This window comes from Emydura macquarii, unplaced genomic scaffold, assembly GCF_026122565.2.
Source record: "Emydura macquarii macquarii isolate MOO-44397 ecotype Brisbane River unplaced genomic scaffold, CSIRO-AGI_Emac_v2 contig_2205, whole genome shotgun sequence".
In the NCBI taxonomy this organism is placed as follows: Eukaryota; Metazoa; Chordata; order Testudines; family Chelidae; genus Emydura; species Emydura macquarii.
Window position 1 is genome coordinate 17,039,941 of NW_027132342.1, and position 142,009 is coordinate 17,181,949.

General features: G+C 47.4%; 5 protein-coding genes and 2 long non-coding RNA genes across 13 annotated transcripts in view; 5 read left to right on the forward strand and 2 right to left on the reverse strand.

Moving 5' to 3' along the window:
• The first annotated feature begins 31,857 nt into the window (after window positions 1-31,857).
• MGAT3 (beta-1,4-mannosyl-glycoprotein 4-beta-N-acetylglucosaminyltransferase) lies at window positions 31,858-63,937 on the forward strand. 4 transcript variants are annotated; one of them, XM_067559519.1, is made up of 3 exons: window positions 31,858-31,963; window positions 48,783-48,866; window positions 57,402-63,937. In XM_067559519.1, the coding sequence occupies exon 3, from the start codon at window positions 57,403-57,405 to the stop codon at window positions 58,906-58,908; it is 1,506 nt and encodes a 501-aa protein (XP_067415620.1). In that variant the 5' UTR covers window positions 31,858-31,963; window positions 48,783-48,866; window position 57,402; the 3' UTR covers window positions 58,909-63,937. The 4 variants fall into 4 exon arrangements, with proteins under 4 accessions (XP_067415620.1, XP_067415622.1, XP_067415619.1 ...); XM_067559518.1 differs by lacking the exon at window positions 31,858-31,963 and adding an exon at window positions 38,281-38,424; XM_067559521.1 differs by lacking the exon at window positions 48,783-48,866 and having other exon boundaries at window positions 31,864-31,963.
• LOC137160735 (uncharacterized) lies at window positions 62,215-66,223 on the reverse strand. The gene is made up of 2 exons (XR_010921971.1): window positions 65,933-66,223; window positions 62,215-62,586 (listed from the first exon to the last, which is right to left on the reverse strand). It is a non-coding gene; the product is annotated as an uncharacterized lncRNA (long non-coding RNA).
• A 146-nt stretch (window positions 66,224-66,369) lies between these two features.
• Window positions 66,370-80,856, forward strand: MIURF (mitochondrial elongation factor 1 upstream open reading frame). 3 transcript variants are annotated; one of them, XM_067559527.1, is made up of 2 exons: window positions 66,370-66,602; window positions 80,617-80,856. In XM_067559527.1, the coding sequence occupies exon 2, from the start codon at window positions 80,643-80,645 to the stop codon at window positions 80,853-80,855; it is 213 nt and encodes a 70-aa protein (XP_067415628.1). In that variant the 5' UTR covers window positions 66,370-66,602; window positions 80,617-80,642; the 3' UTR covers window position 80,856. The 3 variants fall into 3 exon arrangements, with proteins under 3 accessions (XP_067415628.1, XP_067415627.1, XP_067415626.1); XM_067559526.1 differs by lacking the exon at window positions 66,370-66,602 and adding an exon at window positions 79,416-79,930; XM_067559525.1 differs by lacking the exon at window positions 66,370-66,602 and adding an exon at window positions 79,416-79,915.
• A 46-nt stretch (window positions 80,857-80,902) lies between these two features.
• Window positions 80,903-94,397, forward strand: MIEF1 (mitochondrial elongation factor 1). 2 transcript variants are annotated; one of them, XM_067559523.1, is made up of 5 exons: window positions 80,903-81,040; window positions 84,390-84,538; window positions 84,765-84,945; window positions 87,802-88,067; window positions 89,182-94,397. In XM_067559523.1, the coding sequence occupies exons 2-5, from the start codon at window positions 84,395-84,397 to the stop codon at window positions 89,986-89,988; spliced, it is 1,398 nt and encodes a 465-aa protein (XP_067415624.1). In that variant the 5' UTR covers window positions 80,903-81,040; window positions 84,390-84,394; the 3' UTR covers window positions 89,989-94,397. The 2 variants fall into 2 exon arrangements, with proteins under 2 accessions (XP_067415624.1, XP_067415625.1); XM_067559524.1 differs by having other exon boundaries at window positions 87,805-88,067.
• Window positions 94,398-121,335: 26,938 nt separating this feature from the next.
• On the forward strand, window positions 121,336-124,990 carry ATF4 (activating transcription factor 4). The gene is made up of 3 exons (XM_067559528.1): window positions 121,336-121,545; window positions 122,832-123,143; window positions 124,044-124,990. Exons 2-3 carry the CDS (start codon window positions 122,930-122,932, stop codon window positions 124,898-124,900), a joined length of 1,071 nt encoding a protein of 356 aa, XP_067415629.1. The 5' UTR covers window positions 121,336-121,545; window positions 122,832-122,929; the 3' UTR covers window positions 124,901-124,990.
• A 6,469-nt stretch (window positions 124,991-131,459) lies between these two features.
• LOC137160741 (uncharacterized) lies at window positions 131,460-140,875 on the forward strand. The gene is made up of 4 exons (XR_010921972.1): window positions 131,460-131,919; window positions 132,027-132,206; window positions 133,916-134,087; window positions 139,567-140,875. It is a non-coding gene; the product is annotated as an uncharacterized lncRNA (long non-coding RNA).
• RPS19BP1 (ribosomal protein S19 binding protein 1) overlaps window positions 136,025-142,009 on the reverse strand; it is a 7,066-nt gene continuing 1,081 nt past the window's right edge. The window contains exons 3-4 of the mRNA XM_067559529.1: window positions 141,966-142,009; window positions 136,025-140,139 (exon numbers count right to left, since the gene is read on the reverse strand). The exon at window positions 141,966-142,009 is cut by the window's right edge and continues 54 nt beyond it. Of these exons, the coding sequence (XP_067415630.1) occupies window positions 139,999-140,139; window positions 141,966-142,009 (185 nt within the window). The 3' untranslated portion in view covers window positions 136,025-139,998. The remainder of the gene's footprint in view (window positions 140,140-141,965) is intronic.

Below are 142,009 nucleotides of genomic sequence, written 5' to 3' on the forward strand. Positions count from 1 at the left end.
AGGAGACTCGAGGCAGCTGTGGGTATCCAGGACCGGAATAACATGGGGGTGGAGGAGTAGCTGTGAGTGCTGCAGGGCAAGATAAGTGTTTATCAGAAATACATGGGCAGGACCCCACAATAGCACAGAGCTGCATTTTATCGGAAAAGTACCAAAAAAAAGCCCCAACCCACATGTGGGTGGCTCCCTAAGTGTGCCAAATATAGTTAATGTTGGCTGTGCCTTACCCAACTTTAATTCGTGCTAACTGTGTGGCTCTTGGCTGCTAAGAAAGGGGATTTTTTCGAAAGTAGGAGTGTTGTTCCAAGTATTATGGCTAAAACCCAACACAAGTAAGTACATTCTGCCAGTTTAGACTCTGCACTGGAATTTCAAATGAATATAATCATCTTCGCTTCCTGTCTTAAACCATTGTGTATTGTTGCTGTATGTTGCTAAACAGAGGTCACATTCCATTCCAGAATTGGCTGTGTTTCAGGGGTGAATCAAGTTGTCCCCATGTACAAGTGAACCATAAAAATCTTTGTGATGGTTTGCAAAAGAAGCACGGTATACATGGAAACTATTAATATTTATTATATGAAACTGAAGACAAAGGGATTGGAAAAACCAAGTTCAGGCTACTAAACTGTCAGGATTGATGAGCAGAGCGTAAGGAATTTTCTGCAAGTAGGATTAAAGGTCAGTGGAGCATGGGAAGAAAAAGACAGCGACTCCCTCATCTGGCAACAAGAGTAGCAAGAGAAGCTATGATTGGTACAGTGTTATGGTGGCGTAGTACTAACTCCTTAGTCTAGGGTGATTCTCCCTTTCCAGTATAATGTCTATTTTGACTCTGCCCCTCTCCTTGAACACACACGTACACAAACCCCATTATCAAAAGTTAGCCAGCTGGCTGAAGATTGGTGTGTGGGATTTTCTGCCAAGGGAGAGTTTTCCACAGTTTGAGGCAAATTAGACAAGGGGTTTCCAAGAGATGGGAATTCTGCTCGAAGGCAGTTCTGACTCTGGGTGAGGTATTATTTTGTCACGGCCACAAGTGTGCTAGGTGTTTTAAGATGTTCCTAACACATCTCCTGTCCTCCCATCCCCCTCATTACACAAGAACAGCTTGACCTAGAAACTCTGCATTTGTGTTGCTGGGCTGGCTTTCTGCAGGAAGAGAGCTTTTCAGCATCTTAGCAGGCTACTAATTTAGGGTCAGATTCCAACACCCTTCTGTGGTGTGAGATACTTAAGTCGTCCCATTGATTTCAGAGAGACTACTCACAAAGTAAGACCGAGGGTGCTACTCAACATGAGTAAGGGGGGACAGAATGTCTCTGACTAAAGTGGGGCAAGAAACACTTGAGGATGCCCATACTCCCATGGAGTCTGGCAGAACCGCTGTACTTTGGCATGGGTCCATAAGACCTCATGTAGCTACTCTGCCAGGTGTGCTTTAGAATATCCACAGTCTCACACTGCGTCCTTCCTAAGGCCCACGTTGGAGCTGCTGTGTCATCTGCACCTTAGCTTCCACATAGCCACAGCTGACAACTTGTTAACACATGGGCCACTTCACCTTGAATGGTGCCAGAGAATATGTGCTAACTACTTATGCTAAACTATCTGTTCCCTCTTGTATTTAGCTGTGACTCTCCTGAGTACCGTTCCCAGGCCCTACAAAGAGCTCTGTGTAAGCTCGAAAGTGTCTCTCACCAACAGAAGCTGATCCAATAAAAAAATATTACCTCACCCACCTTGTCTCTCTAATGTCCTGGGACCGACATGGCTACTGCAACATTACATAAAACTGTATTGAAACACATGAGGAAATAGCTAGGCAAAAAATGTAATGTGGACTGAATGTTGTAAACATCCATGATTTAAAGCACCCTTGAGAGACTATTGCAAATTTCTAAAAAACAAAAACAAAAAAACCTTTAGCCTGGAAATCCAAAGTGTAGGTTCCTGGGATGGTGTGTGTAGACCCCACGCTGACAAACAAAGGGCTAACAAGACCCTAAGAGCCCAACTAACTCTCCTAGTGGCAGCTGGAGGTGGGCTAGGCCCAATTTAGAATTAGGCCCAGCTGCAGAGGCATGTGGTTATGGTAGAGGCAGACAGAGTTATAAGGGGGAAGGAAAGCTAGATGAAGTGACTATGCCCTGGGGATCTCTCATCTGGTATAGATTTCTAAAGGGTTAGGGAGTGATCTATTCACAGACCTCAAAGAGAAACTGCTGAGTTAGAAATTATCTGCAAACTTGACACATGCAAACTGGGTTTAAACAGGCATTTGGAATGGCTATCTCATTACAAGAAGTAAATTGCTTTGATCACCCATTCTCACCTCCTACTCAATGGTTGTAATTAGACCTCAAGTACCCAGCTTTTAGCCACCTACCCCATTGTTCTCTATGTGCTTGTATATGATGCCTCCTATATATGTTACCTATTGGCTGTATCATTTCTACCTACTGCATCTGAGGAAGTGAGCTGGCGCTCACGAAAGCTTATGCCTGCTGAAATTAAATTTGTTAGTCTTTAAAGTGCCATAGAACTCTCGTTTATGCATAGCAATGTTACCAGTTTTTGTACTTCCATGTTAGTCAATAGTGTTAATGTGGTGGTTGTTTTTTTTCACTTGGGATACATTAGGCTGCTCTGTGGTTTTCCCTCTCTCCCTTCTTCCCTTCCCAAGGGCTAAAAATTTGTGTGTGTATACACAATGGTTCCCTCAAACACTTTAGCTATGGTTGGCATTAGGACTCTTTTTGTTGGGTGGCCAGTGGCTGGTATTTGTTGGTGTTAGGTGATAGCCAGTGGCTGGGTTTTTTTTCTGTGTCTTGGAGGTAGCAACCCTACACTGTGGATGGAGTAGAAAAATTTGCCTAAAGCAAAATCGGTGTTTAGTAAGGTGTTAGGAAGTTCTTTGCAATAGGCTGGTCCATGGACCATGGCGGGGGGGAGTGTCTGTAGATGTTGTCTCAGACTTCCAAAGGGGTCTGCACCTCCATCTGAAATATTTTAGGGGTCTGCAAATGAAAAAAGGTTGAAAATAACTGGCTGAGATAAGAGGCCTGAGGAGGGACTGAGACACATGCTGAGTCCAGCAAGGGCTCTGAGAAAGGCCTTGAGATAGGGAGGGGAGGAAGTGGTCCAGGGATGAAGTAAGGGGTCTGAGTAGAGAGGCCTTAGCTGCTTGCTATAAGGTCCCTGGGCTGAACCCCAGACTAGAGGGAGGGTGTGGGTTTCTCTAAGGCCTACTGAGGAAGGGGGTGCGGAAACCTCCTGATATGTGGGGTGACGAGTACTGACTTGAGTCGGGTGGCAGGCCCAGTGTAAGGGCAGTGAACTATCACTTTGTTGGACTCCTGGTTCCCCCTGGAAGGGGGTTTGTGACTGAATGTGACCTGCCCAGAGGCCCAAATCACAAGAAGTGGACCACCAGCAGGCCTGAATGACTGTCCAGCAGAGGTGACTGATGAGCAGGTCCTGCAACATTATGCCCTGCCACAAGGGGGTGCACCAGCTGGTGAGTCTTCTACAGTTACACTTTAAACAAAAAACCCCAAGAGCTCAGAGTATGAAAATGTAATAAATCCAATGGGAATGAGCCAAGTAACTAAATGGTCTGGCCATTGCTTAACATACAGAGCATAGCTCAGAACAGGACTGGATTCTGACTAAATAGACCACCTGGGGGGTGAGGGGAGATGGCTACTTACTAAAATCTGGAGGTCTTCTCAAAGCATGAGGCTCAAATCAGCCAGTCTGCTTATGGCTTTAATCCACCTGTGGCTGGGAGTTCCAAGCTTCATTCAGCACCTAGAGAAGTTCAAAGTGGTAAAGGACAGGAAAGGTGGAAGGCCCTCTCATGTTGTTCTATGTGTCAGAGTTTCAGTGTAACTGCTCTGTATTCCCCCTCCGTGGTCCACTAAGGGCACCTCTTTTGCGCAAAGACTCACATCTCGCTCCCTCCTGAGCAGGGATTTTAAGGCTATGCTGTGATATCCCCAGCAAGCCGGACTGTGCGAAAAGGCCAGCATTGGTGTTTACTTTCTCTCCAAACGCTATGAGCAGTGTATTGCCAGCAGTTACAAATTACTACACAACTCCTCCTAAGCAAGCACCTCTATTCTTAAGGTTGAAAACATTACACTGAAAACAATAAAAAGCTACAGCCGTGCTAAAAAGCTTACCAGCTGTCACACCAGCTCTAGCCTCAGGCTCTGGTTGGTTTTGGCCTTCAAAATCCATAAGTGGGTTTTTCCTGTGGTTACATCTCCGTATCAGCTTAGATCCAGAAGCAGCTTGGGCCTTTGATGTTGGCCTTCTGTAACAGGTAATCAGCAGCCAATGATCCACTCCTCAGGGCATAGCTTCAAAAGGCAGGGGTTTTGCATAACAGGAGTTGGGGAATTTGCTTTAACTTCTCCCCAGGGCTTTCCCCAGGGAATCCACTTCACAGTGATTGTCCCAAAAGTCTATACGTGACTGTCACAATTTTCAGTATAGGCTTTTGAACTCCCAGGTCCTACATCTGTCCCATCTCCCCCTACAGCGGTGACATATGATCCCAGCCCACAATACTACGTAAACATAATACAACAAGGTCTTCTAAGAATATTGCAGGCAATTGCCGTTTCCATCACACCATGTATAGCATGTGCCTCAGGGCTTTCTAGGTGCCTGAACAATTTAAAGACATAAATAGAAATTGAAATGACCATGTCAAGAGCTGACCCAAAACTCCCCTTGGGGGAAGGGTGAGGGCTTAATTCTTCACTACCTTGGCTCTTACGGAATCATCCTCACGGTGGGTTTAAATGCTACCACATCACACAAAGTGGTGGCGAATTGGAGCCGCTATGACTAAATAGTCACTGCAGTGTGGTCAGCATGTCAACAAGTTGACTCTGCTAGAGCTGGGCTAGAAGCAAATAGGTCTTGCTGTTGAAATAAGGCTTCCTTCTCCCCAGCTGTACAAGCTAGTCTGGACTCCCTTAGCTAATACAGAAAGGGAGCTGTTTAAAGGGAGAGTCCTTTAACTCTGCTTCCTGGGGAGGAGCCTACGGGGAAGGCACCATGAAGAGCAGAATTCAACCCTCTCCCTTTTGCTTACTTGTAAGGGGGGAGGGAGGACTGAACAGATGAGATTGCAAAGCACAAATACGGGGGGCTACTGGCTGCCTGGATAGCCTGGTGTACAAGAGCTGGGTCACAATGGTTGTGTACAACAAGGAAACTTGTTGTGAGAACCCGAAGCTGAGGTTCCATTTTAAGAGCAGTAAGCAAGAACCAGGTCCCTGATTAATGTGCCCGTTGCACAAGTTGAGTGAGGAGCAGCTTTCCAATATGATCACCCAGACGATCAAATCTCTAGATTAGTGTAGGGTGCCCATAAGCCACTTCCACGGCTTGGCAGCAGGCAGGCGAGACCCTCCTACTCATTCCAAAGCTTTGCTCCTGGAAGAGGAGACCTATCAGATCCTGGGGTCTGGTAATCATTAGTTTCCCTGGCTACACATTTTGATAATGCAACCAATAACAAAAACATCTAAACATTTTGTCAGAGATCCAAACCACTACACTGTATCCTTAACACAGTGAGCAAACATTACCCTGGCCCGGGGTGGGAGGGTTAACATTGATATTCAATTAGTCTGTTACCAAAAGACAGGATCAAGTTGAGGTCCAGCTCTCCAGTGGAATCCTGTTAGCCTGTATAAATGGATCACTGTGGGCAGAGCTCCTTCTTGCCTGTTCTATCTGAATGATCACTAAACGCAGTGAACTGTGCAGATCAGACATGCACAAATGCAAAATCTGCATTTCTGAAAGGACACCCCCAAGTTCTGCTGAACACTGAGGCAGATCAACCAGTTTAGAACAGGCTCCAGCTGGCTCCTGTGAGCTGTAGCATTCTTTTCCAGGTACTACTTACTTGCAGGTGAAGTGATAAACGCTTTCCTACCATTGAAGAGAAACGTCTAATCTAAGCCTTAAAATAGAATTGCATCTGATAAATACAAATGAGAAGCAAGCACATCAGCCCCAAGAGGTTTTGGGAAAGGCTTTTAGGAAATTTTTGAACCAGGGAGCGGAATGATTGCTTCAAAAAGCCAATTGCCACGTGTGTTGTTCACTGAGTCTGTTTCCTTACTGTTCCCATTATTAGTTCATTCAAGAATTCTCCGTTGTTGCACAGAACAATATCCAAAGTAGCTTCACAAAGGGGTGTCTCAGAGAGCTGATGGTGGTAAATAAATAAATAGATCCTGTATAAGAAATAGAAAAGGGGGGGGAGAGCACAGAACATGCAGAAACAGTAAAAGCTTGCAGGGAAGAGATGAAGTATAACAAAAAACACAGTATGGTTTACTGCTAGCTAAAGGTGCCAGGAGAATCAAAGGGCTTTTACAAATATCTTTTGGGGGAAGGGAGGATTAGAAGGCAAGTAGGCCCACTTATAAATGAATTAGTGAAGTTAATCATGTTTCCAAAATGTCTGAGCTATGGAAATACTTATTTTTTTAAAAAACATGTGCTTAATGAAAAAATAAAGAAGTGTCTGGATAGCCAGGAAGTAACTATCATTTAAAATAGCTTTTGCCTGACCTTGAACTCTAATGTCTTCATTTGAGACTAGTGAAGCATTGAGCATAGAAGCCATAGGCGTGCACAGCACATTTCATTAGGGTGTGCACCCAGGGAATTTTCATGGTCTTTTCAGGGATGTCAATTTCAATGTCAATTGTGTCTAACCTTTCCCTGAAAAGTCTGGCAGCTCCTTGGATTTTTGCGGCAGCTCTATCCCCCAGCATCAGCACAGCGAGATGGTGCCGAAAAGGTTCACGGGATGGATTAAAAAGATATGATTTACACCCGGCACACCCCGTGCGCACGCCTATGATAGAAGCTCAGACCCGGAAAATATTTTAGGCCTATTTATGCATGTGACCAGCCCCATATTTGTGCATGGGACCTCAATGGGACTCTTTGCCTGTACAGAGGCACTTGGTGTTTGCAGGATCAGAGCCACCGTCAGCACTTAATTTAAACAAAAGACCTTGGCCCTTTGACCTTGGCTAAAGTGAACAAATATAATAATCCACAGTTCAGATGACATGCATGGTAGCTCATGCTGGACAGTTGTTTTTTGACAAGTTATTGAGATCTTAAGTGGCTTCATTTGCAGGATCTGGCCTCAGGTGCATTCCTGGACCCACCCCACAAGTCAGTAGGGCTCCATGCAGATATGTGCAGGTCTCAGAGAGGAACAAGAGGCCTGAACTAAAGCAAATGCAGCGTCGTTCTGTGAAAAAGGAAGAGAGCTTGATCCTGGAACTGGTTAACCCAGAATCCCAATTTTAATTCCCAGTAAAACTATAAAACTACTATTAACTAAAATATGGCAGGCCAGGTGCTGCTGTTGCACATAATCTTCCAAGGTTTTTTCTTAGGGCATTAACAAATCTTCAGTTTTGGGAAAACATGCTGTGTTGTTGTTAGTTGCATTAAGCAAGCTTTTCTGTGTAGATGCAGTAGTCTTGGGAGAAGGAGATGAGCAAGCTGTAGGAGTGTTCTCTGCCCTCATCTCTGATTGACATGTCTGGAACCAGTCTGGACAATCCTTTCTTCTAGGAATCTCAGCCCAATACCAACACCCAGTTCCCAAGGAGCTACTCTGCCTCACTCACTTAATGTCCAGTCAGACAATCTCAACTACAGGATTTTCTCTCTGCACCATGTATAATAAAGCAAGTTACACTTAGAATATACCCAGATTATGGACCACTGATTTCTCCTCCACTGGGAAGCTAATTTACAAGGCCCAGCTATCTGCTACCATTCAGCAAAGGGACAATACTGGTGTCAGAACACAACACTGGTGTTTGGAAGAAAGGGTGTCACTATCAAAATGGAACCATGACTAAAAGCAGAAAGAGTTTACAGGGTGGGCTGTGCTCCCTGGTACCAGCCTGGGGGGGGGCACCCCCCCACTGTCACAGGTGACTAGGGACCAGTGGCTGCGCGGACCCCAGCTTAGACCTGTTGTCAACTGAGGGCTCCCGCTGCAGGGAGATCAACATCCTCCTGGCCCCTCCACCTCTGTGCTGGGCGCAATGAAGGAGCCCGCGGGGACCAGAGCCCATCATGGCCCCTCACCCCCACCACCAGGCAGCCCGGGGGCATCTGCCCCTGTCACTCCCACTCCCAGCCACACCCGCCGCCCCCACAGCAGGAACGGGTAGTGGGGGAGAGCAGGAAATGGACTCACAGACACTCCTCTCCCTGCAGGGCGCTGCCTCAGACAATAGTATTGGGCCCCTGGGTGCCAGAGACCCACAGTACACCACTGAGAGTTTATAGAGAATATATCACAACAAACTTGATCCCTTTTTGTCTGATATTTATTGAACTAAGGCGTGCAGCTGTTTTAATGTGATATTTTAATAAAGTATTTGATTGTCTCTAAAATACTATTGTCATCAAATTTAAGTTGGCATGGCTATACCCACATGGACTGAAAACTGCCACAAGAAAAGAGCAATGATAAAAGATTGTTGGGTGTTACTGAGCAGATGGGGTGGGGGTGGGGGGCGCTAATGGAGTGCCCGAGGAATTTATCTTCGGTCTTGCCTGTCTTGATACCTACACTAATGATGAAGAAGTAGCATTAGGGTGACCAGATGTCCTGATTTTATATGGACAGTCCCTATATTTGGGGCTTTTTCTTATATAGGTGCCTATTACTTCCCATCCTCTGTCTCAATTTTTTCACACTTGCTATCTGGTCACCCTAACTAGCTTGTCAATTAAGGGATAAATCTTCCTAGGTGTAGAAGTGGCCAAAAGGTTGCACAAGGCAAGTATGCTCAGTGTAGCTGGTCGAAGAGTTTTCAATGGAACAGTTTTCTATCAGAAAATGCACTTTTGTGAAAATCAAAACTTTGTGGGAATGTGTCTATTTTGATAGAATTTTGAACAGAAAAGTATCTAATGAATTGTTTTTAGTTTTTCATATTGTTTTGACTTTTATATTGGATTAATCGTATTTAATATTTTATTTTTCAATATTATTGAAACAAGAGGTTTCCAAGTCAGAGTTTCTGTTGTGCAAAAAATTTTGACTTTTCTGATTTGGAAAAAAAACCAAAATTTAAAATGTTGGGCTTTCCTGCAGAATAGAAATTCCAGTTTCCAACCAGTGCTAATGCTCAGTGAAATGCTCACCTGTTTCTGTATTAACACAGTAAATAAAGACACTTTGTTGCGCAGCTGTGTGGTTCTGTAATTACAGACAGACTTTAAGGTCAGAGGGACCAATGTGATCATCTAGCCTAACCTCCTGCATAGGCCACAGAACCTCACCCACCTACTCCTGGAATAGACCCCTAACCTATGACTGAGTTATTGAAGTCCTCAAATAATGGTTGAGGTACAGAGAATCCATCAGCAAATGACCCATGCCCCATGCTACAGAGGAAGGTGGAAAAAAACCACAGGGCCTTTGTCAATCTGCCCTGGGGGAAAATTCCTTCCCAGCTCCAAATATGCTGATCAGTTAAACTCTGAGCATGTGTGCTAAACACCCAAGAAAGAATTCTCTGTAGTAACTCAGAACCCACCTAATCTAACACCCCTTCGCAGGCCATTGGCATATCTACCACTTGTAGTCAAAGATCAGTTAATTGCCAAATTATGGTAGTGGTCTTTGAGTGGGAGGTAATCTGACTCAAGATTTCAACAGAGAATTCCCCTAGAGCTGTTTACACACTAACTTGGCATTAGGATAGTCAAACTCGGTGCCTTATATGCAGAGCTGTCCCTAAGGGGGTGCAGGGCCCGGGGCAAATGATACTGTGTGGGCCCCAGTCCCAACTCTCCCCAACTCCCCATCAGTGGCAGCACCCCATGGGGGGGGGGGTCTGCAGGCCCTTCTCCCACTTCCCCCATGTTAGTGGCAGCAGTGGCAGCACCCCATGGGGCGGTGTGTGGGTCCATTTCTCCCTCTCCCATTGGTGGCAGCGGCGACAGCTGCGGGGGAGAGTGGCTCCTCCTTCGAGGACCCAGCCGGCATGCAGGGCCCCCCAAAGTGTGGGGCTCAGGGCGGTCACCCCTATTCGTCATACCCTAGGGATATCTCTGCTTAGATGGCTGAGTTGCCCACTGATGTGCTTTGGACTGCACATGTGAGGGGTACTGACTGGCTGTTACTTACAAGGCTACTGAAATAGGGAAAAATCTGCACCTTTTTGATTACTCTGTTTGGCATTAGAACAGTGACCAGCTCTTGGAAACTGAGCTGCAGATACAAACACTCAGAATCCAACCACCTGTTTCTTCTCCCCTCCCCTCCCCTCCTTGGTAGATTTAATTGCTGACAAGCAGGTGCACTCAGTGTTTGGCAAAATATTTTAGAGCCACACGTTAAGATCAGCTGTGCTCAATGACAATTTAACTGCCTGCCTGAGCGGCTCCTGCTTCTTTCCTAGGGAGGAGCCGCTCCTATAGGAGTTCTGCCACTGTCTTCCATGGAGAGAACAGGCTGCACAGTGGCAAGGAATATTAAGTTGGGAGTGAGAGAGGTGTTAAAGATGGGTAGGAAACCACAAATTGAATTCAGCTGTGTAAAGCTGACGACTGTCAGGGGTGAAATAATCCGAAACACACACATATATTCAGTGAAAGGAAGAACCTAGACAGCAGAGACCTGGGGGCAAGGCTTGAGTCCTGGAGGAATGCCGTGACATACCATCCTAGCATATCTTTGGGGAAGCCGTGGTGGCACTGAGGTACTCCTGCTCTTTTCACTTACTGGAAGTGCGTTCAGGTATTCCTTTTTCTACGACTGGAGCACTGCTTAAGGATCTTAGTCAGCATGTTAGGAGCTTCCAGTGTAACGCAGCAGCAAGAGTAACAGCTTGTCTTACATCCCTTCAAGGAATAGGCTATGCTGCTGCAGCAGCAGTTGGTGGGCCAAGTTTGGTGTCTAGTGTATTATGGGGATCAAGGCTCCCAGAGTCTCCTTTCACCAGCTGTGTGGTAAGGAAGCCCAACAATAATGTTATTGGTCCTACAAACCTATGAGCAATGTTACATATTATCATGTGCTAATAGAAGATTCTATTCATATTGACTAACACCATACTACCCACATCCCTACAGCTCTATCCCTCCTACATACTACCCCCATGCCATCTTTTGAGTTCTCTCAAGGTATGTCTACACTGCAATCAGATACCTAAGGCTGGCCCGTACCAGCCTTTGGCTTCCGGGGTTCTCGCTAAGGTGCTGTTTAACTGCCATGTAGACATGTTTACTAAATATCTAGACCCCCCCACTGCTTAGTCAGGCTTCTAAAATTTAGAAACAGTGAGTTCTACTAGAGAGCTAAAGGCTATGTTAAGGGTTACTACCAAATTCCTTTGTAGTAAATACTCCTCCCCTTTCAGCCTAAAAGGACATTTTACAAAAAGTCACAACTGCATTTATCATCACTAAATATGACAACCAAAGATGAGACTGCTTCGAGAGAATCCAGCCTAGGTTTTACACTGAATCTAGTGCATTTTCAGCCAGGGCTTTAGAAACTTGTGTAAATAACTCAGGCAACATTACAGTTGTTTGCTGTTAACTAGGTATGTAGCACCATATCCTTTGTTATTATTACCCAGTGATTAAAATAAAATCTTGGTCCCTGCCCTGATGAGTACACATTTTAAACATAGACCATGAATGATAGAAGATAAAAATAGGAAGGAACCAGAAAAGATACCATGAGTCCTATTCCTATCAATAAAGCTTTGAGCTTATGATCTGCTGAGTCACACTGCCTTGATTGAGTCCCCCCGAAAGACATACATTTCTAGGACTGTGTGCAGATGCTCTCCAGTGTCTTTAGGAGACTTTGGAGTTCACTGCAGTATTATCAACCTCAAGCATTTAGGCCTCCAAAATCATGAGACTGGTTTACAAATCATGAGATTAAAAAAAAATTATATTTGCTTTCTTATTTCTGAGCCTGTGAGGGGTGCACGCAGGTCATGTTTTCAAGCTTTTTCTCTGCAACCATGAGGGCTAAAAACTTACATTTTAAACAAATGAAAGCTGAGAATTTCCCAGAAGAATCACATGACTCTATGAGCTGGAGCTTTAAGAAAAACACTCAGCATGCTAAGGACAACACTGCCACTTTGGAACATTTGAACTTTGCTGCCCAGCAGTTGCTATAGATGACATTTTTTGGCACTATTTGTGAGGGGAGTCAGGCAACAGGGAAGCGGGGGGGCTGCAGATGAGGAGTGTTACCTACACATTCCTCCCCCACCCTAGTACAGTCTGTGATTTTTAAAAGCAGTGCCCGCAGTCCAGAGCTCCTTTTGTCCTTAAGGCATCTATAGTATTTTGGACACATGCAAGATCCTCCACCCTCTGGTGGCCAGCCATATAAGGGCCTGAAGAGGTGATTTCACCCACCAAGATGCACAGTAGCTAGCTTCCATGGAGTGACTCTGCAGCTGCTGTTTGGGATTTGTTTTCTCTGCTCCAGCACATCTGCTCGGATTTGACTATTTGGAACGTGCTTCGGAGAGAGAGGATTCGTCATCTCAATGGGAACAAAAAAAAATCAAACAACCATAATGTTCCTTTGCATGCTGATCAGCAAAGAGGGCAGCAATAGATGTCAGAAAACACACTTGTAAATATATTTCACTGAGAGCTCTTCAAACTGGAGGAAACACACAAAATGTTCTTCACAGATCTTTTATTACAGTAACTGTGCAAATCTTTGACTGCATCAAAGGAAAAATAAGTTTAAAAGAAGAAGCGCTTGAAGAGGAAAAGAAAATAGCTCTGTAAGTTAAGGACCAAAGAATCCCTGAGGTATAGGTGCTTGACTGGCCAGCTAAAATGCCCTTCTCCAATGCAAACCATTCAGAGTCATTCAGTGCATCTCAAGTTCTCTGCCTGCAGCTATCGATTAGCAAATATCCACAAGGACGGAGGACTGACAAATACAATAGCCAATTGGACGAGGATGGAACACTGTCCCATCTACACCTCTCCTTAACATGCACGTCTTCCATGACGTCCACAAAAATTGAGTCCATTAGAATAGTAAGACTTTTAATGGCACTGTCACAATATCCATGGACTTGGCTTGAGTCAATGCAGGATCTCGGTTTTGTGCACTTCTCCTTCTTCACCCCCTGTCTCTCTAGGTATTAATATAGTCCTCATCACCATAGCGTCTCAGCACCTCCCCTGCCTTTTGCTTGTTGCATTTACTTGTCATGTCATGTCTAAAATTAGGGCCCTGCAGATACTTATTACCAGGCAAAGTGCTTCCGACAGTGACTAATTGCACAGAAGACAGTTGAACCATTCATGGTAGTAAGGACTCTGCCTGTCAGTCTTTCAGGATCAGGCCTTAGTCTGGTCGTTCTTTGAGGTAGAGCTGTGGCTTCCTATTGGTTTTGTAAAGTGCTCAGCGTACTTGCAGGCCCTGTAAAAAAAGAAACAACAATAACAACATCCAATGCAGCAATGGTGTATGCCACTGAAATGACCGCCTGCAAATCAGCAAACACATTAGCGCTCAGAGTCACCTGCGACGTGATCTTTCAGCCAGGACGTCCTGCGACAGTGCCCTGACGTTGGCAAGTCAGGATTCGCTTCCAAAACCTGCTGGAAACATGACATTAACGAGAGCCAGCAATCAGCTGTCAAACCAACCCCTGCTTAAGGATGTAAAATGCCAACATCTTTTGGGTCTGGAGAGACACCCACTTCCTTCATCGTAGCTAGGTGCAGGCAAAGTGGCCAGAAATCAGAAGCATTCTGCCTCAATTCCAGGTTGCACTGCAGCCCCTTTAGGTTGGCTCTGCTGTCACAAAGGAGCCTTAAAACCAGCACAACCAGCCACCTGGGAGTTCCTCTAGTATAGAGGAGGGGGATCCTCAAGATGCCCAGAGCCCAGGAATGGCTATATAGCACACTCCCTGCAGCAGCCCTGATTGGGGGGGCAGCTAGGGGAAGGGCAGGGGACTGGTGCACTTCTGTACTCCCTCTGTTTTTGGCTGCTGGTGCCTTGTGACCAGTTGTAGCTGAAAGGACATTAAAGTAACCTTTGGGCTACTGTAGGTCAGGGGGGGACTGGACTGATCTCCCCTGATGCGGCCAAAATTCAGGCAGCCACAAAGCTGACCTACAGTCACCTTCTCCCTCCCCCCCCCCCCTCCCCTGCTCTGAGCTCAGGTCAGTTGCAACTCAGAACTGGGACCTTGGTGATTAAAAGGTCATAAAACAAGCAGGTTTGTTTGCCAGTGTCACACCTCTTTATATAACTATTGAAAACGGCACTTCCCAATTTCTGGACCTGTGCACTGAGCCAAACACTCTGCTCAGACATGCCCAAAGCACCTTTGACACATTATTCTGCTAATAACCCTGCCTTGTTATATTGTGCAATGCACACCCCTTAATCCTCAGAACAGCAGCAGACAATGACACTTAGTCAGAATATTAACGGCTGCAAGGAAATGCACCAGCCTATTACGGCTCATGAACGAAAGACTGAGAATTAAAATGTGGCTAAAGAAAATACATGAAACTCGAGCTATGGAACAAATCCCAGCTTGACTCGGACAGTTGCGAGACCAGTTTGGAGCCCACTGAGCTCCAACTAATATCTATTCATAACATGCAAGAATCAAAGACAAATAGGAATGGCCCTGAGCTAAAGTTACACTGTGCTGCATCCAGATGAGACGCCAGCCCCCACCTCTATTTTGACACCAATTCAAAACCATCCTGCATCAGTCAACCACATCTCACAAAGAGGGCCTGATTCGGAGAGATGCAAAATGCCTCCTGCTGAGTGCCTATAATCCCACTGACTTCACTGGGAGTTACAGGAACACAGTATATTTCAGGCTCTAGCTCTCAATTTCTACAGTATTTTCTTGTATCCCCCCAATGTATAACGGTGTCACTGCAAATACTGATATGCCTGCGCTGCACCAGAAAGTATTGTTAGAACTAGATGAGGACATTCATGTCTCAATTGCCTGAGTACCAAACTGTGCATAGCTACGCTGCACTGAGAAGGGAGGATGGTCTTGTGGTTAAAGTACTCAAGCAAGCCTCAGAAGAGCAACCCTCAATGCCTGCCATGGACTCTCTGTGTGATTGGGCAAGTCACTTCATTTCTCAGTGCCTCATCTGTAAAGCAGGGACAATAATCCTTCCTCTCTCCCATTCTTTGCCTATTCAGATTGTAAACTCTTTGAGGTAGGGACCGTCTTGTATTATATACAGCGCCGAGCACAATGGGGGCTTTGATCCCATTTGGGCCTACCATATGTAACCATAATACAAGCACACACACAAATCATTAAATGTATTTAATTCATCTGTAGCTTTTTCTTATATACCTTCAGTCTACCTGCTTGTACATCTGCCTGTATGGTTCTTTCTTAACGTACCTATTCATCTACTTGTACCTTTTCAAACACAAATAATTCTCCCCGTTTTCCCAAGTTGAATCTCCTGCACTTTTTCTGGTTGCTCTCAGTCCCTTTGTATTACTTCTCTAAGTGTTTACAGCCTTTCCCAATTTAGCATCATTTGTGACTCTTGTTAATGAGCTCTTTCTTCCCACTTCCTGGTTATTAATTAAAATAGTAAATATCATGGGACCTTGCACCAGTCCTGGTGGTAAACTCTCTAGATACCTTCTCTCCCAGCTCAGCACATTACTGCTTTGTCATTTCCTTCTATTTATGGCCCTTAAGTCAGTTTTCAGTCCCCATGACAGCTTTCTTACCCAAGCCTATACAAATGAATATTTCCAGTGATAGTTCATGAGCTCTGTGTCTGAGGGAATTCAGAGATTAAGGGGCTGGATGGACTGACAAAAGAAGGCAGATTAAAAGAGCTAAATAAATCTAGTAAGGATGGAATGAATTTTTTATTTTGTATGCATACCTTCAAGACTCCTGCAGTTTATCATCTATTTGTCTCTGTCAAAGATGAAAAGATAATAAGCATGAAGGTCAGACATCCAGGTGGATGGTTAGAGGGGGATGGAATGAAAGACAGAGAAACCTGCCCAATGAGATTACAAAAGTATTAATAAGAGGTTGGGCAAAACATCTACCTCCCTCTGAAGGCCTGATCCAAAACCCAGTGAAATCAATGGGAGGATAGGTCTATCAAGGCCAGGATGGACAGGGATGCAAAACCATGCTCTGAGGTGTCCCTAGCCTCTGTGTGCCAGAAGCTGGGAATGGGCAGCAGGGGATGGATCACTTGATTACCTGGTGTGTTCATTCCCTCTGAAGGATCTGGCATTGGCCACTGTCAGAAGACAGGATACTGGGCTAGATGGACCATTGGTCTGCCCCAGTATGCCATTCTTATATTCTTATGTTCTTATGATCTGATGTTTGGAGGTGCTTTAAAGCCGGACTAGCTGATCAGCTGGGGCTATAAGTTAGAGCCTGGGTTCTGCTTTAACTCAGTCTTTATCCTTCCCCATTTTGCAGTGTGGATGGAGGATATTTAACTCAAGTGCTGCTAGTCCTCCAATGCCTTCCCACAATTCCCCAGGACTGCGTTTTCCTGCCTTTATACCTACTCCTGTCTTCTGCACTGGAAGTCACCTACCAGTTTTTATATATATATATATATATATATATATATTTTTATATATATATATATATATATATATATATATATATATATATATATATATATATATATATATATAGAGAGAGAGAGAGAGAGAGAGAGAGAGAGAGAGAGAGAGAGAGAGAGAGAGAGAGAGAGAGAGAGAGAGAGAGAGAGAGAGAGAGAGAGAGAGAGAGAGAGAGAGAGAGAGAGAGAGAGAGAGAGAGAGAGAGAGAGAGAGAGAGAGAGAGAGAGAGAGAGAGAGAGAGAGAGAGAGAGAGAGAGAGAGAGAGAGAGAGAGAGAGAGAGAGAGAGAGAGAGAGAGAGAGAGAGAGAGAGAGAGAGAGAGAGAGAGAGAGAGAGAGAGAGAGAGAGAGAGAGAGAGAGAGAGAGAGAGAGAGAGAGAGAGAGAGAGAGAGGTTCATCATCAATACCCTACATTCCATGCAGCCTGCTCCATTTCTACACAGCGTTTGAACAGAGATGCTGTCTGGGAGATCCTCATCCCAGCGTGCCCCGAGCTGGCCAGAGGCTGACACCAAGGTTCTGGTGGACCTCTGGTGTGAAGTCAGTCAGCTCCACTAGTTGGGGAGATGTATAACCCATTATCAATACCGCCTGGTGAAAGTCTCCTCTCTGTCAGTCTCTTGGAGATGCAATGTAGGGAGAGAATCCGAAACCTCCAGCCCATGTACCCCAGTGGCAACTCACCATCAGCCTGCCCCTATGACAAGGCATTTGCCCAAGTGCTCAGCACTGCCCTGAGCATAAAGCCTCCTTAGTGCTGAATGGACTTTTGAAAGCAGATGGTCGAAGTGGGTTCTGATGGATGGAAGGAGCCAGAAGAGACAACAGAGGCAGATAAACCAGAGGAGCCACGACAGACGCTCAGTGCTGTTGAAAAATCAGATTTAATACGGCGCAGAATTATTCAGTAATATGACATGAGCATAACATACAGTTACTTCACCTTTAAGACCGTGACTGAAAACAACAAACAAACTAGCCACCAATCCCTTATTGGGAGTGGACTATGAATATACTCCCAATCCTCATTTTGACTAGGCTAGGTTGTAAATTATTTTACACCTATTTAAGCTTAAAGAGTCTTAAAAATCCCAGGAGGCTTTTCACCTTCCCGTGCAGCATGGGGCACAGGGTCACAGGTTTAAATTAGTGTAAATAGTGGATTCTCTGTAACTTGAAGTCTTTAAACCATAATGTGAGGACTTCAGTAACTCAGCCAGAGGTTAGGGGTATATTTACAGGAGTGGGTGGGTGAAAGGTTCTGTGTCCGGTCAGATTAGGTGATCATGATGGTCTGTTTTGGCCTTAAAATCTCTGAGGCTTTTATTAAATGCTAGCATCAACACCTGTGGTGCACTTTTTCACCTTCCAATTTTCTGATGAATAGAACTGGTGCTCTCCAGCGACCTTAATTTCTTCTGATTTGAGGCCTCATATCCAATGCGGAAGAAAGTCATATTGTTTTCATAAGCTGTTAGCAACAAACTGGCATCCCTATACCAGACTGTTTCCTTCACTGTAATCAGCAATTCATAGGGGATAATTTCATCAGATTTTGAAATTAGAGCTCAAAGAGGGATTTGTTTCAAGACTCTAGCTCAAAAGGGTATTCAAGTGGCTGAAATCCGAGAAGAAAAACTGATGATGACCTTTTGCTGAACTTTAGTGGCAAGGTCAATGGTGAAAGTCCAGCTTTGGGATTCTAATTGAACTCAGCAGCCCCCAAATGAATGAGTTACCCCATTTCAAGCTTCTAGCCCACAGGGAACCCCAGGCTTATCTGTATCAGTCAGACACTTCTTTATGAGGGTTCAGTATTATGTTAGATGAAATATTGATATAGAAGGGTACAGCTTGCTCAGGAAGGACAGGCAGGGAATAAAGGGAAGAGGTGTTGCCTTATGTATCAAAAATATATACACTTGGATTTAGGTTGAGATAGAAATAGGAAACAGACTGGCTGAATGTCTCTGGGTAAGGATAAAAGGGGTAAAGAACAAGGGTGATGTCGTGGTAAGGGTCTACTGTAGAAGAGGTGGATGAAGCGTTTTTAAACAACTAATAGAATTATCCAAGGCACAGGACTTGGTGATGATGGGGAACTTCAACTAACCAGATAGCTGTTGGGAAAAACAACACAGCAGAGCACAGATTATCCAACAAGTTCTTGGAATGTATTGGAGACACATTTTTTATTTCAGAAGGTGGAGAAAGCTAGCAGGGGAGATGCTGTTCTAGATTTGATTTTGACAAATAGGAGGAACTGGTTGAGAATTTGAAAGTGGAAGGCAGCTTGGGTTAAAGTGATCATGAAATGGTAGAGTTCATGATTCTAAGGAAGGGTAGGAGGGAAAACAGCGCAACAAAGATAATGAATTTCAAGAAGGCAGACTTTAGCAAACTCAGTGAATTGGTAAGTAAGAATCCATGGGAAGCAAGTCTAAGGGGAAAAGCATTTTAAGATCGTCGGCAGTTTTTCAGAGATATTATTAAGAGCACAAGTGCAAACTATCCCACAGCGTAGAAAAGATGGGAAGTATGGCAAGAGATCACCCTGGTTTAACCTGGAGATCTTCAATGATCTGAAATTCAAAAAAGAGTCCTACAAAAAGTGGAAACTAGGTCAAATTGCAAAGGATGAATATAAACAAATAAGACAGTTATGTAGGAACAAAATTAGAAAGTCCAAGGTACAAAATGACATTCAACTAGCTAAAGACATAAAGGGAAACAGAAGAACATTCTACAAATACATTAGAAGCAAGAGGAAGACCAAGGACAGGGTAGGCCCATTACTCAATTGGGGCGGGAGGGGAAGGGCGGGAAATAACAGAAAATGTGGAAATGGCAGAAGTGCTAAATGACTTTTTTGTTTCAGTTCTCACCAAAAAGGTTAGTAGCAATTGGACATTTAACATAGTGAATGCCAGTGAAAATGAGGTAGGACCACAGGCTAAAATAGGGAAAGAATAAGTTAAAAATTACTTAGGCAAGTTAGATGTTTTCAAGTCACCAGGGCCTGATGAAATACATCCTAGAATACTCAAGGAGCTGACTGAGGAGATATCTGAGCCGTTAGTGATTATCTTCGAAAAGTCATGAAAGACAGGAAAGATTCCAGAGGACTGAAAAATGGCAAATATGGTGCCAATATATAAAAAGGGGAATAAGGACAACCCAAGGAATAACAGACCAGTCAGCTTAACTTCAATATCCAGAAAGATAATGGAGCAAATAATTAAGCAATCAATTTGCAAATACCTAGAAGATAATAAAGTGATAAGTAACATTCATCATAGATTTGTCAAGTACAAATCATGTCAAACCAACCTGATAACTTTCTTTGACAGGGTAACAAGCCTTATGGCTGGGGGAAAGTGGTAGATGTGGCATATCGTGACTTTAGTAAGGCTTTTCATACTGTCTTATGTGACCTTTTCATAAACAAACACAACCTAGATGGAGCTACTATAACGTGGGTGCATAACTGGTTGGAAAACCGTTCCCAGAGAGTAGTTATCAATGATTCACAGTCAAGCTGAAGGGCTATATCAAGTAAGGTCCCACAGAGATCAGTTCTGGGTCCGGCTGTGTTCAATATCTTCATCAGTGATTTAAATAATGGCATAAAGAGTATACTTATAAAGTTTGTGGACAATACCAAGCTAGGTGGGGTTGCAAGTGCTTTAGAGGATAGGATTAAAATTCAAAATGATCTGGACAAACTGGGGAAATGATCTGAAGTAAATAGAATTCAATTCAATTCAATAAGGACAAATGCAAAGTACTCCACTTGGGAAGGAACAATCAGTTGCACACACACAAAATAGGAAATGACTGCCTAGGAAGGAGTGCTGTGGAAAGGGATCTCGGGGTCATAGCTGATTACAAACTAAATCTGTAACGTTATTGCAAAAAAAGCAAACCTCATTCTGAGATGTATTAACAGGAGTGTTATAAGCAAAACATGAAAAGTAATTTTTCCTGCTGTACTCCACGCTGATTAGACCTCAGCTAGAATATTGTGTCCAATTCTGGGCACTACATTTCAGGAAAGTTGTGGACAAATTGGAGAAAGTCCAGCAAAGAGCAACAAAAATGAATATAAGGTCTAGAAAACATGACCTTTGAGGGAAGATTGAAAAAATTGGGTTTGTTTAGTCTGGAGAAGAGAAGACTGGGGCGGGGGGGACGGGACACATAATAACAGTTTAAGTACATAAAAGGCTTTTACAAGGAGGAGGGAGAAAATTGTTCCCTTTAACCTCTGAGGATAGAGCAAGAAGCAATAGGTTTAAATTGCAGCAAGGGCAGTGTAGGTTGGACATTAGGAAAAGCTTCCTAACTGTCAGGGTAGTTAAGCACTGGAATAAATTGCCTAGGGAGGTTGTGGAATCACCATCATTGGAGATTTTTGAGAGCAGCTTAGACAAACACCTGTCAGGGATGGTCTAGATAATACTTAGTCCTGCCATGAGTACAGGGGCTGGACTAGAAGACCTCTCGAGTTCCCTTCCAGTTCTATGATTCTATAATACAATAGCCATTTTACAGGAAAGGGTGGATTATTCCACTTCCCAAGTTAAGGGACCTGCACAGGAGAGCTCTGTGCAAATAAAACCCAGAGACCAGCTCCTCGGGTGTGCGAAAGCCACTCTCAGCACCCTTGAAGAGGGGGATGTGTGACAGTTCTCAGGGTACCCAGGCCTGAGTCACCTTGTTACCACCTGCCTCCAGGATGAAGGATCCTTGTTTATGGTGTTAGCTCCCTAATACAACCAGCCTATTAGCCACTCAAGCACTCTCCTCTGGGCTATGCCAGCCCTGTCTTCACCTTGCAGTTTAACAATAGTGTGACAGGATCCCAGGACACAACCTGGATCTGTGGGACCATTGTACCCCCTTCACTCTCCAACCTGGGCTGACTCTCACAATGCTGTGCTAGTGACAAGCAGCAAAACCCCTCCAGGTGCTGTAATCACTCAGCAAACAACATGCTGGGACACATCCAGCTAAATTGCATGAATGTTCTCAAAACCACTCATGAATTATACAGAGAGAGACACCAGCAAATCTCCCCCAGCCCCTGTCTTGCACCCCAGAAAAGTACTGCGTTAAACTGCTCAAGACCTTCTCTTGAACAATGCAAGCTCATTAATTAGTTCACCACTTCTTCAAAGGAAAGTGGACATGCACACGCCTTTGTAATCTGAACAAATTCTACAAGCACTTTAGACAAACTCACTGGTAAAGATAAAACATTAAAGTAAGTTTATTAACTATAGAAAGAGTGATTGTAAGTGATTATAAGTGGTAGATATAAAGGTCAGAGATAGTTAAGAAAATAAAAAGTAAACACTCATGCTTAGTCTGAAAATTTAGGATTTAGAAAGTGTTAAATCAAACAGCTTTTCTCACCCCACTGGATGTTGCAGGCAGGTTTCAGTTCTTAATATACAGGCTGAATTTCCTTCTCAGCCTGGGACCAATCTCCTCAGCTCAAAGTCTTTGTCTTCCCAGCCTTCTTGTTGCCTTCAGCATAGGTGGGCGAAGTGGGGAGGGAAGTGGGGTGATCTCTGTTAGAGGAGACATTGGCAGTGCTGCAGAATGCCTAGGAACTGTCAGTACTGGAATATCGATTATTTTGCTTATTGCCAAGAGTAACACCTGTAAGTCCTTTATAGCAGCCTTAGCAATAATAAAGGTAAAGCCGGGAGAGAGGGGGCACTGATCACAAGGAGTGAGCTCGACTCTACGTCCTCCCTGATATACTGGGGTAAGCATCTGTGAAAAATAGGAAGTCTAGCTATATTTGACTTCTGGGTTGTGTGTGTCAGGGCCCATGAGACTTCAGACTCTGCAAAAACACATCTGTATAACTAATGGCTCAAAAGTGCTTGCTTAATGGTTTTTTCTTTGATTAACGTTTGTTGATGCAATTGTAGCAATTACTAATATAAAAGGGGTAGACAGGTGGGAGGGATTTGGATTTGACTTTTTGGACATCTCTTGGAATCCCCAGAAACAGGCAGATAGCTGGCTACTTTAACCTTGTTGATTAACCACTTGAGATCCCTCCAGACTGTAGGTAGCTATTGTTTGGGCGGGGTGCTCTTTAAACTGTTGTGTTTGTATGTGCTCGAGGCTAAAAAAGCAGAGACTGTGAGTGAAGGTATTCTTATGAGAGTGCTGGAGATTAATAAAGTGAAAGCTTTAAGTAAGAGCGCTTAATTCTGTGTGATTTATACCAACCACATAGCAGACAGAGTGCTGCATTTCCGTTGTTTTATTTCCTGATACTGCTTCGCAGAGAGTAAAGTTACTGAGAGCTTTACTGGGAACCCTGGGTAATAAACTCTGGGTGCCACTGACCCTTGTTTTATACTTTCAATTCATGTCCCAAGAAAGATATTGGCCCAGAACATCTTGTTGGGCCCTGCTGAGTCACAAAGTTGATTAATGTATAACTTGTATAGTTGAGCAATGTATAACTTGTATAGCTTGTATATAACTTGTATACAACTTGTATAACTGTCTTTTATTGAATTGCCAATCTCTTGTTTGCCATTCCCCTGCTGATCAACTGTGGTTTAACACCTACTTAGGTGTGGGCCACCACCCTTTTTAGTCACGGAAGAGCTAGCAGAGGGTGTCTCCCAAACTCACAACATATTTTGATCAACAGTTAGCTTGTTTTACTGCAAACTACCACTCCTGCATCAGGCTCAGCACTTGTAATAATACACAAGTTTATGTAAGAATGGATAGAGATTCTACTAGAAACAAGAGGGAGTGATGGAAACAAAGGGTTACAATACAAAACAAAACAATAAAATATGAATTACAGCCTACACATATTATTACCTTTCCTAGCTCATAAAGTTCAAAGTTCAGACTGTTGCAGGCTTCAAAGGAACCAGGATCCAAACTTTCAGGAAAATCACCCCCTGCTCCACAAGATGTTGCCTCAGTGAATGAATCCAGAATGTCTTTCACCACTCTGTTATATTGAAACAATCTTTTGTTTTAGTCATAGACAGGGTGATTCTCTGTCTTTTATAATGTTCCATTTTATTTTTTTTAACCACCAAATGGTTTTGATTGTTTGCAGTTGTCTTCGATGGCTTTCCATTGAAAGCCTTGGGAAAGAGCAAGGCTAGACTATGGAGCCTTGCTTTGCATTACTGGATAACCATTATGGGGTGACAACTTCCTCCTGAATGGACCATCACCGAGGCATATTTCCTCCTGGTGACTACTCCAAGTCCACAAAACATACTTTCCATATAATTACAATTATGTCTTAAATATTACCCATCCATACATCTCGCAATGATAATAAGTCGTGATAAGTTAAGAGCTTTCTGTAGCTATTTGAGGTTTCCCCTTATGGATTAATGCCCTGCAAGACATATGGCTGGTGTAGTGAGTTTGTCAGGTCTGCGATGAGAGTTGTATGCAAAGAACAGGGGACCTTTTACCAAGAGTCTCTGGGTCACAGGAGGGGTAGGTGGCTTTCCACCATCTTTCTACCCTTGATCTTGAGGGGAGCCTCAGAGCTGCTCTAACTTATACCAGGAGTATTGGCGTTTGATCACTAGGGTTCAGTGTGCTCCAACCACATTCTCAAATGCCCCCTACAGTGGGAGTGTGGCAGCAGGAGAAGAGAGACAGGTACAGAGACAGGTAGGCCTGCACCACCTGGCCATGCCCCATCCTATCACTTTTACATTCTTCTGGTAGTAAAGAAGGAACAGGGCCTGACCACAGAATCGGCCCTAGAACTTCCCAGCTAATATAAAAAAGCAAGTTACTATTTTTATTTCAAAGACTTGTACCAGGCAGGTGGGTCTCACTGATGAAGAGGTGAGCAATGTCTAGTGGTGATGGGGCTCTGAAACGCTCCAATGCTAGCAGCAGAGAGAGAGAGGCAGGTCCTGAAATAATGATGCAGACAGACATGGTCTCTCAGCTGTGCGTGAATGCTTGCTTAAACTTCTAATGTCAGGAATTCACCTTATTTAGCTACTCTGTTACTCAATGTGTTCTCGGAGATGAAGAAAATCAACTTCTACTCTCTGAGGAGAGGCAGACAGGGAGGAAGACACATCTGACCTAGGGCACTCAGTGAAAATGAAAAGACGGTATCTCTGACTGAGGTATGGAAAGCACGGGGGGAAATCCTGAGAGAAAGGATGATGCAATGATTAGAATACTAGCCTGAGACTTGGGTACAATTCTCTCCTCTGCTCCAGACTTCCTGACTGACCTTCAATAAGTCATGTAGATTCTCTGTGCCATAGTTCCTCAGATGTAAAACAGAGAGAGTAGCACAGGCGATTCCAGCCACAAGGTCTCAGCACCTTTCTCCTACACCTCCTGTGACAAAGACTCTTGATAAAGGGTCCCCTGTTCTTTGCATACAACTGTGAGAATAAATACATTGCAGATTGCGAGGCACTCAGACACTATGGTCATGGGGGCCAGGTGAGTACCATAGATAGATAGTCTAGCGACTATGGGGGAATGATGGGAAAAGGGAGTCCATGAGGAGGATAACTAGGAGCCTGGGACCATACGAATTTCTGAATAAGATCCTGCTGAACATGAGGTAAAGTTAATAGAATCTGACTCAAAGTCTTTTCTCTCTTCAGGAGATTTAAACACACACCTGAACCACAAATTCCATCCACAGCCTTTCAAGATGCAATAGGACATATTTCTATATCAAGTGTTGAGGCTCACTTTAATGTTCATAAATGTTTGCAATCTCATGAGTAGTGTGAGTATACAGTCTGGAAAGACATTGATTTTCCTATTCTGTACATTGTTGATCTTCAGCCAGTTCAGAGGATAGTGCTCTGCATGCTAACCATCTCTAGAACATTTCCTGATGCTGCTGTCAAGTGAGCAAGAGCATCGGGGAGTCACTTCATTTATGCCCGACTGATGGGATCATAGAAGATTAGGATTGGAAGGGAACTCAGGAGGTCATCTAGTCCAAACCCCTGCTCAAAGCAGGGCCAACCCCTGCTAAATCATCCCAGCCAGGGCTTTGTCAAGTCGCACCTTAAAAACCTCTAAGGATAGAGATTCCACCACCTCCCTAGGTAACCCATTCCAGTGCTTCACCACCCTCCTAGTGAAAATGTTTCTCCTAACCTCCCGCTCTGCAAATTGAGACCATTACTCCTAGTTCTGTCATCTACCAACACTGAGAACAGCCTAGTTCCATCCTCCCTGGAACCTCCTTCCAGATAGTTAAAGGCTGCTATCAAATCCCCCCTCATTCTTCTCTTCTGCAAACTAAACAAGCCCAGTTCCCTCAGCATCTCCTCATATGTCATGTGCTCCAGCTGCCTTGTCATTTTTGTTGCCCTCCGCTGGACTCTTTCCAATTTGTCTACATCTTTCTGGCCCAAAACTGGACACAGTACTCCAAATGAGGCCTTACCAGTGCCAAATAGAGGGGAATAATCACTTCCCTCAATCTGCTGGCAATGCTTCTACTAATGCAGCCCAATATGCCCTTAGCCTTCTTGGCAACAAGGGCACGCTGTTGACTCATATCCAGCTTCTTGTCCACTGTAACCCCCAGGTCCTTTTCTGCTGAACTGCTGCCTAGCCAATCAGTCCCCATTTGTAGCAGTGCATGGGATTCTTCCGTCCTAAGCACAGGATTTTGCACTTGTCCTTGTTGAAACTCATCAGATTTTTTTTGCCCAATCCTCTAATTTGTTTAGGTCACTCTGTATACTACACCAGCATATCTACCACTCTCCCCAGTTTAGTGTCATCTGAAAACGTGCTGAGGGTGCAATCCACTCCCTCCTCCAGATAATTAATGAAGATGTTGAACAAAACCGGCCCCAGCACTGACCCTAGGGACACTGCGCTTATTACCGGCTGCCAGCTAGACATCGAGCGGTTGATCACTACCTGTTGAGCCCGATGATCTAGCCAGCTCTCTATCATTCTTATAGTACATTCATCCAACCTGTACTTCTTTAACTTGCTGACAAGAATACTGTGGGAGACTGTATCAAAAGCTTTGCTAAAGTCAAGGTATATCACGTCCACCACTTCCCCACACCCACAAAGCCAGATCCATCAATCTTTCCCACCAGCAAGTCTAGCCATCCATCGCAGAAAAGACTGAGGTTGGACGGAACATGGAGCCTTGCAGCTGCAGGTCGTCTGTTGCAATCTATCCCCAAGTTTATAGTAACTCATGCATGTTACCATCTGATGGGTATTCACTGGCCTGTGTGAAATGAATTTGTGGTTTTTGTCCATTCCTACTGGGATTTATATTCACATAGCTGAAATCACCAACATGAGCAAGACTCGTCACTTGTTAGCAAAAAAGCAATCAAGGATTAAATGAAAGAACCATGAAAACTGACTCTCTTCTGCCTTCCTAGAAGTAATTCTTCCAAGCCAAAGGCTGAAGCTCTTAGCTCAGAGTCCATGTGTGTAGAAAGCTTGCACTCCTGCTACCAATGATGCATCTGTTCTCTGGATGAGGGATCAAATCCTTAGTCAATGGAACTACATCAGTTACTACCCAGAGATTCCAGCCACAAGTCCAGTCAACTCAGCACCTTTCACAGCACCAATTCATTTATAATGAAGCATCAGATTTTTCTGATGGAGGGTTTTTATGATTGTTTTGGGGTGGGTTTTTTGTCTCCCCCACCTCAAGTATTCCCCTGAAGCAAAGGCTCCTTGTTTTTCAGTTCATCCACTTTGTGATTGTGTTTTAATATTCTGAATGATTTGCGTCAATATGACATTGTATTCTGCCACAATATTACCTAAATCATATTATATTCAATTATATATAATCATAAATATTACCTAAATGACTCACAGTTCTAATTCCTGGAGTGCCCTTTCTCCCTTTCTCTTTCTGTAGTATTTCTAAGGCACCTTTAAATATAAGGGTTTTTTTTGTATCTGTTTACTATAGTAAACAGTTGGGTGGAAGTGGTTATCACCCTTACACTTATATTGTACCTTTATCTATCTGCAGTGTGACACTCTCTAGATCTTGCCTTTAAATCTTGGGCTCCCAACTGCATTTCTCTGGGAAGCATTTTGTGATGCTGGGTATGAAGGATGTTCCATAAAAAGACTCTTATTTAACATCAGAACAGGCACAAGACAGGATCCTGGTCTTTCTTTATCTATCTATCTATCTATCTATCTATCTATCTATAACCCTTCTGCCAGATAGAGTCAGAAGCAGGAAGGGCCAGGTTCTATATCCAGGGCTTCCTGTCAATGATACAACACCATACCAGCTTGAACCTCCACCCAGTCACCTGGGAAATCACACACTAGCCCCTGGGCACCCCCAAAAGGCAATACTTCCCCTCTTGCAAGCACAGAGTCTGAGTGTAGAAAGTAAACCTTTTAATAAAGGAAGGAATTAACACAGCACTGGTTCGGGAAAACAGTGCAAACAGAATTCATGAACACAAAGAGCAGAACCATCCCACACCAGTGTATGTGGGGCGTGTCCTTCACCTCTCCCTTCTCCCTTTCCCCTGCCCTACCAACTGTTGTAGTTGCACTGTCCACCTCAGTCGTGGGGCTCAACCAGCCCCCTCTGCTGGCTCCTGCCGGACACGGGCCACGACGGGCCCCTCTTCTGGCTTTCTCTTCTCGGGCCCCGCTTCTGGCTTCCGCTGTCTGCTGGATTGCAATATTGCAACCGGCCTCCTCTGCTGGCTGTGCGGCTCTTGAAGTTTCCCAGTTCCTTTAGCAACTGCAGCTCTAGTGAGTTGCAGCTTCCAGTGATTTCAGCTCTCAGTTCATGAGAAAACCCTCTGCTGACACAGGAGCATTGTCCCCGCTTTATAACAAAACAAAAGATTCCAAAAGAAATAATTAATTCTACCTTTTAACAGTAGGAGGAGATAGTCAATCCATGCCTGAGGGCAGCCCTTGGTCAGGTCTGGTACAGCCTCAGCAGAAAGACCTCCAACCCCTCCCCGCTGCTTTCACAGTGCTCTAGCATCCGAACGCCTCCTTTGTTGAGTTTTCTTCAGATGAAGTGAATCTTTCATAAGAACAGGCTAAGCACAGTTTTGTTGCCATTTATTCATACAACATTTCATTACCCCTGCAATTAACACTAAAGTTATTTGTAACCCAGTACCAGCCAGCCTGACCATTTCCCATCATGCTCAGCACCTAGGTGTGATTATGCAGATACAGTGCAATCATGCTGAGCTCCTAGTTATATTCAGGCAAATACAGAACCTATGCAAATAAAGTGTCCTCCCTTTCTGCTGGCTGAGCAGGGGAGGGCCACTCAGACCTTGCTTACATATCTATCTATCTGCTTTCAATACTGTGATATTTAGTATCTTCCCAAGAAAACAGAAGCAAGTAGTTAACCAAATTCAGCCTCATTTCTGCCTCTCTCTTTTTTCAACACTTTCTTTCCCCCACCCCCTTTTATGATAAGGAGGGTGTTTGACATTAGTGTCTTGTTTTGTTTTTCATGTACTGTTTATCTAAAATAATATAAAACCATAGAGGAAGAATGTGTCCTTGTTTTCTCCCAATTTCACTTTCACCTGACCTTTAACTATTTTTCAGTTGCAAGAGACATTTCTACTTTGGGGGGGAATTTTGCAAAAAAGTCAGAAAAAAAGTAAAAAGCAGAAGGCAAACCTTGTGTTTAAGGCTTTGTCTACACTAGCACTTTTGTCAGCAAAACTTTTGTTGGTCAAGTGTGTGAAAAAAACATATCCCTCACCAACATAAGTTTCACTGACAAAAGCGCCCATGTGAACAGCTCGTTCGGGGTGGTTTAATTATACCAGCAGGAGAGCTCCCTCCCGTTAACATAGAGCAACTACAAGGGAGACCTTACAGAGGCACAGCTGTGGTGGTACAGCTCTGCTGCTTAAGGACTATGGTATAGACATAGTCTGAATCACAAGACTGTGAGTCAGCAAAGCAGGTTCTATTTGTAATAAACTTCTTATTTAAGGTGGGATAAGTCAGTTAGCTTGTCTGTGTTTCATTTTGCCCCTCTATAAAATGGAAATAATAATACTCACAGTATACAATAACAACTTCTTTGCGGGCCTGGGATGAGACCCAATTCATTATGGGTCTATGAAAGGAAGATGTCTTAAAAGCACAGGGTATTATTATACTGCGTGGAAAATTGTTGGAATGTTTGGATTCTGAGTGATCTGTATTTCATGAACTCTACTTAGATTAGCAAGTCTTTGGGAGCAGAGACTGTCTTTTCATTGTTTGTGTGTATAGTGCCCTGCACAGTGCAACCCCAATTCCTGACTGGGCCCAGAAGGTGCTATTGCAAAACAAGTAATATATACTAATTGCATTTAGAGTTGCCCTACAAGGCCATTGCATAGGCCATCCTCACCTCCTGTCAGTGCCAGCTGGTTCCCTATAGTACAGTGGTTCCCAACCTGTGGCCTGAGGGCCAAAAGTGGTCCGTGGGGGCTTTCAAAGTGGTCTGCAGCTCCCCACCCGCTGGGTGCGGAAGGGAGTCGCTGCCTAAGGACCCAGGTGGAGCACCTTGCTGTGGGGCTAAAAGACTGGTGCAGGCTCTTTGCTACAGCCAAGGGGTTGGGAGATCAGCGCGCCCCTCCCCCTGGCTGTAGCAGGGAGGATGGCAAAGCGCTCCCCTTCGGTCCATAGGCGCTGGGGTCCCTGGTGGAGCCAGAGGGAGGGAGATCAGCCTCCCCTCCCCCAGCTCCAGCAGAGAGCAAAGTGCTCTGCCTGGATCCCTAGGTCCTGGGGTCCCTGCTGGAGCTAGAGGGAGGGGTGCACTGATCTCCCGTCCTGGCTGCAGAAGGGAGCCACTGCCTAGGGACCCAAGTGGAGCGCAGGGAGCTACAGGACGTATTCGATTTCCCTGCTGCAGCCAGGGAGATGGGAGAGTACTGAGGATGGAGGCAATCTCTTCGCTGAACTCCTTCTGTCTGGCTGCAGTGGGGAGGGGGGACCTGCTGGCGGAGACTGGTGGCCCTCCAGCCAAAAAGGCTGGGAACCACTGCTATAGTATATTCCAGGTGCAGGCAGATGCCCGAGACAGCTGCTGCCCCCATCCTCACCCCAACCCCCTTTTCTTTGGGGTTGCATTTGGTGCATTCTTTCGGTTTGTACCAATGGCTGCTCATTTAAGACACTCCCCAAAGCCCACCCATTAGTCTCCTCCTTCCACCCCTCCCTCTCTTTATCCTCCCCCCCCCTTCTAAACACAAGGCATTCTTTTGTATTCCCTTCCATTGCAGAGGGAGAAGGGCAGAGAGGGAAAGCGCTCTTTTGCTAGCAGCAAAGTCTCTCCAATTTCGGTGTGTGTGTGTGGGGGGGGGGGGAAGAGCTTTGTATAAACGCAGATCACCCACAGACGGAGCTGCAACTACCTGTAGTTTTAATCCCCAATCCCTCTCCCCCCAGCTCAAAGGCTGTGATGGTGATGATCGTGCCTAGGCGACTTTATTTCTCCACCGCCGCCCCGATCCGTTCTTCACCCCCCGCTTGTGGCGGCGGGGGCTCGGGGGGGGGGGTTTCTCTTGTAAGAGGAGTGGGGGCGTTTGATGTGTTGTGTTGTTGTTGTTGGATGACGATGGTAGATTTGGGGACCGGGAGCCCCGAGGGCAGAGTGTTGAGCTGAGGGAGGGGGAAGGGACGGACACACACAAACACACACACACACACACAGGGCTAGTTTGAATGCCCGCTGCCGCAGCAGACCCTGCACAGCCCGCTGTTGCCAGCAGAGGGGAGGAGAGAGGCTCTCCACAACCTGCTTTCCCTGGTGCTCGGCTCCCCCCCTCTGGCTGCAGGGCTGATCAGGGGAGGTGCGGGGGGGTTGTTATTATTAGTCACTATATTTATTTATTTTCTTGGCCGGCTGCCGCTGGTTGCCTCTGCTCTCCCCGCCCGTCCTCCTCATCCTCGGCTTCCCCCTCCCCTTCTCCCGCTTCCTCCTCCCGCTCTTCCTGGGTTGCCCCCTGCAGAGGGAGGCGCTTGCTTGGGGTGGCGGGTTGCAGCGGGCGCCGCTTGCCGCCGCTCCCGGAGCATCGTGGGAGGGGGACGCGGGCGCGGCGGGGGGAGTCCGGGGCTGAGCCATGCCGGGGGGCGGCTGCCGCTGCTGCCGGAATCAGGGATGGGGCGAGAGGCTGCCGCGGATCCCAGCATCTCCCCGCCCGGGGCCCACGAAGCAGAGGAGTCGCCGCCGCCGCTGAGAGCCAGCGAAGGGGGACGATGGGTGAGTGAGAAACGTCCCCCCCCCACACGTCTAACCTCCCCTGGCATACCACCCGCCCCTCTTCTGCCATCCCCCCTTCCCCCAGCATCCGTCCTCCCCTCTCACCTTCTCCTGCATCTCTCCCCTTTCCCAGCCCGCCCTCCCCCGTCCCCTTCTGTCACCCCTTTCCTCCTCTACCCTCTTCCATCCAGCTCCCCCCGCCCCCGCTCCCTCTCCTATCATCCCTCTTTTCACCCATCCCCTTCCTCTATCACCCTCCTCCTCTCCCGCAACCCCTCTGGCTCCCGCCCCCACCCCCAATCTGCCCCTTTGGGTGTATGTGTTGGTAGGAGGTGGGGGGAAGTTAGGGACATTTAAAGGGCTGATTTTGGAAAAGGAGCAATTTAGAGGAGAGGGAAAGGGGCTGGAAAGTTGTTCACATGGGGTCTGGGTGGGAGGGGAGAGTTACAATTGGCCCAGTCTGTGGCCCAGTTGGGCCAGCTCCTGGTTCCAACATCCCTGCTCCCTCACTGCCTATGCAGGAGTCCCCGGGTGGAGGTGAGGTCTTTAAAATCCTTCTTGCTCCCCTGTTAGTCTATCGTTTTCTTTCCCTTTATGTGTGTGTGTCCTACAGCCCTTATCCCCAGCACAGTAGATTATGCAGCTTTTGCAGATATTGCAAGGAGAAGGAGGAAGTCGCAGCATGCCCCCACCCACCCAGCATCCGTAGAAGCAAAACAACCTGTGTCCGCAGGAATGTATGGTGATACATGCACTGACAGTGAGAGAGATGTTTCCCCTTCAAACACCCGATAATCCCAGCATCCCACACAACAAAGTGTTGGTGATGGGGAGGAAGAAGAAGATGTCACAGCTCCCTTCGCCATCTCTTTGCCACCCCCACAAAATGCAGACACACCAAGTGAGGAGGGGAGCCTGCAGCCCCGGCACTGCAGCAGAGGCCCATCTGCTGCCCGTGCTCTCTGTGCCAGGAGGGCACTGACTATGCATGTGTGCCAGCCCTGAAGCATTCTATAGGGAGGAAAAGGAGTGTGTGCATGGGGGATGGGAAGGAACATAAAAAAAAATAGATAATCAAACATCGTCTCCCCTCTCTTCCCATGTCAGATTGATATAATCCCCCATCAAGGGCTGGGCACAAAGGATGTGGGCTTTGCATCCCTCCCCAATTCTATAGGACTGCTGGTAATGCCTGGGGATTTGTTAGCTATAAATATCTCTATATTTGTTCTAAAGCAGTGTATGTGTGTGTGCAATTTTGACATCGCGAGATCTGTTTCTCCATATGAGTGCGACAAAGGTGATGGGGGGGGGGGGGGTGCTGAGCATGTGCTGCAGCTGCAGACCTGCCTAGGCAGCTTGCGGAGATGAGAGAGAGACAGAGAGAGAGGAAAAGCAGCAGGGATGGAGAGAGACCATACTGAACTGTGTTTTCATCAAGGGGTTTCTGGTGACAATGCTTAAGAGCAGAACTTGGGTCACCAGAAAGTCCTTCCATGTCTCCCAGAGCAGAACTCAGGTTACTAGGACCTCACTCCTGGGAGCAGAGGTTGGATCATCAGGAAAACTGACCTTTCAGAGCAAAGTGTGGGTCACTGAGAATCTCCCTCAGAGAATGGCACTCCAGTCACCAGCAAACCCCACCACCGGTGAGTGAATTCAAATCACCCCAAACACCCACCACCACTGCCTCTAGGAGCACGTTTGAATCACCAGGAACTGCCTAGTCCTGAGAGCAGATCTCCAGTCACCAGAGGAACCACGCCCCGCACCCCTCCCCCCCCACTGCAGAGTTCGAGTTATCACAAACTCCCACCCTCAAGAATGGAGCTGAAGTCATCTTAGTTGGAACTCCCACTCCCCCCCCACAAGACAAGAGTTCGTGTTATCTGGATCCCTCCATCACAACTGGTGCTTGAGTCAACTCTGAACACCTCTCCCATCCCCTCCACTCCCCCCCCCCCCAAATCACGTGTAATTCCCTATGGACGGAGCTTGAGTCACTACCAGCTTCTAAGAGCAGAGCTCCAGGCAACGCAGGACCTGCTGTCAGAGCTCGAGGCAGCAGAGAATCACATCCTGTGAGAGGAGCTCAAGCCAATGGAAACCTCACTGAAGAGTGCAGCTCTGGAGCTCCCACTCCTGAAACAGAAAATAGTATGTGTGGAGACATATTTTTAAGCCAGAATTGGACAAAAGCTGTCCCCTGGGCCTGTTTCTGGGGATCTCCTGATTTTCCCCTCCTTTACACCCTTACAGACATCCTCTAGGCACTGAAGTAGTCCCTGTCCTTATACACAACAGACTGGGAATTAAACCTTGAGTCTACTGCTGGGGATCACAGAGCTCCTGCTCCAGTCTTTCGACCTGCCTCTCCAGTCTGAGATGCTTTTGTGGTAGTGATGGGAAATCCACTGCAGGTGTGACGTTCCCTCCTGCAAGAGTGCTCTGTTGTATCTGCCTAGCTGGGGGGTTAACCCTTTGGATGTACAAGAGACCCTGCTGGAGACAGAATGCCCGTCACCAATAGAGGTGAGAGAGCCTGACCCGTGAGGCGGAAGAAGGGGGGACAGCAGGTGAATACCTGAAATCCCACTCCTAATGTGGTGACACAGCTGCTGCCTCTGACATGTCTGGAGACATACGGTGCCTTTGGTCTATATGCTCTTGAAGCCTGCCCGAGTCTGAGTCTGCTGTCTGAGCCAATTTGACTGCAGTTTCAAAACTGAGCCACTTCTTCCTCTTCCTCACAGTAAATGGCAGTAAGATTGGAAGAAGAAATCTTCCTTGAACTGTATGAAGGGACTTCCTGAGCAATGTGATCAAGAAGAGTTGGTCTAAACTAGGTGGGTATTCAGGGCAGGCCCACAGTCATTCGGGGTCTGCCAGGTGTTTTGAAATAGGGGCCTCCTGTCCTGCACGGGACTATGAAAAGGACACCAACTTTGTGGTACTTTTGCAGAGGATCCCTGCGGAACTCAACCTTCCCTGCGGTTGCAGAGACAGTAGATACCTAGCACTAGCCAGGTATGCATGGGTGAGTGTGACTGAACTGGTCTGTATGTGCTTGTGTGGATAGTGTACATGTAAGGTTTATGTTCATTGTGTGTGTGGCATTGTGTCTTTGTGAGCACTTGCCTGTTTGTGTAGTGGGTGCATGCATTGTGCCTTTGTGCATGTCTGGGTGGTCACTGTGTGCCTGGGGCAGGTGTGTACTGACAAAGACTGGGAGTGTCCAATAATGCGTGCATTTACTATGGTGTGTTTTCATGTTCAGGGTGCGCATTTGTATGTGCTGGTTAAGTCTATGAGCCCACAAGGTGTCTACATGTGGCTGAGTGTGTGGCACCTGTTCAGGATTCTGTATGAAAGTGTAGTTGTGCATATGCAGTGTCTGAAGCACACACTGGTACAGACAAGTCTCTTTTTCATCTACTCCTGCATTAATTTGTTAGTCAGGAGATAAACTCTGTGTTGGGGCAGGGTTCTCAACATCCTGGGTCTGAATTTCTTGCTATTCCGAGAATAGCAGCTTTAAGATAAATGCATCTTCCGTCCTGCCTTCCCCAAAGGATGTGTGTCTTCTCCCCCACACCAGAGCATAGGGAGGGAGGGAGAAGGGGAGCGTGGGGGTGGGCAGGGTGAGGGAGCTCGTGCCAGCATTCTCCGAGGCTGATTTGAAGGTTAGATTTGAAATGGGGTTATTTGCTCTGAAATGAGCTCTTTGTACATTGTTGGAATCTATGACCCAATCAGAAAGAGATGTGGTTGGAGGGAGGCGGTCATGTTTATGAAGCCTGGTACAGCTGACAGTAACTCCAGGCAAGGAGTGGAGGATAAGATAGGGAGTTACCAACTAGCGCAAGAACCTGGTTCATTTCTCTGAATCAGTCCAGGTGCCTCAAAGGGCTTGTCTCCATTTCAAGCTTCCTGAGGTTTGCATGTAGGGGAGGTAGGAAAGCCTCTCTTGACCCCCAGCTTGGCTGGTCCCTCAACCCATCCCTGGCACTACTCCTCCTGCTGACAGGGTGCAGTCTCTGGATGGCTGAGGGCTCTGGGTGCATCTAGCAATGAGAGGGTTAATCTAAATTCAAAGAATGCAGGGGGGGGGGGAGGAGTGCATGTAATGCAGCTAGCTATGCAGGTGTGTGCTGAGAGTGCCAAACTTTTCCAGCCTGCATTCACTTTGGAGGGTGGTTGCATTGACAGTACTGTTCAGTGTGGGGTGGGGGTGGAGTAGGAATCCCCCTACGGACTAGACTAGCAGGCAGGGGTGAGGGACACGGACATAACTGCGTGGAGAGGTTAGCCTGGAATCGCGGGCAGTGTTCCAGGTTGGGGTTGTGGTGCATTGACAGAGAGCAGCGTGAGAGTGCCTGGAGGAGGAGGTGCTGCAGGCCAGGACTGTGCTGCATTGGCAGAGAGCTGTGTGGTGGCCCAGGACTAGAAGAGCAGAGCTTGCTGGAGGGCAGGATTGAGGCGCAGTGACAGAGCTGTGACAGGCCCCCTCCCTGCTGTAGAAGGAGGTGGCTTTGTGTTGGAATTGTGGTGTGGTGATAAACTCCTTGAGACGGTAGAACGGGGTTTCTGTGTGCCCCTGGATTGGACTCTGATGCAGCTCTCAGGAAGGGGGGGGGGTCCAGACATTTTGACTCCACAGCTTCATCCCTCTCCCTGATACCCCTTTGCAAGGCTAACCCTTTGTTTCCCTCAAGCCTTTTCTGAGAGCAACAGCTGCCTCTTTGGATGCCACCCCCAAGATCAGAAGCAAAGAGGATAATTTTGCCTGACACTTACCCAACGGAGTACATCTCTAGGAGGAGGCAGTACTCTAGTCTAGGCTTTTCCTTTGATGTCTGGCCACTGAAGCACATAGCCTTGGGCAGGCTCAGGAAATCAACATGAGGTGAACCAGTTTCCTTGTGGGTAGAGAGGGGCTTGTTCTATCAGGGTAATGTACTAATCAGCTACCTCTGATGGGATCAGCCAGTGATGCTGGACTTCCTGTTTTCACTGAGGGAGCCTAGACTCAGCACACAAAGGCATGCCGCACTCATCTAATCAGCAGCATGGTGAGCTCAATTAAGTAGCTTCTTGCTTCCTGGGCTGGCTAGTGGCTAAGGAGTACCCAGCTCTGTATCTGTCTGTCTTCCATGGCATCCATCCCTGTGGTATCTGAGCACCTTTCTGCAGCTGCTCCCTCCAGCCTGGAAGGTCAGTGCTTGTAACACTAGCTTTGGTTGGAGGTGGTGGGGTGGAGGTACTGTCCAGGAGGGAAAGGTGATTGGGGAAGCACCCAGATGTCCTTTGTAAAAATCAGCACAATACTTTGCACTTCTATAGCAAGTTTCACTTCCTGAGCTAAAAGGGCTTTACAACGATTAACTAATTAAGCCTGATTAACTATGATACTCACCTCCCTGTGATTAATTAAGGCAATAAGTCTTGTGAGACAGGAAAGTACTATTATCCCTATTTTACAGCAGGGCAAAGTGAGGCACAGAGGGATGAAGTGACTTGCCTAAAGTCTCTCACAGAGTCACACGTAGTGTTGGTAGCAGAGCAAGGAATAAAATTCACTGATCCTGGCTGCTTCCTCGTGAATGGCTTCGTCAGTGACACAGAGGACACTGTGCAGGGTTGGTGTTAGGTTGGTGCTGCAGGGTTGGTACTGCTGTGTTGATTCTGAACTGCTTTGCCAGATCAAGATTCCACCCCATACCCCAACCCTCACCTTTCACTAGATCTGTTTCCCCATATTTGCTTCCCTATCAATGCCATTTTTTCTCATTATGTAAATCCCTACAGGCCAGGCAAGGGCTAGAGAGATTGGAACAGGGCTATGCACAATAGGGGGCAAGCAGGGGCAAGGCCCCCCCCCCCCCCCCAAATAATCGTCAGGGACACAACTCCTCTGGCCCCAGGGCCATGGTGGCAAGGAGAGGGGGAGAGCGCTCCTCCCAGGGCCAGGAGACACAGAACGTGCCCCCCCAAAAAGGGTCAAAGTTAAATTTCTGCACCCACCCCTGGGTTGGAATCAGAACCCTTCATGTATTTGGGGCAGTGGTGTAACTTTATTTACACCTTTTTTCCCCCGTGATGCCAGTTTTGTAAGCCTCAAGAAGACAATCTGAGATACACAGAGAAAAATGCAAAGTGGACACGCTTCATAAAACCTCTTGCTACTCTGAAACCTGTGATCTGTATACGCATACTTGGTATGCTGACTCTAGCCACATTCTGAAACCTTGTTGTGGCATTAAAGATATTGGAATTGAACTGCAAGCAAGAGAGACAGCAGGCCTGAGAGAGAAGAATGAAAAGGAGACCCCCCCTTTTGGATGCTGTCCCTTTGAGAGAGGAGCAAAGATATGCTGCAGTATTGAGGGGCATGAGAGAGGGTTAGGGCAGTGCTTTCTGTTCTCCCCCTCCCAACAGTGAGACGTCCAGCTGGGCAGCAGGTAAGAGGGAGACGTTCATGGAGACTGAATATTTTGGGGTGGAGGAATTTTGGACCCTTGGGAAGTCTGGGCTCTAGGAAGGGCAGTTTTTTGGAGGGAGGCTGAGCATAGCATTTGTTATGTAATGACAGCGTGCTTGGTGCTGCGCAGAATAAGAGGAGATCCGGGTCCTGCCCTCAAGGACCTCACAGGAGGAAAGAATGACAACATTGAGGAATTCAGGCACCTAATCCTTCCCTTAGGGTAAGCCTTGATACCTGTGTGCCTTGAAGGGATCATTATGGATCACCTCGGTTATTTAATGACCCTGTTGCTTAAAAAAACATTTCCTTGTCCCTGTCCAACATTCCCCCAGGATATCTGTATTTCCATAAGGTGGGGTTTGCTGCAGGGGTAGAAGACACACCTCCTGCCTTCAGACAGTCCTCCACACTCCCTCTCTGCATGCTGCTCTACATCTCCATTTCCTCCTGGTCCCTCTCCATTATCTCTGGCATGCGTATGCCCAGCTGACCTCTTCATGCTCCAGTTGCCCCCCCTTTTCATTCTCTGTGTGCCAGGGCCAAACAAACTGGGACCTCCTGCTAGCTCGCCTCCCGCTCAGTGCAGGTGTGGCAGATCAGGAAAAGAGACACAATCGCACCTGGCTCCAAGGAGACAATATCTGCTCCCTAAACCTCAGATATTAACATTGAGATTCTTGGAACGTTTTGGGGATGGGGAGAAGTTTGCCACCTCTGCCATCTTCCTGCTGTTTGCTGGGTGCATGACAGCAGGTTTGTCTGGGTGTGCTCAGATCCATACTATCCATGTGCAGACAGTGTGGTCTTGAATCCCTGTCTAGCAGCAGTTTATGGAGCAATGAGTGACAACAATTGCATTCAGCATGGCCAGGGGAATGAGGGGATTGCTTTTGCATAATTTAACAGCCTTCTGAATAATGTATAGTGCAGCTGTGCTATGAAACAGTCTTCTAGTTTCCTGTAAGTGCTGGAGGTAGCTTCCATCCAGCACAGGGAGTTATTGCTCAGAGATGAGAATGCAACGTGGCTTTTCTCACTTACTGTGCTTGTACTTTTATCTGTCTCTGCAGCAGCTAAAACATTGCAAAAACTCTCTAGCAGAGTGCATCCCGGACGGCTATCCTAGCTCAGACATGATGTGCTGCAAAGCATTCTGGGGACTAGGGATGGGGTGGAAGGCCCCATTCTTGAAGCTGTGTGTATGTAATAGCAGGGCAGGCTGAAGCTAGGCTAGGATGAATATGGAGACTGAGTTCCTGTCTTACCCCTAGCAAAGAGAAGTTGCCCTAGGCCAGATTTGGGGTCCAATTGTGGGGGGAAGCCAGAGTGGCTAACTTAAAAATTCCGATTGCTAGTCCAAGGTTAGGGTATGAATAAGTTCACCATCCTGAAAGCAGTTGCTGGCCCACCAGAGTGTTTCCAGCCGTGGCAATTCGTGATACAACAGACTTTAGATTCATGTCTCTCTCTGATAGAATCTAGGTTTCTGGAACCAACATGATTACAACAACACAGCAAACCACAAAGATAGTGTCTGAAAGTTCTCTTGGTTGCTCAGTGGTTTGTATGAAATGACTGGGGGAAATATCAGTCGGGTTCCCAGTGAATAGGACCCAGTATCACCATTCTAACTAACTGTCGGGTGAACCAGAGGCCATGGCAGCGGAGGATGAGCAATGCAAACAGAATTACCTTCTTACTCCTGGAGGTGGCCACCCCAGCATAGGACAAGGCACTGCTTGTGCTCTACTTGTCCTGGTTATAGAGAGGCAACTTCAGTTTCCAAGGATGTCAGGCTACTATCATTCAGCAGCTGTACAAACGCGTGCACACAAACTTCATTATCCTCTTGGGTTTGGTTTTCTTGTTCCTCCACTTTCTTTCTGCCATGACTTCAGTAGCTGAGATCTCACACATGGTTAGAGTTAGAGATTAACATATTTACAGCATTTAAAAGCTGATGTGGGAGAGGGAGGAACCAAGGCTGTCTTCAGAAAGATATAATTGTGAAAATCTCATCGCTCCCAGTCCATCAGGGCTAGCTACAAATGTAGTATTGAGTATGAGAGCTTGGCTCTGTGCTTTTCAGCTGTGTTGGGTTAGTTTATAGCTTTGGTGGTTTTTGAGATCAGATCATATAAACTCTCACTGGTCCCTTGGTCCAGGCAGTGCCTCCTCTTTTTTTTCCCCCCCCCCTTCTTCCTGGTACTGGTCCAGGACTCAGTATAGAAAATTCTGAATTTTTGACTAGAGTGAATTTCATCCTATGCAGGGAAAGTCCATTACTGAATGAACATGGAGATTCAAATCCCTTTGGGAGCAAGGGGTTCTCTGGGGGCAAGGCTTAGGGGAAGAGGGATGAAACCCAGCACTGTATGAAAATTGTTGGCTTTTGATGCTTGACTCAGGAAGATCAGGTTTCTGAAGATCCTAATTCCCTTGAAACTGCTCCGGGGAAGGGCATATATGTTGCCTGTATTTGCTATATTATTTCTACCAACTGCATCTGAGGAAGTGGGGTGAAGCCCACGAAAGCTTATGCCTATTGAAATTAAATTTGTTAGTCTTTAAAGTGCTACAGAACTCTCGCTGTTTAGATCTGCAGAGCCCATGATGTTCTGACCTAGCCTTCATTTGTCATTCTGGTGCCAGCCTGGGACATTTCACTCCTGTGTCAAGATAAGACACTGAGGAGCTCTTCCTACTGTGTATTTCTTTCCAAAAGTAATAAATAAGTGAAATTACATAATCTCGGGGCTGAGATGACATTATCATGGTCTTGCTTAACCCCTGAAAGAGGAAATGGAGAACAAAGGAAGAAAAATAAATAAGGTCTGTTCTTGGTCCAAGTAAAAGTCCCATGAGCCCATGTAACCCTGGAAGGAATAGCACTTTGTGTGCAGGGGGTGGCTTCTGAGAAAGAAAAGGAGAGAGAAGTGGAGGGGGGCATGAGAGAGCGAGAGACAGAGAGGCTGACGGAACCCTAGAGGAAATGTCTCAGCATGGAGTCAGGTTTCTCTTTCTCTTTCTCGTGAATAGGGGGTAATGTTTTTTGCATCAGATTGGCTGATTGCTAGACAGCAGAGGAGGGGGATCTGTAGGCTGCCAAACAGGACCCCTGAGGACTGAAAGAGAGAGAGAAAAAGGAGCAGCCTGGGAAATCTATTCCAAGCAGTAATAGATTGGCTACTGTGGGAAAGCGAGCATGCTGCCAAGCCACAAGTGGGGCAGTGATGAACAGAAGGCGGGGATGAAGGGCCGGCCTCTCCTTTCCTTTGCTGCTCTGATCCCACCATAATTGCCTTTTATTTCATAACCTCTCTTGATGTATTTATTTATTTAAATTGTCTTGGGGGTTTTATTATCTCCTGCCTTAGAGATCTTTTATATCACAGATGAAAAAGCAACTGACACCCCCCTCCATGGCAGCTGGAGACAATCCTGCTTCTGTCTATCAGTCTGCCTAGGTTTCCATGCTATGCCTCTCACCGTGGCATTGGAGCTGCTTCTTCATGTGTCACTATGGATTCCACCCGAGGTACGCGTGTGCCTCATGTGACTGAGCACGGAGTCTTTTAGAGGGCAGAGGGAGCTCTGTGCCTGCCTGTGCTCCCATGTGAGGGCATAAAGGTGAGAGGAGCTGCAAGCTTCCCTCCATTACCGCTGCTGTTTGTTGAGCTTTCAAACTCAACCTTTTTGTGAAGAAATCTCTCATCAGTTTCATAGTATTAATTTATTCATTACTTTTCCTTGGATGTTCCACCAAAAAAAAAAGGGGGGGGGGGGAAGAAGCAGAGTAGCCTCTTTGTCCACCCCCTGTATATCCCACCCGTACAGTAGGGCGAGGCGCTTCACATCAATCCTTGGCATGGTGGACTCTAAAGCCACAAAGTTTAAATGCTGTCCCTCATGTGACAATCTTATGCCCTGAACTGATGGGCACAGCAGATGTCTGTTCTGTCTGGTAGAAGGACATAACCCCAACAAATACTCCATCTTTGCCTCCTTCTCATCCCACACCCCAAAATTGAGAGAAGTGTGGCTCACGTTACATCAACAGTCCATGAAGGTCATGTCTGATCCCAGAAAAGAGACATCCTCCAAACCAGAGTTGAGGAGGCTATTTACAGAATGTGCCCCAGTGAATGGCTACCATCCTTCTGGTTCCAGCAGGAAGAAGAAATCTAAAAGGGTGACAAGACTGCTGGTGCTGGCGCCAGGATCCTGGGTGCTGATCACCCTCGTACCAGTGGAACTGACAGCCTCTGTGCTGAGTGTGTCAGTCTGAGTTTGGAGCAGAGAGACCTGGCATGCAGGGCCCCCACATGGGGGGGGAAAGGGTACACTTTACGGGGGCCCCTGAGGGGCCCGACCCAGGCTGCAACCCCCATGGGTATGTGTGGAAAGGGGCCTGTGTTACAAGTTTGTATTGGGCTCGAAAAAATTATGCTTAGGCCCTGTTGGCGCCTGCGTTATCCCCTTCCATCACCAAGCGACAGACCCACACCGCGTGCGGACATGGTTCAGAGTGTGCAGTGTGCCTACCCCGCAAGGAGGACTTGAAGCATTTCTCCAAAGGCAAGTCCTCCAGCCTCTCATCATCGAAGGAGAGGCGCACGGCACTGGCTGTGGAAAAGGCTTGGGAGCACCAGTGTTGATACCACGACTGTCCCTGGTACCAGTGCCAACCACCAAACCCTTCTCCATACCAATGTACAACTTCAAGGAACTGCTTTCCGCCCTCTTGTCGGCACCAGAAGGGATACTGGCAGAATCAGCACCAAACCCACAACCAATGATACCCCTGCACTTCTCCTTGTCTTCTCCTCACCAGCTCCTCGCCAGTCCTTCTTCCAAACCGCAAGCAGAGAACTATCTCCGTTACGCCAGAATGATACATAAGGGGAGGCCTGGAAGTGCACCTGTACTGGGTTCTATATGTGACTGGCAGTGGATTGGGTCAACAACAATCTTGCCAATATTTGTACAATTTACCACTGTGGACTTACTGGACCCACTTTCCTACAGATCCTAGAGTGGAGCCCCATCACAGGTGCCAGGGAAAAGAAGGAGGTTTATATTACCATTGGCATCAATAGCTAGTGCCCCCCCCCCCCCCACTGGAATCAGAGGAGCCCTCTGGTGAGGAATGGCAGCTCAGGAAATTCTCCTCTCCCCCAAAGGCAGTGGCATACTGATGGGGGGCACAGAGCCTCCTTCACCCCCTCACTCCCTGTGCATCATGAAGGGCCAGCCTGGCACCCACCCCAGGTCAGGGGGGAGGGGTGGTGAGGCCACCCCATCCAAGCTGGTGCTGGTCTGCGGGGCTGGAGTGCCGGGTAAGGGGGGGGGCAGGGGCATGCCAGGCCAGCCCTTCATGATGGGTGGGGGGCATAGGAGGCTTTGAGGGGCGCCCCTCAGTGCCTCCCCTCCCCATGCATCATGAAGGGCCAGCCCAGCCCCTCTCCCCAGGACGCGGGGGTGAGGCCACCCAATCCAAGCTGGTGCTGGGCTGTGGAGCTGCAGTGGGAGAGGCAGGCATCGCATGGCGGGTAAGTGCGGGGGGAGGAGGTGGAGCCAAGCCTGTATTTGTGGGCGCTCCCCTCCCCCCCCCAAGCCTCACCCTCCCCTTCCGCAGGTACAGACACCTCCTCCCCAGGGCAGCTGTGGGGTGGTGCTGGGACCCCTCCTGCCCTGCGCAGAGGGGGTGGGGGCGTGAGGCCTGGGGAGAGGGTGCAAATGTAGGCTTGGCCCCTGGGCGTCGGACACCCTGGGTATGCCACTGCTCAAAGGCTCCTCCTCTTCTCTGGATAAGGACATTGTCTTGGCTCCATGAGCCAAGAAGATATGCAGAAGTGGCTTGACATCCTCAGTGCTAACAAGAATTGCCAAAGTGATTAACGAGGGCATATTGGACCCAGCAAAGGAACTATGGCACATCCCAGTCTTGTTCCTATCTGCTTCAAAGTGAGTAGAACAGTGCAATCAAATCCCTCCCATGGGCTTCTGATGTTTTATGGGCACCCCACACTGGGGTCACTTGTGGTATCCACAGTCCGGGAAAAGACCAGGGCTACTAAAGGGACTGCAAAAGATGATAGCCCCAAAACACTGGACCTTTCTGGCCAAAACGTTTACTCACCAGCCTCCCTCCAATTCTGCATCACAGAAGCAGGACCTGTTTGAGAAATACAGTTTTCTTCCTATTAAGTTTCCCCCAGGATTTCAGGGAGGACCTAAGAGATGATGGTGAAAACAGGGCTACAAGTAGCAATGGACAAGTCTGATATCACCGCTCGATCCATGACTATGGCAGTCACAGTGCTCTGGTCCTCCTGCTTATAGGCATCTGGGATTCCTATAGAAGTCCAGGCAACAACAGAGGACCTACCCTTCGAGGGCCTGAAGCTTTTCAGCAATTGGATGGACAAGGCATTCCGTTCCCTCAAGGATTCAAGGGCAATGCTGGGCTCTTTAAAAATCTACACCCCATTGCTGTACCGGAAGCCCTTCTGCTACCAGTCTCTGCAAAGACAAAGAAAACTACTTTATTCCCGCAGTTGCCAACTGGAATACCCATCTAGAAAGTGGCCCTGTTATACCAGGAAGTACCAGTCACCCCTCTCCTCCTTCAGCCCACCCCAGGCTCCTTCTCAGACACAGCAGATTTAATGGGGGTGTTAAGAGCCATGCGAAAATCATCTCAGAGCTGACCTTTGGGAATCGTCTTACCCCTTTCCACTGGGTATGGTTAGTGGTTACCATGACAAATGGGTGCTGGACACTGGTCTATTGAAAACTGTAAAAATCACAAGCTGTCACTTTAAATCTTTCCTGGTCCTGCTCGCAGGCTATGGTGCTTTGTAGGGAAACGTGCAATCAGAGTAAGTCTGCAGAGAGTCAACCAAGAGTAAGGTAGGGTGAGTTGTGTCTCTCTACTTTTAGGAAGCATCCTGCCTTGTCTCTCTCTGGTTTTTGGGTTCTTGTGTATTTATCGTTCAGACTTCTAAGAAATAAAGTAGCATTACATTACAACCTTCCAGCAAGCATACCTATGTTTTTATCTAACTTCTCTGTGTGTATGCTGTGAACATAACAGACATTGCCACCCATGGCTACCTTATCCAATTCCTTTCCTTACCCCCTACCTAGCCCCCTTCCTTGCCCCTCTTCAGGGAACCTTCTCACAAAAGCCATTATAAAAATAAATGGCCTTGTTGGTCCATGTAAGAGCTATGGAAGAGGTTCCTCAGGAGTACAAAGAAAGAGGCTTCTGCTCCTGGTATGTCCTTATCTTGAAGAAGACAAGGGGCCTTCGTCCTATCCTAGACCAGAGAAGATTGAACAAATACATACAGTGGCTTAGATTCAGGATGGTAACTCTTGCTTCCCTCATTCCAGGCTCAGCCCTTATGCAGCACATGTACGTGAGCACACACACACACGCACACACACACTTTGGGCTGCCTTGGAGCCTGTTTGGGGCTGTGGACTCCCTTCAGCTATGTTTATTCAGTTGTCCCCATTCTCTTCTGTGCCTGATATCACCCAGAAGGATGCAGTGGTGCTCCACCACATGATAGCAGCACTTGTGCCAACATAAAAACAAACCAACTGGCAAGCTCCTCCTCCCATGTTGATCTAGTTCAACCACTGTGGAATACACATAATAATAAGTAAACATAATAATTTTGTGTTGGAAACCATGGCTGGAGACTTCGTTTGCTTGCCTCTTCCCCATGTGATGTCGTCATCTTCTGTGGCATAACAACCATCCTCATGGGAACTGGATGGTCACGAGCAGGCAGTGAGATGGGTGGAGGAGCCCATTCCAGATGGTCACTCAGACTTTTTCCAGGTCTTCAGGTGGTGGTAGGGGGAGAGCCAGAAGGTGGGAATGGGGTGAAGCTGTGGGAAGATGGAATGAAAATACCGGCTTCTTGCCCTTGGATGATCAAAGACAACCAACCAAGGAAAGTAAGACTTGTTTGGGGAGAGGTGAGGGATTATACAAGAGCGCAGTGAACCTGCTTACACCTATATCCTATATATTTCTCTCTGCCAATTAAAATCTAAAATTTATGTCTGATCCACATTTTCCCTCTCTGTAAGAGAAAAGCTACTGTGGGTGGTAGATTTGTCTGAGAGATTGAGGAGGTCTCATACTGGCAGTAAGGGAGCATGAAAACTGAGATATAGTTTTGACCAACAGGTTTTGTGCTACTTTCAAAAAGGAAAGGGGACCCTTCTTTCTCTAAGTATATGACAGAGAGAGAAGAACCTCTGATTCCAGTGGGGCTTAAAATCCATTTTAAGGTTTTCCATAGCACCCATCAAGTTATTACGGTGGTGTCTAAATGCTTCCCAGATAAATTACATCTGCATAGCAAGGCCCCTAATAGATTTTTATTAAATTTTCTGCTCTTCTGAAGCCCCTGGTTTAAAAGATGATCTGCTTGGAGAATTACGTAATGCTAGTATCACTATTCTTTGTTTTAACCCAGTTATAGTAGAAATGCATTATCAAGGAGAAAGGACTTGTAATGAGCCCTGAAGTTGGTCAGACTATGGATTAGAGTGATAACCTCTAGAAGATCATTCCATAGCCCCTCAGCCTCCAGTTCTACCAAGACTGCTTTATCTCCACTTCTCATGTGCTTTGTACTGAGTGTGGAGAGCTGCGCTGACCTAGAGTAATACAGCTATCTTGCTGGATCATGGATGGAGAGGTGGTTGTTAAAGTAGCTGAGTCCTAACCCACTGATGGCTTTGAAGATCATGACCAAGACTTTAAAAAGACAATAGAAACCAACTGGGGGACAGTGGAGGGATTGGAGTACAGAAGTGATGTGCTCACAACAGCCCATCCCATTGAAGAAGGTGGGCAGGCACATTCTGTACGAGATGGAGTCTCTACATTGCATCCATCTTAGTCCCTATATACAGCATAATGCAGTAATCTAATCTGGAGACCAGCACATGGATCACTATGGCCAGATCCTCATCCAGGAGGAAGGGGTGGAGTTTCCTTGTAAGTTGCAGGTGGAAGAAGGCATTTTGTCACCACTGGGGCTACTTGATTGTCTAGCTTGGTGACGAATAGAATTCCGAGGCTCTCACTAATTTGACAAATAGAATGAAGCTGCCTTCAGTGGAAGGGGAGGACAGCATCTTTGAAGTGTTTTCCCCCTTCCAGACAACATCACCTCAGGCTTGCCTATGATCAGTTTAAGACAGTTGTTTTTCACCCAGGTGCTGATTTCATGTGACACCCTGGTGATGGTATTCATTGCACCTAGGGAAAATCAGATGGTTGAATGCTGCACAGTCTGCTCCAGGTTTGTCAGGGTGGTAGTGAATCAATGGTACTTTGTGGTGAGAGGTGTCAAAGCTTCAGGGCGGATGAATAACACAAGGTTTGCTGCCTTGAAGGAGGTTTTGATATTTTCCATTAGCAGAGGAAAACCGTTGCTGTTTGCTAACTTTCACCAGCTAAGGAGGTCATGGAAGGACTTTGAATTCAGTCCCTGCGAGAAGGGGCACCTGATAGGAATCTACCTGTAGCCTTTCCGCCTTGTATTGTGATCCCACCAGAACTTCCCTGCTAGGTCCTAGCTGCCCATAGCATTAAAGATATCACGGCATTTTTCCTAAGAACAAGAGTATTGAATATAATGTCCTGAATAAATTTGAACAGGGACTATTACATTCCATTTCCTTACATTTTTTCCTGCAATTTCAATTTGATGGTGTCTTCTTCACTTTCTGTCTAAAATAGTGTGTAGTGTCTGCCAATGCCTACCAAACTGTAGTTGTCCACCCTAGTGATGGCTTCCTTTCAGGTGCTCTGAAGAGATCCCTTTTTGTATTCCTGGCCTACTTAAAGCGTGTTTTCTGGGACACAGTTTATTCAAGTTTTTAAAGTGCTTTGAGACTTTGTGTGCAAATACTAGTATTCTGTCTTTGGCCCTGAATGGATTCTGGGTGCAGTACTTGAGAAGAGGAGAACCTGTTCTAGATTTGTATCCACCTGGAATGGACTAAGGATTTAGCGTCCCCAGGAGGAAGAAGAAAATCCTGAACTGGTTGAAGCTTCTGAACGTGCTTCCGTTTGTGAGCACCTGTTTTATTTCAAAAGGTCTGGGTGGGAGGATGGGTGTGCACAAGCACTGTTGGTGCCAAGATGAGGGGTATCATACACTTGGTTGCGTGCTCTGCATCCTCTTCCCAGTACCCTGCAGAGCAGAATCTGGCAAATTGCCTGCCCATAAGCATTGTGCTCCAGGATGTGATTCCAGGATGGCATAAATCAACTGATCATTTGATGTTTTCCAGGGCACTGTAAAGTGCAGCAAGCAACTGGGGATGTCACAGGTGCACCACACTCCCAGCTGCTAGTTACTGCACAGAAAGACGGCTGTAAGTATGGGCTTATATGGGACCTGAAGCATGGAAACATATGTAAGGCCCCTTCTTAAAACACAGCAAACTCCTGGTTCTGCTGCTGGGGATCGGCATTTGGGGTGGGAGATGCTGCAGCAATATCTCAAGTAGTTACACAGACCCCTGCCCCCACCCAGCATGCTGAACAAATTGAACCTTTCTACCTGGTTTAACCAGCTGTGCTGGTGGTTTGCTATGTGGCATTGCCACTCCTTACTGGGCCAAGTTCACTCTTTCCCCAAAAATTGCCAGGAGAGGGGAGGCTCTGTGTTTCCAGTGTTTCTGGTAACTGATCATTGCTTTGCGAGGGAGCAGCTGGAATTCTGTGCCACAACCTGAGCTCTGTCCCTAGTGGCTTATTAGATATTTCCCTTTCAAATTTCTTCCACGCACAGCATGCTTGGAATAGGGAGGGTGGAGAGAAATGTCTTCTGCACCTGATGACCTGTGGCCTTAGCTGCAGTTCCAAGGTGTATCTGACACCTCAGCACTGATCTGATGAAATGGGAAGGAAAAGAGCACAGACATTTTCAGTCTCAGCCCATCAAAGGGAAAGAGGCTCTCTCCACTCCCAGTCAGAGGAATCCCTGGTATGAGGATGGCGTTGATTCAGGGGAGGAGCTTTCAGACTGGCCCATCTGTACTACTCTCCATTTGTCTCCTTTAGGATGTTTCGGGAAATGAGTGTCACAGTTCCAGGGTCCCAATAAAAGGCAAAGATGAGCCATAAAAAGTATCTTACAGGAAATGTCAGGACTGGAAGAGCAGAAGATACTGCAGGTTAAGATTGGGCTGGCAGAGCTGCTGACAGAGGCTGTGTGCCCTGGCAGTGCTATAGGGGTCTCAGGACTCAGCAGTGAGTGTTACAGGTCAAAATCGAAGTACATTGGCTGAGATCTGCAGAGGTAGGAGAGCTGGAGAGGAAATTCAAGTATGCAAATTTGGGCAGGAAAATGTGCTTTAATTTCTAAAAGCCTGTATCCAGGAATGTCAGCATGTTACACCTACCAAAATGTGAAGCAATCTGCTAATATCAAGGCTGAGGCTTTTGCCTGGGATTTCCTCGTGACCTGCAGAACATCACAGCTGTTTGTGGTGAGGAGGGAGTCTAGTTTCCATGAGCCATTCAATACTTGGTCTGTTTACTGAACCTACCACCAGGCAGGCCAGCTGTGATGTGAGTTCTTGTCTGGTGGAAACTGGATGAAATTCATAACAATTTAAAAAAAAAAAAAAGCATCAGGCAGATCTGGATGCAGCAGCTGTATCAGAACACAGGAATTGCCCCGGGGATTATGCCAAGTGTCCATCTAATCCAGTATCCTGCCTTTGATACTGACCAGGAAGAGATGCCTCTGAGGAAGCACTAGAATATCTAGTAGTGGATTATTATGTACTTTGATCTACAGTAGGAGAAGTTCCTTCCTAACTGTCAGTCTTATTGACCTGGGGCTAGACTGGAACCAGTGACCTAGAAACCAAAGGCCAAACCTTTCTCACAAACCTAGAGCCAGAGTTGAACTGGTGTCTTACAGATGAAAGGCTCTGAATAACCAGCCTCAGTTCTGTGGGTAATCGTATCACCCTGTCACTCCACAATTACAGGAGTAATTTGAAAAATTGACTCACCCAGCACAAGTAGGTATCTTTCTTGGGCGTGTCCCATCCACTGCTGCAGTATCTATGTTTTTATTTTAAAAACATCTAGCCCTGGAAGGTAAACCTTCCAGATGTAACTAATGCCCAATGGCTTCCGAAGAGATAGTGCCAGTGCGTCCGCTGAGAGGAGGAGGGAGAGAATGGGACGCTGCTGTGCTGTTTGCAGTAGGGGTGGCCTGACGGGCGTGCCACCCTCCAGGGCAGGGAGCCCTAGAGACCTCAGTCACACCAGCAGAGGGCTGTGTGTGGAGACAGGTTCTGCCGCTACCAGCACCATGTCAGCAGAGAACAGAAGTGTGCCTCACCCATCCACCCACTCAGTGCCTTCTGCTTGGTGTAGTGGCGTGAGAAGGGGCCCTCTGCTGAGCTGGCAGGCACAGGCATTCAGGTGGGCTGGGGCCACTCTGCTCCTTAATCTGCTTCTCCATTTCTGGCAGCCCTCCCCTGCCTCCGCAGAGAGCTCTGTGCATGAGGCAAGTATAAATGGATTTTTCTGAGGGGTGGGGTGGGGATTCCCAGTGTTAACATATTGGGGCAGGATTGATTTATTTGGGGGCAGGGGAGGTAGCATTAATTGGTGACACGCAGTTCATCCAGCAGGAGAATGGGCTCTTTGGGCCCAGGCAGTGGTGGTTGCCTCAGCCTGGCCCATAGGAGATTGGAGAGGTGGGTCTGTGGCGAGAGGCGTCAGTGTAGTTCAACCTGAGGAGCAGGCTTAGTTCTTGGGCTAGAACAGTGGTTTGCAACCTGTGGGCCACGGACCTCTGGAAGTCCACAGACTATGTCTGAGGGGTCCGTGAAAGGTGGTCGTTGCCATAGAGCAGTGGGTTTCAAACTGCGGGGTCTGCAGACTGTCAAAGATTTTGAAAGGGGTCCACACCCTAGTGGAAATTTTTTAGGGGTCCGCAATTGGAAAAAAAGGTTGGAAACCACTGGGCTAGAGGCTATCGGGTACATTTTTCAAGCCCTGCATAATTAACCCTGCATGTGGAATGGCGTCCGCCTGATTATCTTCTCACACCCATGTCAGCCGGGAGTGGTATAAATCATGAGTCAGGCCTAGAAAATCATGAGACATCAAAAATAATAATTTGGGAGTGGGGGGGTTTCTTCTGGTTTTGAGCTTTTAGGGGTCCTATTTCCTGTGTTTTCCCCCCACAAACCTGAGGGCTACAAACTTATTTATTTTTTTTAATGAAAGTTGAGATTCTCATGGATTCCAAGAGCTGTAGGTCTAAGAAATACACCAAATATTGGAGAACTGCAATAAAATCACAAGCGCTGACAACATAGGAGGAGGAATTTCACGGGTGCTAATGGGGCCAAACACCATGAGCTACACTAATTTATACCAGCTGAGGATGTGGCTGGTGTCATACCAGTGTCAGCGAGAGAAGAATCAGGACATTTGGGTCAGAATTCTGATGTGTTCCTAATCCTGCAGACCCTCAAGGGTCTCAAGCTTTCCAGATCTGTATTTTTGCCTGTATGTAAAACATCCTGCCTCAAAGCTCTTTGAAGTTAATGATCAACAGAATGCTTCAAAAACATTATGAAACTGGATTAGGCCCTCCCTCTTTCCCTGAGAGTCCTTGCGACCTTTGTATGTGCTTCAAGATGCCACCTTACTCTTTGTCCTGTGAGGCAAAAATACCACACTTCTGTTTGTCTTTGCTCAGTCACAGGGTTTTACTGTGCAGTGACCCAGTGTCTGCCCATACCAGCTTCACAGCCTTGTGAGGCCCATAATAAATACACATGCTCTTTAACTTGTTGCCCAGGGCAGGTGGGACAGATGGGTGAAAATTCAGAACCATTCTGTGTTTTGAGAAAGGTATAAAATATGGTGCCAGTCACAACCATTTGAGGTGTGAGTAAGCAAGAAGCATACCAGGATCATTCTTGGAGACTGAAGGTGTACAGTTGGGAATGGGGGCTTTGAAGTCTTGCAGTGCTCCTGAAAACCCTGTAGGGTTTGCTTGATATGGGATCTGAGGGGTAGGGGCTGGGGGAATTGTTACCAGATTTGCCCTTCACCTTGGGGTATGCTCATTTATTAGGGTTACCTTCCTGGAAGGGCGGGTGTGTGATTCTAGGGGTATGATTCTACTAATGTACTGCTTGTGTTACTTGTGTGCTTCTAGGGCTACAAGCCCCCTCCCAATGGAGTTATCCTGCAGGACCTAAGGTTTTCAGGGCTGGGTTCCTCCAGCACCAGATTCAAATAAACCCCTCCCCCCACAGATACACACACACGTACACAGTTCAGCTCAACTTAGTGCGTCTGAGCGGACCGGGCTATCAGCACTCTCAGCTGACCCCTTATATGTCCCTGAACTCAGCAGGCTGGGTGACACCACACTCTCAGTGGCTACCCTTATATGCCCCTGTGCAACACACCAGAATAGAGCAGGCTGGGTCCAAACAGCACCTTTTTGGCTACTCCCCTTAATTGCCCCTTGGATTCAATCAGGCTGGGTCAAACAGCACTTGAGCTGCACCCTCATTTGCCCCTGGACTCCGTAGGCTAGGCAGAGTAGCACTTCCTGGCTGTCCCCTTCATATGCCCCTTTACACCACAATTGTTCTAGCAGTAACCCCCTTGATGAGCAAACCCCATAGGATTTTTGGGCACTCCCGAGATCTTTGGCTTAGGTAAGAGAAGCGTTACTACAGAGCAAGATAGGGACCAAGGACACAAAGGAAGAAAATAAAGTTTGGAGAGATAGAGAGAGAAAGTGGCAACCAGCTTGATTATAACAGTTATTTTATTGCTAGGTATATAAAACTTACAACACTAATAGTAATACCATACCAGGAGAGAAAAACAATCAAACACTTACAGTACTACACAATTACAGTTGGGGGTATTGGAGAAAGCTATCCCAGGTTTGATTACAAAAGTAGAAAGTAATACCTGGACTAAGAGAGGGAGAGAGAGAGAGAGGGAGAGATAAGTTGTGTTGGGGGAAAAGGGGGGGGGGGGGTTGATCTCACCACTCCATGCAGTTCAGAGGTTCCCAGGAAGAGGCTTGTCAGTTCAGGGTCTGGAGGGCTTTGAGTCTGGCAGAGCCCCCAACACGATCAGTCAGGAAGAGAAGACAGGTTACATTGGAACTGATGCAGAGTTTGGATCCAAGCATCAGAACAGAGGTTTGAGCTTTGATAGGGGATTTGTAGATGCCAGGTTTGTTTATGGATAAACAATGTCTGGACAAAAGGAGCTGATCATTCCTGGAAGGGCGTCCTTTCTTGAGAGAGAGCCCACAATGCAACCAGGTTTCAGTGTTTTGCATACCAATAACTAGAATGGTCTGATAACTGCGGAGCTGGGTGTGCACAGGTGTGAGTTCAGTTACATTGAGAGCAGAGATTTCCCAAAATGCAGTGCTTCCCTGCTTCAGCAATCCCAGAGTTCAGTGCGTGTTCCATCTTCGATGTAGATGAGGCTTCTGTTCTTCATTCATGTGCTAACGGAGATGCTTATGAGGCATGGGGAGTTGTCTCACCCTTGATGGGAGGGTTCCAAGTGTGTCTCTTGTATGAGGCATGGGGAGTTGTCTCACCTTTGATGGGAGGGTTCCAGTTGTGTCTCTTTTGTATGAGGCATGGGGAGTTGTCTCACCCTTGATGGGAGGGTTTCAGTTGTGTTCCCTGCCTTTTCATATTGAAATGCCTTTGGTTTCTGGTTCAAGCAGCCTTTGGTTTCTGGTTCAAGCATGGGCTGGTGGGGGGGTAATTCAGGTGAGCCAGAGAGAGAGAGTTGGGGTTTTGCACCCTGGTTCCCCAAGAACACAGAGCTGCTAGGTAACAGAATCCTCATAAATGTACTGAAGTAGACAGCTGTGTGCTCCAAGGGACCGTAAAGGGTCTAGATCCATTCAAGCCATTGGCGTATAAGATGATAAAGTCAATGAAAGAACAACCTAAACCAAGATGCACACACTCCTCCCCTTCTTTCCCTCAGCATGAGCATCTGTCTACATATTTTGTGTTCCTCATCGCCATAGTAGTGAAGCTCTTCCAAGTTAATACATTAATAAAACTCTGCCTTCCTGTCTCTGCCTTCAGGAGTAGCCTGGAAGGTAGAAGAACTTTTCCCCCATGTGGGTTGACCATGAGCAGAGCTCTTGTGGGAAAGCTGGATCGAAATAATGGGCTTTGCATTTGGCTCTGACTGCAGTGAGGTTGGTGCTCATCCTTGCCTCTGAGGGAAGCGCCTTCCGTAGTCCAGGGCAGTGTCCTGCACTCGTGAGTCTCCCATGATTGGCAGTAGCTGTGGCAGAGGGAGAGGTGCTCTCAGGTGCCAGTCTCATGCAGGGCTCTCACTACTTAGGCAAAGTTATTGAATGGGACTCAGGATTCTCAGGTGGAGCTAGTGTAGACAGTGGAGTAGCAAGGTGACATGGTTGTGGTGGTCTACGGTGATGAACAGACAAGGTGGTGCGTTTTTGTGTGAGTTGAAAGTTTTGTAGATGGTTTGGCTTCCTCCTTCTTAGAGCCTGAGTTTTACAGGGAGGGCAGATCCCTCCTCCACCCACATGCTGGTGTTCATCTAGTGGAGAACACACTTTTGCACAGAGTTTCATGCTGTAATGAGAGGTGCAGTCCCTTTAGCATGATGTCAGGTGGTCTGCTCGTGGCCCATCCTCCCACTACCCCCCAAACCTGCTGACCCCTGGGTGGAGAATATACTTCCCCTTCCACGCCTAACAATAGTGAATACACGTGTGTGGAACGGAGGGGGGCGGGCAGGTGAAGTTGGAGCTCATATCTTTTGGTCTGGATTTTGCTCCTCGCTACTTTCCCGTCTGACAACAGCTCTCCCGTCCCACTCTTAGACAGGGAGACTAGCAGTTGGGGAAAGGGGATGGATGACATATCTCCTGTTGCCTGGAGCAGTGTTTCCCAACTGGTGTGCTGCCAGGCCCGAACAGGTGTGCCACGAAATGTTTTTTGAAAAAGTATCTCTGAGAACACGGGGGGAGGGGAGCCGCTTTCTGTTTGGCCATCGGTCTCACTGCCCTACCTCTTCCAGGGGTGGAGCAACCTATCGGAGTTCAATCTCCCTCTCATCCCTTCCTCTCCTCCTGTGTAAACAACGGGTTGGCTCCTCTGCCCCTCCTCTCCCCTCCTGCCACTGGCCGGGGGTGAGGAAAAGAGCCCCTGGAGCTCCAGGTGTGCCGCAGCAGAGAAAAGGCTGGGAACAACTGCCCTGGAGAGACGGGGCGCACACTTCTGGGTTCCTCTGTGCTCTGTCTTTCATTTTCTTGGACCCATCACCTTGGCACAATAGTTCTAGCTGTGACGGCTGTTTTTGTTTTTACACTGCCTTGGTCCAGAGGCAACATATTCAGCCCCTAACACGTAAGGCAGTGGATCCCAACCTTTTTGGCTCGAGGGCCACAGATATCATTTTTACAACCCTGAAGGGCCACCAGTCTCTGTCAGCAGTTCCCCCTCCCTCCCCATTGCAGCCAGACAGAAGGAGTCCTCACTGATCTCCCATCTCCCTGGCTGCAACAGGGAAACCGCATGCATCCTGTAGCCTCCTGCGCTCCACCTAGATCCCTAGGCAGTGGCTCCCTTCTGCAGCCCAAGGGGACTGGAGATCAGAGCTCCCCTCCCTCTGGCTCCAGCCAGGACCCCAGTGCCTATGGACATGGCGGAGCCTTTGCCCTCTCCCTGCTACAGCCAGGGGAAGGGGAATGCTGATTTCCAGTCCCCTTGGCTGCAGCAAGGAGCCTGAACCAGTCTTGCAGCCCCGCGGCAATGCACGCCGCCTAGGTCCTTCGGCAGTGGGCTCCCTTCCGCAGCCAGCAGGAGGGGAGCCACGGGCCACTCTGAAAGAGCCTGTGGGCCGCTTTTGGCCCCCAGGCCACAGGTTGGGAACCACTGATTTACGGGATGAAAGGCCAAGGAGTTGAGCAACAGTCCAGTAGCCCAATGGATTTTAGGAGGGAGGGGGAGAGAAGATGAGACCAGATTAATTTTTGAGACTCTCCCTGCTCGGCATTGAGTTGCTTTTCCTGGGAGCGAGAGGATTTCTTTAGCACATGTGTTGTGGACGGCCTTCCAAATGGTTTTGGGGATTTAGGTATCTCCCATACCCTGGAAGCTGAGATCATTAGCTAAACCTTTTTAAGGTCCCTTCTCCTACACACTCCACTCCAGTGGTTCTTAATCTATTTACCATTGTGGGCCACATCCAGTACTACCTGTATGGTCCTGAAAATGTCTCTTGGCCGCAGCTGTGTGCTGACTGGGCTGCACGCGGGCCGCAGATTGAGAAGCACTGCTCCACTCGATTCTAATCATGTCTTCTTTTCAGCCTCAACCTTCTATTCCCCTTGCCCCGCCTCCCAACCACTCTCTCGCTCTCCCTTCCGACAGCCCCCTAACCTTCTGGTGAGCTAGCATATGAGTGAGCGCTCTGCATTTTGTCCCCACCTTGCCATCTGCTCTAATAAAATCTGCTGAGTGGAGGGATCAGAGGTCTCCTGAATTCCCTGTTTCCCATCCTCTTGCCCCAATACCAGTGGGAAGTTCTAGAACAGACCAGGTCTAAAGACAGCGTCCAGGCCCGGAGAGGTCAGATTTGCTGAACTCCAGGATGGAACTCCGCAAAGGCAGCAGGTCTCTTGAGAATGGGAGGGAGGAAAGGAGGGAGTTGGTTTAGGATTAGCCTCCCCAAGATTTGAAGGAAAGATTCCAGCTGGAGCCTGTTCTGAGTTTGGACCTCTCTCTGGTTATATCCTGGGCCCCACACAACACTCTTTTCCCCAGTGGTCCAGGATCCTTTTGCAGCCAACTAATAACTGAACGTGGCTTCTCTCTTTGGCTTTTCCTCAGGATGAAGATGAGACGTCACAAGCTCTTTCTGACTCTGTGCATGGCTGGTCTCTGCCTCATTTCCTTCCTGCACTTCCTCAAGGCCCTCTCCTACGTCACCTTCCCCCGGGAGCTGGCTTCGCTTAGCCCCAACCTTGTTTACAACTTGTTCTGGAACAATGTGCCTGTCACGCCACGGGTCAGCCCCGAGCCAGGGGGGCCGGAGCTCCTCCGCACGCCGCTCTACTCCCATTCGCCCCTGCTCCAGCCTCTGCCTCCCAGCCGGGCTACCGAGGAGCTGCACAGAGCTGAGTTTGTACTGCCAGAAGACACGACAGAGTATTTTGTCCATACCAAAGCTGGCGGCGTCTGCTTCAAACCGGGCACAAGGATGCTGGAGAAGCCAGCAGCGGGCCGGACGGACGAGAGAGAAGATGGTGCTGCTTCGGGGCGCCCTGCTCGCAAGCCACTGAGCACCGGCGGGACAAAGCGGCGCAAATGGGTGGAGTGCGTGTGCCTGCCTGGCTGGCATGGCCCTAGCTGTGGGGTGCCCACTGTGGTCCAGTACTCAAACCTGCCTACCAAGGATCGGCTGGTGCCACGCGAGGTACCCCGGCGGGTCATCAACGCCATCAACATCAACCATGAGTTTGACCTCCTGGATGCCCGTTTCCATGAGCTGGGTGATGTGGTGGACGCCTTCGTGGTCTGCGAGTCGAACTTCACGGCCTATGGCGAGCCACGCCCGCTCAAGTTCCGGGAAATGCTCCTCAATGGCTCCTTTGACTACATACGCCACAAAGTGCTCTACGTCTTCCTGGACCACTTCCCCCTCGGTGGGCGCCAGGACGGCTGGATCGCTGATGACTACCTGCGCACTTTCCTGACACGGGACGGCACCTCCCGCCTGCGCAACCTGCGCCCGGACGACGTCTTCATAATCGACGATGCAGACGAGATCCCGGCCCGCGACGGCGTGCTCTTCCTCAAGCTCTATGACGGCTGGACGGAGCCCTTCGCCTTCCACATGCGCAAGTCCCTCTATGGCTTCTTCTGGAAGCAGCCCGGCACCCTGGAGGTGGTTTCTGGCTGCACAGTGGGGATGTTGCGTGCTGTCTACGCCACTGATGGGATCCGCCTCCGACGCAGAGAGTACTACACCATGCCCGGCTTCCGGCAGTATGAGAACAGCACAGGCCACATCCTAGTGCAGTGGTCGCTGGGCAGCCCCCTCCATTTTGCTGGCTGGCACTGCTCCTGGTGCTTCACACCAGAGGGGATCTACTTCAAACTGGTGTCAGCCCAGAATGGGGACTTCCCCCGCTGGGGTGACTATGAGGACAAGCGGGACCTCAACTACATCCGGGAACTGATCCGGACTGGTGGGTGGTTTGACGGCACCACCCAGGAGTACCCCCCGGCTGACCCCAAGGAACAAATGTATGCCCCAAAGTACCTGCTAAAGAACTACCAGCGGTTCCACTACCTGCTGGAGAATCCCTACCGGAGGGCAGAAGGGGCTGGGTGAGGGGGGTAAGGTTTGCATGGGACGTGGGAACTTTAGAGCAAAGGGGAAGAGTGAGGTATGTCTCTTATTTTCCTTTTTCGTTTTGTTTCCAGCTGAGGTGCATAGTTTCTCTGCATTCTCTGTCCTTCCCCTTCCAGGAGTGAGGCTTGGGGTGGGATTCCCTGTCATGCTAAGGAGGGCCAGAGGGGAGGAGCGGAAGCGGGAACTGGCCCTGCAGGAGGCAGAAAGACTGTGGCACACCCCCTCAACCTCGCCTGCAGGGTGGGGAGATCTTCTTATCCAGGGGTCAGATTTTCCTACATAGGGGGGTGGAGGGAGCAGTTGCCCCCACCATGGAACAGGCTGCCTGCACATGTGAGTCTGGGTTTGTCAATGAGCATGTGCGTGGGCGGGTGAATGTATGACCATGTGGATGTCTGTGTCACGCGTGTTAATGTGAGTTTATGTGTACACGTGCGAAAGCATCTCTATATGCATTTATTTTTTTACCTTGGTGTTTTTTAAAACACAGCCGCTCCCCCCCTCCCCCCCACCAGCCTCGTGCCAATATCTCTCTCATGGGCTCCACTCTTCGTCTAGTGTGCTGCCAGTCTTGGAGCTTGCAGATAAGGGAATTGGGGTGGAACACAAGTGCTTGTACTCCTTCTCTACTCCCACCACTCTGCACCCCATACCTCAGCTCTGCCCACAAAACCTCAGGCTCAGTCCTGGCAACCTGCTTTCATCAGGGGAACAAACTGTAGGGGACTTCACTAGGTTGTTTGTGTGCTATGTTCACAAGTGCGTGGATTAGTGTGTGAACGAGTGTTAATGTACATGGATTTGGTAGGCGTGTGTGTGTGTGTGTGTGTGTGTGTGAGAGAGAGAGAGAGGTGGGAGCGTGGTAGGATTCAGAAGCTCTGCTGTCTACTTAGGGGTTAAGGATATTCAGGGAACCCTCTACAAGCCTGCTGGGTAAAGGGGGAAGCCAGGAAGCTGTGGGCTCTGTATGCCAGTGCTCCATAAATGGACCTGTTCAGAACTAGCTCTGGATGGGTGGGTAAGAATGGGAACAATCTTAGGGAGGCTCTGCCGGCAGTGTCTGTGGTAGGGAGCCTCTCCTCCCCACCCCCCAATATAACAATAAAATACAAATGCTGATTAATCCTCTTCTCCGTGGAGGAAAAGGGAGGGGAAGGAGAAATCCCAGACTCCCTAGAGCCACGCCTGAATGTTGGGGCCAATGGGATGTGGAGTGCATTCAGGCACAGCACCCACCCAAGGAACAATTTGTCAGGGAGAAAACACTGGGGGATTACCCCTGGAATGCTGCCTTATTGTGGCTGGGAGGAGGTGTGATCCAGACTCTCATCTGGGCTATGACAGTTATGCAGTGAGGAGGGAATGTGACAGAACTGGATTTAAGAGTTGAACCAGTGGGAGCTAAGCTCTCCGTCCCTGTTGTCTCCACTCCTTGCTCCTGCAATGGGTTTTTAATGATGTGGCTTGCTTCTTTCCTAGACTGTCTCTGTTCTTTGGGCTGACAGCCACCTTTCCCGGCCCCCAGTTTGAGCAAATGGCTCTGTAGTGTGTGTATGTGTGGAGCCCGATTCGTAGCGTGTAGCAGGGTGAGGTACATTGTGAACCTACTGCGTTATTCTTCCAGCTGAGGGAGAGTGGTAAAGCGAGACGTGATGGAAACATGATTGCCCAACACCCTGTTTGTAATGAACATGGGGGAAAAAAGGGAATGTTCCCTATAAGGAATGATCCCCCGGCATACAGGCCAGCTAGGCTGAATAGAGGGGGCTTTCTTTGCTAGAGGGACTGTAAACCACCCTGACCATCAGGGCTCACCACCCTTGGTTTTTCCCCTGGATTCCTGCTTCTGCTATTCTCTTTTCCCACTTTGTGCTCCCTTCTCCATCTGTCCGGGGGAAAGTGAAAGGTCCTAGCGCTTCGTTCTAAGGTCATGCCTTCCTCCTGAACTGTAAATATTTCTAAGGTTCTTATCACCTTGGTATCTGAGCTGCTAGCACTTTGAACTCAGTGAATTCCTTTTTCAAACAGCTATGGGTCTAAAGTACAATTGGGATAGAGAGAGAGAGAGAGAGCATCAGGACTGGAACTCTTTGTTCTTGATTATCTGAGCCATGTTTAATCTGATCTCACGTCTAGTCCCGTGCCACTTGCTCAAAAGACGTTAAGGATCATTTCACTTTATTCATAACTGCCACCATCCCCCACTCCTGTCTGTTCCCTAAAATCATTGAAGGCTGCCACGTGGAATGGGAGATGGGGAAATGTCCTGCAGAGAGAACACCCTCTCCCCAGGGAGGAGGCTGTTGCTGTGCCCAAGCTGAGCTTTATCTGCATGACACATCAGCTAGGGTGTGAAGGGAGCTTGTCTCTGGCAAGGGGTGGTGTACTTCACAGATCAGGGTCTACAGGCCAATCTGCCACAGAGGTTACATGACTACGGGGAAGGAACCCCCATGGCTTACAAGAACTGGAGGGCAATTGCTAAAGGAGGGGCATATGTTAGGGGCAAAGAATTTGCCACAGTGGGTATAGCACAACTGGGCAGAGCTACCATCCTAGCTGGAGGCAGGGGGAGAGCACAGTGCATCAGCACAAGGGGCCTGGTACAAGATATTGCAGAGAGGTACAGAGGGACCCAGCAATTGCTCATTTTCTTTCATTCTTGGAGGAGTGAGTGCCCAGAACCTGCCCTCAAACCCTCTGCTTTGACTCAGCCTTTCCACAGTAACAACAAACCAAACCAAAGTCCAGTCCCTCCTGACTGGAGGGGACAGAGAGATACTATATATATATATTTATATGCAAACTCCAGAATGCTGGGAGGTGCTCAGATACCTGGATGGCAGGTACCAGACAGATAGAATTTGGGTCCCTCCCATGCAGCAGAGTCCTAGCCACTAGTCTAGGGTGAATTTAGGACATTTGGTTAATGCCAGCAATCTTCCTGGGTAGGAAGCTATGTGGGACCAACTAGACCACAAGATATCCAGAGTACTATGCCACCTCCCTGGCACAGCACCTTTTCCCCATTTGTCCCTCCCCCCTTCCACTCTATGGGCTCTCTGGGATTTGCATTGCACTGTGGGGCATGCTTTTCTTGCCTGGCTTTTTGCAATTGCCTATTGAGAATTTCTAATGCACACATCACTGCAGTAGTGATGCCTGATCTAGCACAGAGGGATAGCCTGCTCACTCCCCTTCCCTCCCTTAGTTCCTCATTTCCCTCTTCCTACCAGCAGCCCCTCTCCTGCCCCCACTAGGCATGAGGAACAGATCCCATTGGAATTGGGTAAGAACTGAGCTCCTCTGGAGACTCTGGGAGGGCTCTCTATCCCAGAGTTCCCGTCCCCGCCCCCATCTCCCAAGTTGGTTGGACATAAAACTTGAAACAGGCTTCTGTGTTGGGGACTTTCCAGGAGAAACGTGTTATGTTTTACTCCATATGAATAATTTTGTAATTGTTCAGTTTTAAAGCCAGAACAGTTTACATCTGTGGTATTTAATTTGCGTGGCTACTCCTCTCTTGACTGGCTTTAGGGAAATTGACTTCCTGTGGTTTAGCATCTTCCTTTTTCTTCCTTCCTTGCAGGATGGGGCTTTTGAGAACTGGCAATTGCTGGTTGATTTCTCAGGCCAGCAGTCTGCCCCAACCAGGCCCTGAAGAAAAGGGGAGGCAAAGGTTATATATGTGATTTGATCATCTGGCTGGCTGGGTGCCTGTAGGAGAGAGAGAGACAGATTAAGCTTAAACAAGGAGCAACACAAACGTGCAGGATCTCAAATCTTGAGGGGGGGGACAGAGACGGGTGTGACGATAAAGTCTGATTTGGTCCACAGTCCTCATGCCCATAAACCATAGGTATGAGCAGCCTGGCTTCTTTGATCTTGTCGTGATCTGACGCCGAAGATGCTACAATGAGGTTAAGAAGGGAAAGCTTAAAAAACCCAAACCTGTTTCTGGGGAGTGTTTAATGAAAAGAGGAGCAAACTAGGACACGATGTAAGAGCTGGGTTATGCACTGTTTTTTGCAACAATAACAACTGACTTCCTCCTTTGCCCAGAAACTCTTCTTTGACAGCTGCTGTTTCTGTCATTTCTACGTGTCTTTTCACCTTTAATCCCTCACTACCCTTCTTAAATTGAACCATGGACGAGGCAGCCTCTGCTGTGTGTCTGTTTGAGTTTTGTTTTAACATTCCCCACTCCTTTGTAATTTTCAAGGCTCTCTCCCCCCCTTCGCCTACATTAAGTCCTGAGAGGTGGGTTCTTGGGGATATGTACAGGGGTGGTGTTGGAACGGGTGGGTCCCCCTTACTGAAAGGACTGGGTTGTAGGTGCTTCTTCCCTTCCCTTCAGTGGAGTTGGTGGTAAACCCTGATGATGCTCAGAGCCCGATTGAGTGTGATAGCCCTTGGGGTACAGGAAACAAAGGATGAGATGGTTTGTATGACTCTGTGCTTATTATGAGGGAAAATATCACAGTTCTCTACTGAGTGCACATATTGAAGGAAAGAACATATGCTCCCTGTGGCTGAGATATTCAGTAGGACCCTTGTTAGATTCCACAGTGGGACATGGCGCAACATATCATTTATATGCTGAGGGTGGGCAAATGAAGGTGCTCTGACTTATCCCATTAATGGAGCAAGTATGGTTGGAGCTCAGAGCAGAATTTTTCCCAGTTATCCTCAGGCAGGGAATCATCTGAGATCATAGCTACTTCTCACACCCTGGAACCACCCCACCTCATGTCCCTTTGTCACCCACTTTCTCCATCAACTTTCATGGCTGCTTCAGCTCTGCACTGTGAGGTCCCTGGAGCTGGTCAGTCCTGGTCCTGTTAGTATACACTGGTTAGGAAGGCAGTGGGCAAGGGAAAGGTGAGCCTGGCTTCACAGACCTCTAAAACTAGGGGAGGGGAAGGGTCCCCAAATCCTTCAGTTTTCAGGTTCAGAGCTCAAAAAACCCCTTCAATCTGTCTGAGAAATTGGAGGAGCTCACCCTTAATGTGAAAATATAGGAGTTTAAATGTGGTATGGACAAAATGGGAGGGGTTTTAATCCCTCATGCCAAGGAAAGGGAGCGGATTATAATGCAATACACTTACACTGGGAATATCAAGAGTTGCAACTAATGGTATAGAAAGGAATACAAGGCAAAAGCCAAATGGAGAATTCAAACCAGTGTCCATTCTCCATTCAAACCACTGTCCATTCCTGAGGGAATGATCAAGCAGTATCCTCCATAGAGCAATCCACTGGCATTCCCCTGGGACTGAAGATACCTAGGGAACTGACTAGTGGCATTGCCCAGAGCGCCCTCTTTTGGCAAAAGAATGCGTGGACTTGCCAAAAAAAAATTTTTTTTAAATCCTCTGTAATTTATAAACACCAGTATTCACAATTAATTTTTTTGTAAGGATGAATCAAATGTACATTCTGAAATCATTTTCTCTGTAAATGGTTGGATTTCATTTCACCCTTAAAGGGATGCTTAAAAAAGAAGAGATAATTAAAAAATTACAAAGTATGAAGGGAAACCAGACGGTGTCTGTGGCTGTTTTTATTTCAGCCCACTTGGTCAGGAACCCATGGAAACGAGACGAAGCGGTTGCTGCCTCCGGCCTTGGCACAGCTATGTCATTCCTGAGTAACCGTGTGTGCACCATGTTGCGGCTTGAACACCAGAATCTTTGGATGCAGAAACACAAAATATTTTACCCAGTAACTTAAAGGAGCAGCTGCACTAGCTCAGCCAACAGAGGGAGCCCGTGCACCCGCTGAGCAAGTCTGAGATATTTCACCCAACAGAGACCAGTGAGGTGTGCACGTAATCACGTGGCAGTTTTCTAGCACCCATGGATTTCTGTTATCTGTAATGGTATTTTTGCTAGCAGTGCCCTTTTAACCAATGTAGTGACTGTGATGGTGCCCATAAATGTCTATAGGGCTAGGAGCCCTTCCTCCCTTAATCGGGCCTTGCAGCCCTATGAGGGAACTTTTGTAAAAGGGTAGGTCTGACACATTTCCTTCAGCCAGGGTAGTGGTTCCCCAATCCCTATGCACCCCAGTATATCTCGTACCTAAGAAACTGGCTTCTAGAACTTACCCAGCTGTGGGAACAGCTACACATGTAAAAGTGTGATACATGCTCAGGGTTGGGAGGGCAAGCAGCGGCATGCTTTCCCCCTCCTCTCCCCCCCAGTTGGTGGGGTGCACAGGCCTCCTCCAGGGCTGGGGCCAGGCCAAGAGATGACAGCTCCTCCAGCCCCAGGGGTATGGGCAGAGAGCAAACTCCTTTGGCCGCTGGGGAAAGCGAGCGCCACTGGCCTAGGGGACTGCGGGGTGAGGAAGCCAGCTCCACAGTCCACGGCAGGGCGCGCCAGCTCCACCAGCCATGGGGCTGCAGGGGGTGGGGGGAGAGCCAACTCCTCTGGCCGCCGGGGCAGAGGGAGGGGAGGCATAGACTGTGTCCCTCCAAAACGGCCAAATTTTTATTCCTGTGCACGCCGATGCTCAGGGCAGATGTTTTCCAGCAGTGGTGCACACATCAGCCACTCCATCCCTGGAGGTTGGCCACACAGCCCCTAACATACAGTTTAATAGAAGGGACCTATTACACAAAGAGCAGATCCACCTATGGCAGTAGAGGGACATGTCAGGCATAGAAATGCCCAATATGCGCAACTAGGGGCACTGATATACACCTTCCAACCAGGCCATCCCATAGCCAACAGAGACCTCCTCTCTCAAGCTCCACTTTGGCCCCAGGTTGAGGGGAACTGGTTGGCTCTTCATGTGGAGGGCAGCTGGTTCCAGGTGGGGGAAACCAGCAGAAGCAAGGGCTTGGGGAAATGGACTATGGCGCATTTTATCTTTGGCACACCAGTGCTGAGCCCCCAGTCACGTTGATGCACCCCCACCCCAAGCTGTTGCATTCCCCCTGTAGTCCAGGCCTGGCCTCCCCACATATTGATTTGCTAGTGCATTATCCGGTACTTACTCTTGAATGATGAGCTCAGAGTTACTCTCTCTCACCGGGGCAGACACATCCACTGCAGTTCTGAAAAGTGAAATGGGCAAGAAGCTGGCTGGGCTCACTGGTGTGGAGCTGGGCGTGGAATATGAGCCCCCTCGTGGGCGTCGTTAAGCTGAATTGGCTCTGCAGGATAAGTTGCACACCACGCTGTTGCCAACATGCATGCTTTTGCTGTGACCAAGGGGATTTCAGCCAGGGCAGGAGCGAGCCTGGCAACGACAGCGCAGCTTCAACTCTCTTGTGAATGTTGGCTGTGCTGGGGAACAGCCTGGTTATTGTCTGCCGGCTCCACCTTCCCACCTCCTGGGGGCACAGCAGCCAATCAGGGCTGCTGCAGAAAGCAGGCACAGCTTCTTCCCCTTCCCTTAGCCCCCAACTCCATTTTCACAGGAGAGGAAGGGAAGCAAAAAGAACTCAGCAGCTTGGGGTGGCTCCATTTTCTCCTCCTCCTGTAAGCAACAGGTTGGTTCCTCTCCTCTCCCTGCAACACCCCAGCTGAGAAGGGGCCGGGGGACGAAGACCCCTTGAAGCTGCCCTCCCCCCAGCCTGGCAGGAGGAGCAGGGGACCCTGCTGCGGCTGCCCCTGCCCTAGGCCTGGGAGCATTGGGGGTGAAGACTCCCAGGAGGAGCAGAGGTGAGGCTGGGGAGGCTGAATTGTTGGGGGCTAGGGGCTGGGTGAGGACTGGCTTGGCAGAACTGTTGCAGGGGGGCTGGGCAGAGGCAGGAGTGCGGGGGGGGGGGGGGTCAAGCCTGCTGAGGGGGTAGAACTGATGTGTGGGCTGTGGGGGACAGGATTGATGTGGTGGTCACGAGGGACAGAATTAATTGCTGGGCAGGGGAGGGACGGGCAGATATGGGGATGAGAGCGCCTGCAGCAGGGGTCAAAGTCACCTTTTCTAATACACTAGGGAGCGTGGGCAACACACATACACACACACACAATGTGTGGGGCGAGTTCAGCAAGCAAAAGCCAGACCAACAAAATCATCATATAATCTTTGTTTAAAAATGTCATGATTTTGGGGCCAATCATGCTTTCCAGCGGTCTGGACTCATGACCTTTTTTAAACTCCACGGCTGGCAATACAGCAGTGCTGACACTTAGCAGACCCCGGAGAAGTTGTTGGTTGCTATAGACAGAAATACAGTGTTCACTGAAGGCCACTGGACTCCACCAGCCCACCTGCCAAATCAACTAGCCCTAAAAACAGAGGGTGCGGAATGTCAGGCGCACACCTGGCCATTGCTGACAATGAATGAAGCAGGGCGTATGGCAGGATGTGTAGATGGGCCACTGCCTAGGGTCCTGATGCCTAAGGCAGGAGTTCTCACAGATTTTCTGGTGGCCTCAGAGTGCAGCCACCAATTCTTGCTGGTGGCCACTCTGACAAACCCGTCTTTCTGTCTGTCCCTGCCTCCCGCGACTCTCTGTTGAGCGCCTGCTCCAGGGAAGGTGGCTCAGGAACCCACCGGTCCCCTGTGGCGTCCCAGGCTGCGGGGCAGGAGTGAGGGAGCTATCCAGGCGAGCGCTCCTGCAACTGAACACTGCAGCTCCTTCCACTGACAAGCGCCGCCACAGGCACCATGCACACCAGCCCCCCCATGTCTCCAGAGGCACTGCCCGAGTCCCCAAGGAGGCTATGCGGTGCAGGGTGCTGATCCCTGCTGGCAGCGCCAGCGCAAACACCAAGGCAGGGCACCTCACTGCACTTGGTAACAGCTGTTCAGGAGCAACAGCTACATGCTGCAGGAGGGGCCACTGCTTTGCCCCCCAATCGCTGCCCATGCTTTGGAAGCTGTTGTGGCCGCATTTGAGAAACTCTGGCCTGAATGTGACCGGGCCAATGCAGTAACCCAAGCGATCCTGGAGAAGCTGTGTGGTGCCAAGTTCTCTTTTTATTTTTATTGTGAAGGTCAGGGCTTGCCCTGTGCCTGAGCCTTGGAAAGTGTTGTGGTTCTGGTGGTATCATCTGGCAAATTATCTCTGGTCCTTAAAAATCAGTTAGAGATGGTGCACACTTCTCCCTGATCCATACCTATCTGCAGCAAGTCTCCACCAGAACAAACCTGCCTCAAAGATTTTACAGTCTGAATAAAGTAGCTGGGCTAGGATGGTGCAGAACAAAGCAGAGAGGAGGAAGGGGAAGACAAGGATGATAATGCAGACAGGAACACAAGGTTGCCTATGTACAGTCTGGAAGCTTCATAGTTGCTTGTTTGTTTGATTTAAACAAGATAAATGAACAAAAGCTATTAATGCATCTCTAGAAGGCCACCAACTTTGCAAAGTCATTTAATGTAGCTATGTAGATGGAAGAAGTGCTATGTAGGTACCAAGTATTATTAATCATTATTCCCTGTTTTTTTGCCTCTTACCTTCTCTTTTTGATCAATTGTTACCGTAAATATATTACTTATCTCTATTGCTGATCTTGCTCCTTTAGAAATTTCTGTGATTATATGAATTTCCCTCAACTCCAGGTCTGTAGATAAAGATTAAATACATTCTCATACAGAATTTCATTAGTTTCTTCTGCTTAAAATTAATAAATAGTTTAGGGCGGGTGTGTGTGTGTGTGTGTGTGTCTGTTTCTGATCAAAAGCTTGGGAAAGCTTTACAGGTTGTAATTCAGGCCTTGAGCATAAGGTTTCCCTCTGCCCTGTGACAAGTTCATTATATGGACAAACAGAGATCTTTATTTTCTACTAAGCAAGTTCTTCTGGGGATTGATAGTGGAAGGTGATGAATAGGACCACCCAACATGCTTAAAGTTCGGCATGGACTTACGTGCTTTGGTGGCTCAGGGCAAGAGGGCTTGTCACCTTACAGACTTGAGCCCTGTGTGATCACTCTGGTAAAGCTAGTAAAGATGTAATTAGCTTATTTGACGCTCTGGTCATTTGCATGGAGAGTTACAGACAGATGACGTGCTTCTCAGCTGCATATGTAAAATCATGCTATGGACACAAGAACCAAATTCTCTGCTGATGTAAATTGGCACCGCTCCACTGATTTCAACAAAGCTTTATACCAGCAGAGAATCTGGCCCAATTACTTCATGGTTAATAGCATGGATAGAACTTCAGCCTTAAAAGAGAGACATTATGTGGCTGTCAGATGGATCATTTACATAGCTGTATTTGAGACTCTAGCATCCTTGTTTGGAAATATACTGACAGCCTGAAAAAGGGTCTTTGGGTTCAGGTGAAAGATAGCAATTTAGATAACCAATCTGTGCTGGAGTGAATATGGTTTGGTGACTTTTTTTAATAGTTGTCCTAAACTCTCTGGTTTTGGTAAAAATGCATGATGTATTGAAAAACAGATAGGACAGGTGTTAAAGAGATGATCCATTTAATTCAACTGATTATGTTACTGGTGCCTCCCTACCCTCAATTATTACAAACAGATAAAAATATGTAAGATTTCTCTACTGAAGTGCATCATACCTCTCATACTAAAACCTAAGCTTCCATGTATTTTATATGTATGTGGACACACACACACATGCTTGATGGAATAAATTATGATGCTATTGTTCTCTAACAGATGATGAAGCCATGGTAGACATAGGAATTGCCATGCCAGATCAGAACTATGGTCCATGTGGCCCAAACCTTCCTTTCTGATGGCAGCCAGCACCCAATGCTTCAGATGAAAATGCAAGAAACCACATAGTGAACAATTATGGAATAACTTCCCCATAGTAGAAGTTTCTTTCTATCTCCTCTCAGTCATAGTGTCATAGAGTTTAATTCCAGAAGAGACTGCCAGATCATCCATTCTGACCTGCTGTATATCATAGACCACCAACACCACCCACCACCCACACATTAAACCCAGCAACTGAAATTAGGCCAAAGTATTACAGCCCACAGGAGACTAGATTATTATGTGCCACAGGCAGTAAGTGAGATGCACCAGTGCCTCAGGCCCCCATGATGGCACGGAAATGATTATGTTAGATATACCCAGATAATCCTGACAAGTAATCCAGACCCACACTGCAGAGGAAAGTGAAAAATTCACAAGGTCCCTGCCAATCTGACCTGGGGGAAAATTCCTTCTTGACCCCACATATGATGATCAGTTAGACCCTAAGCATATAAGCCAGAACCAGCCAGCCAAGCACCTGAGAGATATGGTCAGTGATTATCTTATTCCTGGAAGTATAAAGGTTTATATCTTTTTTTAAAATCTTATGTTATGTAAGTGCAGATGGTCTCGTTATCCAATAGCCATGTCCAATCCCAGTTTGAATCTTACTAAATGCTTGGCTTTATCAATACCTTGTGGCAGTGAGTTTCACAGGTTAATTATAGAATCATAGACATGTAGGACTGGAATGGACCTGCACTGAGACAGGACTAAGTATTAGCCAGACCATTCCTGACAGGTGTTTGTCTTAGCTGTTGTTAAAAACCCATGATGGAGATTCCACTACCTCCCTAGACAATTAGTTTCAGCGCGTAACTACACTTACGGTTCAGAAGCTTTTCCTAATGTCTAACCTAATGACCTTTGCTTCAATTTAAACCCATTACTTCTTGTCCTGTCCTCAGTGAATAAGAACAATTTATCACCCTCCTTTTTATAACAACCTTTTATGTACTTGAAGACTATCATGTCCCCCCTCCATGTTCTTTTCTCCACAATAAAAAAACCTAAATTTTTTAAATCCTTCCTTGAGGTCATATTTTCTAAATCTGTAATAATTTTAGTTGCTCTCCTTTGGTCGTTTTCCAGTTAGTCCACATCTTTCCTGAAGTGTGGTGCCCAGAACTGGTCACAATATTCCACTTTGAGGCCTCATCCATGCTGAGTGGAGTGGAGGAATTATTTCTGATGTCTTGCTTACAACATTCCAGCTAAGACATCCCTTTTTTTTTTTTTTTTTGCAACAGTATTACATTGTTGATCCACTGTCACCCCCCCGATCCTTTTCTGCAGTATTCCTTCCGAGGTTGTCATTTCCCATTTTGTATTTATGTGAATGAGTATTCCTTCCTAAGTGTAGTATTTTGTATTTGTCCTTATTGATTTTCATCCACTTTATTCCAGACCATTTCTCTAGTTTGTGAAGATCATTCTAAATTCTAGTCCTGTCCTCCAAAACGCTTGCAAACCCTCCCAACTTGGTATGATCCACAAACTTCATAAGTGTACACTCACTGCCATTATTCAAATCATTTATGAAGACATTGAATACAACCAAATAGAAGAGAATTATGCCTTTTGTAAAACTATGTTCCCTTGTATCAGGTTACTTTCCAGTTTCAACGAAGATCTCCTTGTTGTGAGAGAGTGTTATTATGAGTACATAATTTACCTTCTTTATACCATTCGTCATTCCGCATACCACTATCATCTCCCCTCCTATTTGTCTCCTCTCTACAAATAGTCCCAATTTTTTCAATTTCTCCTCTTGTGGAAGTATTTCCATATATATGAGCATCTTCATTGTCCATATAACCCGCTCCGTTTCTGTTGTCAGAGGGAGAGTAACCGCAGTGAGCATAGTATTGATTAAATTTTCAGCATTATTTTCTATTCCGGTATTTATACATCCTAATATGGATTGAACTAAAAGTAGATGATCATCATGAGGTCCAGTAATCTTCCCACCTTAAAAGGGGAAAAAGAAAAAGAGACAAATGTATAGTATAATTTTAGGCTAAAGGAAATTTAACAAGGCAATATGACTAATTAGATTTGATTGGGTCAAAAGCTCTCTTGTATATTTGTATTACCTCCAGTATAAATTATTTTATTATAATCCTATGCCATTTTATGTTCTATTACTTTAAGAAAATTATGTCGATGTATATGACTTTTTAATTTTTTAATGGTATGTTTTTTATGTTTAGAAAACAAAAAGTTTTAATAATCCCTAAAATACTGCTCAAGACCTGCTTCTCCAAAAAGCACAGGCCTCTACCTTGCGAGCGACAAGAGACTCTCCATGAGTTATCTTTTCAGGGCTCATCTCCTTGGTGAGCCAGCCAATAAAGGACAACCTGAAAACAGGCAGAGAGAACGCTCTCAATACCTGAGCAGATTCAGTAGAGGGCAGTGGTGCACACAGGTCCCACTTCAGCAAAGTACTCAGATACATGCTTATGGCCTACTGAAGTCAGTGAGATTTAAGAAAGTGCTTACGTGCTTTGCTGAATCAAGGCCTTAAGCACATGCTTAATTGTAAGCACCTAAGTAATCCCATCCCTAGCACTCAAACACATACTTAACTGTAAGCATGTGCTTAAATACCATCAGTGAGTGTCCTTAAGTGCTTTGCTGAACAGCAATGGGAATCATTCATCTGCTTGAAGTTAAAAACATTTGGTAAGCAGTTTGCTTATTTGGGGCAATATGCATTAGTTAGAACATCAGGACCTGTTGAAAAAATTTACTGAAATATTAACTTATGCTACTATTTAAAGAGCTGGAAGGATTATATCAATTAGCCTGGGTTCTTCAAATGTATACCTCCTTGCTTTTTACCAGGGCACAGCTTTGTAAGGTGTTTGTTAATGAAATGGAATTAATTATTATTATTTTCTTATAAATGGTCCAGATTTTTTAAATCTCTTTGACAGAAAGAGTTAACTAGATTATGTGGGGAGTCATTAGGTTTTTGGTTGATCTTGGCCATTCATATGGTACAAAGCATATTGAACAGAGAGGGAGAAATTAATAACAGACTTAGGGATTATCACCCAGCAATGGAATTTGTCTGGATTTAGAGAGAGATGGAAGAGACGGTTGCTAAATTTTTTGTTTAACTTTTCCTTCCCCCATTGCACAGGGATAGAGACTGCTCTGCTTTCAGGAGCAATCCATGTGAAGGGAACAAAAAAAGCCATTTAGGACATGAACTCTGGAGCCTCATCAACACTAGAGCACCATTTTGGTGTAGCCAATGTAGGGTTACAGTTGAATGAAGCCATATTTTCTCTATTGTGTTTGTTCGTGTAGAGTATAGGAATATCCTAGAAGCATTTCAAGAATTCCATTAAACTGAGTGTTTTGTTCAATGGGAAGTATGTTTCCAGACAGAACTACAGAGAGAGCCATTAATTGTGGCTCTCATTTGATGAGATCTAATCAACATAGTGCTTAAAACAGTAATGGCAGCTATTGGCTCATGGACACTAGGGCTCCCAACATTGCTAACACTGGTGGAGCTGAATCAGTGTTAGAAATGGCAGGCAAAATTTCCCTAGTGTATACATAGCCTTACATAACTGGAGAACTAGTACAATTCTGACATTACAAAACATAACAGGCTGAGAGGGGGAATGGTTTTGAAGTCAGACTGTTTAAAATTACACACATTTAACTGTAATACCTAACAAACATTGGCTGAAAGGATTATTTTGTAAAAGTTTCCACACTCCCACACTTTCAGTTAAGGTTTGAGAACTCATAATAAGCATGAGAACCACCAGAAGCCCTCCAGTAAAAGAAACACACAAACAAAAACCCTGCCAATGTTAGTGATATTCCTAAGATTTTTTTTTTTTTTTTTTTTTTTTTTTAAAGCAAGAAAAAATTTAAAACAAAAGAAGCAAATAGTCTTTCAGGCTGCCTTTTTATATTCAAAATAATAAAAAAGGGGGGGCAAAGGCAATTTAAAAAACAAACAAACTTTTTTCTTATAAACTGAGCATATATTTATATTGGACTCAAAGACAGACCTGGAGCCCTGTCAAATAATTTGTACAAAGTCATTTTTCAGAGCAGCACTGCACTTTACAAGTCAGATACAGAAACTAGAACAAGACTTCAACCGAAACCCTACACCTGCAATTCTGAAAGCAAGTATTGTATACATAAAAGCCTGGTCTACACTACAGACTTTTGTTAACCAAAATCAGCTTTTTGTGCTAAAATAGTAGTGTTGTACACACTGCGATCCCTCCCTCTTTCAGCCGACCCAACTACCCTGATTTTGTGACAAAATAAAACCACCTCAACGATTAACTGATCTTTGACTTCCAGCAGTAAATATGCACAATGGCCTGTGATGGGATGTTAGATGGAGTGGTTTCTGAGTTAGTACAGAGAATTCTTTCCGGGTATCTGGCTGGTGAGTCTTGCCCACATGCTCAGGGTTTACTGATCACCATATTTGGGGTTGGGAAGGAATTTTCCTGCCGGGCAGATTGGCATAGGCACTGGAGTTTTTTTGCCTTCCTCTGCAACATGGGGCCACTTGCTGGTGGATTCTCTGTACCGTGAAGTCTTTAAACCATGATTTGAGGACTTCAATAACTCAGTCATAGGTTAGGGGTCTATTACAGGAGTGGGTGGGTGAGGTTCTGTGACCTGCGTTGTGCAGGTCAGACTAGATGATCGTAATGGTCCCTTCTGATCTTGAAGTCTATGAGTCTGAGTCTATGAGCTTTTTGCACCAAACTTTTAGCAACAAAGCATCAATGTAGACAGCGCTCTTGGTTATGTCGTGTAAATGCCATCCAGGAAGGGTCCCACAATGCCCATCCTGACCGTTCTAGCCATCAGTTTGAATGCTGTTGCCCTGCAGTCATCTGCCTCTCCCCCTTCAAAGTCCTGAAAATTTTTGAAATTCCACTTCCTGCTTGGTTGGCATGGAAAGCTCACATCGCATCTTCCCATCTGACCATGGCAGCTCCATGCACCAAACACTCTCCTGCTTGGAGCACACCAGAGCTTCTGGATCTGATCAGCTGTACAGGAAATGAGGCTGTACAGGCCCAGCTCTGCTCCAGCTGAAGGAACTTTGATACGTATGGTCAAATTTCCTTTTTAATTTCAGAAAAGGGCTATGAATGGGACACACTGCAGTGCCATGCAAAAATCAAGGAGCTGCAGCAGGGGTACCAAAAGGCTAAGGAGTCAAACCATCACACTGGGGCAGGGCCAAAGACCTGCTGCTTCTATAAGGAGCTGGAAGCCATCCTCAGCAACGACCCCACCTCCACCGCCAAGAGACCCGTGGATACCTTCATGGGTCTGGAAGCAGCAGACACCAGACTCAACCCTGACAAAGCAGCCACGGATGAGGAGGTTGAGTTGGAGAATGATGCGGAGCAGGGGACTGGGTCATTTGCTGACATGGGGAGCCAGGACCTTTTCCCGACCCAAAAGAGTTTGAGCCAATCCCAGTCCTCCAGCTCTGGGGTGCAGGATGCAAAGAGAGGAGAGCTCGGATAAGTGATTTTTTTGAGCTGATGCTGCTTGGTTGCCTAAGATACAGCTGTCCTTTGCTTGGTTGCATGACACAGCTGATTGAAGGGATAGAAATACACGAGAGTAGCTGTGTTTGCATGTGCTTCCCATTCCTCTGTGCAGCTAGGCAGTGTGGGGGAAAGTGTGTTAATGCACACCGAGATTTCACAGAAATCCTCCAGAGAGATTTTTAGGAAATTTTCCTGGAGGTACTCTCCAATCCTCTGCTGGAGATTCCTCGTCAGAGCTGCTTTGTTTCTTCCCCTGTTGTAGGAAACTTTCCTGCACCAATCAGCAATCACTTGTGTAGGGACTAAAGCGGCACACAGGTGAGCAGCATAGGGACCCAGTTTGAAGCTGTTCGCATGGAGGAAAGGCACCGTAGCATCCCTGCTTATGCTCAGGAGTGAGATATGGGCTTCTGTGGCACCTGCCTGTGGAAAATGGTGGCACAATTTGAAATTTTGTCCCTATCTACCTGCATCAATACCCCAAACAACCACCCAGAACCTTTTTCCCAGCTTGTGTGCCCTCTGCCCCGGTGCACAACTTACCATGCCCTGGTTGATCATTGAGCTGTGTGCTTCCAGGAGACAGCGAGAAAGAGGTGTATTTTACTGTAAGGCATCAATGCTGCTATTGCACTCACAATTATGCTTCTGTTCTCCACACCTGCTGAGCGCCTGCAACTGATAAGAAAATAACCACGGAGAGGCACATTCAAAAATTCTGCATCCACTGCTCATCATCCCAGACCTACATAATGATGAGATCCCAACACTCAGTGCTTGATTCACACACCCAAAAGCAGCAGCACACCATGTACAGATGCTCCATGAATGCAAACAGTAATCCAGCATTGTTTGTTCCCATGGCACACAGCAGATCAGGTGCCTCAGATTCCATTTCCAATTGGGTGCTCATGATATACTGCATGACCAGCTGCAATGTGTTCAGAAAACTGACAACAGTGGAGAGCAGTGCAGGATCTATCCTTTCGTATAGAGATGGCGGGCACTCAGGAAACGGGAGCCACTGAAAAATGCTGTGAAATGCAGTCATGGATGACACGACAGAAATCACTGCATCATGGGACATTGAGCCCGCACCCATGATGCACTGTGATCCTCTCCACCTTCCCACAACTAGCGGCACACGGTGATGAGTTGCACAGTTAGTTCCACAGATAGTTGCCCACAGTACATTGCTAGAGCACCAACTGTGTGGATGCGCTCTGGCAACAAAATTAGTGCTGTGTTGATAAGCACAAGTGTTGTAATTACAGCTGTTTTTGATCATCACTGTAACTTACATCGACAAAACTTTCAAGTGTAGTCAAGGCTATAGGGACTTGCCCAGCAGTAAGTGCAGAGCATAATGGCTACATTTTCCTCTCCTAATAAACATACAAAAAAAGAATGTTGAACTTCTGGTGCCACCTTAACCAAAGCAACAAACACTCCCTTAACCACAAAGCATTAGCGGAACAAAAACTAACTCCAGATGCAAATATAATATAAATATAAACCCTGACGTTGCATCCCACCCACACCACAGCAAACACCAAATTCTAAAGAATGACATGAAATTTAAGAATCTGCTAATTAATTTGTTTATGTATGGGGTCACTGGATATCTGATTTGATCCTAGGGTAATCCTGGGAGGCTAATATGAGGGGGAAAGGAATCCAAGAGAGCTGGCTGTATTTTAAAGAAACCTTATTGAGGGCACAGGAACAAACCATCCCAATTTGCAGAAAGAATAGCAAATATGGTATGCGTCCAGCTTGGCTTAACAAAGAAGTCTTTGGTGAACTTAAACACAAAAAAGAAGCTTACAAGAAGTGGAAGCTTGGTCAGATGTCTAGGGAGGAGTATAAAAATGCTGCTCGGACATGCAGGAATGAAATCAGGAAGGTCAAAGCACAATTGGAGTTGCAGCTAGCAAGGGATATGAAGGGGAACAAGAAGGGTTTCTACAAGTATATTACCAACAACAGGAAGATTAGGGAAAATGTGGGCCTCTTACAGAATGGGGGAGGCAACTTAGTGACAGAGGATGTGGAGAAAGCTGAAGTACTCGATGCCTTTTTTGCCTGTCTTCACAGACAAGGTCAGCTCCCAGACTACTGTACTGGGCAGCACAGAATGGGGAGGAGGTGAATGTCCCTCAGTGCTGAAGGAACAGGTTCAGGACTATTTAAAAAGACTGGACACACACAAGTCCATGGGGCCAGATGCAATGCACCCAAGGGGGCTGAGGGAGTTGGCTGATGTGATTTCAGAGCCATTGGCTATTATCTTTGAAAGCTCGTGGCAATTGGGGGAGATCCCTGATGACTGGAAAAAAGCAGATATAGTGCCCATCTTCAAGAAAGAGAGTGAAGAGGATCCAGGGAACTACAGACCGGTCAGCCTCACCTCAATCCCTGGAAAAATCATGGAGCAGGTCATCAAGGAATCCATTTTAAAGCACTTGAAAGAGAGAAGGTGATCAGAAACAGTCAACATGGATTCACCAAGGGAAAGTCATGCCTGACCAACCTGATTGCTTTATATAAAGAGGTAAGTGGCTCTGTGGATGTGGGGAAAGTGGTGGACATAATATACCTTGACTTTAGCAAAGCTTTTGATAGTCTCTCACAGCATTCTTATCAGCAAGCTAAAGAACTATGGGTTGGATGAATGGACTATAAAATGGATAGAGAACTGGCTAGAGCATAGGGCTCAACGGGTAGTGATCAATGGCTCCATGTCTAGATGGCAGCCGGTCACAAGACGAGTGCCCCAGGGGTCGGTGCTGGGGCCGGTTTTGTTCAACATCTTCATTAATGATCTGGAGGATGGGGTACATTGCACCCTCAGCAAGTTTGCAGATGACACTAAGCTAGGGGGAGTGGTAGATACCCTGGAAGGTAGGGATAGGATACAGAGTGACCTAAACAAACTGGAGGATTGGGCCAAAAGAAATCTGATGAGGTTCAACAAGGACAAGTGCAGAGTTCTGCACTTTGGACGGAAGAATCCCATACACAGCTAGAGACTGGGGACCGATGAGCTAGGCAACAGTTCTGCAGAAAAGGACCTGGGGGTATCAGTGGATAAGAAGGTGGATATGAGTCAGCAGTATGCCCTGGTTGCCAAAGAGGGCTAATAGCATATTGGGCTGCATTAGTAGGAGCATTGCCAGCAGATCGCGGGAAGTGATTATTCCCCTCTGTTCGGCACTGGTGAGGCCGCATTTGGAATATTGTGTCCAGTTTTGGGCCCCCGACTACAAAAAGGATGTGGACAAGTTGGAGAGAGTCCAGCAGAGGGCAACAAAAATGATTAGGGGCTGGAGCACAAGACTTATGAGGAGAGGCTGAGGAAACTAGGCTTAGTTAGTCTCAGAAGAGAAGAATGAGGGGAGATTTGATAGCAGCCTTTAACTACCTGAAAGGGGGTTTCAGGGAGGATGGAGCTAGGCTGTTCTCAGTGGTGGCAGATGACGGAACAAGGAGCAACGGTCTCAAATCGCAGTGGGGGAGATCTAGGTTGGACATTAGGAAAAAGTTTTTCACTAGGAGGGTGGTGAAGCACTGGAATGGGTTACCTAGGGAGGTGGTGAAATCTCCATCTTTAGAGGTTTTAAAGCTGCAGCTTGACAAAGCCCTGGCTGGGATGATTTAGCTGAGGTTAGTCCTGCTTTGAGCAGGGGGTTGGACTAGATGACCACCTGAGGTCCCTTCCAACTCTATGATTCTATGATAATGGGTCTGTTTATTTATCCAGGCACGTCTCAAAGATTATCTCGGGCACACAAAGAATTGGACCAGCACTCTTTGATTGCAGACCTGTAAATAGCTAAATAAATACATAAGAAGAGATGGGAAGTGACACTAAAGCCTGCACCCGAGCCTGGCATACCAGCTCAGCTCAGCAAGAGCTAAGGCAGGCTGCCCCAGGTGCCAACAGCAGCCATCAGCCAGCCCTGGCAGGTGAGAGAGGTGCAGGCCAGCGCAGTTTGAGCCAGGGGGAGACCGACATATTTTCTACTCCGGTGTCCAAGGTGCCAAGGAGACACTGAACCAAAACAAAGGGATGAAACCGGATTAAAAGACTTTCCGTCAACTGACACCCGAAGCCAAACTAGCCCTGGCTGGGAGTGGAGCCCCAGGCCCGCCCAGCCACCCCAGCAGGCCGTCCTGTGCTGGGAGCCACAGGTCCAGCAGCGAGAGGCACCACACCAGTCCGCGCTAGACAGGCGCGCGCGTGCCTCGCCTGCCTCCCCATTCTCCCACGCGCTGCCTGCCGCTGCGGCGGAGCCCTGTTCTGTCCTGCCCGGGCTTCGGGCCGCGCGCCAGTGACTTGTCACCGAGACAGGTACTCTGGGCTCTGAACACCGCCGGGGGGGGGGGCCGGGGAGGGATTCCAAGAGGTCCCCTCTCGCGTTCCGGCCAGCGCGCGGCCTTCCCCGGCCACAGGAGGCAGCCGCGAGCGCCTTCCCCCGCCTCGCGCGCCGCGGCGGGCGGAAGTTCGCCCTCCCATGCGTACAGTTTGTGCCACTGCCGCTCGCTCTCGCTGGTTGGCCGCCCGGGGTCGCGCGCCCCGGAAGCGAAGCGGCCATGTTGTTGCTGGGTGACCCCGGGGTCGGAAGAAGCGGTGCCGGCCGGGGCGGGTAGGGCGGCGCTGACTCGGCTCAGAAGCGGGACCAGGCGTCAGTGAGGGACCGAGAAACAGCCCCCGCTTCCCGGGTGAGTGCGCGCGGGGTAAGGGCCGCCTCCCCCCACCCTTCCGCAATGGGCCCGTCCGCCCAAGGGACCCCGCCCTGTGCAGTTGCCCGGGGCCCTTCAGCCCACACGGGCCGCCCGCGAGGGGCACCCACCAGCAGGTGCCTTCCTTACTGCGCCTGGCAAGCAGGGCCCAATCATCATTTTTTCGGGCCCAGTGCAAACTTGTAACACGGGCCCCGTCCCACACACGTACCCCATGCGGGTTGCAGCCTGGGACGGCCCCCCAGGACCTCTGGGCCCCGGTAAAGTGTACCCTTCCCTCCCCTCCCATGTGGGGGCCCTGCTGGCAGGAGCAGCCGGGGGGAGGGGGAGAGACAGACGCTGGCGAAGGCAGGAAGCTGATTCAGGGTGTCTCAGTGCAGGAGGGGGGTTAGTGTCGTACTGGGGGGGGGCAGGGTCACAGTCACAGTGTCTCTGTTTTGTGTTATTGCCTCTCTGCTTTGCTGGCAGATAAGGTGAGGCTGTTTTCTGCCCTCAGCAGGGATCTTTTCCTCTGCCCTAAGAGGTTTCCCTCTCCTTCTACCAGAGGGAGAGCCATCCCCCTGGGTTCCCCTTTTCCAGCTGCTTGCGAAGAAAGTATCGGGGATAGACTTGCAGGGGGGAGACAGCAAAATGCAGCTGGCAAACAAATGTTGAACTTTCACTTCTCCATTTTTCTTCAGTTTGCCTTCACCTGTATCTGTCCCCCATGGCAGCGTGGTCCCGTGAGGCAGTGCTGAAACTCTATCGCGCTCTGCTGAGCCAGGGCCGTGGTCTACGTTACACTGACCGTGATTTTTACTTCGCCTCAGTCCGGCGTGAGTTCCGCAAGAACCAGCAACTGGAGCGGCTTGAAGACAAGGAGAGACAACTTGAGAAGGGGCAGGCCTTCCTGCACAATAGACTGGGAGGGTTGGTTTAGAGTCTTTCTCTCCCCCTGCTCTTACCCTGCCTCCTTCCTTTCTCCTTCCAAAACCCTTTAATCTTCCTGGACAGATGGTTAATATCCTCTGCCCACCACAAACTTGAAGAAGAAAGTCCAGAAGGTGCCTGAATATCCATACCATAGTGCTCCCGTGTTCCCCTCACAGATGCATTAAGCCTTAGGTAGGTCATTCGCAGCCACATAGCATGCTTTTTGTTGTTGTTTGTTTTAATGCAGGGTTTCTCAACCCGTGGGTCGGGACCCAAAATTGGGTCACCCGAATGTTTCAAAGGGTCACGTGGCAACTCCTGTGGCTCCTGTCCCACAGGGCTGGCTGGGCTCACCTCCTGGCTCCAGGTATTGCAAACTGGGGTCCCAGCATCACTCAGGTTTGGCCCAGCCGTCATGATGATGGGAGTCTGGGTAGGTCAAATTTGAGTGAGTGGTCCAGGTCCATGAACCAGGTCATAATTCCACTCACATAAATTTGGTGCACTTTGGGGGGCAGGGCCAAACCTGAGTGGCACTGCAACCCTGGAAGTTGCAATGCCCAGAACAGAGAACCAAACCCAGTCAGCCCCACAGTATAAGAGCTGCCACTGTGGGGTGAGTGCCTGGCAGGACCCAACATCCTGGGGGACAGATTCCGATCAAAACCACCCCAGGGCAGAGCCATAACCTGGGTGGCAAGCGGGACAGGGCACAAAGCTGTGGGGGCCGCTTGGGTCAGCAACACCAGACAATTTGGGCCAGCCCCGCATGGCAATGCTCAGGGAGGGAACACAACCTTCACCCCCTGACTTACATCAGCAGGTCACCCAGGATGCGGGCACAACTAAAAAATCCGGGGGGGAGGGGGCGGCACGTGGGCCCCCTCCCTGTATCACCTCTGGTAAGGAGCGCAAATATGTTTGCTTGTCCTGGCTGCTAAAATGCCTAGGTCTGGCTCTGCTCCAGGGCCTCCACCCCCAAACTATTTGCAATAGGCCATAAATATTTACAAATGGGTCCTTAGCCCAAAAAGATTGAGAACCACTGTTTTAGTGATACATCAGTTGTCCACAGAGATATCTTCCATAAAGCAACCAAAAGTAATTTGATTCAAACTCAACAGCACAGAGACCACCCTTCTTGAGTTCTTGGAATTTAAGATGGTTTTGGGAACTGGTTCAGGAAAAATGTGTGTGGCTATTTTAAACTGCCTAAAACCTGATGAACAGTGTAAGTCTAGACAGTTCTAAAAAGTCACTATAGCCGAACAAGCTTTAAAATAGTTTTGAAAATTTCCCTAGTGCAAATAAATCCTTGATGAATCCGAAAAATAGGAAGTTTTAAAGTGATCAGAGAAAATACTTTTTACATATACAATTAAGCAGTGGAACTCATTTACCATTATATACCACTGAGACCAATAATTTCGTAGGATTCAAAATTAGACCTGCATAGACCTGCAGAGAACATTTATAGTTACATTACGTATGATTTTTGTATAAATGATAAACCCTCATGCTTTAGGGCATAAACTCCCAGGGATTAGGAAGAAATGACTCCTGTGAGCAGACTAATCCATAATTGCCATCATGGAGCTTCTTGTATATTCCTCTGAAGTATTTGGTACTGGCCACTGTCAGAGAAGGGATACTGGAACAGATAGACCTTGGGTGTGATCTATTACAGCAGTTCCTTTGCTCTTGTACACCACTAGAATAATTCTGTTTTTTTCATGGACAACTAAATTGCAGTTTCTGCAAGCAAATGGGATGCTATAGAAAGAGACTAGGACTCTAGTTTGGAAAGGAGATTAAGTGGCATAGAGAAGGCCAGTCCCCTAGTACAGTGTTCAGCTGATTAAAGGGAAAAGACATAAAAGGTAATATGGTTTAACGTATAGTTAATATGCAGAAATCACTGTTGCAAGATATAACTGAGGCAAATAGCATCTGACGAAATGGGTTGCAGCCCATGAAAGCTTATGCCCACAGAAATTTGTTAGTCTTTAAGGTGCTACAGGACTCTCGTTGTTTTTGCTGTATACAGATGAACACGGTTACCCCTCTGAGGAAATATGTTAAATGAGATTTTTAAAAAGCATTAGAGAGTTATGTGGTGATCTGGCTAGGCTATGCTAAGTGTGAGGGGAGGGAGAGGCAAACCAAAACAAAAGGAATAATTTTAAATGTTTGGAATTATATAAGGGAGAACCCCAAAATTGTACCAGGAGCATAAATAATATAGAATGTTACCAAAGACTTAGTACTAATAACAACAAACAGGGTTACCAACTCATTAACATTTAAGAACTTGTACATGTGATTCTTCCTTACTCTATACATTAGTACCAAATGCATTGTTGTTAAGAAGAACGAGATTATTTAACAATATACTGTGTCACTTAGGGAAGAATCAGCTTTTCCTCTCCTTGGTTGTAAATCCAGTTCCATTCTTGCTGCCCTGGTCTTTGCTTCCCCTTGGCGTGGAGCTATCCTTAAATTTGATGTTCCCGTGGCTATACCTCTTTCATCTAGTTTATCCACAAACAGGGTTTCTTCACCTAGGGCCTTCATTTATCTATTAGGCATCTTTGAACTGTATTCCTTCAATAGATGTTCAAACAGTCATTCTCTCTGAATATACTTTAGGTCCTTTGTGGGTGGGTGTCTTGTTTATAGTTTTCAGGATATCTTTTCATCTAAGACAGCTTTTTGATCAATTCCCTTTTTCACCAATTATATTTCCTTTGTTTTTTTCCCTTGATACTGTCTCTGGTAAATCAGTAGATTTTATTTCTTTTTGTTTTCCTTCTCTAATAGTCTCTGCTCACATACCCAAGTCTGTTTTTTTTCCTGCTTCTCCTGACCTGAAACCTCTCCTGTTGTCCTTCTTTCCTCCTTCTCACCTTTCAGTCTCCTACTTTTATTTTCCTGTTCTTTTATTTTAGCACCTCACCTCCTACCCAGGCTCCAGTTCACTTGCTACCTCAGCATCTAGCTTCTTCTTCTCTAACAGCTTTTCTTTCCAACTACTCCTCCAGATGGATTCTGAACCCCCTCCCCAGCTCATGCTACCCTCTCATTGGCTGTCTCTGTCTTCAGGACAGCATACTGTGCTGCTGCCTTGCAGCTGCAGCAGGTACTAGTAACCAGTGTGAGGGTTACTATGTTTACATGAATGTGTAAAGCTTCCATAATCACCCTAGGCCAGGTAAAATGACAAGAGCTGTTAATCATGCTTCAGGTCATAAACTGAGACCTGGAGTTAAAGAAATTTTCCCTATGATTACAATATCGCATAATTAGGCACATTAAAGGGATTTTTCTTCCTTTCTCTGGGGAGTGGTATTGGCCATTGCTGGAGGCAAGATAACTGACTAGACATGGTCTGAGCCAGTGTGGCAGGAGGCTAAATACAGAACTAGATGAACCATTAATCTGATTTATTGTGGGAAATCCTAACTTCCAAAGAACAATGGGCAATGGAGTGGGGCGATGGTTGGGGTACAGTGTGCTGACAATTCTGTTCTCTCCTCTCAAGGTGAGATGGCAGGTGCTGGAGAGCGCAAGGGAAAGAAGGATGACAACGGCATTGGCACAGCCATCGATTTTGTGCTATCCAATGCCCGGATCGTGTTGGGTGTGGGCGGAGCTGCCATGCTGGGCATTGCCACATTGGCTGTCAAAAGAGTAAGTGTGAGGAACTATATGGGGAAGGAAGGTGTGCTTGTGTGGAGGAGTGGCATGGAACGTTAGAACAGGGATACTGAAGGTAACAACGTGAGGGATAGAAAGATAAACACTGAGGAATGTGTGGGTGGGAAGGACCCAATGGAGGGGATATGAACTGGTTGCTTCTGAATGGATGGGGCACTTAACAAATGTAACTTCTTGTGTCCCTGTGATGCCATTTCAGATGTATGACAGGGCAATCAGCGCTCCCAGCAGTCCTACCCGCTTGAGTCAGTCAGGAAAGAGAAGCTGGGAGGAACCAAACTGGCTGGGGTCCTCATCACGGTTACTGAACCAGGATATGAAGACAAATCTGAGCCGTTCCCTACAGACCCTCCCCACTGACTCTTCAGCTTTAGATGCAGGTAAGAAGCAGTGTAACACCTTCAGCATTATAGTAGTTGCCTTGTCACTCCTCTTAACATCTTCTCCAGGTAAAATTGTGATCTTTAAAAACTGGTGATCCTTAGAGGTTGGCTAATGTAGAAACTACAAAATAATAATCTGGCACAGAACTTTACCTGGTGTCCAAATCTCTGCTTCCACAAGCAGGCCAACTTCAGTGTGGCTTTGACATTGCTACTGAGGGAGCAGCAAGAAGCTTAATGACTAGGGCATCTATGTCAAAAGCTAAATTATGTCATCAGAAGTCATTAAATGGGCTTTGTCATCCCCCAAAGGTGAGAGAGTCCTAGTCTAGGAGCAGAATAAAGACATTATAGCAGCTTTTAACATTTTCTCCTTGAATACTGCCCGAGGAAGGGGCACCTTATTTCCCCTGGTGATGGGGAGCTGCTTCATATTTCAGCCAGAGAAAAGTGCTGCAGTATGAAGTATTGTATCAATGAGATCTGAAAAGGTATCTGTTCAGCTCTTGCTTTCAGGAGAAAGATGTGAGAGAGAAATCCCTGACAAATCTTTCCCCAGAAACTGCAAGCCCTATAACTATTTGACCTACAATGGCTCTTAGCACCTCCTGCTTACCCACCTGCTCTGGCCTGCCTCCTGATCCATGATGGTAATACTGCTCCAACAGTCCTACCACCTTAAATTACTGTAACCACATCAGATCTCACAAACTAAATAGCATTGGGCTTTGTCAGTACTTTGGAAGGAGCTCTTCAGGAAAAACTCAGGTGTTGGTGGTTCAGGAAGGGATGATTTACTCTTTCATTGTTCGTGCATTGTGTTAGATGCACTTGTGCTGCCAGGGCTGCTATCTAAAACTTAACTGAGAAACTGCCCACTTTTACATAATTAACATAAGTCATTAAGATAATTTATTTTTACAAGATATAGGGTGATAGTCTCGTTGTCCTGGTTAAATTCCAACTCGGGAAACTTAGAATAGAGTCATAGAAGATGAGGGTTGGAAGGGACATCAGGAGGTCATCTAGTTCAATCCCCTGCTCAAAGCAGGATTAACCTCAGCTAAATCATCCGAACAAGGGCTTTGTCAAGCCGCAGCTTAAAACCCTCTAAAGATGGAGATTCCACCACCTCCCTAGGTAACCGATTCCAGTGCTTCACCACCCTCCTAGTGAAAAAGTTTTTCCTAATGTCCAACCTAGATCTCCCCCCCTGCAACTTGAGACCGTTGCTCCTTGTTCTGTCATCTGCCACCACTGAGAACATCCTAGCTCTATCCTCCCTGGAACCCCCTTTCAGGTAGTTAAAGGCTGCTATCAAATCCCCCCTCATTCTTCTCTTTTGTAGACTTAACAAGCCTAGTTCCCTCAGCCTCTCCTCATAAGTCTTGTGCTCCAGCCCCTAATCATTTTTGTTGCCTGCCGCTGGACTCTCTCCAACTTATCCACATCCTTTTTGTATTGAGGGGCCCAAAACTGGATACAATACTCCAAATGCAGCCTCACCGAATAGAGGGGAGTAATAGTGCCGAATAGAGGGGAGTAATCACTTCCCTCGATCTGCTGGCAATGCTCCTACTAAAGCAGCCCAATATGCTATTAGCCTTCTTGGCAACCAGGGCACACTGCTGACTCATATCCACCTTCTTATCCACTGTAACCCCCAGGTCCTTTTCTGCAGAACTGCTACCTAGTCCGTCGGTCCTCAGTCTGTAGCTGTGCATGGGATTCTTCCATCCTAAGTGGAGGAGACTGCACTTGTCCTTGTTGAACCTCATCAGATTTCTTTTGGTCCAATCCTCCAATTTGTCTAGGTCACTCTGTATCCTATCCCTACCTTCCAGGGTATCTACCACTGGCCCTAGCTTAGTGTCATCTGCAAACTTGCTGAGGGTGCCATCTACCCCATCCTCCAGATCATTAATGAAGATGTTGAACAAAACCGGCCCCAGGACCAACCCCTAGGGCACTCCGCTTGTGACTGGCTGCCAGCTAGACATGGAGCCATTGATCACTGCCCATTGAGCCTGATGATCTAGCCAGCTCTCTATCCATTTTATAGTCCATTCATCCAACTCCTACTTCTTTAACTTGTTGATAAGAATACTGTGGGAGACTGTATCAAAAGCTTTGCTAAAGTCAAGGTATATCACGTCCACTGCTTTCCCCACATTCACAGAGCCAGTCACCTCTTGATAGAAGGCAATCAGATTGTTAAGGCATGACTTGTCCTTGGTGAATCCATGCTGGCTGTTCCTGATCACCTTCCTCTCTTCCAAGTGCCTTAAAATGGATTCCTTGAGGACCTGCTCCATGATTTTTCCAGGGATTGAGGTGAGGCTGACTAGTCTGTAGTTCCTTGGATCCTCTTTCTTAAAGATGGGCACTATATTTGCTTTTTTCCAATCATCAGGGACCTCCCCCAATTGCCACGAGCTTTCAAAAATAATAGTCAATGGCTCTGCAATCACATCAGCCAACTCCCTCAGCACCCTCGGGTGCATTGCATCTGGCCCCATGGACTTGTGTGTGTCCAGTCTTTTTAAATAGTCCTGAACCTGTTCCTTCAGCACTGAGGGACATTCACCTCCTCCCCATTCTGTGCTGCCCAGTACAGTAGTCTGGGAGCTGACCTTGTCTGTGAATTTACTTTCTGCCCACCTAATTCCTATGGTAGTTACAGCTGAAGTTATTCATGACTTTCTCCTCCTGTGATACTCATAATAAAGCCTGCAAAATGCCTGCTAAAATCCACCCTGGAGAGGTGACTGCACTTCAGTGCCATCAAGTTACCTCTATAAAATATTTAGCAGTGAAATGTTGGAGATTATGGGATTTCTCTCTCCTACCTAGCAGACATGTTCCGACCCGCAAAGTCCAAGCCATCTGCCAAGAGGAGCCAAGTAGAGTTGAAGAAGTCACGCCTCCGTCTGTCCCTTCAAGAAAAACTCTTTGCCTATTACCGGAAGAAGGCAGCTATCCCAGCAGAAGAGCAGGCCCGGGCCAAGCAGGCAGCCGTAGATATCTGTGCTGAGCTGCGTAGCTTTCTACGTGCCAAGCTGCCAGACATGCCCCTGCGTGACATGTACCTCAGTGGCAGCCTGTATGATGATCTGCAGGTAACTCATTGGGGTGTGTTATATCCATTATGCTGCAGAGTGATTGTGTAGAGGTATTTCAGGCTTCTCTGCTGGCTTTGCTCAGCATAGCATTCCTTTTTGAAAAGCCTTCCGGTGCTACATTTCCTGGGAATGCATTTTTGTGATATTTTTGCAAAACAAACATGCTGGTCCTACTGTGTCTGCAAAACATCTGCCCTTTACTACCATGATTTTTTTCCCTTCTGATTATCCCAGTTCCTTCTTTCTCTACCCCCTCTGCATTTTCCTGCTCTCTCTGCCACAGCTCCATTTTTCTGTCTCTATCCCTATAATACTTGCCTCGCACGTTCCCCTCCAAATATGTTGCTTCCCTCAGAACTCTTGTATATTTCTGTCTTCCCTACTCTTTTATTGTTTTGTTTGTTTTTCATACATGACAGAGTTGAACTGGAGAGCAATCTCTGCTGTAGATTTCTTTAATGCAAAAATGGCCATAGGCTATAGTGAGTGAGTCAGAGGCACACTTCTCTTCTGAAGCAGCACTGAATTGATGCTCCCGGATGGAGTGCTGCATGTCAGATGCAATTTAAATGTGAGGTTTTCATCACATCTGGTCATTAAAGATCCCAGCATGCCTTTCTCAAGAGAATGGGGCATTGACTACAGCACCTGCGCCAGATTCTATTATGGGATGATTAAGATGTTACAACTTAAGCTCTCTCTGCGGTTTGTCAGTTATTTTCCACTTCATGTCCCAAACTATTGTGTATTGTTGTTGTATATTGAAATAGCTGCCATATTATACCCAAGAGATGGATTCAGTTTAGTGGTAGGTGAAACGATCCGTGTTTGTAGTTGATATATCCATTTGAGTTTGTAAGGCACATAGAGATCTTTTGGGCAAATGCTGAACAAATACCAGATTTCATTATGCCCTGCAGTTTTTTTCATAGATTATGAAGAATGATCCCTTTGCATATTTCCTGATGAAAGGGAGAGAGTGAGTCCCACTTAGAAGAGGTGTGAGCCTCTTGGATTCCCATTTGAAGAAGGATTTGTGGTGGGCAGATAGATGGCTTTGTCCTAGGAGGTTCAACTGTTAATTCTTGCGCTTTTTTCCCTTTACTGACAGGTAGTGACAGCTGATCACATTCAGCTCATTGTGCCTCTGGTTCTGGAGCAGAACCTGTGGTCATGCATTCCAGGTGAGGATACTATCATGAACATCCCTGGCTTCTGTCTGGTGCGCCGGGAAAACCCAGAGTACTTCCCCCGGGGGAGCAGCTACTGGGACCGCTGTGTGGTAGGAGGCTACCTCTCCCCCAAGGCTGTAGCAGATACCTTTGAGAAAGTAGTGGCAGGCTCCATCAATTGGCCAGCCATTGGGTCCCTCCTGGACTATGTGATCCGACCGGCAGCACCCCCACAGACCCTGACACTAGAGGTCCAGTATGAGCCAGAGCGGCACCTTCTTATTGATTTCCTACCTTCCCTGACACTGGGTGACACCATCCTGGTGGCCAAACCCCACCGATTGGCCCAGTATGACAATCTGTGGCGACTGAGCCTGCGACCAGCAGAGACAGCTCGCCTGCGGGCCCTAGACCAGTGTGATTCTGGCTGTCGTTGCTTATGCCTCAAGATCCTCAAAGCTGTGTGCAAGTCAAACCCAGCACTGGGCCACCTCACTGCCAGCCAGCTCACCAATGTCATCCTGCACCTGGCCCAAGAGGATTCTGACTGGTCCCAAGATGCTCTAGCTGACCGCTTCCTGCAGGCCCTGAAGGGCTTGATCAGCTACTTGGAGGCTGGTGTCTTACCCAGTGCTCTGAATCCCAAGGTGAACTTGTTTTCAGAACTCACCCCCGAAGAAGTGGATGAGCTGGGCTACACTCTCTACAGCTCCCTCTCAGAGCCAGAGGTCTTGCTGCAGACGTAATAGGACCTTACATGGGAGAATGATGTTGGGGTTGTCCAGCCAAGATGGACTTTGTTGGACTCTTGCTAAATGTCCCCCCACCCCCGACTTTTTTCTTTAGGCCACGCCATATTTCCTGCTATGAAGTTGGTGCTCCCACTGGATTTCTTGGTGCTACTGGTCCAGTTCCACTGTTCTGTCCCAGCAGTTGTCTGTTGATGGGGGGGGGGGGGGTGGAACTGCTGTGCAGTGTTTGTTTATAAGGCTTGCTGCAGATGTTCCAAACTTCTACCACAACAGTGTGCCCTCCTTTCCCCATACTACTTGGTGCAGGGAGTGAACCCCTTCACTTCCACTTAGAGTGGGTGGCACTGGGCCAGTGAAATCCAGTGGCAATTTGAGCAAACTTACTGACACCTTGTATTTCTCCCACTGTCTGACCTCCCTTCCCTCATTTGTGTCCTTCTGTTTCATTTACCTTACTGTTTTCGTTCCTCTCTTCTCTCTCCCTCTTAGACCCAGAAGTGCATGGCAGCCCAATGGGGATGTTTTTAATAGGACTGTGTGTAAGCAGTGATTGTATTACAGAGTGAACTCTGCATGGTGATTGTACAGGAAGTATTTAGGGGTGTAAGGCTTGCAAGAGAAGTATGCACATGGCTAATGTTTCTGCCAGTGTGGGGCCAAATAGCAGTCTCATCTTGGTAAGTTGGGTGTTTGTGATTGGTCAAAGGTGCACCACCACCTCAAATATGTGTTGGTCCCCCTGAACCTCAGAGGAAACTGTTGCAGGTATGTTCTGCCCTCATGAGGCTGAGGAGTATGGTTTGCCATTTCTGCCTGGCAAGATCCATTGGGTGTTGCTGGGTGGAAAATCAAGAATAGTCAAGATGGGACCTCAGAAAAAGGCTGAACAAGTTTTTCTCAGTTTCCCTCCTTTAGCACCTCTCACACACCATTGTGGTTTTTAATCTCAGCAACAGGTGGAAGCAGACATATATCGCGAGGGTTTGCAGTAGACACACTTGGGTCAGATTGTCACCTGGTGTAAACTGGTGAAGTTGCACTGAAATTGATGAAGCCACACTGAGTTACACCAGCTGAGGATCTGGCCCACCCATACATACCAAGTGCAGTATTAGTGTCTAGTAGCCATCTTAGGAATGAGCTACTAGGAACAGGAGATGAGAGGTGTGTGTCTCTGTTTTGAGAGGAGGGAAAAGAAAGGGAGAGCTGAGGTAGATCTTCCTTCTGTGTCCCCACAAGTTAAACTCGCACTGTTTGCAGTGTAAAGTCATTGGGGTGGTGGGCTCACAATTCACATTTCCTCTGTTTGGGCCTGTTGGTGGATTTCTGCAGACTTTTAGCTCCCACTGCCATTGTGCTGTTCTTTCTCTGCTCTCATTCCCTGCCTGTGTCCAGATGATTATACAGCTTTGAGGGAGTGGCCACACAGCTGTATCTCCTGTGTTACAGGCATGGAGCACCTATCTGCTTGGGACTACACAGCTTCCTTCCTGTTGCCACCTTCTGACAAGGGTGGGGCTTTGTCTGTTTTGAGTGACAAATACTACCATTATGTGTGTGTGCAGTTTTGGAGTCATCCTCCTCTTCCACTTTTAACACCCAGCCTTTCTATTTAAAAACAACACAAAAGCTGAGGAGATGAATTACAGATGTGGAGACTCAGGAGCTGAGATCTGAGGCCTTATTTTATTCCCTTCTTAAAGGTGGTGCAGGGACTTGTGATGTAAATCTCAGGGGTGGAGTCCCAGCAGAGAGACATTAGGCTGTATTTCCTAATTAAAGGTGGTGCTAGTAAGATGAATCCTAGGGATGTGCATTTATCCTAGGCCAAGTTTTCTCAGGCAGTAGGTCCTGTCTAACCAGTTTGACAGTATTCAATATACACTGATAATGAAATGTTACATTTTAAATTATTTAACTCCTAGACTACTATTACTTTCTAGGCTGCCAGACAAATGCTCGGAAGGCTGTGTGTTATATAAAATCTGTAGTCTCCGAAGGATTAACAAATTGACTGCGTATTATTTTGTTTTTAAGTTTTGCAGCAGTGGTGCTGGTTGCTCCTCACTCATGTTCATGGAGTTTAATCTTTTTCCTTCCTTGCCTACTGCTGTCCTTCCAATATCAGTCTTCCTGCCATAAACACAAACAGGTGAGACTTTGAGTCCTTTGAGGGACTGGGAAACTCACCCTCCCTCTAACTACTTGAAAGTCAACAAAGATATTGAAATATTAGGGGATAAATAGATAGATTCTCTTTGTGCATTCATCTCTTCAGTGTTCTCACCCCTCACTTGGTGCTGACTCCAATATGATAGCCTTGACATAACTGAATAATAGCTGGTCTGGAATTATCAAAACTCGACAAAAAATGGTGAGACAAAAATAGGGGGAAGTCAGTGTCTGTTTTGATTTCAGAAGTCTTCCCTGTTCTTGCCAGATCCCTATCTTTATGTAGAAACTTTGTTAACCCTTTGTTTCTTCCTGGCAAGCTAATTAATTAATATTTTTATGACCATTGGTACAAAGCTGAATTTATGTATCAAATGGAGATTGAGGCTATCTTTTTTCCTCTCTCCAGCAAGACTTCGTTCCACTTCACTTCAGCCACTTTAATCACTTCAGCTGTTCAATTCTGAAATGCAAAACTCTTTTTTCTCTGAGCTAGCTATAAGGGTGTGGTCTCAGCCTACTTCCTAGGCAGCCAGGCACTTTCATCCTGCAGGCAGCCACCACAACTGGAAATAATCACCCTATTGTTGGCAGTCTCACCATAGGCCAAAGATGATAATGGGTCACAGAGATTGAGTTGACCATGTGTCCACAGAGGGTGGTTAAATCAAGTCAGAGCTGAGGCATGAAGGGTGATTGGGAGGAGGGGGCAGGGCAAATGTGCTGGAAGTGACACTAATGTGCACCCACTTGTAAGGGTTGTCAAGATGGCATCTATCAGTGTTTAAAATTCACTACAAATCTAGTTGTATTGAAAGGGGAGTAATAGCCAGGAGGGCTTCTGTGTCTTACCCATTCATGCGCTACTTCCTATGTGAAATTAAAATATAGAGCAAGGATACCCAGAATAAAATGTGAAAAATGCAGCTCATGGCCACTTCCCCAGTTAAGGAAGGAAGGGCAACCCATGGAGACAAATGATTGTAACAGGCCCAGAGCCCAAGTCTGCTGTTCTGCACTGTTAGCTCTGGGAATGTCGTGGTGTGTGTTGCTATTGCTTAGGTCACACACAACTCCTATAAGATTACCTTTGGATTCCCTGTAACTTCAGCATGAGGACCAACTAGCTCAACTGCAGGTTTTTACTGCCACTGAGCTCAATCTTTAATCTTTTAAGTCCTTTGAAATTTTTAAAAAATAAAAGCAATTATGTGAAAAGGCTGACCTTTGTGTCTTGGTAAGCTGCTGGTGTGGCCCCTGGTGTCATAGAGTCTGGATGCCCATGCTATGAAGTGAGGGGATGAGATGTCCCCCTCTCTCCCAGAGTGTGATACTGTGGATTGGAAGGGGGAGGACTAGTGCATGATCTGTGACAGAGTGGAAATTCTGAAATAAAATAACTTTCCATGGCATTTTGGCTATCTTGGATACCTGTGTAGACAACGCCTTGCCTCCTTTCTCTGTTTATTCCCTGTGCCAGGGAAGGGGAAAACTTGCTCTAAGCACCCATTATAGATCATAGTTATTAAATCTAGCATTTCTATAGCACTTGTCCTGAAGGGCCTTAACATGCTTTAGAGAAGGCTCACTTGCTCTTCACTGATTTGCAGTTCCACACCCTTACCCTTTCTATCTCCGAATGATCAACCATCAGCCATGAGAGAGCAAGGATCAAGACATTGTGACACCATTGCCCTGGCAGGCTCCCTAGGAGGACGATTCCTTTTTAGGGAATCGTTTCTCTGAAGTGGCAGTGAAAGCTCACACCCCTGGGCGGGCGCCTCTGCTTCTGTTTAATGTGGTTTCACATGCTTCAGCAAGAGCTTTCTCTCTTTTGAGCTTAACTTTCCAGTTCTGACTCTCACCCTTATTGACTTGTTTCTCTCTACATGCCACTTCTCCTGTATTCTTCCGTTTGCCAGCTGCAACTGCGAGCTAAGGGTTATCCTGGCATAATAGGGAAGGCCTCTTGCCACTAGCCCATGGGGTACTTGGTTCATTGCTGGGAAGGTGGGATGCCATCTTTTGACAGACAAATTACACCAATCTGCCATCCACCTGACTCTGAGACACTACAGTAAGGTATAGAAACTGCCCCATAAGCTTAACTTTCATTAGAAGTGTCTGTAATTGAGAGCTAAACTTACTCGAGGAATTTAAAGGAATATTGGTTTTCTATGGTCTGTAGATTTTTTTTAAAAACTGATTAAAAAGGGAGTTGCAATTTTAAAGGTTTCCCAGTTTGTTTGGTTTTTTTGACAGCCTAGTTTCAGTGAAGGGAAAGAGAATGAGTAAGACCAAGCCTTTATTTGGAGCTGACTGGTGCTTTTATAGAAGCAGATTGTTTTGTGCAACCTGCCCCAGTGAAGTCTACTTGCAATTTGACCCTCAGATTCATTGTCCCATCTACATTAATCAAAGTATTACAAGAAAACATGGCTTGGAAAGCCTGAAGCTTGCCACATTTTTGGAATTTTAACACCTGGCATCCAAGCATAACAGCTGTCTCAGCACTTTTAATAATAGGCTGTAATACCTGGGAGCAAGTCTCTAGTGCAGGTCTGGCTGAGCTGGTGCAGTCTACAATGACTTCTTCCCAGCAGGGACAGAAAGCCACAAGCATCACAGTTACACCTATTCAACCACTCCTCCTAACTCATCCCACAATGCAGTGCTTTGTATTTGGAAATTATCCCAAGCCCTGCTCCTATGAGACTGGAGACTAGAGGATGATGGTTGCTTCCAGAATCTCAGAATGCACTGGTTCAACAGTTGTAAAGTGCACTGTATGTGGACCATGCTAGTTGAGCAGTTGCAGGAATGCGATGTAACCAGTTCATGCAATGCAGTGTCCTGTCAATAGTTTCCTTGCTTAATGTAAGTAAGGTTATTGTGTCCCTGCCCCTGTCACTGTGCTGGATTTCCTTCATGAGCATTGTTAGACGTTGCCTTCCGCAGTTTCCCAAGCAGTAACTCAGCCCCCAGAAAGGGGTGAACTGCTCAAAGTGAGACATTCTTTCTGTGACTGCTCAGTATATTGCAGAGATTAAAAAGAACTGTTGCCAACAATTGGATCAAATCAGTAAGTATTACAGTCTCTCATTGGTGGGATAAATAGTCTTTGGCTATGGACCAATTAAGAAAATAAGAGTGAGTGTATCTTCTCAGATTCCTCAAAATTACCAGAACTGAACTCTGGTGAATCTTAAGAGAAAATTCCAAAGCCAAGGGCCTTCCATCAGAAATGGCTTGCAGCTCGCTCCCTGGAGTTCAGCCTTGAAGACAACCTCCTGATGAATTGCAGCTGCCCTGTCCATGGGCCAGTGGCAGCTGCTGCTGTGGGACATAGAGCCAGAGGTGATAGCCGAGTCCTGGGCCACTGAGAGTTTTGTAGATAATCAACACCTTGAATCATATCTCAAAACGGATGAGCAGCTAGCACAGAATATGGAGCAAAGGAGCTGGGTTAATTAAGTTGGGCTGCTCTATTTAAGAGGTGAGTAGCTGTTTTCTGTACTAATTCAAGCTTCCACATGCTCACGTGTAGCCCTGAGAGTGTAGCTGACTTTGTTTAATTTATTTTTTTGCTTTCTAATTGCATAGACACAAGTGGTACATATTGTGCTTTCAACATTGTGATTGAGGGTATGTCTACGCAGGGATAAAAGACCTGTAGCAGGGCTGTGGCTGGCCTGGGTCAGCTGACTCAGGCTCATGGGGCTTACGCTACAGGGCTAAAAATTGCTGTGTAGATGTTCAGGCTTGGGATAGAGGCTGAACTCAGGGAGCCTCCCCCTCACGGGGTCCCACAGCTATTTTTCATTCCAGAGCATGAGCCCATGAGCCCATGTCAGCTGATCCAGGCCAGCCACAGGATTTTTTTAATCCCTGTGTAAACATTCCCTGTATAAATTAGGAGGATATATGGAATGGAGGAATGGGACACAGAGTGTCTCAGCTTCAGGTCTTAGATTCCAGTCTTAACTCCTTTGTGCTGGAAGATCATTACTACTGGAACATTTGAGCATTGATCTGAAATGAATGGTTGGGTGTATCAGTCCCATTCCTGCTGGCATCTCTGCTCACATTACAAAACCATATAATTGACACTAATAGACCTTCTTGCTGACAGTTTCAGGAGGGAGACAAGGACTCAATGGGCCATGAAGACTGAACTTCTCTTTCATCCTTAGAGGTGGGGTTCTTCCCTCAGGAGGCACCCATGCAGCTCAGGTGGGAGGTGTGTGGGAAAGACAACTTTGGGAGAAGCTGTTCATACTCAGATGATAGTTGTGGTCTCAGAGTGAAATGGAACCAGACTTACTTTTTAAAAAATGTCTGTTAATTTTGGCTTCACCATTCTGTAGCTTAGTCTGAGGCCAGAGGAGAGACATATCGGACCTATGGAGAGGGTGATTGTCAAGAGATAAAATGCGGAACCATGTAACAAATATTTGTGCCTACACCTTTGACCACCTCACTTGCCCTCTGCCTACTAATCTGTTTTTTCTGGATTTACTAGCACATCTCAAACCAACTGCCTTTATAAAAAAAACCAGTCCACTGGAACAGTTTCTTCTCTCTCCCCCCCCCCCCAAAAAAAAATAAATAAATAAAAATGCCTATTTCTTAGACAGCATTTTTCATCAGTAGATTCTGAAGCGCTTCACATTCATTTTCACACCATCCCTGTAATGTAGGGAAGAAATATTATCCCTGTTTTACAGATGGGGAACTGAGGCAGAGCGGATATGTTGATGTTGCAGTAAAAGACCTGCAGCATGGCCACGGCTGGCACAGGTTAGCTGACTTAGGCTCCTGGGGCTAAAAACAGCAATGTAGGTGTTCAGGCTCTGAAGCCCCATGAGGCAGGTGGGTCTCAGAGCCTAGGCTCCAGCCTAAGTGTCTATGCTGCAGTTTTTAGCTCTGTAACCTGAGTCCTGCGAGCCCAAGTCAGTTAACCCAGGGTCAGACTCAGTGCTACAGGTTTTTTTTATTGCAGTATTGATTTACCTAGAAAGGCTAAGTGACTTACCCAAGGTCATGAGAGAGACGAGAATTGAACCCACATCTTAGGCCAGGGCTCTAACCTCTGGACTATCCTTCCTCTCTCAAATGGACAGTTTCCCTCTCAAAATTATCCAGGCCTGTAGCCTATGAGGGGCAAGATTCAAGGATCTCAGGGTGAGCCAGGAAAATATTTTCTAGATCTTAGTGTCAGGATTTCACACTGCTATGTCATGGTTGCAAAGGTCTACAAGTGGGAGATCTGTGCCCTTTCACATGGAACCCAGTACTCAATTCTAGCACTGAAAGGGCTCTTAAAGTCTAGACCTTTTTAGGGAACAAAAGCTATTTTTGCGGTTTTACTTTTATTGAAATTTCTGTCCTTCAGCCCTGTACAGCTGGGCTCATTATAATGAAGGCCCCTTACTCTACAGCTAGAGGGATACAATAAATAATCCCAACATCATTTTAAAATGGTATTAAAATCGTTTTTCTATAACATATACGGCATATACCAAATCAAAGACAGCAGGATGTAACGGTTTTATTACCATTCGTCTGAATGATCTACATCACTCACAAGTAACATAGCCAGAAGTGAGTTATGTGAACATCCCAACCACGCTCAGAAAATCTTTACACTGCACCGTTGTAACGATCTTGAGGGGTCATTAAAGAACAAACTATTGAATGATTTAGGAATAGAACTTTAATAACACAAACAGGACTGCTTCCCAGGTGTGCAGCTGGAAGCAACCATGTTAGAGCTGATGTAGGGCACATCTCCCAATTCACTCAACACTATCCCATGCTAGAGAGCGTCTGTAAATCACAATCTTCTACAAGCATATCTCTACATCTTCCCTCCTAAGGAAAATAAGTTAACCCTTAGATACATATAAAAGCTATCTAATGACTCATGCACTAACATCTAATAACACAACTATCTAATAATGCATGCATTATACAATTCCATAAATTCAGTGTGTCAACTACCTACAGAGGAGAGGTAACGAACACATCACTCTCAAGTGAGTCTTTACCACCCACTTTCCTCACATATCCTAGCAAGTCTCTATAAGTCTTTCCGGACGTCTGATCAGATCTTCTCAGTACCAGCCCTTCATTCGAGTTTGAGTTCTCTTATTCCCTGACAGTTTCTTCACCGTGTGTTGATGATATCGGCTGAGTCAGAGGAGATATGCTGGAATCGACCTCAACTTTCACGGTGTTGGAACTCTCTAGAATAACTCGTAGATCCTGTCAATTACGTCGAAATGTGTCCCCTTGGTCTGTCTGGACCACATAAGACCGAGGATGCAGCTGTTCTTTAATGGTACCCTTTTGGCCCCAAATATTAGAGGTGTGATTCCTCAGGCACACTCTATCACCTGGGTTAAGAGATGGGAGATCATGGGCCCGTCTGTCAAAATAATATTTCTGCTTCCACTTCTGATTTTCTTTCATCTTCCGAATGGTGGCATTGTTCTGAGATCGCAGCAAGTTATCACTAATAGGTAAATTAGACCTGATCATTCTTCCCATTAACAGCTTAGCTGGAGAAAAGCCATTCTCCAGGGGTGTACTTCTATAGACCAGCAATGTTTTATACATCTCGCCCCCACTGTCAAAAGTCTTTTCCATCAGGTGCTTTACCGTCTGTATAGACCTTTCCACCAGTCCATTTGATTGGGGATAATTTGGACTGGAGGTTTCGTGATGAAAATCCCAATCCAAGGCAAATTGCCTAAATTCAGTGCTGGAAAATTGTGGCCCTTCACTAAAGACCTCATCTGGAATTCCATGTCTGGAAAAAATTCCTTTCATGCCAGGGATTACTGACTTCTCTCTTCGAGTGATTGCTCATGTGCATTCCAATTTAGGGTGTGTGCGCGCCCCGTGCACAAATTCCCGGAACCTTTTTCCCTAGCAAGCCCCGCAGGGCCAGCTCAGGCGCCCCCTGGAGTGCCGCGCTCATGTCGCAGTATAAAGGGCGCTGCTGGCCCCGCGGGCCCCCAGTTCCTTCTTTCCGCCTCTGACAGTTGCTGGAACTTCTGCCACTTGCCGTTGCAAGCAGCAGTCCCTAGCTATTTACATCGATTAGAAGATTAGAGATCAGTTGTTGGAAGAACTATTGTTATTCGAAGTCAAGGACAGTTAGCTGAAGCCACTGACTTTGTGTTCAAGGGCCCTTAGGCTTTTGACCGGAGCCATGCCGGGCTCCGCGGGCTTCAAGAGCTGTTCCCTCTGTGCAAAGCAGTTTCCTGTTAGTGACCCCCATGATCGCTGCCTCCGTTGTCTCAGAGAGCAGCACCGACGAGAGAAATGCAGGATCTGCAAGTCCTTTAAGCCCCGCACCCAAAAAGAACAGGATGCGAGGCTGAAGTCACTTCTCATGGAAGCGGCGCTCCGACCGGCGTCCGAGCCGTCCAGGTCACCGGCACCGAGTCTATGCTCGGTGCAGAGCGAACCGCCGGCACCGGCTGCGGCACCGAAGGTTTCGGTGCCGAAGAAGACCAAGACCGCCGGCACCGCCTCCAAGGACTCCTCCCGGAAGCGAGGAGAAGGAGACACCCCAGCCACGTGCCGTGGAGGTTCCTCCGGCACCGGTGTCTCCTCGTAGGGAGCCTCCCCCGACTCTAAAAGATGGGGGGAGCCTCTACAAGGACCGTCGACGCCGGAGGCGTTCGATGCGGCAAGGGCCCTCATGACCTTGCCCACGCCTCCGTCCCCCCCTCGGCCGAGGGGCGCAGGACCGGCGTCTCGGGGCAAACCCGCGCTGGGTGGCCCCGGTGGGTGGAGGAACCAACGGTCTCAACCCTCACCCAGACGGTCACGGAGGGCAGAGAGCGCATCCCCTCCGAGCTCCGACTCTAGGTCGTCGAGCGCCTCGACACCGCGGCACCGGGGGCAGTCTAGAGGCACAAAGAGTGGGCCCTCGGCTGTCAGAGTTGACTCCAGTACCACTCAGGAGTTGGACTCGAGCCCTCCCGAGAGTGGAGAGGTGCGGCGCCGTAGCAAGGCTCGGGACACCCCCTCTAAGAGCGCACCGACCATATCGGTCCCGTCCTCTATAGTGGGGGCACCGGCACCGGGTTGGTCGATGCTGCCAGGTCCATCGGGGCAGCAGCCTTCCGTGATGTGGTCGACGCCGTCCATGCCTATGACTCCAGGGCTTTCGGCACCAACCCCACCAGTACCGCTACCGACGGCACCGCCTCTGACGGCACCGGCGACACCAGCACCGTCTTGCGTGGCACCGAGCCTGACGGCACTGTCGGCCCACGCGGCACCGAGCCTGACGGCACCGGCCTACGCAGCACCGAGCCTATCGGTAACGAGGCACGCACTTGTCCCGACGGCCTCGGCACCAAGCTTCGCGTTGGAAGCAGCACAACGTCCACGGTCGAGATCCTCGACGCGTAGCCGTAGAAGCCACCGCTCCTGCTCCCATGGCGGCAAACGCAGGCATAAGCGGTCCGACCGCAGACGGAGAAAATCCTCTGGTTCGTCTAGTCGGTCCTCATCCAAGAGGCATCGTAGGCATCGGCGCTACTCTTCCTCCTCTTTACGAAGCCGCTCCCCGCAAAGGCGTCATAAGAGACGGTCTTGGGACTCGGGGCGCCGGGATCACAAGGGGGATGCTGTGCAGTTGCCTGTACCAGGGTGGCAGCCGGGACCTTGGCACTGGTCGTACTGGGGTCCGTGGGCAGCTCAGCAGACTCAGGGTGCTGACTCGCTCCACTCTGCGGTGGTGCAGCCTCCTCCTCCACCCTCACAGTTGCCACCACCCATTCCCTCTGATGGGGACTCAGGCCCTGAGGAAGGCCCATCTACAGGGCCTCTCCCCTTGTCCTCCTCTTCATCCCCTGATGAAGGCACCTCCAGGGACCATAAGATGCCCCTCTTTGATTTTAGGGCGCACCAAGAACTCCTTAAGTGGGTGGCGAATAATCTGGGGCTACCGCTTAAGAAGATGTCCGAGGAGGACGACCCATTGTTTGGCCCTTCAGGGTCCTCAGGCCCTTCACGGGTGGCCCTTCCCGTTCATGACAGGGTCATGAGTATTGCCAAGGCCCTATGGCAAACGCCTTCCTCTGTTCCCGCGACATCCAAGGAAACAGAGAGAAAATATTACATGCCTAAGGAGAATTTTGAGTTTCTCTATAGCCACCCGGCTCCTGGGACCCTGGTAGTTGATGCGGCGAATCAAAGGGATCGCCAGGGCGGCCAGGGGACTACCCCTAAAGATAAGGAGGGGAGGAAATTGGATTTGTTTGGCCGCAAGGTATACTCCACAGGGGCACTTCAATTGAGGGTGGCTAACCACCAGGCCCTCTTGGGCAAATATAACCAGAATCTCTGGGCCTCACTACAGCGGTTGGTTGCTGCCCTTCCCCCGGACCAGGCAGCAGACCTGGCCACAGTAACACAGGAAGGGGAGGCCGTGGCACAGGCGGCTTTGCAGGCGGCCAGTGATGCGGCCGACACCGCAAGCAGGGCAATGACTTCGGCCATAGTTATGCGCCGCTGCTCTTGGCTGCAGGCGTCAGGGTTATCAGTGGAGGTCCAGCAGGCCATTCAGGACCTCCCCTTTGAGGGATCCGCCCTCTTTTCGGAGAGGACGGATGAGAAGTTGCATGCCCTCAAAGATTCTAGGTCCACCTTGAGGACCCTAGGGCTGTACACCCCTCAAGCAGCAAGACGCCAGTCTCGCCCTCAGCCTCAGCGCCAGCCACCTCCCCCGCCCAGGCCAGCCCCTAGACCCACTCAGCAGAGGAGGGGACGGGACCGCTTTCGAGGGCCTAACCGCCGGGATCGGCGAGGCTCCTCTGCGCGGCCGCAACAGGGAGGAAAAACCGGCGGCGCGAATGGTAATAAACGCTTTTGACAGCAATTCTGAGGGTGGCGCTTTTTCCTTCCCCCTGGGTCATAATCAACCCTTCGCGGATAGGCTTCGGCCATTCTATCATGCTTGGGAGGCAATCACGACGGACCGTTGGGTCCTGGGAGTCGTCCTCAGGGGATACGCCCTACAGTTCACGGCGTCTGCTCCGGAATCCCCTCCTACCCCGTCAAATATGGGGGACCCCACACACAAACAGCTCCTACTACAGGAGGTCCACTCTCTCCTGGAGCTTGGTGCAGTAGAGGAGGTTCCGCAGACGGAAAGGGGAAGGGGTTTCTACTCTAGATACTTCCTGATCCCCAAGGCCAAGGGTGGTCTAGACCCATCTTGGATCTCCGTCGTCTGAATAAGTATATCAGACGGACTAAGTTCCGCATGATATCCCTTGCCTCCATAATTCCGGCCCTAGACCCAGGGGACTGGTACGCTGCCCTCGATTTAAAGGATGCTTATTTCCATATCTCCATTTTGCCGGGACATAGGAGATTCTTGAGATTCAGGGTACAGGGAGGCCACTACCAATTCACGGCACTACCCTTTGGCCTGTCCTCAGCCCCAAGAGTTTTTACTAAGTGTATGGCGGTAGTGGCAGCACACTTATGCCGTAAGGGGGTTCAGATCTTTCCCTACTTGGATGACTGGCTCATCAAGGGTAGATTGTGTGAGCAGGTGCAGCACAGCCTGGAGCTGCTCTGCACTACATGCACCAGACTGGGCCTGCTCATTAACAAGCAGAAGTCCACGCTCGCCCCTGTGCAGCGTATAGACTTTATAGGGGCCTCCTTGGATGCCATACAGGCCAGAGCGTTTCTACCTCGGCCGCGTTTCGAGGCAATGGGATCCCTGATCACAGACTTACAAACGTCTCCTATGACGACAGCCAGATGCTGTTTACAGCTGTTGGGACATATGGCAGCCTCTACGTACGTGGTGAGGCTGGCCCGCCTTAAGCTAAGGCCCTTACAAGCATGGCTAGCGTCTACCTATGCACCCTCTAGACACTCGCTGACTAAGGTGGTCACGGTTCCCCCACAGGTGCTGTCCTCCCTCAATTGGTGGAGGGACCTGAGAGAGGTGCTCAAGGGAGTTCAGTTCAGAGACCTGACTCCATCCGTGACCCTTATCACGGACGCCTCGGACATGGGATGGGGAGCCCACATCAGCGGAGGCCTGAGAACCCAAGGGTCATGGTCACCGGAGGAGAGAGCTCTACATATCAACGTCCGAGAGCTCAGAGCAGTCCGGTTGGCCTGCAAAACCTTCCTCAGGTTCCTGAGGGGCGAGGGAGTCCGGGTCCTCACAGACAATACAGCAGCCATGTTCTACATGAACAGGCAGGGGGGAGCGCACTCCTCGGCCCTGTGCCAGGAGGCTATGGCTCTATGGGAATTTGCGGTGAGACACAATTTTCATATCTTTGCCTCTCACCTCCCGGGGATCAGAAACGACGAGGCAGACCGCTTAAGCAGGTCGTTTTCTCCCCGACACGAGTGGTCGCTTCACCACGAGGTAGCGACTTCAATCTTCCATGTGTGGGGCACTCCCCTTCTGAACCTCTTCGCATCCTCGCGAAACAAGAAGTGCCTGAGATACTGCTCACTCAGAGGTCGCGAGCCGGGCTCCCTCTCCGACGCGTTCTTAATAGAATGGTCGGGGTCCCTGATGTACGCCTTCCCCCCCATCCCTCTCCTCCCCCAAATCCTTCTCAAGATCAAGAGGGACAAGGCGGAGGTCATCTTGATTGCCCCGGCGTGGCCGAGGCAGTTCTGGTACAGTACACTGCTCGACCTATCCATTGCTACGCCGATCACACTCCCTACCCGGTACGACTTACTCTCCCAGGACCAGGGGCGCCTTCTGCACCCGGACCTGGACTCCCTTCATCTGACAGCTTGGAGACTCTCTGGCTGACGGAGGGTGAAAGGGCCTGTTCCTTGCAGGTTCAACAGATCCTACTCGGTAGTAGAAAACCCTCCACGCAGGTTACATACCGGGCGAAGTGGAGGCGCTTTACGACTTGGGCAGAGACCAGGGGTGTTATTCCTACCTGCTCGCCCATACAGGTGATTCTAGAATACCTTCTAAGTCTTAAACTCCAAGGCCTGGCCTTGGCCTCTTTGAAGGTACACCTGGCGGCTATTTCGGCTTTTCACCAGCCGATGGAGGGACGGTCGCTGTTTTCTCACCCCATGTCAGTTAGATTCCTGAAAGGGGTGGAGAGAGTGTTTCCACAGGTTCGAGACCCTGTCCCCCCTGGGATTTAAACCTGGTCCTCACCATGTTGACAGGACCCCCCTTTGAGCCCATGGCGACATGCTCCCTGCTACTCCTCTCCTGGAAGGTAGCATTCCTGGTGGCCATCACTTCAGCCAGGAGGGTCTCTGAGTTAAGAGCACTAACTTTGGAGCCCCCCTATACTGTTTTTTACAAGGATAAGGTCAGGATGAGGCCCCACCCAGCCTTCCTTCCCAAGGTGGTGTCCCAATTCCACTGTAACCAAGATATTTTCCTCCCTGTGTTTTTCACGAAACCACATGGTTCGGTTGAGGAACGGAGTTGGCATTCGTTGGATGTCAGGCGGGCCCTGGCACACTACGTGGAGAGAACCAGACCCTTCCGCAAATCGACACAGCTATTTGTAGCAGTGGCTGATCGGATGAAAGGCTCCCCGGTCTCCACCCAGCGAATCTCCTCTTGGATCACGTCATGTATTAAGCTCTGTTACGAGCAAGCGAAAGTGCCACTACCTGGAGTGATAACGGCACATTCGACCACGGCACAGGCCTCTTCGGCTGCCTTCCTGCAGAACGTGCCACTGCAGGATATCTGTAGGGCAGCCACCTGGTCGTCAGTTCATACGTTCACGACTCACTACGCCATTGTTCAACAGGCAAGAGAAGACGCAGCGGTGGGCAGGGCTGTGCTGAGCAGAGCCGCTCGTCAGTGACTCCTACCCGCCTCCAAGGGTATGGCTACTCAATCACCTAAATTGGAATGCATATGAGCAATCACTCGAAGAGAGAAAACAAGGTTACGTACCAGTAACTGTTGTTCTTCGAGATGTGTTGCTCATATCCATTCCAAACCCACCCCCCATCCCCGCTGTCGGAGTCGGCAGAAAGAAGGGACTGGGGGCCCGCGGGGCCAGCAGCGCCCTTTATACCGCGACATGAGCGCGGCACTCCAGGGGGCACCTGAGCTGGCCCTGCGGGGCTTGCTAGGGAAAAAGGTTCCGGGAATCTGTGCACGGGGCGCGCACACACCCTAAATTGGAATGGATATGAGCAACACATCTCGAAGAACAACAGTTACTGGTAAGTAACCTTGTTTTACTATTAGTACCATGTAGTGTGCAAATTTCTGGATACAGTGAGTAATAATCAGTGACTATTAAATAATTATTTGAATGCCAGGTAAATAAATCAGCGCTTACCTTCTCATAAGGCCTTTGTGGAACAAGATGGGGTCTCAGTGGCTCTGCCTGTTGGCATGGCTTATATTTCAAGCATGAAAAGCATTTTCTTACCACAGTAGTGATGTCATGATTGATCTGCGGCCAATATAGCACCTCTAGCGCTCGTTCTTTGCACTTCTCAATTCTTAAATGACCCTCATAGATCTTCTGTAGCGTTTCTTTTTGGCAGCTCAGTGAAATTGTGATCTTACCGCCCCTGAAAATCACTCCATCTATCACAGTCAGTTCATGTCTGCAGTTCCAATAGTCTCTTATACTTAGACAGCAACTGCTGATTACTTCAGGCCACCCTTTAATTATCACTTCTTTAAGGATTCCCAATAATTCATCTTTCTCTGTCTCCTCTCTTATTTGTTGCAGTCTCCTGTTAGCTATGGGAATCTATCTCACAATCATATCCACGTAGGCTTGCACTTCTGTCTCCAGTGTCTTCTCAGTACCATGGGTGCCACTGCTCTGGAAAGTGCATCTGCTGTGAACATAAATTTACCAGGAGTATAAGTTACCAGCAAATTATACTTTTGCAACTTTATCATCATTCTTTGAATCCTTAAGGTACAGTCATTTAGCGGTTTGTTGAATAATGCAATTGGGCTTGTGATCCATTTCGACTTCCACTGTCTGTCCATAAACATACTGATTGAATCTCTCACAGGCAAACAAGATTCTTAAAAACTCCTTCTCAATTTATTCATATTTAGTTTCTGCATCAGTCAGTGATTTGGATGCATATTCCACTGGTTGCCAGCAATCCTCATGCTTCTGTAAAATCACTGCACGCAACCCAGATTGCGATACATCTGCTAATATCTTAAAAGGCCTTCCTGGTTCATAGAACTTCAATACTGGTTCTTGTATCAGGTTTTGTTTTAAACCTTCCCATGATTCCTCCTGTGTAGCACCCCAATGCCATTCGTCTTTGTCCTCTAGGAGTTGTCTCAGCGGTGCTGCTTTGGCAGAAAGACTGGGTATAAATTTTCCAAGATAATTAACCAGTCCCAGGAACCGTTGGACATCTTTCTTTGACTGGGCATGTGGCATCATTTCAGTAGCTGAAATCTTCCTCTTATCAGGTATTACACCTTCATGGGAAATAATGTCCCCAACAAAAGTCAGTTCTCTAACTCCTAAGACACATTTGTCCCTATTTAGTTTGAGGTTTGCAGCTCTAGTTGCATCCAGGACTTGCTGAAGTCAATGATCATGCTCCTCTTTCATTGAGCCCCAGATGATGATGTCATCCATGGACGTGTCCACACCGCTAATATATTCATAGATCATGTGTGGTGCTGAAGCTATACCAAAGGGTAAGCATAAAAAATCTGTATCTTCCGAATGGAGTATTAAATGTGAATAATTTTGAACTTTCCTCCATTAACTTTAGCTGCAAAAACCCTGAAGATGCATCCAATTTACTGAAATATTGAACATTTGCAAACTGAGCCATAATCTCTTCTTTGGTTGGTAGTCTGAAATGTTCTCTTTGTATAGCCTTGTTGAGGTCTTTGGGATCTAAGCATATGTGTAGCTGGCCGGTGCTTTTTTCCATGATGATTAGGGAGCTCACCCATTCTGTTGGCTCCTCAACTTTCTATATTACATGCCTTGCTTCCATCCTTGCAAGCTCAGCCTTGAGTTTATCATGGAGTGCAAATGACACCTTTCTACACGGATAAATAACAGGGGGGACCTACCTGTTTATCCAGATTGTATGCTCACCCTGCAAGCAACCCAATCCCTGGAACAGGTCCTGATATCCCTGAAAGAGTGCCTCATAGCCAGGTGCAGTTTAATCTTGTAGTGACAGCACCTTTTTACCAGACTGAGTTTCTTACATACAGCCAGGCCCAAAATTGGTGTCACCTCCTGTGGCACCACAATGAAAGGGAGCCTTGTATGTGGTGGTGTTATGGTTAACGCTAGCGAAGCATTGCCCCTGCACTGGTATGTTTGTTCCAGAATACCCATTTACTTTTATGTTTGTTGATCCCAGCTTATTTCTTATTTGCAGTATCTCATCATCTTGTGCAGATAGAATATTAACCTGAGCTCCTGTGTCCAGTTTCAGTGGAATGACTGTTCTCTCTTCGAGTGATTGCTCATATCCATTCCAATATAGGTGTGTGCGCGCCCCGTGCACAGATTCCCGGAACTTTTTTCCCTTAGCTAGCTCCGTAGGGTTGGCTCAGGTGCCCCCTGGAGTACCGCACTCATGCCGACCCTGTGGCCCCTCAGTTCCTTCTTTCCACCTGTGACGGTTACTGGAACGTTTGCCTCTTGCATACCACAAGTAGCATCCCTTAGTACTATAGCTTTGTTATTCAAGTTCTTGTTAATTGTTTTCATAGTGATTAGTAGTAGTTAAGTTGTGTAAAGATAAGTTAGTGCCCCTAGGGGCTAGAGCTGAGCCATGCCTGGCTCCACCGGTTTTAAAGCCTGCACCGCATATGCAAAACCCTTCCCCATGAGCGACCCTCATGACCATTGCCTCCGATGCCTTGGGGAGCAACATAGAAATGAGAAATGTAGGATCTGTAGGTCCTTCAAGCCACGGACCCAGAAGGAGAGGGACGCAAGGCTGAAGGCGATCCTAATGGAGTCTGCTCTTCGTTCGGACTCTGAGCCGTCGCGTTCTCCAGCGGCACCGAGCATCTCCTCGGTGCGGAGCGCTCCACTGGCACCGTCGTCAGCACTGACAAAGAAGAAGCGGCCGGAGGCCGCACACATGGACTCCCCCCTGCTACTGGGACAGCAGGAGATGCCCCAGCCACGTGCTGTGGAGAGTACTCCGGCACCGGCATCTCCCCGCAGGGAGCCTCCCCCGATTCCTGGGGGTGGGGAGCGCCCCTGCAAGGGCCGTCGACGCTGGAGGCTTTTGCTGTGGCACGCACCCTCATGGGCCTGCCCACGCCTCTGTCCCACCCTCGGCCGAGGGTTCTGGGACCGGTGTCTCGGGGTAAACCTGTGTTGGGTTGCCCCGGTGGGTGGAGGAGACGGGAGTTGAGGTCTCCCCCCAGATGGTTGAGGAAGGTCGAGAGTGTGGGCCTCCCTCCCAGCTCCGACTCTGAGTCGTCGAGCTCCTCGGCACTGAGGGCGGTCGAGAGACGAATGCTCGAAGTGAAGACATTACAGTTCAGCCTCGGGTGGGGACCATAGTTTAGGCTCCAGTACTCCAGTGCGGAGCCCAGCTCGGCATTGATCTCCAACACTGCCTGCCTCGGCACCGAGCATCTTGGCACCGTACATTTCGGGACCGAGCACCCCAGCACTGTCTGCCTCGGCACCGTGTGATATGTCGCGCTCCCAATCAACGTCGCTATGACATAGGCGTCACCGCTCCCGCTCCAGATCTGGGAAGTGTCACCGTAAGTCTTCCAGATGGAGGAGGCGTTCCACCTACAGCTCCTCCCCTCGTTGGCACCGCAGACGCTGGCACCGGAGGTCATCGTCATCCCGGAGCCGCTCCCCTTCCAGGACCCACAAGACAGGTCAAGCGGCTCGGGTTCCAAGGGGCGACACCTGGATGTGACCCAGCAGGCTCCTACGCCTGCACCTACATGGCCCCAAGGCCCCTGGCAATGGCCATATTGGGGGCCATGGGGTACCCAGATGGGTCAAGGGACCACCTCAGTTCACTCCTTGGTGGCCCAGCCAGTGCCCCCACCGACCTGTCCACAGGAAGGCCCTTCTACAGGGGCCCTTCCACAGTCGTCGTCCTCCTCTCCAGATGAGGCGGCAGCTAGGGACCATAAGGCTCCCTTCTATGACTTCTGGGCCCACCAGGAGCTTCTGAGGAGAGTGGTGGACAATCTCGGCTTAGAGATTAAAGAATTGTCGGAGGAGGAGGACCCCCTCTTTGGGGTTTCTGAGGCAGCAGGCCCATCACGACTGGCCCTTCCTGTTCATGAGAGGGTGTTGAAAATAGTCAAGACCCTCTGGCAAACCCCCTCCTCAGCGGCCCCCACTTCAAAGGGCGCTGAGCGCAAATACTATGTACCTAGGGGTTTGAATTCCTGTATACACACCCCGCCCCAGGTTCGCTCATAGTGGACGCAGTGAACCAGTGGGACCGCAAGGGTGGCCAGGGCAATACCCCTAAGGACAAGGACAGCAAGAAGCTGGACCTTTTCGGGTGCAAAATGTATTCTACTGCGGTCCTGCAGCTGAAAGTCGCAAACTATCAGGCCCTCCTGGGGAAATACAATTTAAATCTGTGGTCCTCTCTACAGAGGTTCTCCTCGGGGTTGCCCCCGGACCAGGCCGCAGACTTCGCCACTGTGTTGCAGGAAGGCGTGGCGGTGACTAAGGCAGCACTTCAGTCGGCCAGCGACACAGCAGATGCTGCCAGTAGGGCGATCACTTCGGCCATCGTCATATGCCACTGCTCCTGGCTCCAAGCTTCTGGCCTGTCCCAAGAGGTCCAACAGTCAATTCAGGACCTCCCCTTTGATTACACCAGCCTCTTCTCCGAGAGGACGGACAAAAAGCTCCATGCCCTAAAGGACTCACCCTGAGATCCCTAGGGCTATACACCCCCCGGGCCTTGAGGCGCCAGGCCCGCCCTCAGGCCCAGAGGCAACCGCTGCCTCCACCCAGGCTGCCTCCCAGACCCGCTCAGCCCAGGAGGGGTCGGGATCGGTACCGGGCGCCCAGTCGCCGCGACCATCAAGGGCCCTCTGCGGGGTCTCAGCAAGGCCCAAACAAGGGCAATACAGCCAATAAAAGATTTTGACAGGGTGCACGAGGGTGTCACTCCTCCTTTCCCACTGGATCACTCCAAGCTATTTACCCACAGGCTTCGGCCATACCATGCCGAATGGGAAGCCATTACCATGGACCAATGGGTCCTTGGCATAGTCCTCAAGGGCTATGCCTTACAACTTATGGCCTTCCCCCCCAACTCTCCCCCTACCCAGTCCCTCTTCAGGGACCCCTCTCACGACCAACTCCTCATACAGGAGGTCAGCTCCCTCCTCACGCTCAGTGCAGTAGAGGAGGTTCCTCCACAGGAACGGGGAAGGGGATTCTACTCACAGTACTTCCTAATCCCCAAGGCTAAGGGGGGCCTGAGGCCAATTCTGGACCTCCGCTGTCTGAACAAGTTTGTCAGGCGCACCAGGTTTCATATGGTTTCCCTAGCCTCCATCATTCCTGCCCTAGATCCAGGGGATTGGTATGCCGCCCTCGACCTGAAGGACGCATACTTTCATATCACTATCCTTCCAGGTCACAGAAAGTTCTTAAGGTTTATAGTAGCTGGATGCCACTACCAGTTTTCAGCCCTACCCTTTGGCCTTTCATCCATGCCAAGGGTGTTCACAAAATGAATGGCAGTGGTAGCGGCCCACCTACACCACAGAGGGGTCCAGATATTCCCTTACCTGGACGAGTGGCTGATCCGGGGCAAGTCCAGGGCCCATGTGAAGAACAGCCTGGCCTTTACCTGCACCACATGCACCAGACTGGTGTCTACTCTCACCCCAGTGCAGCACATAGAGTTCATAGGGGCCACCTTGGTTGCCACCCAGGCCAGAGCCTTCCTCCTTCAGACTCGGTTCAAGACCATGACCGCCATAATCAGCGATCTGCACAGGTCCCCCACGATGACAGCCAGGCACTGCCTTCAGCTGTTGGGACACATGGCAGCATGTACTTATGTGGTGAGGCTGGCTCGCCGCAATCTCAGGCCTCTCCAAGGGTGGCTGGCCTCAGTCTATGCACTGGCCAGACACAGGCTGAACAAGGTGGTCATGGTTCCCGCCCAGGTACTGTCCTCCCTGGACTGGTGGAGGGACCCCGGGGAGGTTCTGAGGGGCATTCCCTTCAGAGACTTGGCTCCCTCAGTGACTCTGATAACGGATGCCTCAGACAAGGGGCGGGGGGCCCACATCAGTAAGGACCTGAGCACCCAGGGACTATGGTCACCAGACGAGAGGGCTCTCCATATAAATGTCAGAGAGCTCAGGGCAGTCCGCTTGGCCTGCAAGGTCTTCATCAAATTCCTGAGGGGCAGGATGGTTCAGGTCCTTACAGATGACATGGCGGCCATGTTTTATATAAACAGACAGGGGGGAGCACGCTCCTCGGCTCTTTGCCAGGAGGCTACTCTTCTTTGGGACCTTGCTGTGAGGCATGATTTTCACATATCTGCCTCTCACCTCCTGGGGGTCAGGAACAACGAGGCGGACTGCCTCAGCAGGTCGTTCTTACCCCGCCACAACTGGTCACTGCACCCGGAGGTGGTGACTTCAATCTTCCGGAAGTGGGGGGGTTCCCCAACTGGACCTGTTCGCAGGAACAGGAAGTGCCCGAGGTTCTGCTCGCTCTCCGACGCATTCCTTCTAGACTGGAAGGGGACCCTTCTGTATGCGTTTCTCCCCATTCCGTTCCTGCCCACGGTCCTTTTGAAAATAAAGAGGGACAGAGTGGACATGATACTGATTGCACCAGCCTGGCCACGGCAGCACTGGTACAGCATGCTGCTCGACCTGTCCATTGACACGCCGATTCCGCTCCCAAGGCCTGCTGCACCCGGAGCTGGACTCCCTCCACCTGACGGCATGGAGACTCTGTGGCTGATGGAGGGAGAGAGAGCCTGCTCAACGCAGGTCCAACAGATTCTGCTGGGCAGCAGAAAACCTTCCACTCAGATTGTGTACCGGGCCAAGTGGAAGCGTTTTACCTGTTGGGCGGAGTCCTGGGGTATCCCACCATCCGGATCGCCCATACAGGCAATATTGGAGTACTTACTCCACCTGAAGCTCCAGGGTTTAGCACTGGCTTCCCTGAAAGTGCACCTGGCAGCTATCTCGACTTTTCACCAGCCGATGGAAGGGCATTCCCTCCTCTCCCACCCCATGTCAGCAAGGTTCCTCAAGGGGGTAGAGAGGCTGTATCCCCAGGTCCATGACCCAGTGCCTCCCTAGTATCTAAACCTGGTCCTCGCCATGTTGACAGGACCCCCCTTCGAGCCTATGGCTACATGCCCGCTGTTCGTCCTCTCTTGGAAGGTAGCCTTCCTGGTGGCCATTACATCGGCTAGGAGGGTCTCCGAGCTTAGAGCTTTAACCTCGGAACCCCCCTACACGGTCTTCTACAAAGATAAGGTCCGACTGAGACCCCACCCGACTTTTCTGCCTAAGGTGGTGTCTCAGTTTCATTATGACCAGGATATCTTCCTCCCCGTGTTTTTTCCTAAACCGCACGGTTCGGAGGAGCAGAGATGGCACTCACTGGACGTCAGACGAGCCCTGGCTTTCTACATCGAGCGGACCAGGCCGTTCCGGAAATCAACACAGCTGTTTGTGGCAGTGGCGGACCGGATGAAAGACTCACCTGTCTCCACCCAGCGCATCTCCACCTGGATCACCGCCTGTATTAAAACCTGCTATTAGCGGGCGAAGGTGCCGCTTCCAGGAGCTGTGACAGCGCACTCAACCAGAGCCCAGGCCTCATCGGCGGCCTTCCTGGGAAGAGTGCCCCTGCAGGACATCTGCAGAGCAGCGACCTGGCCATCGGTGCACACCTTCATGTCTCACTACGCCATACTGCAGCTAGTGGACAGTGCGAGAGAGGACACGGGCTTCGGAAGGGCCGTGCTGATGAGAGCAGCTCACCGTTGACTCCTACCCACCTCCAAGGTATGGCTATTTAATCACCTATAATGGAATGGATATGAGCAATCACTCGAAGAGAGAAAACAAGGTTACTTACCAGTAACTGTTGTTCTTCGAGATGTGTTGTTCATATCCATTCCACACCCACCCTCCGTCCCCACTGTCGGAGTCGGCAGAAAGAAGGGACTGAGGGGCCGCAGGGTCGGCGGCGCCCTATGTACCACAACATGAGCACGGTACTCCAGGGGGCACCTGAGCCAATGCTACGGAGCTAGCTAAGGGAAAAAAGTTCCGGGAATCTGTGCACGGGGTGCGCACACACCTATAATGGATTGGATATGAGCAACACATCTCGAAGAACAACAGTTACTGGTAAGTAACCCTGTTTTTCATTCACTGTCAGAGCAGTATCCAGTCACTCATATCAGGCTTGCTTGATCCCAGTACATCTACAAAACACACCTCAGTCACATTGTTAGTAATTAAATGCACTTGACTTTTCTGCCTTTGGGATCTGCAGCAGTTTGCAAAATGATGGTTTCCCACAGTTATGACTATTTCCCATGGGCAAGACACCGTTTGGGGCCCTGTTGTGATCCACATTTACCACATGACTGTGTAAACTCAAATCTTCCCTTTAGCAGAGGTTGGTTCCACATTGTGATTTGAGCCACTCTGCCTATATGCTGCTTTCCTTAATGCATAGATGACCCCTTTTGGTGAATTCAGCTGTTTTACTTATATTATTACCGTGTCGGCGACCCTACATACTTGAAGAGCTTCATTCAAAGATAACTTCCCCACCCAGAGCAGTTTCTCTCTTAGCACACTGTCTGTAATGCCATAAATGAGTCTGTCTGTGATCAGAGACTCTGTCAAGCTACCAAAGTTACAGGTTTTACTGAAAAGTTCCAGAGGGATAGCCGTGTTAGTCTGTATACAGCAAGAACAACGAGAGTCCTGTAGCACTTTAAAGACTAACAAATTTAATTTCTGCAGGCATAAGCTTGTGTCAGTTGGTTACCAAATGGCTAATATGGAAAACTAAAGCATCTTAGGATCTGTGGATTGTGGGCTAGCAAAGAGTGTATAGCACATCCAGGTCAGTTCAATCTGGAAAAATGTAGGTGGACAACCAGGATTGTTTCTTTATCTATCTATAAGAATTGAACTTTAATCTATAAATGTAATTTAATCTTTTTTTTACTTTAATGTTGAAATTATATTAACAGAAATCAAAATGTAGGACAGTGAGTGGATGGTTAATCAATAGATGATTTATGAAAGGATTTTTGGGCATAGCTAATATCTGGTGAATTAATCCAAAATGACGTAGTTGCAGCATGTGGCTAACTTTTATTTATTTGTAGATGATAAAAAATCATAATGTATATGGTTTGATCCTTAATTGTATATATATTTCCTAATCAATCTAGTGATAAATTGGAAAGTCCTGATCCTGAAAAGCAAGCCATGAGTGTTGACTGAGATTTCAGAAGAAAAGATACATCTGATGTCTCTGAATGTTCATATTGAGTGTCATAGAAGAAATTGATGACTACTGAGCATTGAGGATTTGGCTTGACCTATAATGTTTTACTGTATTTTCCCTAGAAATTGGGAAGGAGTTTTCCAGCTAATGTCAAGTTTAGTGTAAAAGTGCTCTTTCAGATCCCCTTTCAGGAAGCCTTACACTGCCAGAACTCCTATTGGTTTCAGTGAGAGCATTGCCCCCTAGATTAAGGAATGCTAAACACATTATTTCTTTCTTCAGGAGGTGATTTGTGCGGAAATCACATCATGGATATTTCCCTCCTTTGCCCTGTCCCAGCAAAAATTGCTGCCAGTTCTGCCCCCAGACACACTTGGCAGATTCCCCATGGATCCAAAATAATTCTGGGGCATCTGCAGGAAACCACAATGTGACATTTTCTTGGGGCACGGAGAATGATGGGTAATCTTCTTACCCACCTGTGTTCGCAAAAGAGAGACTTTTTGGCTCTAGCCTTGCTGACAGCTAGCCACACCAGACAAACTTCTCAGGAATCTGCCAGCCTTTACTTTGCCTTGCAGGTAACACTTGGTGCACCCCGGCCCCCAAGCCCTCTTGACTAGCCTTTCTACCTGTGGTATCCAACCCCTTTCATTGGACACTCTCAGTAATTACCATGTCAGCTCCCTCCAAAGAAACCCTGTACACACCGACTTACTTGATTCAACAAAGAATTCACACTTACAATAAAAGAAAGAAAAACTTATTAACAAAGAGTGAGATTCAAGTGATACTGAAAAAAGGTACTAGAAACAGATATGGTTACAAATACAAGAAAAGGATAACATGTTTCTATGAGATTGAACATAACTTTAGCAGGCTAAAATCTATGTCTAAGTTAAAGCACCAAAGCATTCTCCCAGATTCACTAGCTACATCGCCAAGATCCAGCTTTCATCAGGACAGTATTATCCATTAGGCACAATAGGCACAGTGCCTATGGCCTATGAAACTTTCAGGGCCTACGAAAAAAATTTTATATATAATTTTTTATTTTTATTAAAAAAACTCCTTATTAATAGCTTAAAATCAAATTCGTTATTTCAGTTGTGGGGCCTACGAAGGCAAGTGTGCCTAGGCCTACGAAGGTCTTAAAACAGCCCTGGCTTTCATGGATATGAAGAGCATTGTCCTTTTTGCTCCCTCGATGCACCACTCAGTGGTTTCTTTTCCTGCTTCTTACAGTCCAGACAACCTTTGCACTGTATCCCTTTGAAGCGTATCCCCAGACAAAGTTCTTCTCCCCAGCTGTTTGTTCTTCAGTGTGCTGACTTATATTGTCTTTCTCATTCTCTTGTTAACTTGCTTTTCCTGTTACTATGCAAATAAAGCTTGTTTTGTGTTGATTTACACTATGCTCAATTGATATCGGAGACCTAGGCAGACAGGTAAATGAACATTCCTTTGTGGAAAAACTTGTTCATCTACATTGCCTGGTTACATAGTTTAAACATAGTTATGTAGTATAATATATACATACAACTTCTTGAATAATGTCCATACATACATCTTCCCAAGGTTATGATGACCACTATGATACACATTTTCATTTGACATCCTACATGACATTCTTTATGAATAAATACTGTAACTGCAATGTGTTAGGTGTAGTGAGATTGTCAGGCCTGATAGGAGTTGTGGTTACATGAGAGTGAACCCTTAGCCAGTTGGCACTGGGGGTTCTTAAGGTCACACACAGCCCTCTGCTTGGGGGCTCTGGAGCCCAAATCCTCAAAGGAATTTAGATGCCTAGCCCCCACTGAAATCATTGAGATCTAGATCCCTTAATCTCTTTGAAGATCTGGGCCTAGGTCTCCACATCGGTTCTGCCGCTTTCCTCCTTCCCCACTCCCTGCTAACAGAGCTGCACTGCTGAGGATTCTCCCTGGCTGCAACTCCCCCTAGGATAGTGCTCCAGAGAAGAGAAGTCTTGTACTATATATATATTTTTTCCTGTCGGGTTGAAAGAAGGAAGATGTGCATACCACTCTGTGGCACACCCACTTAACTTTCCACCATCTCACCCCATGTGCAGACCCTGAACATCATACATATTTACAGTCTGTCTAGTGTGTGTGTTAAGGTTACTATGGAAGCATTAACTCTCATTTCCTGATGTTTGCATATTTAAATTAATGACATCAGTAGTGATTGGCATTTTTTTTCTGTGTGTGTATATGTTTAAAGAAAAAATTACTTTTTTACTTTGTAATGTTATTTAAATGGCCAATGCAGGCTTTGCAGTGAGGTGAATGGAGTGTGAGGGGTGACTTCCCAGCTGCTGCTTATTGTGTGGCCAGAGAGTTTTCTGCAGTGATGTTATCGAGGCAGCAGCACATCACTTCCCATTGTCATTATTATTGATGATTTGCATTAGTGTAGCACCTTGGAGCCCCAGTCATGGGCCATTGTGCTCAGCACTGTGCGAACACAGAACAAAAAGATAATCTCTATCCCAAATCTCTCCTGAGGGAAAAGATAAATAAAAAAACCCAACACTTTAATGTAAAGCTTAGAATTAGTAGGAAATTGTGGGCCGTAGTAAAAATTGCAGAGAGCCTAAAATCATGGGATGTGCAGTTTTTGTGCCCATCAATTTCTCTTATTTTCTTGGCTTCTGGAAGATTGAACGTGTGAACGTATCTCAACAATACAAATTTCCTTCATGCACATAGCCATAGCCGCAGCCCCTCGTCCTGGTACTACTAGGCTGGTAAAGAAACTGGGGCAGTTCTCCCTGCTGTTAGGTCACATGGCCTCTGTCCTACTATGAGTTTCTCTGTTTGGGAGTTCATGTAGGAGCATGTTTTATCTCTGCCTTTCTAAGGTGCCCTTCACAGTAACACTTAGTCAAAAAGACTACAGTTGGTTACATTTTAGCAGGTGTTCACTGACCATGCACATCAATTATTTGTTTATTATTGTATAAACCTTTTTATTGTAAAAATGATGTCTTCCAAACTTACCAGGTTTGACCTCACTGTATATGAACCACTTACCTAGTAGGGAGTCTCTGTTCTGAGGTTTTTGAGTTAATGGTGAGAAAAGACTTGCATTTCTGAGCTTAGAAAACACGTTTTTCATTCTCCCATCATTGAAAAAACAACCACAGGCTTTTTACTTAAAGGGGGAAAAGATCTTTTGTCTGATATGAATTATCTCCACAAAGGAGAAATGTTCAGCAAGTTCTGTTCAAAGGCAAATGGGTGGTTTATAATGGAACTCAGTATGATATCTTATTTATAGAAACACATAATAAATGATGGTGTGTTATAGTCATCTAGGAAACCGGGAAATAACCTTGAAGTTAACCAAGGGCTGGTGGGTTTTTGGGGGTTTTTTTTGGTTGCTTGTTTTTTAGCTGGGGAGAGATGGAAGATTTCTGTCCAGAACCTTTCACCAGTACAAATTCCACACAAAGAGAAGAAAGCCAGGCAGATTAAAAAACAGGCCAATCTGGGTGAAGTTCCTCATTGTGCATGTCATGTCTGCTTGTATGATTCTTTCTCAGATGTACAGTGACTCCTTTCATGGAAATCCATAATTATCTTTTCAAGAGGAAGGATAGGGTGTGTATTTATTTTCCCTTGATTTCGCTATAATGAAAGCTTTACAGTCACCTTTTTATTTTCACTTAAAAGGATGGGCATGGAGTCAAGGTGGGGGTATGTGAAAGCCTTCCCCTCAGCCAATCCCTATGGTGCACTGATGTCCACCCACATGCCCATCCAATCGCCCCATTTGGCTTCTTTGAAAGCCAGTGCCTCCCCTCAGTTCTGCACTGAAGCTCAGATCAGTTAGCAAGCTCCTTGACGCATTTCTCTGAATAGTCATCATGGATCACTGAACTGCTATTGTGATGTCTTCTGAGATGGAGGGCATATCCCCCTCCAATGACTCAAAATGTTATTTTGCTCTTAAAAGAAAATAATCCCTTGTATACATGGTATCTTTCTACTCAGCAGAGCTGTTCCTATTGTGCATTCAGATTAATTTATGCTGACTTTAGTGATGATTAGGTTGTACTGCTTTTCTTGTTCTTAGCTGGCTCTGCAGGGCTGAGTGTGGGAGTTGACTCTGTTTGTTGTTGCGGATTGTCAATAAAACTGTTTACTAAGTTTCAGAGAATTACAGCTGTGCAAACCCCATAAAGGCCATGAACTTGCACAAATGTTGCTAAGGCTGTAACTGAAAAACACTAGGGTTGCTGCCAGTAGAAGCTGAGGGCCCCCAAGTTTGTCCTGCCAAACCTTTATTCCTGATAATGAGGCCTGAGCAGCCAAAAACACAGCTTGACTTCCAGAGCCCAGGCTGAGTTTCCAAGGTCGCCAGTAGGGAAAAACATATAATACCCCAGAGGCAATGACGGAAAAAATGTGGAATCCCATGCTGTCATTAACTGGTCAGTGACTTTCCAGAGTAAACCTGCACTTTTACAACTGTTAGTCTAACTGGATGATCTGTGACTATCAATGCTAGTCCACTTGATCTCTAAGCAAAGGGAAGGGACACTATTGTGTCAGTAGGAAACAGTGGGGAGATGAGGGAAGATTTTGTTTTCTTGTCTGTCAAAAATCTCCTCTCCACCCTGTCCAGTCAGAGAGTGTCACCTATGGGGAGTGGGGGGAAATTCTCGTTCCTTGAATTTTTTCCTCATTGGTTCAAGTCACAGAGTGCATGTCTACACAGCAAAAAAACCACAACAACAACAAAAAGTCCACCACTCGTGGCATTAAGCCTCAGAGCCCAGATCAGTTGTCTTGGGCTTGTGCTACAGGGCTAAAACTAGCACCATAGATATTCAGGCTTGGACTGGAGCCCAGTCTTTGAAACCCTGTGAAGGCAGATGGGTTTTGGAGCCCAGGCTGAGCCTGAGCCCAAACATCTACACGGCTGTTTTTACCCCTGTAACATGAGCCCAAGTTGGTTTACCTGGACTCTGAGATTCGCTGTGGTATAGACATACCTCAACAAGGCAAAGTGGGCTGGGGCAATAGGAGTTGGACAGCTCAAGACCACACCTAACCTCTCCATTGAATGCAGCCCAAGGCAGCAGCAACCAAAAGTTGTAGTTAATATCATGATGATGCTGAGATGCCCCACTCAGGATTATGGGTCCCGTTGTGCTTACACACACATTGACAAAGATGGTCCTTGCCCCAAAGAAATTATAAATATATGATGGAAGACAACAGCTGCGTAGGACAGAAAGGAAAGAGAAGATGAGGTAAGGGTGAAAGGATCATCATTTCAGGGAGTGGCAGTCCCTCCAGACTCACTCACTGCCTACTCACTTGATATGAACTGCTGCCTGTGAAATGATGGTGGGAGTTCCAGTCTAACCTCAAGAGTCCATGACACAATAGATCACTGGGGCTCCAAACTGAAATGCCAGGGCTATATGGGAGGTGCTGCAGGGCAGAAAGAACACCAGGTGAGGGGGACAGGTCTGTAACAGCAGGGGGATGGGCTCACATGAAAGAAAGGGGTACTGGGGGGGTATGATTGGCACAGCAGGGGAGGGGCTGCAGGGAAGGAATGAGGGCTGGCACAGCAGGGGGAAAGGCAATGGGGAGAAAGGCTGGCACAGCGGGGGGTAATGGGGGGCAGGACTGGCACAGCAGGGGACAATGGGGGGCAGGGCTGGTACAGCGGGGGGGGCAATGGGGAGAAAGGCTGGCACAGCGGGGTGAAATGGGGGGGGGCAATGGGAAGAAAGGCTGGCACAGCGGGGTGAAATGGGGGGCAGGGCTTGCACAGCGGGGGGCAATGGGGGCAGGGCTGGCACGGCGGGGTGAAATGGGGGCACAGCGGGGGGCATTGGGGGCAGGGCTGGCACGGCGACTGAGCTGCTCGGGCGGCGGGCGCCGTTCAAGCAGGCGGCCTCCTCCCCCCCTTTCACATTCAGATTTTTCACTTTCAGCCCAGAGGCGCGCAGGCAGCTCCGCGTGATGCCCCTCCCCCGCGCTCCTGAATCCCGCCAGGCTCCCCAGACAGCTGGGAACGGCTGCCGCTTGCGTCTACTTCTGCTCTCGCCCTAGCCAATAGCAGCTCACAGCGCACGTGAACATGCAGTACCAGCCAATCAGCGCTTTATAAGGCCACGTGGTGTTCCCCGTGCGGCCTGCGCGCGGAGCCTGGAGCCGGAGCTCGCCGTTTGTCGGCTGTCAGGTCCAATTCAAAGGGCCCAGCCCAGCCCAAGCCCCGAACGCCCAGTCGGAGACAGAGGCGCGGCGGGGAGGCCCCGCCCGCGCTTGTCTGTGCGTGACGTGCCTTCGTGTCATAGAGTGCGCGCGCGTGTATTGTGTACCATGTAGTCCCTGACTATAGTGATCCTTCCGCCGATCCCGTGTTCGTTCGCATCGCTCGTCCCTCTCCCCCATACACACCGGCCCTTGGCACGGGCGAGACCGAGCAAATCGCGCGTCTCGTCACCATAAGTCTTTAGCAGTGACTTAGTGGAAAGTAGCGGGGCGCAGGGTGACGTCCGGCATCTGTGAGCACGCGGTGCCGGTGAAGCTGGCGGAAGAATACAGCGTTACCGGATCTTATTTTGTGGGGGAGGGGAGGAGAGCGGTATATAAACGGGGCGCGCAAGGGCGCCGCCTTCTCATTGTCTGTCTGTCTAGAGCTCCGTCGTGTGTGTCGTGTGCGTGGCCCGCGGGGGGCGGCTGGGACCTGACCCGACCCGACCAGGAGCAGCGTCGCCGCCGCCATGGCTTGGTAAGGGCGGCAGGGCCAGCAGCGGCATCGGCCAGTGCAGCGGGCGCAGCAACAGCAGCGGCGTCCTCGGCCTCTCCCCGGCGTCTGCAGCCATGGCGTGAGTATAAGGCTGCGGGCAGGGCCCTGCTCCCCCTCTCCCCCCCCCCCGGGAACGCTCTCGCCGAGCCGGGAGTGGGATTAGTGAGCCGAAAAGGCCTCCACCGGGCCTTCCCTCTGTTGGCGAATGGAAGGGGGGTAGAGAATGGCGTGAGGGAATTGGTCTCTCCCGAAGAGGGGGGGGGGAGAGTCGGCGGGATGGTCCCCTCGAGACGTTCCGGAATTCCAACGTTCCGTGGCGCGTCTCCGTCCCCTGTTAAGGAGTGAGCGGGTTGCTGGTTAAGACCATATCGGGATGCGGGGTGTGCGTGGAGTCCTGTGACTTCCCTGGACGAAACCATTCTCTACGGACAGGACTGGAGCTGCTCGGAGGCGGGGGTGTCGGCACAGCTGTTCCCGGGCGCGGGGGGGGGGGGGGGGGATGGATTCTCCGTGCACAGGAATCCTCTGGGCCCCAGACGCTAATTGAGCCTGTGGAGCCCTGTGCGCGGAGTCTCTGGAGACGCGGGTCCCTAGGACTCTGCTCTCAGGGCGATGCCCAGGCTGAACTCGCAGCTGCAGGCTGCTTATTCAGCCTCTCACCAACTTTTCTCACTGTTTTGTAACCCCTGATTGGGTTTCTAGGCGAAGTCCCAAGTTATCCTTAAATGTCCTCGTTCTATCTTTACAGTGAGCCTTTTCCTTCTCTCCTCACTGGCTGTGAATCCAAGCTATTTAATGCCTCTCCGCTCCTGGGCTTTCTGGGCAGTCCCTAAATCTGTTAGTTGCTAGTTGCTCGAGTAGCCCCAGTGGAAACGTGGCAGGGTACAAAATGGCTGCCTATAGAGTGGGGAGGCTGTACACACAAGAAAGATCATGAAATGGCTGCAGCTGTTGGCATAGGCACAATTCCAGTTATGCAACATGAGTCACAGTGGAATGGTGGGCGGGGCTCTTGCAATAGATGTGACCATATTTGGTCATGAGGAAACTTGAATAGCCCTTTTGTTGAGCCCTTACAGTATGAGCACCATCTCAGTGGTTACTAGATTGCCCTGTGTTGTAGGGATAGAGTTCTGAGACAGGCTGGAAGGAGTCAAAATGCAAATAATGTGGTTCACAGGAAAACTCAGTACTTGGAAATTAAGGGGACAACCCCAATCTGCTTAGTGTTCTGTAACATGGTTTTTATAATGGAATTTGTTTTATTGAAAGTAACCTTTCTACACCCATAGAGCACATTAGTATTTAAGTTAAACACAAATGGCTGCTTCTGCTATAACAAATGATCTTTTATCTTTGCTCCAGGTTTTTCAAAGCACCTCACAGCAGCATTGCTGTAATTGACAAAGACACCTTCTACTCATCTACATTCTTTAACAAAAAAGCATTAAAACTTGACCAGGATGAGCCTCTTGAACGAGATGCTGTTGGGGGATTTACTGTCCCCCTTCAACCAGTCGTGTTTGGTGGCTGAGGAAAGCCTGGGACTTCTAGATGACTACCTGGAGGTGGCCAAGCCCCTCAGTTCGCGTGGGTTCTCCAGTGACAAGGCTAAGGCAGTCTCCTCTGATTGGCTGGCTGTGGATAGTTTGGGCAAAAACACAGAAAACAGCCAGGGTAAGGCATTGCTTCATTCACCCACATGAAATCTATCAGTTTGGGTCTGTGTAGACTAGAGTGTGTTCCCATCAAGTGTTCTATCAGGAAGCATCTGCATATTGCTTAACATTCTGCCATACTAGTTAGCCAGTGAGCTGTTTAAATAGATCAAACAGCAGTGTCTGTTTAGAATCAGGAGCATCTCCCTCCATGTTCCACATGTGATTCAGAATCCTGTACTTTGGGGAAGGGCTACACAAGACAGAATGTTGCTATCATTTACTTTCACTTAGCTCTTTGAAGTCTCTCCCCCAAACACTTCAATTCTATGTAGCGCTTGGAGTCAGAGAAATGAAATGTCATAAGTCACTATCAGGGTTACTTGTAATGTACAGTAGAGACCTGCAACCCAATGACAAGTATCAGGTGGGAAAATAACCAGACTCCCTTGGAGTCAGATTGGTACAGCATCCTGCTCCTGCCAGGTACCTCATGTTGCAGGTGCTAGTGGATGGCAGGAGTGGAGCCATGAAGCTGGTGCATGCAGGCACTGCTGTGTCAACTCCATTATGGGCAGGTGAAGGAGAACTGACCACCCTGGGCATGAGGCAGTGATGCTGCTAGGTTGGGTCAGAAAACAACTTGACCCTCTCAGGGTCAGGTGGGATTGGGTCCAGTCTGGGTCAGGCCTAAAAATTAGGCCTGAGAAGACCTCTGCTATACAGAATATATGGAAGTGATAGCAGAAGAATCTGCTGCGAGTACTAGATTTGTCAAATTGGCATGTGAAAAAGTTTAGCAACAGGAGGGAATATATGGAGAAAAAATAAGCAAAATACTTTGCTTCCAGAGGCTTGAGTTGTTTACATGTGTGTGACTGTTGTACTTTTGTGGTAATTACATTTCCCTATGTTGCAGAGGATGCCTTCTCTGGCATGGATTGGATGGTGGAGAAGATGGATCTGAAGGAATTTGACTTTGATGCCCTGTTAGGTATAGATGACCTGGAAGCCACCGTCTCTCCAGACGAGCTTATGGCCACGTTGGAAGACACGTGTGATCTCCTATTAGACCCTCCTACCCAAGAAATTCATGACAAAGAACCTCCACTGATAACTGACCCAATTATCCATCACCCGGAATCTCCAATTGGAGTAGATCAGGTGGCCTCACTCACCCCCCTTCTATCTCTTCCACTTTCCCCAGGGTCCCTGACTTCTACTCCAGATGATTCTTTTAGTTTAGATGTAGGCAGTGAAGTCGATGTTCTAGAAGGAGACAGAAAGCCAGAAGCCACCACCTTCCTGGTGGTGGTGTTCCCCAAGTTTGAGAAAGAGGAGGAAGCCCATTCTGATAATGATAGTGGAATATGCATGAGTCCAGAGTCTTACCTGGGGACACCACAGCACAGTCCAACCATCTCTGTAGGCTCTCCCAATGACAGCCAGTTTCCCACAGACCCCATTTGTGGTTCTGTGCAGCCCAAACCATACGATCGTCCTGCAGAGAAAGTAGTGTCAGCAAAGGTGAAGGGAGAAAAGAGAGTTGATAAGAAACTGAAGAAGATGGAGCAGAATAAAACAGCTGCCACACGTTACCGGCAGAAGAAGAGGGCAGAACAGGAGGCCCTGTCTGGGGAGTGCAGAGAGCTAGAGCAGAAGAACGAGGCACTGAAGGAGAAGGCAGATTCCCTGAGCAAGGAAATCCAGTATTTGAAAGATTTGATTGAAGAGGTCCGCAAGGCCAAGGGCAAAAGAGCTAAAGTCCCTGAGTAGGGTAGTCAGAGTAGAAGTTTTATATGCATGTACATAAGAGCTTGGTGCTAAAAGCTGTGTATTACTGCCTAATAAATTATTTTATAGTAAGTTGGCTTTTTTGTATGTGTGCATGGGTAAGGGTGCACTTGAAAGACATAACCAGATAGTGAGAAAAATTGGCCATCTTCAGAATCAAGAGTTTGGTAGTCTCTTGGATTTCACTAGTTAATAGAATGGTGATACTATGCAGTGTTCAAAGTATCAAGTATTTAAAATAAACATGCTGCCCCTGCATACTACCCTGCTCCTGGTATACATTTCAGGTAATGCAAGCAAACGGGGGTTTGGATGGAGGACAACTGTTCTAATTTGGAAGACCCAGAATGCTATAGCTTTCCAAATACATTTCACTGCTTGGCACTATTTCCAGTCTTTTGACCCTTAATCTGCTTGATTTATTTAACTTGTGACCTATGCCAGCCCTGAATTAGTTTGTGTTGGGTGGCTTGGCCTTAAAGTACACATACCACACAATAATACAGGAAACCTCCCATTCTGGCATCCTCTGTTCAGCGAACTAGGGCACAAATGCAGTGTAAATAAATTCTTCAATGATATTTTCACTAGCTATCTACTGATCCTTAAAGGACAAAGTGAATGCACTGTTTTTAAAAAAACAGTTTCTTGAAACTTTAGTATGCTTTTTGTTTTCATGGTATTTGCTTTTGCAGCAACAGTTAACTCACTAACTCAAATACACAAAATGTGTTCTGCCTAACTTAGTAGTCTCAGGTGTTTGGAGCTCTACTAGTCTGCAAATTTTGTAGCAAGTGATTTTTCCAAGTTGATACTGTCCATTTAAAACACCAGGCAATGTAAATTCATATGTTTGTTTTTGGAATTAAGAGGAGCTGTTACACTGACAGATTTTTAAAGCTATTCCTAGTTTCTGTAGACCCCAATTTAAGCTAAATTTGTCTGGAAGTTAACTGATTGATAAACATTCATCAGGCTGTTGATGTGACAGTTTGTGTGCTTTGGTTAATCTTCATGGTAGTCATACCTAAAACATACATGCTTTTATTCAGCAGCTCTGGCATATTTGTTACTGGCATTTGAGGAATCATTAATTGGTGGCAGTATCCTCAATTGCAGTTACCTGCTTTTCTACTGTGTACATCTGTAGATACAAACTACATATTTGGTGTTTTGTTTTAAACTGGCAAGTAAAACATGATAGAGGCACTGGGGAGTGTGGAGGTGAGTCCTGTCCCACTTGACTAAAGGGCTAAAATGGAAAAACAGTATATTGGTTTGAGTTTTACTTGATGTATACATTTTACTAAGTGGCACCAGGAGCCTTATCCATTTTTTGTACTGTGGCCATAGAAGCAGCTGTATTCACTTTAGAGAGTAATAAATAGGCTAGTGCTTTTCTGCCCTACTTCATGAGAGAATTGGACTTGTTTCTTATTTTAGTGAACAACATTTTTGTCATGGGCATTTACTACCTTTTACTAAAAGAACAGGTAATTTTGGCTTAATGATATACTGCAATGCTGCATTAATTTTTGAGCTTTGACGATCCCTTAACTTTTAGAGCTAATTTTAAACAACCTATTGCACTCTTCAAAGAGTGGTAGTGGTTAAGTACCCTGGCTAAATTACAGGTTGGTAATTGCCTGCCAGAAATTATGTTCATATGAAAAAGAAACTTGCTGGAACAGAATGGTTGCTGCATATAAACCCATATTTAAAATGATAGGTCTTTTATACAGCATGAAAGGTTTTATGACCATGTACTAATTAGACACTGCAACAAGACAGTCCATGCCCTGAAAAGCTTAAAATCTAACAGTAAATGTTGGGGAAACAAATGGCATAACTTGCCACTGTATATATTTTAGGTATTACATCTGCTCATGCAGTTTTCAAGTGTAATCTTTAGGTGGTAAGCTATGTGGGAGATTTACATCACATTAGAATGGGTAGAATGAATGATACATTTATTTGAGAAGATGGGTGGGAGCGCACCCACAACCAAATGTAAATGTACACTTTTCAGTGCACAGTTAGTACAACTCACATGTTTTCCTAATGTGGGTGAAATAAGGACTCATTTTTCTTATTAGCTTACAATTAACAAGCAATGAAGTGTAGAAGTGGCCCATTTCTTGAACACAGCTGTGCTGTAACCTAGGTTAAGGAAAAAGCATTAGTAAATGTGTGTAGAAGAGTTAGAAAGTTATGGGACTTTTACTTCTGGATCATCCCTTCCCACCTAGGGCCCATAATACATACAACCAGCCCTCTTTACTTCCCTAGAGAGTGTTATGGGCAGTGGCTCACGACCAGGCAGCTGCTGAGGTGTTATCTAGGGCTGGGACAATCATTTTGCATGAAGGGAAGAAGCTTGCTCCAGAGCAGATGTGTTTAAAAGAATACACAAGGATCTCAATGAACCACCCTGTCTTGTGGGTGGGTCAATGGGTACTCCCTGGCTGCTTTATCTAACCAGACTTTAACCTTTAGGAGTTAGCTAGAACACCTTTAAAAGGTTACCTAGGGATTTACTTTGGGGATTTTTTTATTGTCTTTCTAAGGACTTAGTTAGGTCCCAACCATAACATTCGTAAAAATCCAAGTAGCTAGCACATTGCTTGTTCTAGTTTGAGACTTCTAGTTGTCCGTGTTTTAGTAGAGGGGAGAGGTAGCCTCATTTTGAGAGCTCAGTCCTAGATCCTACTAGAAGGGTCTCCAGAAAGTTTGGCACACTTTCTGGGGCATGGTTTGTTGAGGTTTTTATTACAAAATATCCTGCTAGTCTACCCCTCCATTCAGCTAATTCCGGAGACCATCCTCCATAGAAGATTTTGGGGATATGTGGCTCTTCTACCCTAGAGTAGATTCTGCTATTATGTCTTGCTTAAGAACGTCGGACAGCCGTATGGTGTCTAATGCTGGCTCTAAAACGCCCCTAGGTAAGAAAGGGGAATCTTGCAAAAAAGTTTCATGATAAATCCAGGTCAGTTATGCCCTATCCAGGTTCTCTTTGGCAGTCCCTAGCCTGAATGACATGGCCCAGGATTCCTTCAGGCTTTCCACAAACATGCTCACAGCTGCTCCCTACAGGTTTGTTGAACTTTATGATTTTGAGCACATAGAGGATGGGAAAAGAGCAAACTCCAAAGGGGTGTGTTGGGGGGAAAATCTGGATTTAGCCATCTCTGACTTGTCAGGCAACAAGTTTATTTTCCTGAGCTGGCTTTCCAGTAAAGAGATCTAAGTAGAGTTGGTTGGAAAATGAAGAATGAATTAAATCAAAGTTTTGAATAGATGACCCTTAAATTTTTTTCACCTCATTCAAATGAAATATATCAAATGCTATTGAAACAGTTCATAGACTCTAAGGTCAGAAGGGACCAATATGATCATCTAGTCTGATCTCCTGCACAATGCAGGCCACAGAACCTTACCCACCTCCGTAATAAACCTCTAACCTATGAGTGAGTTATTAAAGCCCTCAAATCATGGCTTAAAGACTTTAAGGTACAGAGAATCCACCAGCAAGTGAGCCATGCCCCATGTGCCAGAGGAAGGCGCAAACCCCCCAGAACCTTTGCCAATCTGCCTTGTGGGGGGGGGAATTCCTTCCCAACCCCAGAGGTGGTGGTGATTTTTTTTTTTTTTGGTTACCCAACGTTTTTACAGGAAATATCCCAGTTTTTCTTAAATTAAATATTTGAATAATTATTTTGATTTAAAACGTTGCAATTTTTTGTGAAAAATGAAAAAGTGAACAAATATTGGGGGGTGATGGGGAAGGAGTTACTTGTGATTCTTTGTGACTGGCAATGGTGGCACAGGACCCTTCTCTTTCACTCTGAGCTAGTGAACCAGTTCTTTAAAAACTCAAATTCAAAATGGAATCCTTCAGGTCGTCTGCTAATGAGGGATCAAGTTATTCCTGATATCGTTGAAGCTAAGGATGCTTACAAACATATCTTCATCATTCACACCAGCCAGATGTTCTTGAAGTTTGCATAAGACAGTTGCCATTTTCTATTTAGTGCTTTTTTTATGTGAGCTGGAAGGCTGTTGGTTGTCCAGGTTTTTTTGCATAATTTCTTATTTGGATGATTGGCATATTTAGGCATGTATTGGACTGGGCCAACTAAATGGTACAGGAGATGATAAAATAAGCACCTTGATTCTATCCATCCCCACTGGCTCCAGGCAGACTATATCGTATCTCAGATGGAGGCTGTTTGGGTCAGGTTGCAGTCACTGGATGCTCACTAAGTACAGGAAACATTTCTTCCAAAGGAAAGGAAGTTGAAGTGCAGGCATTTGAGGTAGGCTTCTTAGCAGTTTGAAAGCTAATCAAGGAAAAGCATGTCCTTGTAAAGTGTGACTGCACTTCAGTAGTCCTGTACTACCAGAGTGCTAAAAGACATTCTTTCATTCCCTTGGGTTTGAGATGATCTTTGTTTTAACAGGGGCCTATTATTCAGTGTCACCTTAACTGCACAGCAGACTGGCTGGGCTGATCCAAGATTTTTTAGATGGTGTGGTTCCTAAAGATAGGGGTCCTTGAGTAGAACCCAAAGCAATGGGGAATCTCCCTGTAACGGCTCTTTGACCAACAAGTGTTCTATTTTTTGGCAGCAGGTACCCAGACTAGCAAGACTAGTCAGGTTCCATGTTTGCTTTTTCCTGGAATGTCCTTCTTGGTGTGTGGTTTTCCTCTTGGTGGTCATATGGAAGATTCTGAAGAAAACTGCTTGTCATAGGGACTCCCTTAATCCTAGTTGCCTGATACTGGCAAGCTTGGTATGTGGACATGCTGATGCTTTTCCAAGGGGTTAGAAGTCCTTTGTTCTTATGCCAAGATCTTTGCCAGCAGGGCCCAGTAATTTTCTCAGGCCCTGACACCCAAATTTCTCAGCCTGGTTTGCAATAAGACACTAAGAGTTGTGCATTTCTGTTAGTGTCCCAGATACTGCTGCACTCATAGTAAAAATGACTTACCTCTCTTGCTTTCTATCGTGTGGGTGGTTATGTTCCAGACGATGCAGGTAAAAGAGTTCCTCCTCCCCCCACGCCTCCCCCAGCTAGGTGGACCAGAATGACACCCATCTTTGATTTCAAAGTAGAAGATTTTCATCAAAGGCCTAGTTTCTGACCCACTCAGTTTTCTTGTTACTGTGTTAAGGAATCTGTTAGGGGCACCAAGAGATCCTCTTGTCTGGTGTCACAATAATTGAAGTCCATCCTTCAGTTAGCTCCCCACTGTCTTTGAGGCGTCTAATACTTGTTCTCAGGTTATACAGACCTCACTGCTTCATAGCTTTGAAGGTAGTTCTGAGTAATGATAACCTTGGGGGAGAGAATGGAATGGAAGAGCTCCCTGCACTTGCCTGTAGTCTTCCCTGTTTGATATTTCCTAGGGCCTTGCAACAAGGATGCCCTTTGCATGTGTCCCTGTTTTTGCTGAAAGTCCTATCCTCCTCTCATCTGATCTGTACATCTAAGTATCTGTCCTGCCTAACCCAGGAAGGGAAACACATGGCACACCTTGGACATCAGAAGGGCCCTCAAGGGTAATTATATACACCAGTAGCCTTCAGGTGAAATGGATCCCCCTTTTCCATCTCTTCCAGGGTTTGAGGAAAGGCTTCATCATGTTCAGAGACATCCTGGTCAAATGGATCAGGTCTAACCAGAAGGCTTACAAGGCCATAAAACTTCCCTGCCAGCCATACTTAAAGCTCATTAATCTCCTAGGCCAGAGATGGGAGGTGACCATAGCGGAGGCCTGTACAGCTGTACACCCTATGGAAAAACACCCAAGAAAGGGAGATAACATAAAACTTGGCTGAAGAAGAGGAGGGAGCTTGGTGTTCCCTGTACTCTTTCACGGACACTACTGAATAGGGTCACAGCCTTTGCTTTGAGTAGGGTTTCCATGTGAAAAGCTCTGTAGTCAGAAGAATAGGTGAGAAGGGGTCAGGTTCCATTTCTCCCCACTCCCTCACCCAGAGGCTCCCTCTTCTTATTCAGCCAAGTTTCATATTATCTCCCTTCCTTGAGTGTTTTTCCATAGGGTGTACAGCTGTACAGAACTCAGCCTCTGCAATGTCAACCTAGCCACAGAAAAGTAAATCATATTCCCACCGTATCTTCTAATTCAGTGGTTCTCAAACTTTTTAAATGGTGCCCCCCCACCCTGCCCATGGACTTTTGTTGAACAATCGCACCCTCCTTCCCCTGAATCGCAGCCCCTTTGCCCCCCCTTCTGAAGAGGGGGCCCTTTCAGAAAAAAATGGGGGGGTGCTTCCCATACTGTTGGCCCTATTTTTTTCCTGAAAGGGGTGGGTTCGGGGCAAGGGGGGGGGGGTCATGATTGTTAGGGGGGTGCTTCCTGCACTGTAGGCCCTAACAATCATGCCCCTCTTTCCTCGAACCTCTCCCTTTCAGGAAGAAAAACAGGGCCTACAGCACAGGAAGCGGGGAGCATGGCAGCAGCAATGCGGTGAGCAGCAGCAGTGGGGAGCAGCGAGCACCAGATCGGTGCAGGAAGTGGGGGGAAGCAGCTGCAGCAGCAGCGCGGGGATCGTGCGTGGCAGGGGACCGCTGCTGCTGCGGGAGGTGGGCAGCGGCAGCTGCTTCCATCTCCAGGGAGCGTGGAGCTGGACCAGCTCTGTCCCCTGCTCTGCGCCCTCCCATGATCCATCTTGCACCACCTCAGGGGGGCCTGCCCCCTACTTTGAGAACCACTTTTCTAATTTGCTTTCCATGACTCAGTGGAGACCACTGAGATCCCCATCCTGCTAGGCCTTGATGATTCTTCTCTGGTAGGTAGAACAGTCTAATAGATTCCCTTCAGATAAAAAGGACTCAAACTGGAGAAGCAGAAGAAGGAGCCCCCAAAGAGCAGGAAAATCCTGGATGTAGACTGGTCAGCAATGTCTCAGAGCAATGGAGGATCCAGAGTCTGCACAATCCCAACTGAGCTACAGAAAACACATAAGCTGGTAAGTGAGGCTATAAAATGATTTTGTCTTCCTTAGAGTTAACCCACATAAGAGGGAGTCAAAAGCTGTCATGGCATGTGAATAAACTTCTTCCTATGTTCCTGTAGCAGCTCTTGTACAGCAGAGCCAGATATGTTTTATGCACAAGCATGTGTGTAACGTAAGAACCTATATAGAATAGAAATATTCCAATATCCTACCACTGAAATGCAATCATCCAGGAATAGGAAGACCAGAACTGCAGACTGCGACAGGGAACAGCATGACACTTCTACGGGTCTTTTAAAGTAAGTTCTGTATTCCCCCCCCCCCTCTTCTCTCAGGGAAACATTTTTTAAACCTCTTTTAAAGTAAATCTCTCTGACTGCACCTGTAATCCTTTTGTCATCAAACAGGTCATCATCAAGCTCATGGGGTCATATTTCAATTACACATGTAATTTTCAAGAAATAATTCTTAGTGATTTAGTCATTTTTTAAAACAGTATCAGCAGATTAGAAATTTTATTCTTCCATTGTAACATTCATAGATTCCAAGGCTAGACGAGACAGTTTTTTCTCCTGCTGGAATTCTGTGCCACTGTGATGCAGAATTTGCACAGAATTAATGTTCCCTGCTGAAATTTTATTTTTTCACACAGTTTGTGATTTCCACCAAAATGCTTCCTTTTTCCAGTTTTACGTGTTTCAAATGTGTTAGTTACATATACAAGTAGCATCTTTGCACGCACATGAGCACTCCGCTGTGTGAGCAGTGTAGCTTGACATAAAAATCTTATGTTGTACTATTAAATTAGGTTGGTTATGACCCTAGTGACACCACCCTCCCTTTTATATTCCCTGCCAGCCTAAATCCACCCCCACCCGCTCCCAGCTATCACTGTGCCCCACCAGCACTCCCACTCGTGCATACCACCTCTGAAGATGAAGGGGTGTTGGCTGGTGAACCATTTTATATGACCCAACCCACAGAAACACACCCTGCACGCGCACACTTTACTCTGGGTCTTCCTTCCCTATGCTAACCATCCCACTATCCTACAACTAAACTACTGCTAACTCACCCACCCCCTTCATGCTACAGTGGCATGACCCAAAAACCTTACAATACACACAGAAACTTGAACTTGGACAAGACATGATAGACTGACACAAAACAGTCCTTAAGGACATTAGTGCCCTTTTAGGTCAGGTCGTTATAATACTTTTGTATAATGACTTTGTTTAAATGAAATATTTAATTTCACTGAAACAGAAGATAACTGTCAACAAAGATACATCAAGTTCTTATTAACATGCCTAGTATGGAATCTATTTGTCAAAAAACATTTCCTGAATCTTTTTTATCATCAGTATTGCTGCAGACCTACTTGCTGACAGGTATTTTGCAATAAATTACCAAAGTAATTGAAACTGGTGTGATTATATTGTTGTTTTGATAAAATGTGCAGAATTTTAAGATATTGTGTGCAGAATTCCCCCAGCAGCATGTTATGATCATCCAGTCTGACCTCCTGTATAGCACAGGCCATAGAACTTCCCAAAAATAATTCCTAGAGCTGATCTTTTAGAATATTCAATCTTGATTTACAAATTGTCAGTGATGGAGAATCCATCATGACCCTTGGTAAATTGTTCCAATTGTTAATAACGCTCACTGTTAAAAATGTAGGCCTTATTTTCAGTCTGAATTTGTCTAGCTTTAACTTCCAGCCATTGGATTGTGTTATAGCTCTCTCTGCTAGAGAAACTTTCCTTTAACCCCTTTCCTTGCACTGTTTTTATGCACGGCTAATACCACTCTATGCTGAGCCAAAGAAGAAAAGAGTTTTTAAAAGAACAGCAAAGTGTAGTCTCAGACTTCTTTAGAGAGAGACTGGACAACTGATAGCTTCACATGCTCATTTGTTTTATAGTTTGTCAGTATTTGTTATATTTGTCTCATTACCATATCTCAGACCATACTTGTTTAAATTGACTCTTTACTGTTTACATAGGGCAGTTCCTATAGAATCATAGAAGATTAGGCTGGGGAGGGACCTCAGGAGGTCAGCTAGACCAAACCCCCTATTCAAAGCAGGACTAACTTCAACCAAATCATCCCAGCCAAGACTTTGTCAAGCTGGGTCTTAAAAACCTCTAAGGATGGAGATTCCACCACCTCCCTAGGTAAGCCGTTCCAGTGCTTCACCACCTTCCTGGTGAAAATGTTTTTCCTAATATCCAACCTAGACCACCCCCACTGCAATTTGAGACCATTGCTCCTGGTTCTGTCATTTGCCACCACTGAAAAGAGTCTAGTTCCATCCTTTCTGGAACCCCCCTCCCACCCTTTTCAGATAATTGAAGGCTGCTATCAAATCCCCCTTCACTATTCTTCTGCAGACTAAATAAGCCCAGTTCCCTCAGCCTCTCAAGTCATGTGCCCCAGTCCCCTAATCATTTTCATTGCCCTCTGCTGGACTCTCCCCTATGCCCAGCAATAGGGAGAAGTAGGGAAATGGAGTGAGTTCAGACTTTACCTATTGCACTGTGTGAACACCACTCCCTGTGTATGTTTGGCAGGATCAGAGATTTTCCAGTGGCAGTGCAATTATGATAATTTTGAATTCCGGATTGATGAGTCTCTTGGCTGAGAGGATTTCTCTGAGTGAGTTTCAGTGAGGGGGTGGGGGGAACAACATAGCTGGCTCAAAGAAGGTACAGTGTGGGCAGGTGCAATCCTCATGCACTTCAAGCTAGAGGGGAGGCATCCCTGCATATTCCACTCCTGTTCCATTAGGTAAGTATAAGTCAAGTATTCATATGCATAGCTCATGACAATACAGACATGAGTCTCCTGTAAAGCTGTGCTGACCATTTGTCCTCTTTCTGCTACTGTTGTGTGCCAACAACTTCCTCTTCAATCTGTTTTTAGATCCAGGGGTTTGTACTTGTTTTAAATACAAATAGAAAAGCAAACCATCACCAAAGGAGCCACCCTCTTTTGCTGTCGTGAGAAAACAGCTGTGCTCCTGCACCTTGTATGTTAAGTCCAAATCCCCAGCTGCAGCTTTGCAGAGTGAAAGGGTGATGAATAGAATCTTGGCAAGAAGCCCAGAAATAGCAGCAAGGGCATGCTGTCCTTCTCCCTCTTAGTGCCACTGAACTGGGCTAACCAGCAGGATATTCTGGTCATACTATTTCAGGCAAAAGCCCAAGCCCCTTCCCCCACTCTCATCCCAGCACAATCTTCTGTCTACTCTCCAGAAAGCAGTCAAGCTGCTTCTTGGGCAAACATATCCTTTGCCTCGCTCATGTTTTCTGATACCTTATGCTACATCTAGTCACTTTTATGTGATTTGGTTCTGCCTAACTTCCTGGTTCACCTTACCTTCTCCATTTTGAGACAGTCCACTTTTCCCCTAACCACTATGTAAGAGTTCTCCAACTGATTACCAATTGCTTCCCTAGGTCTGAAAACTTTTATTAGGGCAACATTTATTTTCCAGTGAAAATAAACCCAATCACTTAATCCTGCAGACTTGGTAGCTATCTGCATTGTTCTCCACTGTACGCTATTCAGCATTACCATCTTCCTGTATGCACCAACTTGTTTTATTAGCAATTCAAGGTGCCTGGATTCTGGCTGCTTTGGAGACTTCCTTTCTCCTTCTGCAGTAGAGAACAACTTAGAGGCTCTCCCTACATTCGATTTCTAGTGTGGAGAGTGTTTTTGGATCTAGTATATGCTTCCTCTTTTGGACCAACAAAGCTTGAATAACTGAGTGCATGCTTTGAGGTCCAGCTGCTCACTCTGGCCTTTTGTGACCGTGTGTGTGAGGGTGTGAGATTTTTGTAGATTAGGGAATTCTATTTTAAATTGATTAGTCAAAATGTGTTACAGGTTGCTTTTAAATTCACCCATGCCAAGCCTTTAGGAAATCATAAAACAGCTAGCTTTACAGATGAGTTCCAGGGAGAGTTTTAAATGGTCACACACACACTCCCAAAGCAGTGGTCAATCACTTCACATTTCACCTTCTCCTGCATGTTCCTCACACATCACACCATTATTTTTTAAAAAGGATAAGTGGACTTCTTGCTGGTGAAAAATGTGAAGTTAACCTATGGGGATATGGTAGTTCTCTAGTTATCACCAGAGCCAGTGCAGCACAGGTCTCTGCAATGTAAACTGCCTCCATATGCTGCCTGCTACACTGGTGTGACTCAATTCTGACCAGGAAGTATTGAGAGAGTGACCTGGGGGAGGGGGGGTTGCTGCTCCTTGAAAAGGCTTCTGCTGAGCAGTTTAGAGTCTTAATGCATAAATTTAACCCAGCAGTGTTTGAGTAATTCAGTATACACTGTCTTAGGTCTGTCAACACTAACTCTACCAGTTTGCTTCCCATTGGTGTTATACAGGGAGTGTAAACCACACCCTGGTTTTATGGACCTGATTCACAACAGGCTACCCTGTAACTCCTCTGCCAGCAGTAGACATTGCCATACTAAAGCTCATTATGTACATTTATATTAAAGCTGCTGCTATCTCTTTCTCCTCCATGTGGGTGGGGAAGTTGTATGGGAGATGGCAACTCCCCAGGTTTCGCTATCTCTATTTTCTGCTGCAGCATATTCGGCCAATGCTGCAGAGCTGGGCTCAAAGCCAGGAGTCCAGCCACAATGAGTTCATCCAACTTACAGTACTCACCCTACAGCAGTAGGAAGGATTCTAGTGTGGTAGCTCACAGCTGAACCAGAGAACATGCTCTGACAGGATCAGCTGTTCCAGGCTGCAGAGCTTTAGGTTATAGATTAGGAACCTTTCCCTTCTGCTTCTGTCAGTGGAAGCCAAGTGAAAATAGGAGCTATTTAAAAGTGAAAGCATCCATACCACTCCTTGCACCCTAATATCCTTCCTCCCACTTTCTTGTGAAGCACAGCTTTGCCTGTAGGTGATGGCTGAGTGAAGCAACAGGCTGTTCCAACCCTGCTTTCTCAATGCCCCACAACTGTCTTTCACTATCATTTGCACATTTAATGTATTTTATATAAAGAAGTCTCTTCTGGCTCCACACTTCACTCCCCAAAATGCTGTTCCTTCAGCTTATAGATGGTGAGAAGTGGCCTGCTGGGACAGAGAAGAGGGCTAACTGGCCTGCTGTGCCTAAGTGTCATGTGGGGCTGGGCTATGCTCTTCCATTTGATAGAACCAAGCCTGAAGAGGCCTTCACACTTGTTTTGGGACTGAGATCAGCTAATACAGGTAGAAACAGCATAGTTAGTTGGAATATGTAAATACATGTTTAAACAGTTCTTAGCATGTCTCATAGTTACTGGGCTAGCTCCACCTCTGTTCTCTTCCTGGTGTCAGGCCTCATGACTTCACCTCTCCTGGGGAGCATTTCCACAATTTTCACCCAAGACTTGGTCTAGGAGTGGATCACCTCTGCTTACCCAGCAGGTCCAACTGGGTTTAGCACCTATGGTTCTTTCCTTCTGGAGTCTGACCAGCAGCATACACAGTCACCAAACAAGCTTCTTAAAACAATACCTCAATTTTAACAGTAGGAACAAATAATTTAGAGAGGATTTTAAAACAGCTAACAGTCTCCCTGCACATTACTTTCCATCCCCTGATGGCAGCCTAGAAAAACCTAACTTCTTCAGCCTCCCAAGTGGGTACCTGTGTCAGGCCGGTGCCCTCATGTGACCACCCCTTTTTAAACTGCCAGACTTGTTCTTTGGCATTCTCAAAGTTGGGCCCCTCTAGACAAAACTAGTTTTGCAAGTTGGCTGGAAAGGGAATAAAAAGCCCTCAAAGACAACCATTTGGATATCGTCTCTTAACAACCCTTAAGTCTTTGCTTGCTGAGGAGTAAAGGTCTGTCCAGGCCTAATTTTTAAGCCCCCACAACCCAACCCTTCTTTCCAAACAAATCAGGTTGTCCAGTCCTATGGAGGGGCGGCTTATTTTAAGCCATTCTTTCACTTCCTGCTTGTTTTTCCTTCCAGCTCCTATTAAATATTCATACAGTTAAACACCCCAATAACCATGTCAACATGCAAAATTCACGAGTTACAGAGCAGCTCCACTACTGTCACAATATGTATGACAAGTTTATTTTAAACAAGATGGAAAATTAAAAATGACTCTCTCTAAACTTACTCTGGCTAACTTCTTGAAACAAATTAAAACAGTTAAACAGGGAGAAGCCAGTCATCTCTGTATACATTTCATTCTGTTTCTGCACCGAGAACACTCACAAAATAAGGGAATTGGCCCTTGAACTACTCTAGTCTGTCAAGAGAGGAAGTGAGTGACTGAGAAATCCCCTTCCACATTCTCTTGCACAACAAGTTCCAAGAAACATGTACAATAAGGAACATGAATTCTCAGAATCAACCGTATTTTAATCACTACAGCTGCCTGATTTAATAATAGCCTGACTTCCCAAACCTTGCATTTCTGGGAAACCCTCCCCCACACCCTACATGACAAGCATGCGGGCAAGTGGGTGATAGAACACAGCAGTGAGGAAAGAGGAGCAACAGGAAAAAATGTGGGGATTGCAATGAGAATGAGAGGAAGAGGGTACTGGGCTCCTCTTATGAACAAACATCAGACATTTCAACTCAGCCAGGCTACTTTACAAGGAGGCAATTATTCACTCAATTGACATTTGGGCTGCCCCCCGCCCCCTTCTTTTTTTTTTGGTTGCACTCATCCTTTTTTACTATTTTGTTTTCAAGAGAACAAGGGTCCTGTTTTCTGAGAGTTCAGGGCAGAAGCAGATGGCAGTAAAGTTATCACTTCCCCTCCAGAAACACATTAGGATAGGCTTGGCACAGTGGATGAATGTCTCTGAAACATCAACTTCCCCACCTGCTGGCCAAGCTGTATGTTGCAACATTGAAATAATTATTTTTTTGGTAAGAAAAAATTGCCTTCCTTGACCTGGCATCACAATACCAGCCAAAGGTTCTGAACAATAACATGATGCCTTCACCTTCACAAGCTGGTGTTTGCGAGGCAGGGAAGAATGGGTATTCTCAGGGGAAGTGGCAGATATCTAGACCTAGCAGTTTTGTGACAGATGAGCTGTTAGCTGGGTTGATACTAGGGCCAGCTGTACTATACAGAGACACCATCCCTATGTGGCTGGTATCCTGATTTAATAGTCTTGAGTGTAAACTACAAGCTGTATGGTGAACTAATTGCCTGAAAAAGGAGATTTGTGGGAAGGAAGGCTGGGGGAAGTCCAATACAGAGGGTTATTTCACTTCTGCTCAGAGCACTCTGAAGTAGAAAGGAGCAGAGTAGAGTAGAAAATATCCACATATTAACATGGAGCACAGAGGCCTTTCACACAGCCCTAAGTCAGCCTAAAATGAATTGTGCTTGAATGACCTGTTTAACTTCTGCCAACCCCAACCTACTGTAATAATCATTCCACCACAGAGGTAAACACGGGTAGTCTCTACCACAGTGATTATTGATCAAGTACCGTAAGTGTACATGGCATTTTACAAGTAGAAAAAAGTCAAGGTCCTTGCGTGATGGAGATCATAACCTGAACAGAGGTTTGAATACTATTCTCATCTCCTTCTTCCTAAAACATCCTTCCTCTTCTTCTTCTTCTTTTTTTTTTATAATTTGTTCCAGCTGCTCCACAATTCAGCTCTAAACCATCACCTGTGCTTCCCTTAATGACACCTGCCCTTTAAACTGGCTTTGCCAGACCAGATGGATAGCAGGATCCTGCCTAAGAGAAGCAGAGTTTGCATCTGGCTTGAATGAAGAGTCTGCTCTACTGCAAGAGAGCATGAGTGAGGTGCTAGCTGGAAGTGGGCACTAGAGGAAACTTGATGCACCCTAACAACATGATCTCCCTGGCTGCTTTTGAATCTACAGCATCACATCCCATGCTAGCGACTAACAAATTGTGTACCGGTATGTGAAGTCAGCAAATGTTTAGATGTCACGACTGCTGCAAGACAAGAGGCAGCATCACACTCCCCTGGTCTCCCACCCCAAACACAAGGTCAGGGTCAGTCCTGTTCAGTTTTGGAAAGCCAGGACCTGCAAGAGTTCTTATCACACTGATCCAGCTGGCCCAAAGTATTCTCTCTCAAACTTCTGGAAGTCTTCCTCCGTGAAGACTGTGCCTTCAGATTTCTTCTTTGGCTTCTCTGGGGGACGGTCTCTAGATTTTCTGCCCCTATTCTGGGCAAGAACCTGCAAATAGGAAGGAAAGATTATTACAGCCCTTGCTAATCCAGTTCCAGACACAGTATAAACTGTTGTGCCAGTAATCCTCATCTCAACCTGCAGTAACCTCCCGCTATTCCAATCCTGGCAATGCAGAGAATTATAAAACAGATGTTTACTAGGGCTAACAAAAGCTTGTTTGGGGTAGCAGCAGACTCCACTTGGGTTTTTGGGACTAATGTCAAAGAACCTCAGCTCTTTTGCTGCAGAGAGCTTTGAAGCCAAACTAACTGCTAGGGCTGAAGCTCATCACACATTTTGTTAAAAAGAAGAACGGGTTATTTACAGCATTTCTTTTGTCCGCTTAGTTCTCTGGTTTTTGATTTTCTGGAAACCCCCAGGCATGACTCCATTTATTTGAAGACAAACCACAGGACAAATTCCTTGGTGGGTGGGAAGTACTACCCAAGCTGCTATGATCTGTTTCTCAGTTACTGGCCAGATGCCTGCAGCAGAACAGGTTTCCCTGATGAACAGTCATTGTAGGCTCTAGGACAACTCAACAGTGATGGGGGGAAAGCATAGTCTAGTGGGCTACACACAGGACAGAGGAAGATGGAGCCAGGTTGAGAACACAGAACTAACACCTTTGCCTTAGTTTCTCCCTCTGCAACTTGAGGCTGATACGTCTCTCCCTTAGAGGAGTTGTGACTAGTATGTAGGACACTACATATGCTGAATTAAATAAATACCATCAACTTAATACACTTCTGTACTTTTTTTGAACTCTCATTGGAACAACAGCTATAAAAGAAACAGAGCAAAACATTTCCTCTTCCCCCCAGTTTACTTTTTACATCTGACAGATTAGTCAGTTGCATCAGCTTTCCCAGTTGTATGGGTCTTTACAAATTAACAGGGGAGAGAAACATTAAGTGATGGGGGAAACAAGGCAAAAGGGGCACCAGATGTAGCACTTGGAATTAGCTTTTTAAAAATTGTCAACTTGACATATACCCATTGATTCTATTAAAGAGAGATATGGAGGACTGCAGACATAATGAAATACAGGTTTGAATAACTAGAGAAGGACTGGGAAACAAATGAGTCACAAAGAACTTTTACTGAAGAGAGTAAGGGGTACATATTTAAGAAAAAGGAAAACATGGACAAACGAATGAGTGTTCAGAGAATGAATCAAACATGAGAGGCAGCAGCTCCCAGGGCTGCTGAAGGAGGCTGGAGGGTTCATGGCTGTTCCTGCTCTGAGCTGCTGCATCATGCAATCCATGGCTGTTGGTCCCCCTGGAGTATCAGCCCTGCGGCACCCCCCAGCAGGGACTGGGGCTTCTGCCTGGCACTGGCAGCCCCATAGCCCTTCCCTTGTTCCTGTGCAGGGGGTGCCTGTGAGGCGTCCAGGGCTACCAGGTGATTAGCTCCAGGCACTCAGTAGGCTGCTGAGGTGGAGGATGTTGACAGAGGCTGGCTGTGGCACCTGCCTGGCCCCTTCGCTCTCTTGCTAGCCCTGGTCCTTGTTGAGGTGAGCGGCCGTCAGACCCTACAGTGCCTCTCACTCGGATGGATGCGTGGCAGCCCAGGAAGACCAGGCTACGGGCTTGGCACCCCTTGCCTGATTTCCCATTACATCAGCCTGAGGGAACAATGGCTCACCTGCCTGGTGGGTGAGAGCACTATCAAACTGTATACATTGATGTAATTATTAAAATTAATGATTTTGCTCAAGAAATGTTAATGGTGAGCCACACTGCTGATTGCAGCTGCACAGGTGGGCCTCAGGGAAAAAGTATGGGAACCCCTGTTCTATGGAACAAAAACAAGACACAGAATCTTGCCTGTTGCGTGATGGTTTTGTCTGCCGTGAAGCAGCTCTTTGTCA

Coding starts and splice junctions, on each gene's coding strand:
- MGAT3 (XM_067559519.1), top strand. CDS start 57,403: ATGAAGATGAGACGTCACAAGCTCTTTCTGACTCTGTGCATGGCTGGT.
- ATF4 (XM_067559528.1), top strand. CDS start 122,930: ATGAGCCTCTTGAACGAGATGCTGTTGGGGGATTTACTGTCCCCCTTC. Junction 123,144..124,043: donor AAACACAGAAAACAGCCAGG/GTAAGGCATTGC, acceptor CCTATGTTGCAG/AGGATGCCTTCTCTGGCATG.
- MIEF1 (XM_067559523.1), top strand. CDS start 84,395: ATGGCAGGTGCTGGAGAGCGCAAGGGAAAGAAGGATGACAACGGCATT. Junction 84,539..84,764: donor CCACATTGGCTGTCAAAAGA/GTAAGTGTGAGG, acceptor ATGCCATTTCAG/ATGTATGACAGGGCAATCAG. Junction 84,946..87,801: donor CTCTTCAGCTTTAGATGCAG/GTAAGAAGCAGT, acceptor TCTCCTACCTAG/CAGACATGTTCCGACCCGCA.
- MIURF (XM_067559527.1), top strand. CDS start 80,643: ATGGCAGCGTGGTCCCGTGAGGCAGTGCTGAAACTCTATCGCGCTCTG.